The sequence below is a fragment of the Macaca mulatta genome, chromosome 6 (assembly GCF_049350105.2).
Source record: "Macaca mulatta isolate MMU2019108-1 chromosome 6, T2T-MMU8v2.0, whole genome shotgun sequence".
Taxonomy (NCBI): domain Eukaryota; kingdom Metazoa; phylum Chordata; class Mammalia; order Primates; family Cercopithecidae; genus Macaca; species Macaca mulatta.
In genome coordinates, this window is record NC_133411.1 from 114,742,003 (window position 1) to 114,886,181 (window position 144,179).

Sequence of the window (144,179 nt, forward strand, 5' to 3'; positions counted from 1 at the left end):
AACAGTAAAATGCACTGTGCGAAATTGAATTAGATGCTTAAAATGGAATGAATATTTGTGTCCGCCCAAAATGAATCCCTAATTCCAATGTGATAGTATTTGGAGGTGAGACCTTAGGAAGGCAATTGGGTCATGAAGATGGACCCCTCATTAATAGAATTAATGAGTTTATGAGAAGAGGCCGGAGAGCTAGTTAGCTTCTTTCCACCATGTGAAGAAACAATGAAAAATCAATAGTCAGCAATTCAGAAGAGGGCCTTCACTAGAAACCAACCATGCTGACACTCTGATTTTAAACTTTAAGGCTCCAGAACCGTGTGAAACAAATTTCTGTTACTTATAAGCCATTCAGTCAAATGGCACTTCGTTATATCAGCCGAAACTAAGACAAGGCTAAGAAATAAAGAGAGCGAGGAAGAGAGAAAGATGGGGGAGGGGGAAAGAAAAGAAGAAGCAGTAGAAGAAAGAAGGAGGAGGAGGAGGAAGAGCAGGAGAGAGGAGAGGAGAGGAGAGAGGAGAGGAAGAAAATGAAGAAAAGAGACAAGAAGAGAAAAGAGAAATAAACTCTGGTTATGTAGAAGAAAGTTCTTATTCTTTCATTAGAACATATGCTATATATTTACATATAAAGCATCATGATGTCTAGAAATTACTTTCAAATAATTTAGCAATTAGATAGATGGATGATTAATAGATAGACAGATAGATAAATAGAATAATGGCCTGAATTGTATGCCCCCAACACTTATATGTTGAAGTCCTAAAGTATTACAGGTTGGTGCAAAAGTAATTGCAGTTTTTGTCATTACTTTCAATGGGAAAAGCTTCAGTGACTTTTTCACCAACCTAATACCTCAGAATGTGACTGTATTTGGAGATAAAGTATTTAAAGAGGTAATTAAGTTATGAGTTCATTACAATGGGCCCACATTCAATATGGCTTGTTTCCTTATAAGAGTAAGAAATTTGAAAAGAGAGAGGTACAGAAGGAAGACAATGTTAAGATACAGGGAGATGGCCATCTACAAGCCAAGGAGAAGGATCTTAGAAGAAAACAACCCTATTGACAAAGCACACAGTCTATGGAATTTGGTATGGCAGCCGTAGCAAACTAATATAGGTAGGTAGATAGAAAAATAGAGAGAGAGACAGATAGAGAATTGAGGGGGTAGGGAAGAAACACAATATATTCCAGTTTACAGGTTTTAAACTAGGAACTAGAAGCTTTCATAACTATGGCAGAACTGGGGATGAAAACATCAGGTAAGTCACTAGCACAGTTCTGAGAAACACTGTCAAAAGTCAATGAAACAGCCGGGCTCAGTGACTCACGCCTGTAACCCCAGCACTTTGGGAGGTCAAGGTGGTCACTTGAAGCCAGGATTTTGAGACCAGCCTGGTCAACATAATGAAACCCGGTCTCTACTAAAATACAAAATACTAGCCTGGCATAGTGGTGCAAACCTATGATCCCAGATGCTCAGGAGGCTGAGGCACAAGAATCATTTGAACCAGGAGGCAGAGGTTGTAGTGAGCCGAGATTGTGCCACTGCACTCCAGCCTGGGTGACAGAGTGAGACTCGGCCTCAAAAAAACAAACCAAAAAAATCAATGAAGCAAATGCACTGAAGGCCTCCTTCTGAAGCATTAAAGTGTATGGTTCTCAATAGCTCTTGGGAAAGCCACTGAAATTTCTAAGAAATTTGAAGAAAGTGTCATAGGCTGAATTGTGCCACCCTCCACACCCAATTCATATGTTGCAGTCCCAGTTTCCTCAGTTTGTGACTGTACGTTGAAATAGGGCATTTAAGGAAGTAACTTATGGGGGAACCAGCCCCCGATATTTCAATGTAGTTCTTTTCTATTTTCTCTAAGTGTCGGCCAGTTTGATAAATAAAGGGAAGAGTACAAAAGAGAGAAATTTTAAAGCTGGGTGTCTGGGGGAGACATCACATGTTGGCAGATTCCGTGATGCCCCCTGAGCCATAAAACCAGCAAGTTTTTATCAGCAATTTTCAAAGGGGAGGGAGTGTACAAATAGGGTGTGGGTCACAGAGATCACATGCTTCAAGGACAACAAAAGATCACAAGGGCAGAAGGTCAGGGTGAGATCACAAGGTCAGGGCAAAACTAGAATTACTAATGAAGTTCCATGTCCTGCTGTGCATGCATTGCTGTTGATAAACATCTTAACAGGGTTCAAGAGCAGAGAACCAGTCTGACTAGAATTCGCCGGGCTGAAATTTCCTAATCCTAGCAAGCCTGGGGGTGCTGCAGGAGGCCAGGGCATGCTTCATCCCTTATCTGCAACTGCATAAGGCGGACATCCCCAGAGCGGACATTTTAGAGACCTCCCCCTGGGAATGCATTCTTTTCCCAGGGCTGTTAATTATTAATATTCCCTACTGGGGAAAGAATTCAGTGATATTTCTCTTACATGTTTCCAGTAATAAGAGAAATATGGCTCTGTCCTGCCTGGCTCTCAGGCAGTCAGACCTAATGGTTATCTCCCTTGTTCCCTGAACATTGCTGTTATCCTGTTCTTTTTTCAAGGTGCCCAGTTTTCATATTGTTCAAAACATGCTTTATGAACAATTTGCACAGTTAATGCAATCATCACCGGGTCCTGAGGCGACATACATCCTGAGTTTATGAAGATGACAGGATTAAGAGATTAAAGACAGGCGTAGGAAATTACAAGAGCATTGATTGGGGAAGTGATAAATGTCCGTGAAATCTTCACAATTTACGTTCTTCTGTCATGGCTTCAGCAGGTCCCTCCATTCGGGGTCCCTGACTTCCCACTACAGTAACTAAGTTAAAATAAGGCAGATAGCCCATATGTGGCCCTAATTCAATTTTACTGGTGTCCTTAGAAGACAAGATTAGGACATACAGATTGGCACCTGGGGTGCAGGGGACAGCCATATGAGGACCTATGAGTGAGAAGGCAGCCATCTGCCAGCCAAAGAGAGAGGCTTCAGGAGAAACCAACTCTGCTGGCACCTTGATCTTAGACTGACAACTTTCATAACTGTGACAAAATAAAATTCTGTTGTTTAAGCTACTCATTCTGTGAATTTTGTCAGGGAAGCACAGCAAACTAATATAGAAAAGTATTCAATTGCCTCAGTTGGCAGCAGCAAAACAGTTGGTTCTCAAGAAATTGCCAGGAAGCCAAAGTAAATCTGACATTAGGATGCAACTGCCTTTGGAAAATAATAGCTTCTCCCTCTCTTTTACTTTCCAAACCCCATGTAATTCTGAGTATCACACAGGAAAGGGGATTATGAAAAATGTGGTTTCCAGCTTCTCTTCTGTGTATAGAAGAGACTTCAGAAGATGTTATTTGTGAATCTAAGTCAACAACAGATGATGAGGCATAGTATTGATAAGAACACTGAGAAGAAGTTTGGAATATATATATGGAAGTTTGTAAGCACAGCACAGCCTTTTTAAAGATATGGAAGCCAAATGTGAATGAGTCATTATTCCTAAAGATTTCAAGATGTAATTCAGATGATGACAGCAACAACAAAATATCCCAAGTGTTTTTTAGGATATAAAACAATCTTCTCAAAATGAACACATCTTCATCTCATATTCCAAAGATTATCACAATAATGTAATTTTCTGGCAAAAATGGGCAGCTCGTATTAAAATATAAAATCATTTAAAACACAAGGACATAAAAAAACTCTGAACAAGAAACAGTAAATAAAAGAGACCATGATTCATAACAGAGAGGATGAGAGAGAGAACAAAAAACTCTAAAGACTTTACATAACACTATTATCACAGCTCATATCATTTTGCCTACTATGTTTAAAGAGATAAAAAAAATCTTAAAAATATTTGCAGGTCATAGGAAACCAGAAATACAAGAAAAAAATAACTCTCATTCAATTGACAAACTCACTAAAATTTAAGCTCAGCTTAAATTTAAAGAAAGAGAGTTATTCAGGCTATGGATAAAAAAAGGAAATTGTCCAGAATACTATTAGGGTTGAAACAGCTTGCAAAACGTTAAAAAAGAAAAGGTCAAAGGTTAAGCTACATAGATGATAGTGTTACCAAAACACCAGGGTTTTGGTCTAGGTACTGCAGCTCACCACACAGAAAGCCAACCACTGAGACACCAAGTATTGCCAAGGAAGAAGGTTTCGTTTTGTTTTGTTTTCAGATGGAGTCTCGCTCTGTCACCCAGGCTGAAGTGCAGTGGCGTGATCTCAGCTCGCTGCAACCTTCCCTTCCCGGTTCAAGTAATTCTCCTGTCTCAGCCTCCTGAGTAGCTGAGATTACAGGCACCCACCACCACGCCCAGCTAATTTTGTTTTGTATTTTTAGTAGAGATGGGGTTTCGCCATGTTGGCCAGCCTGGTCTCGAACTCCTGACCTCAGGTGATCCACCCGCCTCAGCCTCCAAAGTTCTGGGATTGAAGGCATGAGCCACCGTGCCTGGGCCTGAAGAAAGTTTTAATTGGGTGCTGCAGCTGAGAAGGTGGAAGCTCAATCTCAAATCCATCTCCCTGACCAACTATAACTAGGGGTTTACATAACAAGAAAGAAATGTAACAATGTGTAAGAAAACAGAAGTAGGGAGGGGCCTGGATGCAATCATGATTAATGAGGGGTCAGGCATCTCATTGTCAGGACTTGGTGATCTGGTGAGTTTCAGTTCTTTGATACTTTTTCTGAGGGGCCTGAAGGTCCTTTCTTGAGGAAGGAACTCAGATAAAACAAAGGTAAGCTTCAAACTTTAAAATCAGAAAGGTCAATTTCTATCTTTATCCAGAACAGTCTGTGGGACTATTGGGTTGGTTTCAATAGCACAACACTGCCTAACATAGCAGACACTGCTGGTTCTCTACCCACGCCCAGTGTAGAGCCAGTGTATACTTTTCATTTCAGTATATACTGGCTCTGCTTCTAGTGGATAACTCCTACTTTTTTTGTCTGAGGTCTTTTACTGGCTGCCAAAACACTGTATGCCACCAGATGAGGCCAAAAATTAAACATACACATACAGATGTGCACATTTACACACATACCAGGTGTTACCCTTAAACAATTACCTACAGGAGGCAGTGGGTACATACTCAACTTCTCCAGCCCTCAGGTAAAAACAGATGATGCACACACTTTCATTGTATCCAAAGTTTCTTACTAGGATTAAATTTCAGTTACCACATTGGTGACTGTTAGGTAAGAAGTGTAGTAATGGCTTCCTTTCCATCCTGACTTTATTCTTTATTTCTCTACTTAAAAAAAAAGTTGTAAATGTGAAAAAGAAAACCGTTAAGTTATAAGAAAATTGCTTAGTAATGAGTAAAACATATTTGTTAGCAAGACACATGAACTGGTTAGTTAAATATTATGAATAAATACATTATTAAACAATAAATGACAATTCAAGTCACAATCTGGAAGAATATTATACCATGTGTAACCAAAAAGATTAATATCCAAATTAAAAAATATAAAAATTTTGTAAATCAATTTTTTAAAAATGAATCAGAAGCTAGACTAAAATATTCAACAGGGATTTTGTGAAACATAACTCCAAATGGTCAGTACAAATATGAAAAGATTCTCAAACTCATAAGTAATCAAGTAAATACAAATTAAAACAAAAGAAGATACTTGCATGTATTCGCTACAGTGGTGAATATATAAACATCTTAAAACTTTTTGCTAACTATATGGAGCAAGGGAAACTGTCACACACTAATGGTGGTAGCATAAATTGGCATGACATTTTAAAACAGTTTGGCATCATCTAATAAATTGAAGAACCTCACACCTTTATTGCAATAATTCTCTCTCAGAGAAGTTTTATGGATTTGGATAAATAGCAGCATTGTTCACAATAGCCCCAGTTTAAAAAAAAATCTATCAATTATACATTGTATAAATTAATATCTCACTTTTAATTGTCATGTAAAGTTCAAAAGAGTTATGTCATTTGAGGCATATTTAAATATTTTTTTTAAATTAAAAGACAATAAAAACAAAAACACATAATAGATGATTACATGGAGTATTACATGCCAAAATATTATCAACAAGTATGGGAGTACATGTCAGCTTTTAAAATAAAGATACATGTGTTCTAAATTCCATTATATGTTTCTGAGACGATGAGATTGTCAGACTTGTAAATTGTAGAATGTGTTAATAGTGCAAATCATATAGTAGTTGATATCTTAACTTCAAGTAAGATAACTTCTTTCTTTGAATTTTCACTTTTCATGTCTCAAAATCCTATTTAAAGTAACAATCCAACTCCAAGTTAGAAAAATAATAGAACATTTCTCAGCCTTGTATAAAATTTAAGTAATTTTGTGTGTATATAATCTAACCCTAGAGGGAAAAGTCCATTATCCATGTATTTTATCAAGGAGTCAGGTCATTGCATATGGTTTGTAACTCCCTAATGACTGGGTAAAGATTATTTTCTTTGGTAGTTTGCAGATGTTATCCTACCATTATCTCGGTTCCATTGCTCTGACAAAATTGACTAGATTATGCCACGTTACCAAACAACTCCCAGGACCAAAACCTTAATAAGGTACATGTTTATACGCTTACTCTTAGTATCTATATGGGTAAGTGTGTGAGTTGGCAGGGGCCCTGCTTACCAGAATGATGCAGGCTGATGAAAGCTCTTAACACATGGTTTCAAAGTCACCACAGCTAAAGGACATAAGTATAGTAAGTTATGCACCGGTTTTAGCTTCCAGCCATACCTGATACTCATCACTTTTGTTTATATTTCATTGGACAAATAAGGTTAAATAGCCACTCTAACTTCAAATAGGGTAAGAATGTTTAATTCTGCCATGTGCCTAGAAGGAGAATTAAAATATACATAAACAGTTCCAATAGCAATCACAGTAAATAACTAACTACTTCTGTCTGGAATCTTGTATATTCAGGAATCCAATCAGGAAATAACTAGGTTTATTAACCCATGCTAGTACTTAGTGAACATTTTCAGTCTGCAGACTCAAGCTTTTTATTGCATAAGAAAAACACATTTTATCATTTCCCTAATCGTTGTGCTCCATCTGTTTATTTTTCTCTTTTTGGAAGTTATGCATCTCTAATCTTTTTCTGTCTTTTTTTTTTTTTTAAATCTCAATATCAATTTCCTTATAGTGTGGTCTGTTTTGAATTATTTCTTCTACTTGTTATTCTAAACCACTAATAAAGGTGACTAACCTTTCCTTCAACTATTGGTTTCTTCTTTGTTTTGGTTCCCAAATCTGGCTTCCTATTATTTTTGTAGCTGCCTCCTCAGTTCCAGAAGTTTTACTTGTGCCACACTTGAATTTTCTTTAGTGTTCTCACTATTTTTCTTTAATGTGTACACTCTCACCTAGGTGTCCTATTTTATTAGGATTTTTCTGACTCATGAATTTTGCTCGTATTTTTCACTTGGCTAACGGGTCTTCTTGGATTTGCTATTATTATTAATTTGTTTATTTATATTGTTGGTTGCTTTATATTATACTGCTTGCTGCTTTAGCTGCAGGAGTAACTTGAGTGATAGCAATCTTGGTTTGTTTATCTTTTGTCACGGCTTTACTAGCCAATAAGTTGTCAGTGCCTATAGCAGGTAGACAACTACTTTCAGGAATCTTGTAAGTGGCAAAGGCCGGAGGTTTCTCAGTTCAAGAGACAGAATATAGAAAGTGAAGTCCTCCTTGTGGCAAAACTCCATTCTCTGGAAGACCCCTGAGAAAATGTTTTGTTCAGCATTTGCGGCGCAATTTCTTACTTTCAATACTTTAAAATAGTTAAAATCAAAAGTCTTCAAAGTCGTCCAGTTCAGGAGAGGTAGATAGGTGCATTTCAAGGACAAGAAGTATACAGCATCTGATTGTGGTCTTTCTCAACTACATAAGAATCGGAAAGTCACAGAGGCTAATAAAGGCTAATATTTAATAACAAAAATGAAAAGAATAAAGCTATTCTCTTTTTACAGCATAAGTAGAATTTCACATTTTGAATATCTAATATTTTCCCTAACTTACAGATATATGAATATATTATATAAATGGCTATTTTTTAGTATACCATCTATTATTCAGGCTACATTCCTTGTCTGAATATTTTATCTTTTTTATTTTTCCCATTTGTGCTTCTCATCTGAAACAGACTAAAATCCCTTGTTACTAGTTACCAAAACTGAATTTCTTTCAGTATCTAACAGTTTAAATTCATAAAAATAGACGAATGAATGAAAAGACTAGACCTCAAAAAGAGATAGATGAACACAGAACATAAAAGGATTCCTCATTTGTCATGTCACTGCAATTCAAAAGGCTCTGCCAATGCAAGAAATCTTCTTTCTGGATAGATGTTTGCTATCCTTTACACTAGTTGCCTTAATAATAGATGATTATAGCCTGTCTACATACTTCCTAGAGCTTAAATTGGATATAATTTTCTTCATTTCCTGTCTTAAGTCATATTGAAAATTTGTTGAAAAATTTTAAACATCTGCTTAATTCCACTAAAGAGGTGGCTATGTTTTATTATAAGTAAGGCAGACTGTATGTTTGGCTTATCCCTTTTGTGTATATTCAGCACGGTGATTTGATATAAATGGGCCCATACATTTAAATCATACTTTGTGAGCCATTTGTAAAGTCTATAGAATTTTTTTTAAGTTAGAAATGTAAGATCCTGATCTTATTATGGCTGAAATGATCATATGTGAAGACAGAGTGTCTTTGTCTGTTTGATTTAATGGCTCCAATTACTATCTAAAGTATATAGACAGGCATCTACTTGTCCTGGGAGACAGAAGCTTTCAGAGCATCATGTCTCACTTGCTTTTAAGTCAAATTTGGTTTTCATTCTTTTGGCAGCTGCTCAAGCTTATTACTACATAATTGGCACCAACAGCTGCCTCTGCTGTGTAAACCATATGAACATCACACAATCCCGGATCTCACCATCTCATTAAGTATTAGCACACTTTTTTGTGCAATGAGGTGTGTAGGCAAAAATAAACAAACCAAGAAATATATTTCTGTCTTATAGACAAATTTCTATAAGATTTCTTTCAGTATCTGAAGCTTACACAATACCATAGTTTCCTTACAGCTTTGGATGTTTATGTTTATTGTTCTACCTTGCCTTGGCTTGCTTAATGGAGAAAACACATTTCAAGAATAATTAAATAAGCTAGCAATATAATTACAGAAAGACTCAACTTCTGCACTTGACCCTTAAAAACAAATTATAAATCTATATTTACCTTGTGAGCATAATTTAAAATAATGAACAGGAAAGACAGAAGGCTAAGTAGAGCTTCATCAAGGTATTACCTTAAGGCATATGGAGTTTTATCTAGTTGATGATAAGGTGAACTGAAATTTCTAATTCAGAAACATTTCTCCTTTTGGTAACATAAGCCAAACATTTATCCATCTGCCCTCTCAGTGGGATGCAGACCTTTGGCCCATAATAGAATTCACCTTAAGTAGGTTCATTAAAAAAAAAAAAAAAAAAGCAGCTGTTCCTCTTAATCACACCACATTAAATGTTCAGTAGCTGAGAAAATATATAATGGCTGGCAAAGATAGATCTAGAGTAAACAAGACTGTTTAGTTTTTTGCAACAAGTGACCCTGCTTGGTCATTAAATTAATTACTTGCGTGTGACTATCTTACTTATCTTTAAGGCCAAAACATATATTAAGGAAAATATAGGATGTGGGGTCTAAAAAATGTTAGTAGTACATGTATACTCTGCGATAAAAGATACAAAAATTAATATAGACATAAATGTGTATAAATATAAATATTTGTTTAAACTAATATATACATAAATGAATACATACTTTATTATTTCAGTTGCTATGGTTGAATTTAGCTGTTGACAGAGAACAAAATAGTTATTTTAAATAGATGATTTTTTTATACCTCTTCTTTCTTGAAAACACGTATTTTCTTATAGCCTGATTGATTTACTTCATGAAATTGAAGAAACAAAGATTTCCAATGTGTTTTTCTTATCTATCCATTTATGTCAAATCTACTGTCATCAAGACCCTGATCGTAACACCTAGAATAAAACCCTACATGGTTTTTGCCCCTTTACCAACCTGTTCCAAATTATTCAAAGATATTATATCAGCTTTCTCAAACATATCATGGCATTTTTTGAAAACTAGAGAAATACTTATTTTTTTAACAATCTAAATCGTCAACATAAAGTATTCACAGAATCAAACCTTGCCCTCTAAATAAACTCCTACTGTATCTCTCTGTCTCTCTCTCTCTCTCTCTCTCTCTCACACACACACACACACACACACCCCCCATGTATCTCCTTACATTTGAGTCATCACTCCTAGATAATATGTATAAACATTGGTTGAGTAATTGAATCTATATGTTCAACACAGTTTCTGTGCCTGTGTACAGTTTCTGCACACACACACATGCACCTGTGTATCTGTGGTTTAAATTTGGCACTGTTTATGTATTTGGAAAGAATTTATTTCACAAACTTCGTTTCACCTTTATGACAGGGACTCTATTAAACACTGAACAAAATAATAACTAAGTCATAGCCCTTGACTTTTTGGAGTTCCATTTTAGCTGGTTAGAGAAGTTTCCTTTATTCCTAGTTTGCTCAGAGCAAAAAGAGTTAAAAGCAGCTTTTTATATGAATAAATGCTGAATTTTATTAAAGGATTTTATCTACCTCAATTGAAATTATCATACAGCTTTTCTTCTTTGTTTGATTTTCAAATCTTGAACAAAGTCTTTCATTACTGAAATAAATTCCACTTGGTTATAAAATATTATCCCTTTATTTTTTACTATTTGACTTTGTTTGCAAGTATTTTTCTGAAGATTTTGTATCTATATCCATGATGAATATTTGTAGTTTTCTTTCTTTGTAATGACTTTGTCTGATTATGATATGAGGAGAATGCTGGGCTAATAATGTAAATTGGGACATATTCTCTCTCATTCTCTTTTCTACAAGAGATTATGTAAAATTGATATGATTTCTGTCTTAAATGTTTGGTAGAATTCACCAGTGAAACCATCAGGGCCCAGTGATTTACTCTGTGGAAACTTTGATATTTTATTTTTTTATTTTTTTTTTTGAGATGAAGTCTCTGTCTGTTACCCAGGCTGGAGTGCAGTGGTGCAATCTCAGCTCACGGCAGCCTCCAACCCCCAGGTTCAAGCGATTCTCCTGACTCAGCCTCCTGAGTAGCTGGGATTATAGGCGCACACCACCAAGCCCAGTTAATTTTTGTATTTTTTGGTAGAGATGGGGTTTCACCACGTTGACCACGCTGGTCTCAAACTCCTGACCTCAAGCGATCTGCCTGCCTCAGCCTCCCAAAGTGCTGGGATTACAGGCGTGAGTCACTGAGCATGACCCTCTGTGGCTACTTTAAAACTCATGGTTTTTATTTCATTTTGAAATATTTTTGATAGTTTATATCTTTCGAGGATTGGCTAATTTTATTTAGTTTTGTAAGTGGATTGCCATGAAATTGTTTGTAATACTGTCCTATTATCTTTTTAATATCAGTGAAGTATGTACTGATGCCCCATCTTTCATTTATAATATTGATAATTTGTGTTTTCTTTCAGTTTTTCATTAGCTTTTCTAGATGTTTATCAATTTTATTGATCCTTAAAAAAAATCCCTTTGGTTTTATTGATTTTCCTCTATTTTTGTTGTTTTTATTTACACTGATCTCAGCTCTAATCAATCACCACTATTACCTTCTTTCAGCTTAACCCAGGTTTATGTTGTTCTTCTTCCTGTGGTCCTTAAAGTGAAGACCTAGCTTATTGATTTTAGATCATTATTCTTTTCCAATATGTGCATTTAATTTTAAACTTTTCCTCTAAGCACTGTTTTATAATATATCTCACAAGTGTTGATGTATTAATTTTATTTTCATTTATTTTAAAATTGATTTATATTCTTGAGATGTCCTCTTAGACCCATTGGGCTTTTAGAAGCATATTATTTAATTTTCTACTATTTGGAGATTTCTAGAGATCTTTCCATTATTATATCTAGTTTCATTGTATTATGGTCAGATAGTATGCTTTATATGATATCTATTGTATTATCTTAATTACTATATATTTTGCTCTTTCTTCATTTCTGAAGTTGCATGATTTCTTCTGGAATCATCTCTATTTAGCTTGAGGAACTTTAGCACTTTTTAGGGCCAGTCTGCTAGTAACCTCTTCCATTAGTTTTTCTTTATCTAAGAATGTCTTTCTCTATTTTGCTATAATTTCTGAAGAATATTTTTGCCAGATATAGAATTATGGGTTGAGAGAACTCTTTCCTCTTTTTCATAGTAGGTCTGGTTCTAGGTTTATCAAATGTGTGATTACTCTTTAGTTTTCATATCCTTTGCTATGCTTGTGTGGGTTGTTCCATTAATACCGTGTAAGCTCCGTCTTGCTTATATTTAACAAGACAGAAATAGGAAGTTCTCTTCCCTCAGCTCCCTCCTTTCTAGAATTTCCCCACACTCTCTGTATACAAGGGCACCTTACCTAGCCTTATGGCCAGAAATCTTTTCTTTATCTCCCCAGTAATTTAGCTTGTCTTGCTTTGATGCAGTTCCATTATTCTGTAGCCCCATCAAGGCCAAGTAATATGAGAAAACAGAAAAAAAAAAAAAAAAAAAAAAAGAGGAATTCCCCCCAAATCTATGAACCATAGAGTCTCCTTTCTCCAATTTCTCTGGCCCGGAAAAATGGGTTTTATGTTGAGCTTTTAAGTAACTGTGCCATTTCATGCCACTGATGACTCACTCCTTTCGGAATCCCTTCTGTCCTGAATTCAGACATGTTTATTTCTTATGGATTTTCTCCTGCTTCACTAACTGCTGTAGCTCAGTCTCCTTGAGTGGCACCACGCTGTCAATTCTGTAACATCCTTCTAAGTCCCTCCTATTTTTGGAAATGTAATAAAATTCTGTTTGCACAAATCTGACCCTTCCTTCAACTTTTCTCCCATATTTCTATTTGAATAAAAGGCTTCCCGGAAATATTTTCAAAAAATCTGCTCTTTAATATTGAATAAACGATTCTGCTGTTTCACCATGAATTACCATTGTTCTAGAGCTGATTCAAGCAAAACAAATTTGAAATATAGCCAAAGAAAGTAAATGAAGAGATAACTGATAGGTAAATAAACATAATCCATATCTTTGTATATTTTTACCTGTTTTTTTTAAATGTGCTTCAAAAAATTTGTAGTTTTAATGCAGTTACAAATGTTTGTTTAGAAAATAAAAATAGGATACACATTATCAATCTTAAATGGTATTATCTAGTATCAGATTAAAATGTCTGTAAAATTAAAATTATTTGCTATCAGGCAAAACATTTTATGCTATAGTCTTTGTCTTATCAAATAAATTTCCTTCAACAACAATAAAAATCTATTTAATTAAAAATTGGAATTTATAATAAATGAGGTAAACTAAATAGATATGTGCACGCTCAAAACAATTACTTTCTAATGAAATTAAGAGCGCAAATACGTGAAATATTTAGCTTATTTTCAAGTAAAGTTCAGAATATTATTTTAAGCCTTCTTAGCAGAGATTTTATTCAAATACTGAATGTCATAATAAAAATAAATTTCATTTATAAGTGTGTTTATGTTTAAAACAAGTTTTTTCTCAAATTTGTGATTGGTCCTTACATTCCTCAATGGCTGTCAGTAGGTTATTATATGCACTTGGATTTTATTGAAAGCCATTTCTTCCTATTCTATAATTCAGACTTCCCTTTTATTTCCCAATTGGGCAAAATTAATGAGATTTTTCTACAGATACTGCTGTGTGAAAGTCAATGCTAATTAGAAGCTTTACAATCCAAAAAGGTGAACTGAGAATTCCTGTGTTGGAATTGAGAAAAGAATACTAGAACATAGCAGATAGTGGAAAAAAAAAAAAAAAAAAAGGAATTGAATGGGAAGGAAGAAGAAAAAATAGAATTAACAAAATGTTCATTTTATGCTCAGAGAAAATATAAAAACACACCTGACACTTAGGAAACATCTAATAACTATTGTTGGCATTAACCCAGTGCCTCCACATCTTTTAATGTTCTACCTAACAAAATTTAGTTTCACCTATCCTTATAAAACCTATAAAGGTATTAATTTTTCTTTAAATATTTTTCTCTTACCATATACAAAAAGATAATGTTATAAAACTAGACATGTCCAATTGCTTTAAAAGTTTGGCCTGATATTATGACTTTTTTTTTTTTTTTTTTTTTGAGACGGAGTCTCTCTCTGTCACCCACTCCACCTCCTGGGTTCACGCCATTCTCCTGCCTCAGCCTCCTGAGTAGCTGGGACTACAGGCACCCGCCACCATGCCCAGCTAATTTCTTTTTGTATTTTTAGTAGAGACGGGGTTTCACCGTGTTAGTCAGGATGGTCTTGATCTCCTGACCTCGTGACCTCCCAAAGTGTTGGGATTACAGGCGTGAGCCACCATGCGCGGCCAATATTATGGCTTTTATGTATGCCGTTTATAGCATAATCCTGTCTATACAATATTTTACTAGTTTATGAGAAATAAACTCCTTAATCAAAATATTTATATTATTCACCTTCATATCACATATAATGCCTAATACAGTATATGGAGCACAATAAGGGCTAAACAAATGCTTATGTGTCTGTGTAACATAATTGTTTTATTTGTGATCTCAGGCACTGAAAAGGAACCTTGTTGCATCACTGGGCAGCATTTTTTTGCTACTCATACTAACCCATGCTAAAGAAAAGAGAAAGCATAAGATAAGAATGAGGATATTTGAAAGGATGTTTGAAGATTTTCATTGGAGCTTCATAAGACTGTTCAAATATGTGGTAACTAGTATGACTTTCTTGAGAAATAATAGAACATGTTGCCTTCTAATGCTTCATACTTGTTTTTCTTGCCTCTCCGGACTAGCATGGTAAAACTATGTTAGTATTATGTTCCATAAGTGAAAATTAATGTAGATGCTGGTAAGTAGACAGAACTTCTATAGCATTGTAGGTAGACAAAAATAGCTGTCCATCTAAAGTTAAAAAAAAAAAAAAAAACTTGCTATCATAGGACAGTGTGATCAAAAATTAGAAAATGCAGTGGAAACATATCAGTCACCAAACTAAGCTATGATCTGGGGTGGTGGCTAAAACATATTTTAACTCAGGGTATTTTCATCCATGGAAAGAATTTTTTTAAAATGTTAAAATCACAAGGCAGCTAAGAACCCTGTATGTTGCCAAATGGAGCAATTAGTTTTATGAAAGTATTTTTCCTTGTAGAAGAATCTTAATCTTACTCAACAAAAAAAGACAAATTAATAAAATAAGAGAAGAAATGCAGAAAGGAGCCTGGTGGAAGGACAATAATTGAAACATATTTTTCAAGCAAAGGAAGAACATTCTCATATAAAAGTAATTTTATTTCTGGCATCTTTGTCTTTTAAGTGAACCTATAATATAATGAATTAATTTAATAACAGGGCCTGTTTTGTTTAAACTATATTTTAATAAAATTAAATATGAAACAAATCTCAATATTATTTTCTATTTAAATAATTATATTTACCAATTTTAAATGTCCTCTGAGAAACACTTGTTATTTAGGCCTTGACGAACTAAACCCTTAAACTTAGAAAGTAATGATTGAGCAAATTTCTTTCCAGTATGTATAACCAATACACTTTTATTTATAACCTATTTTCAGTGTACATCAAAATCTCCAAAGTTCAGTCACTAAGAAATATTAAACTATAGTAAGAAATCATTAAAAAAAATTGGGGATCCTTCTGAAGGTTTTTAGGCTTACACATTTAATAAGAATCGCTAACAGTCTTCTGCATATGTTATATTGTTATGTTTTATATAATTAACTGTTGCCATTATTTGAAATGCTTAAGTATTGAAAATATACTCCAGGTAGCAGTGAAGAACCCAGCATTATAAAGCATCTTTTGCATAGTTAACAGAAAAGAATTTATGAAGATAATTATTGACATGAGGATTGCTATCGATGTTTGCTCTGTCTTGCTAATTGCCATAGCTAAGACTCTTTCTAAGACCATTTATGGAACTATCTTGCAAAGAGACAAGGATAAAACAACTGACTCATATTTACATGCAGGAAAGAAAAAAAGTATTTTCAGGATTGAGTGAAGCAGGAACACATGGAACTTAAAAAAGTAAATGTCATTGAACTGTATGAGAAGCTGGAAACTTGACAATAGAGTTTGCGTGTGGGAAATAAAGCTCCATCAGTCCCATCACTCTTACTAATAGTAAGTACAGAAAAATGACCTTATTTGTGCTACTAAGAACATAACTAGCGAATTTTCTTCTATTGAAGTATAAAATTTGGAAGCAAGGAGGAATATATTAAACTCCTAAGCACTTTGAAATTCAAGTTAATTCTTAGTTTGTGTTACATATTAAGTATTTTAGGCAAATGAATATTCCATATTTCTGAAATGCAGAAGACAAAATTGAAGTATATTGAGAAATATATATTTTGAATAATAAACCATTAAAAATGTAAAAAGAAACATACAGTTGAGTTATCATCAATGAAAACATTGTTTGTCAAGTGCCAAAAGACATTGTAAATAAATCAGTAAATGAAAAGTCAAATATAGAAAAACATTAATTCACTCTGTGAGTTTTAATAATTGTGCACACACACTTTTTCCAGTATTAAATATTAACTGCTATCTTAGCTCAACATGTTTTAACAAATTATTACAGATAAGATGACTTGTTACCAGCAGAAATTTATTTTTCACAGGTCTGTAGGTTGGAAGTCTGAGATCAGGGTGCCACCATGGTCGGTTTCTGGTGAGAGCCCTCTTACAGGTTGCAGAGTACTGACTTTTGAATTGTATCCTCACACAGAAGAGAGCAGAAAGAAGCAGGCTTTTATAAGGGCTCTGTATCTTACTTGTGGGAACATTACCACATTATCCTCATGATTTCATCTAATCCTAATTATCTTCCAAACGGTCTACCTCCTAATATCATCATATTGAGAGGTGGGGTATTGACATATGACTTTTGGAAGGACACAAACATTCAATCCATAATAACTTTAATGACCTCTGAAGGACTCTCCACAATACTAAGAAAAGGCACTGGAATATCGTCTTAAATAGTACAGTGATTTAAATAAGTACAAAATACAGATAGTAGACTGAACATTTCAAATAGAGGGAAATATATATTTAAAAATTCATTTATATAATGGCTAGATGCTCATTTTATTTTCCCTTTGATCTGTAGCTTCTAGGTGAAAATTCTGAGATAGCATTTAGTTCTACATTTTCAAAATCAACATTTTCAGAAAGTTGTTTTTTAATTTTTAAAAGTACTTAGATTAAGTTATACATGCACATAACGTAAAAATTCAAATGTTTCTACTTGGTTTGTTATATAAAAAATACATCACCACTTCTCTCTTCCACAATTCTCTTACGTTCTAGGTAACCAACTTTTCATTTGTTTATGTCATCCTTTTTACCTAGAAATGTCTGAATGACATCATTACATTTCTATTCTGTTCTATTTTGCTTACAGATTAACTAATGATTTGTACTATGAAAAATGACGACATGAATCTCATCTCCGCAACAACTCACATTTCCACAGCATTCTTCCAAAACATTCATCCTTTCACAAATTGTAGTATAATTTTGTTTAGACCAATATTCCTTATTATTTGTAGATGAGCCAGCTAGTTAAGAGTGAATTTCCTTCCCTCCACAATTTTTGCTACTCCTTAGAATGATTAATTTTCCTGCTCTTTCATAGTTCAGTTTTCTGCTAATCACTTTTCTTTTCCTTTTATTTTATTTATCTAGTTATTTATTTGGAGACACAGTCTTGCTTTGTTGCCCAGGCTGGAGTGCAGTTGCTTGATCTCGGCTCACTGCAACCTCTGATTCCTGGGTTCAAGCAATTATCATGCCTCAGCCACCCAAGTAACTGTAAGTACAGGTGCCCGCTACCATGCCTGTCTAATGTTTTGTATTTTCGTAGAGACTGGGTTTCATCATGCTGTCCAGGGTGGTCTCAAACTCCTGAGCTCAGGCAATCCTACTGCCTTGGCCTCCCAGTGCTAGGATTACAGGATTACAGGCTAGGAGCCACTGCGCCCGGCCAGTCTTCTGCTAATTACTAATTCAACCATAAATTATTCACTTATTGTTTAGAATTCGTCCAGAAATATTGATCACATTAGAAATAAACTCAATATTTTAAGCAAAAATTCATTCAAAGACTTCTGACCTACTGCAATCTGCATGGTTTGTCTGTATACCTGATTTGGCTTCCTATATTTCCTGAATTCTTTATTAAAAATATTTTAAAACCGACTAGTCATGTAATAACCAACAGAGCTGGATTGGGGCACTGACCAATCGGAATAGATGCAGGCTATAAAACATTGAGAAAGCTGTGCATGTACAGCCTTATCAGTATATGCCAAATGAATATCGGAACACCTTGTCATTCTATGTCTTCTTCTTTCCTGATTTCTTTATGCTTTTGGTGGTAATTATCCTTCAATAACTCCGTAAAAATGAATAAAGAAATGATTATTAATATTAATTAATGAAAAATATGAGACAAGCCTTTACTACACCATGTTTGTAATTTTAGTATATAATTCTAGATTGAAAACAATTTTTCTTTATATTTTTGGATGTATTTCACCTTCATGTTCCCAATGGCTTTTGAGAGGTGTGAAACCAGTAATATTTTTTTCCCTCTCTGGAACCTTGTAGCATCTTCTCTTTCTCCTCATGTTCAAAAAAATCTCACGAAGATGTGATTTGGCAAGAGTTCATTTTTGTCCACTGTCCTGAATAGTTATTGTGTCTTTGAATCTAGAAACTCATTATTCTATGGTTTTGAGAATATTAATATTTTTAGGTTCAAATCCCACCTCTTCATTTTCTTTATTATCTCTTTCTTCTATTTTTAAATAATTGTCTGTATGCCAGATGCTCCGTCTTCATTTGTTCTGTATTTTCAAGCTAATCTGTTTACTATAAATTGTCTTTTTAATCTATTTATTTATTTATTTATTCATTTAATTTTGAGACTGAGTCTCATTCTTTCACCCAGGCTGGAGAGCAGTGGTGAGATCTTGGCTCACTGCAACCTCCACCTCCTGGGTTCAAGCAATTCTCTGCCTCAGCCTCCTGAGTAGCTGGGATTACAGGGGCCTGCCACCACGCCCAGCTAATTTTTTTGTATTTTTAGTAGAGATGGGGTTTCATCATCTTGGCCAGGCTGGTCTTGAACTCCTGACCTCATTATCCACCCGCCTTGGATCCCAAAGTGCTAGGATTACAGGTGTGAGCCACCGCACCCAGCCAGTAATGTTTATTTTTAGGGCAGCTTTAGGTTCACAGCAAAATGAAGCAGAAAGTACAGAAAGTTACCATATAACCCCTGTCCCTGCACATGCACAATTTCTTCTATCAGTGTTCTGCACCAGCATGGTACACTGGCTACATCAATGAACCTATATTGACACATCAGTATCACCCAAAGTCCATAGTTTACATCATCATTCCCTATTAGTGTTGTAAATTCTATGGGTTTTGACAAATGTATAATGGCATATGTCCACCACTGTAGTATCATACAAAATAGTATCACTGGCATCAAAATTCTCTGTACTCTGTTTATTCATTCCTCCCTTCCTTTCTGGTAACCCCTGGCAACCACTAATCTTTTTACTGTTTCCATAGTTTTGCTTTCTCAGGATGTTATTTAGCTGGAATTGCACAGTTTATGGCCTTTTAAGATTGGCTCATTTCACTTAGTAATATGTATTTAAGTTTCCTTCCATGTTTTTTCATGGCTTGACAGCTCATTTCTTTTTAGAGCTGAAGAACATTCTATTGTTTAGATTGTCCCACAGTTTATTTATTCCACTATAAAGGACATTTTGGTTGCTTCCAGTTTGGGTAATTATGAATAAAGCTGTTACAAACATTCATGTGCAGTTTTTTATTCATTTGGGTAAATACCAAGGAGTATGATGCTTGAATCACATGGTGAAAAAATGGTTAGTTTTATGATAAACTGTCAAACTATATTCCAAAGTGACTGTGTACCATTTGTATTACAACCAGCAATGAATGAGAGTTCCTGTTGCTCTAATCTTTGCCAGCATTTGGTGGGGTCTAACATTTTGGATTTTGGTCCTTCTAATAGACACGCAGTGATATCTCATTATTGTTTTAATTTTTAATTGTCTAATAACATAAACAGTGAGCATATTTTTATATGCTTATTTGCCATCTACCTATATTCTTCGGTGAGGTATTAGTTATGGTTTTTGCCCATTTTAAAATCAGGTTTTAAATTGTTTTATTTTTGAGTCTTAAGATGTTTCTGTATATTTTGGATAATAGTTTTTTTTTTTTTATCAGATGTGTCTTTTGCAAATATTTTCTCCTAGTTTATGGCTTGTCTTCTCATTCTCTTGACATTGTCTTTTACAGGGCAGAAGTTTTTCAGTTTATTGAGATTTAGATTATCAGCTATCTCATTCATGGATTATGCCTTTGGTGTTTTGTCTAAAAAGTCATCTTAATGTCCAATGTCATCTAGGTTTTCTCCTCTAATAGGAGAAATTGAGAAATTTTATAATATTTATAGAAAAAATTTATAGAAATATTATAATTTTGCATTTTTTTGTATGACTATGACCTATTTTGAGTTAACTTTTATGAAGGGTGTAAAGTCTGTATCAAGATTCATTGTTTTCCATGTGGATGTCCAGTTGTTCCAGTACCATTTGTTAAAGTATTGTCTTTGCTCTAATGCATTGCCTTTAAACATTTGTCAAAGATCAGTTGACTTTATTTGTGTAGATGTATTTCTGGGCTGGCTATTCTGTTTAATTGATCTATTTTTCTGTTCTTTCATTAGTACCACACTGTCTTGGTTACTGTTATTAATAATTCTATAGTAAGTCTTGAAAAGGAGTAGTGTCAGTTCTCTGATTTTGAGGACTCATTATTGAATTGGCCATTCTGAGTCTTTTGCTTCTCTATGTAAATGTTAAATCAGTTTGTCAATCTCTACAAAAGAACTTGCTGGAATTTTTATTGGAATAGCATTGAGTCTATAAATTGGGTTGGAAGAACTGACATCTTAACAATATTGAGTCTTTCTATCCATGAACATAGAATATCTCTCTGTTTATTTAGTTCTTCTTTGATACTTTTCATTAGCATTTTGTAATTCTTCTCATACAGATATTGTACATATTCTGTTAAATTTATAATTACATATTTGATTTTGTGGGAGGACTCATGTAAATAGTGTGCTTTTAACTTCAAATTCCATTTGTTCAGGGTTGATATATAGAAAACCAATAACCTTTATATTTTGACCTTGTATCCTGCAACCTTACTGTAAACACTTATTCTGGGGGGTTGGGTTTGGTTTTTGTTAATTCTTTTTGATTTTCTACATACACAATTGTGTTACCTATGAAAAACTAGAGTTTTATTTTTTTTCCTTTCCAACATGTATACCTTTTATTTCCTTTTCTTTTGTCTTCCTTTTCATGTCTTCAATATCTTTAGTGATGTCTCCCTTATCATTTCTGTAGTAAAATTATATCTTCTTTTATTTTCTTTTTGTAGTTAGCAAGGCTACAGGCTTTTAGCTTTTACAGATCTACTCAGAGAATCAGATGTTTGTTTTGTTTTTATCCTCAACTGATTTTCTATTGTTATTTTTTTTTAATTTCTGCTTTAATTTTTATAATTTTTTTCTTCTGGTTACTTTATATTTAATTTGCTATTCTTTTTCTAGTTTTCTATGGTGAAGGCTTAGATTATTGATTTTAGATCTTTCTTCTTTCATAACATTTGCATGTGCTGCTCTAATTTTTCCTCTCAGCACCATTTTGCTGCATTCCACAAATTTTAATGCTCTATTATTGTGTTCATTTAGTTCAATATATTTTTAAATTTATCCTACAAGTCCTTCTTTGATCCATATGTTATTTAGAAGAATGTTATTCTCCAAGTATTTTCCAGCTATCTTTCTGTTATTGCTTTCTACTTTAATTCCACTGTGGTCTGAGAATAAACATTGCATGATTAATATTCTTTAAGTTTTTTAAAAGCGTGTTTTATGGCCCAGAATGTGGTCTATATTGGTTAATATGCCATGTGAGCTTCAGTAGAATGTGTAATCTATTGTTTTTGGATGAACTAATCTGTAGATGTCCGCTATATCCAGGTGATTGATGGTGGTGTTGAGTTCAACTATGTCCTTACTTATTTTCTGCCTGCTGACGCTGTTCATTTCTCATAGAGGGTGTTAAAATCTTCAACAGTAAGAGTGGATTTATCTATTTCTCCTTGCAGTTTTATCAAATTTTACCTCACATATTTGATGCTCTATGGTTAGACTTATACATAAAGATTGTTACGTCTTCTTGCAGTATTGACTCTTTTATTATCATGTAATATCCCTTTTCATCCTTGATAAATTTCCTTGCTCTGCAGTAGGCTATGCCTGAAATTAGAATACCTACTCCCATTTTCTTTCAGTGAGTACTAGTACTATGTATATCTTTCTTTATCTCTTTATGTCTCTTTTATCTCTTTATTTTTTGATCCACTCTGATCATCTCTGTCTTATAATTGATATATTTAGTCTATGAATGTTTAAGGTGATTATTGATATATTTGGATTAACTTATACCATGTTTGTTACTCATTTCTACTTGTTGCTCTTGTTGTATTGCCTTATGTACACTGTCCCCAATTTTTCTGCCTTTAGTAGTTTTAATTGAGCATTTAATATGATTTAATTTTACTTCCTTTCTTATCATATGAATTCATCTTTTCAAAAGTGGTTTCCCTAGAGTTTGCAACATATGTTTATAAAAAATCTAAGTCCACTTTCTTTCTTCTTCTTCTTTTTTTTTTTTTTGAGACAAAATCTCACTCTGTAGCCCAGACTAGAGTGCATTGGCATGATCTCAGCTCCTGCAACCTTCGCCTCCTGGGTTCAAGCGATTCTCCTGCCTCGGCCTCCTGAGTAGCTGGGATTACAGGCGCGTGTCACCACACTTCGCTAATTTTTGTATTTTTAGTAGAGATGGGGTTTCACCATGTTGGTCAGGCTGGTTTCGAACTCCTGACCTCGTGATCCACCCACCTCGGCCTCCCAAAGTGCTCGGATTACAGGCATGAGCCACCGCACCTGGCCCAAAGTCCACTTTCAAATAGCATTATACCACTTCACAGTAGCATGAATATCTTATAAGAAAAAATTACTAATTTCTACTTCATTTCTCTTGTACCACTGGTGTCATTCATTTTACTTATGCATAAGCATATATATGCCTAACATACATAATTGAATTTACTTATTATTATTTTGAATGAAATGTTATGTTAGGTCAATTAAAACATAACAGAAACAAAAATTTTTATTTTACCTTTACTTCTTCCTCTAGTGCTCTTTCCTTTCTTTACATAGATCTGAGTTTCTGATCTATATCATTTTCCTATCTGAACTTTTAACTTTCCTTGGAAGGCAGGTGTACTGGTAACACAGCGCCTCATTTTTTTCCTTGTCATATAATGCTTTTTTCTCCTTCACTTTGGAGTGATAATTTCACAAGGTACAGAATTCTAGGTTGTGTGTTCTCTCTCTCTCTTTCTCTCAACACTTTAAATATTTTATTTCAATCTTTTCTTGTCGCATAGTTTCTGAGGAGATGTCAAATATAATTCTTACCTTTGCTCCTCTATAAGTAAGGTGTTTTTCCTATGGTTTCTTTCAGCATTTTTTTCTTTATCTCCAATTTTCTATAGTTTGAACATAATATTTTAGGTATGGTTTTGCAATTTTGTTTTGTTTTCTTTACTTTTACCTACTTATTGTTTTCTTACTTTCTTGGATTTGTGGTTTGTTGTCTGATGTCAACTGGGGAGATTATTAGATCTTATTGCTTCACATATTGCTTCTCTTCATTTCTTTCTCTTCTTTTTGTTTTATTCTTATTATGCTTATTTCATACCTTTTGTAGTTGTGCCATAATTCTTAGATATTCTGGGTTTCCTGTTTAGTCTTTTTCCTCCTCTTTCAGCTTTGGAAATTTCTACTGTCATATCTTTAAGCTTAGAGATTCTTTATTCAGCCATGCCCAGTGAACTAATGATCTCATTGAAGACATTCTTCATTTCTGTTGTGGTGGTTTTGATTTCTAGCATTTCTTTTTGTTTTTTCTTAGGATTTTCATTTCTCTGCTTACATTGTCCATGTGTTCTTGTATCTTGTCTACTTTACAAATTTAATCCCTTAGCATATTAATCATAAGTTGTTTTAATTTTTTAATTTCAAATCTGATATTTCTAACTTATCTGTCATATTTGACTCTGGTTTTGATACATTTTCAGCCTCTTCAAACTGTTTTTTTTTTTTTTTCTTTTTCCTTTCTCTCTCTCTCTTTTTTTTTTTTGGCCTTTTAGTATATCTTGTAATTTTTTTGTTGAAAGGCAGACATGATGTACTGGGTAAAAGGAACTGATGTAAATGGTCCATTAATAATGCTTTTGTAAGGTATGGGGGAAAGGAAGCATTCTATCATGTACTTAAATCTGAGTCCTTTGGTAAGTCTTTTTGTGCCCCTGGGCTATGACCTTTACTAGTGCTTCTCAATTTTCTCCCCTTTCCTTCTTAAATAGGACAAGAGAGATAGAGGGGACTGGAGTTGTATGTTTTCCTTTTTTTCAGGTAGGTTAGGCCCTGACAAAAGCCTATCAGTTTAGGCTCTGAAAAATTTATCCTGAGGGCAGGCCTTGTAACAGAATACTCTGGAATACTGCAAAATGATTCTTTTTATATCTTAACTGCTGGAAGAATGATGTGATTTTTTGTGTTATTCACTGTGAATACCTGGTAGATTTCCTGGAAGTAAAACTCATAACTGAAGTAAATGACGAGTTGATGGGTGCTGATGAGTTGATGGGTGCAACACACCAACATGGCACAAGTATACACATGTAACAAACCTGCACATTGTGCCCATGTACCCTAGAACTTAAAGTATAATAATAAAAAATTAATTAATTAAAAAAAAATGTGTACGGGACCCCCTCAGCCTGGTTTCTCTTTGAGTTTTTAACTTTCAGGTTTGTCCACACTGAGCTTCCAGCATTTTGTCATCTACAGTTTAGATTTTCCTAGCCTGGCATTGGTTATGGAGGAAGCTTCTTCTTGTGGGTTTCTACTTTGATAGATTGTGTTTCTTTGGATGTGCCTGTGTTTCTAATTTTGGCGACAATAGTTTGCATTGAGACCTCACTTCTCTGATGGATCATGGAAGAGTTGATTTCTCAGTTTCTTCAGGTTTTTATTTATGATGGAATAGTGACTTCTTAACTTTTACATGCCAGAAGGAAAACTGGAAGTTGAAGTCTAAGGTTGAATTTTCATCGTTTATCCTGACTCTCTTTTACATTACTCGTTTTCTTCAGTTTTTTGGTCGTTTTGAATATCTACTTATATTTGTGAGCAGGGGCCTAAATAAGATTGATTGAGAACTCTTAACAGATGGGTAGGGCAATTTCAACTGTAAATTTTATTGTTGGATGCAATTTCTTACAGCAATGTCTTTTAATTTTCATCACACTGATTTATTTATTTTTATTTTAGAGACAGAGTCTCACTCTCTCACCCAGGCTGGAGTGTTGTGCTCCAGTCATAACTCACTGTAACCTTGAAATCCTAGGCTCCAGTGATCCTCCTGCTTCAGCCTTCCAAGAAGCTAGGACTATAGGTATGAACCACCTTGCCTGACTAATTTTTACTTTTATTTTTTTGTAGAGACTTGGTATCACTATGGTGTACAGGTTGGTCTTACACTCCTGGCCTCAAGTAATCCTTCAGCTTCGGACTCCCAAAGCTCTGGGACTATAGGCACGAGCCACATTGTACTGGACACCAATCATGATTTCCAACTTAGAAAAATTCCACTTCTAGCATTCCGTGAGTCAGTGTTGGAAGAGTTTCTGTTTTTCTGCATAGCGTACACATAATGATACTTAATGGTCCTCTTCTACTGTTGACATAACATTGGTCCCGACTATACCTTTTGTTCCCCAAGCCATAGTCTCACTCTTTTAATCTCCCTAGAAAATAAACTTCTAATTTGCTTCTAGAAGAAGCTGTTACCAGGAAATATAGAGTTGTGGAGGAGATCTAGGAATCTAACTGCCTCTTAAACTGCTTTCAGTTGGTCCTCCTCATTGTAGTCACCTCTTTACCTCCAACTTTCAGAGATGTCCCACAATGTCAATTCCTCAGGCTTAGGCAATTCCGAAATTTAAGTCTGATTGATTCTCAGCTTTTTTCATCATGATATAAAATTTGTTCTTCTCAGGTCTGATAAGAGAGCTCTATTAATTTACTTCTCACTATTTAACCTATATTCTAGCTGGCATTTTTTTTTTCTGTTTTTTGCTTTTTTCTCATTCTTTCCTTCCTTGGATTTTTATGTCTCTAAAATATTTCCCTTAACTTGTTTCAGAAGTGCCTTGATATACAATAAAATTAGACAGCAGTACTTTATTCAATTGCTTTTATTAATACAGAATTAGGATATTGAATCAAATGTATTCCACCCATAAAAATGTGCCACAAATGTAACTTTGCTAGAAACATTTATTCTAATGATAACTCATTTTTTAAGAAAGATAAAGCCATCGTTTAATGAAAAACAAGTAACAATATAAAAAAAAAATTTAAATGAAAATCTGCCTTTTAAAAAAATGAAGAGGAAAAGAAGTTAAAGAGAACTGAAAAAAATGCTAGCTGCAGTAAAACTCATAGCAAATATCAAGAGCAGGTTAGCATCTGCTTTGTGTTTCTCAATATTTCTCCCTGTGCCCTAGAACAGAAATGTAGTTATTGAGAATCATATCTGCCAATTAATCTCAAAGGCAAGTGTAAGATCTGGCATTTATCCTTTCTACTTTGTGTGATTTAGCAAACCACACAGTATAGTTGATTAGTATGTGGTAGAAATATATTACCTGTGATATACAAAATCAACCTTTGATAGCTTTAATTCTCAGAATAATCATAACCTGCCTTAAGCAAATAATTTGAACCTTTAGAATACCTTACTTATTGAAACTTGAGATACCAATTATTATAACACTAGCGAATTGCCATAGTTGCAAAAATGGTGAAGTATACATTTAATAAACACAGTATGAATAGAGTTCGACAACCAATTTTACCAGGTACACCTCGGATTCTTGTACTAAGTTAAGTTAGCAAATTCATCAAAATAGCACATATATATTTTGTGGTTATAATTTTAAAAGTCTAGTATATTGTGATTATATAGTTATTTAGCTATCTTTTGTAAACTTGTTAAGCTTGAATAGGATTGTTTATAATAGCATTATATCACATTTTCTTCCCTGGGTGATTGTTATTATTAATATTGTAATATATTAATAAATAGCATGCATAATATTTTAAAACTTTCAAGGGATTTTAAATTGCATTATTTCATTGATAAAATTCATCTATGAGGAAAGAAAAAACTATAATAATCACCAATTTACCACTGGGGAGATTGATACCTAAAAAAGTTAAAATTCTTGCTCAATCTTGCATACAAAATAAGTGATAAATTGGCTCTTCGAGGCTTTTCATTCCCCTACTCTGCTTCATATATACAATAAAGTCTCCTCCACATTTTTAAATAAATAAGATTTTTACTTAAACATATTTAACCATATTTACAGTATTCACAATATTTTTCTACTGCCTTATTCTAGAAAAATCATCTCAAATAACAAAATAATAACATACTCTAGCTACTATTTCATGTTGACAGTAGAAAAACTCGAATCAGAGAAGTTAAGCAACTTTTCCAAAGTCACACATTAAGTACAGCAGTATTCTAATTCAGGCAGTCAGGCTTTAGTGTCTTCACTATTAAATGCTGTAATAATCTCCTCAGTTAAATAAATCTCCTTCCCAGTTAAATGACTTAAAAAATTGTAATAAGTGAAAAAATGGGATCTCATTCCTTCCATTGAACACAAGCATATGCAATGATGATAGAAATGGAACATAAGAGTCAACTATAGCATACAGTATGATTAACCAAACACAGGCCACTGTAGGAAAAGAGTTCCTGTGGGTCTAAGAAACTCCATGCTTAAGGTATCACTGTAGCTATCTCTTTGAATTGTAGTGTTAAAATGAATACCATTGATAAAATATGTTATACACATGATAATAAAATGTAACTAAAGTAAAACAAATAAATGTAGCATTAATAAGATTACTTTTTGGTAGCTTAAATTTACATTTGTTTTCAAATGTAATTGAGACTATTGGTAACTTTCTTATTACTTTAAAATGGCATATGCATTTGATACACATATTTGAAGAGTACAAAAAGAATTACTTTAAACTGAAAGAAAGAATAAAAATAGACATACTTGTGAACCCTGCAACTGATCATGCTATACAGTTTCTAATATGATCTCAAGTGAATACGCTTTTCCTTTCTGGATTATTGACTTTCAATTAAATTTAAAAACGAGTAAAAATAAGTTAAGCAGTTGCAGGTGCACAACTGGAACTTAATTTTTTCATCTAACTTTTAAGTAAATGTATTTAAGATTATTTAATTAAATTTGCACTGGTGTCACAAGGTGGCAAACACATATACTGAGAGCTTAATGGAAGTGGAATTATCTTCAATACGGCTCGTGAAATTGGAAATAAACTCCCTTTGCAGAAATTCCATGAAAAGCTAACATTAAAGGCCTCTTATGACACCTTGGCGTTCGAAAGTCCAAAGCCTAGAAAATGTAAATATTATTCGGATTCATTCTGTATAAATTTATTGAATGTGTTTCAACAGTTCTTCTGAGAATCAAAATAGTAAGACATTTGAGAGTTGCACTTTCTCCTTTGTAATGACAGAACCATTGTGTTTGGCTTGAATATCTGAGAGGACCTATATAGCTTTCCTCTGGATATAAGCCTCACCATGCCTCTGATAAGCAAAACAAATTAAATAAGCAACAGAGCCTTTTAGAGCCAGGGCTTGTGCTGCATATCCACAAGTGACTTCTGAGGAACAATTAGACTCTAAGAAACTAATTTATGTGGACTCCCTTTCTCCCAGGGGTACCAGATCACTTCCAATGTACAATCAGGTGGTTTGGCATGCATTTGACTCATGAATCTATCAGACTTCCAATATCCCCTGTGGAACAGTCACTGAAGCGTAGGATTGGGTCTGTCATATTGTTTCCTGGACTTTCACAATTTTGTTTCTTTCTACACATGAAATTCTTGCATATATAACATCTGCATGAATTTTTACTCACTGTCTCCTCTCTTCCACTCCTTCTCTTTCACACACACATACAGAAACATACCCAAAGCCTAATGCAAACATGAGAGCTGTGTAGTAAAACCAGATCTCATTTGGACAGATCTGTGCAAGATATCATTTGTGCATTACCATAATATAAATCATGTCACACTCAGAGCTTTGACATACAGGGTTAGGAATACAAGCACAGTACACAATGACAAACATAAAAATGTGTTTTGTGGGTAGGCGAGAACTAGTTTTTTGCAAATTGAATTATAAATAAAAGTCTGGACACAACAAAGAAAGTCTGATACGTTTACATGACTTAAGATTGTTTTAGAAGTCATTCCTAGATTACAGAAATTAAAAACTATTGGAGATATATTAACTTCCATTACAAATAGCCAGAAGAAAGCATGTATCTGTTAAAAGTTATATGATAAAGACAAACTGTATATCACTATAGTAAATTTTTCCCATTATATTACCAGTATACAAATAAAAATAAACAATGATTTTTTGTCGGAAGACTTCTTTCTTTTAAATAAGAAATATTTTAGTGTTCTAAATTAAGGGATACTATTTATTTATCTCACTACCCTTTTTTGGCTTATAATTCAAGTCAAAGTTCAATTTTACAAGATATTTGTTGCCCATTAATTTGCCAATTTTGAATTAATTCCCTGCTTAATCAGTTCCAGCTCTTATTTTCTTGCAGTTCATTCAAAATTCTTGACCGAGAACCTTCAGTCTGAAAACACTCATATTTAATATAATAGTTTGCACATATTCCATTAATGGTTATGACAAGGATACCTTTTCTATGTGTGAGATGACAAAAAATATCAGACAGCCTTACTATTGCCCCTGGCATTAGGATGGAAGCAACTTCCCCATATGCTGAGTTTTTCTTCTTTGGAATCTTAGAAGAAGATTCAGAAAAAGTTGAATGGAGTTATAAAAATATATGATTTTTAAAAATAAGTTTAAACTCATATTTTTAATTGCTTTTGTAATAATTATGAATATGAGTTTATTCTTCTTTGACAAGTCATCACTTGTAATTAATAATATGAATCAATAGCAAGCTTCTTCATTATTACTGCATATACATCCCAATTACAAGTACATGTCAAAAATGTTAAGGATGGTGTTACCCAGCATTCTAAAAGACAAACTATTTTTCTATTTCATCTTATTTGACACATTCCGTGCTAAAGCCTGTTATGTTTTCATAAATATGTTTAAAATAAATTTTATAATAATATTCCAAAAAATAATTTATAATCTGAAGTATGAAAATCCATAATACCAGATAAAGTCATTCTATTTCCAGTTTTTGAAATGAGATTTTAGCTACAAAGTAAACTTCGTTGTCAGATAAGAATAAAATTATTCAAAGTGCCTTAAAAATCAAGTCCTTGAACATAGGTTACATATGAAGCAACACTTTCTTATTTAAAGTGAAAGAGGGCCATACAGCTGGATCTTTGTCTTATTGAATCTCTGAATGATAACCAGCAAGATTAACTTATTTAAAGAAGCAAACAAAGCGTGACAATGATAAACCCATGCAATACATTTAGTATCAACTTACAAAAGTAAATTGAGAAGATATAATCTTTAGGTCTGTATATATTCATTAAGTAACCCTACTACATATCTACAATTTAGTTAAGAAAAAAGTCAAAATCATGTATAACAGACAACTGCTTTAAACACACATACACACACACACACACACAATTGGTAGATTATATCATGTCTGTATTGGTACATGCATGTATTCTTACATTCATGTATTGGTATCAATACATATATGATGATTATCTACATTGATAAAGAATTTGAGATTGTGCCAAAGCCTAAACTCAGTCTTTCTGAGAAAAGAGTCCACAATCAGACATCTCAGAATTTTACTTTGTTAGAGACAGATGCCATCTGATGTGCAGGCATAATAACTGGCCCCTTGAATTCTTTCTCCAATGGAAAAAAAAAAAAAGTAAAAAATAGTTTGTGTGAAGACTGAGGTCAGTGTATGAGTTCAGAGCTAAATATTTTCAACAATTTAACAAATATTAATTGAGCTCCTATCATATGTCTGGCTACAAGCAAACACTGGAAATAGAGCAGTGAATCAGAGAGCCATTCTTCTCACCTTCGTAATCTTATATTCTTGTGTGTGTATGCTAATCATGAGTGATAATTCTATAAAACATAATTCAGAATGGTAAAAGGACATGTTATACAGAGGATGCCAACACTTTGTTCATCTTAAGTGATTTTTTGTTGTTGTTGTCCATCAGAATTTGAATCCATCCTTAGGGTATGTTTTCTGGAATGTATTTATTTTTTCTTAATTCTTCTCTTCCTTAATCAAAATGGAAGTTAAAGAAATTAGTATGAAGATAGACCACCTTCCTCAACCTTTTCCCTTTTCTCCTCCTTCAGGGCCATATAACAGCAAAAATATTTCCAATTCTGATTTGAAAGAGTTAATGATCTTCAGCTAATATTTGGCCTATTACTAGCTATAGGAATAATGACAGCTTCTTGAGATAGGGTTTGCTAAATGTTTTCAAAGAGTCAGGGTTGAAGGCTGCTCTATAGAAATGAGTATCATACCAGTACAGAGTGGGATTCTCTGCTTTACTTAGATTTCTGTTTAAGAAGCTGATGATAATTTTGCTGCCTGGCTTTCTCAGGCTGAAGTGCATGAAATGATTTTTTATTAGCAAGTCTATGATATTTCTGATATAGCAAACTTCCACTATAGCTCACCCATCTGCCATTGATGTTAAGAGAAAAACACAAACACTATTATTATGAATAGTCCTTGTGCATCATTTCTTCAAAAAGTTTTGAGCCAGTACCACTTAACAGGAAAAGTTATTATTAGTTGTGATAGATCAAAAGGCCACCAAAACTGCTTGGTGTAATGTGTAAGATGCAAAAGCCTCAGGTTCAGCAACAAAACTTTCTTTTCTGATGTTGACACGACACACTTATTTTTCAAGCCTTTGCTTCCCACCTTGACAGTCTGCTGATAAAAGCGAGTTATGAATTATGACTTTGGTAGGTTCCCATTAAGACTTCTATTCCCTCTGAGCAACAGAGTCCAGCAAAGCAACTGAGTCAACCTAACACTCGACATTTTAGCATTTTAAAAGGCCAATGCTGGGTTTAAATGCCAGAATAGCAAGAAACAAATTCTCTGATCTATCTCCACCTGTCTGATATTGTGAAGTGTAATTTGATTTTGTTTCAAAAATTTAATTTGACCTGTTTCACCCCTCATTCTTACTGCTGGAGAAATAATGTCAATATTGATACAATTGATTTAAATTATCTATTAAATAAAATGAATTCATCCTCTTACCTGTCCTGTGTATCTCAAATGCAATTATATTAGATCATGTTTATTTTCTTCTCTGCTATACTTTTAATAAGAGTTTGGTAATATATTGACAATATCACATAGCAAATATAGAATCAATATGATGAACTTGGTATTGTCTAGAAAATGTAAAGCAATATATTTACTTTTTTAAAGTTTTTATCCTTTGATTAATCCAGGGTATAGTATTTTTGAAGATGTTTCTTCATTTCTAATATGCGTTTTCCCTCATTTATTTAAATTGTTTCCTAGAATAAACATCAAAACACTAAGAACATGTATATAGTTTAAATTTTATGCACATTATTTCCCCACCTACCAATGCAATCACCTACTAAACATTTAAAATCATTATTATTTGAGCCACACTGGTTTCCTTTCCTGCTTTTTGTTATGTTTTCTCATCTATAAAATGGAGCAATAACTATAAATTCCAAGGAATGACAAGCAAATTGCCACAGTCCCTAGCACATGCTGATCCTGTGACATATTTAGGGGGAAAAAAAAGACACCTGGTGAGGTACAACTTTACTATCTTTTATGACCATAATTATCAGGCAAATTGTCAAGAATAACTGCTTGTGAACATCACCAATCATTTCTATTTTTAGTTTACAATCTCTAAAACCTGGACTCTCATTATTCCTGTAGGCATATCTAAAGTGCTTCTTTTTATTTGTGGGTGTTGATGGGGTTGAGGAAATGCTACTCCAAAATATGGCACCACGGCATTTAAGAAAACAGAAAGAAAAAAGAAATGCTGCCTTTCCCTCACTGTTTCTTGCCTGAAGCAAGTCATCAAACCTAGGAAGATCAGTCTTTCTTCTTCCTTTTTTCCCTAAAGCAGGTCATAAGACCCTGATTCCACAGGTATTCTCTCATACCTGGGGGAAGGGAATGTCTATATTTCTGAAGATTCAGGGACACAGAGAAGAATCTGAACAAACAGGTCCTGGTAAGTTTCTCCTAGTTTATTACCATTAGATTATATGCCCTTTGTCCAATCATACTTCTTTACCTTGTCCAGTCTTCATCAGAGCTAAGCATTAAAATATCCGGGTTGTCTTGTTTCTTTGGGGTGTCATTTCCTTATGAAGGCTCACATGTCAAATAAAATTTATATTCAACACATTTGTATGATTCTTTCTTGTTAATCTATCTTTTGTCATAAGGGAATCAGCCAGAAAGCTAGCGATGGTGAGGAAAATATTTCTTTTCCCCTGTAGTGCACATGTGTGAAGCTATGAGTTGAGCACCCATTCCAGGCCAAGTGTAACTGGAATGTGTTCAAGGAGTAGTCTAAGCCTTATTGTGTAAGAAGACAGATTCATTTAACTGTTTCCTCATGACCACTGGAATAATTTATTTGAAGAGTGGCATACTATGGCTACAGGCCAGGGTTCTTCTAACAAGAAAATTGTTGGGATTCCAAGTTTTTAACTTTGAATTAAAAGTATTTAATATTTCTGATATATGAAGTGGCCCTGAGTGAGAATACTTCAGAGAAGAGAATCCAAAAGATCTCGAAGGGAAAATCTTAATAAGGGAGAGGAATTCCAGATTGGTGCCATGAGTTCAACAGGTAAGGTAGGTCTCACAGAATTAAAGACCCCCACTCAGTACCATGGATTTGATTTGAGCAAAATTAATGTGCACTTTCGAATGCAAACTGAAAGAGCTTTGTGGAAAAAAAAAAGAGTTGTAATATCAGCTGGCTTTAATATGGAACACTTACAGTGAAAGGAACACTGGAGAAAAGACAGGATTTTCCTTTGATCCCAATACCTTAACATGTTACTTTAGACTTTTCATTCAGAAAAGAAATCAGGGATAACAGCTTCTGTGGGTGAATAAGGCCTCAGTGAGTGTGACCCTTCTTGCAATAGACTATGGTCTCTAGAGATGATGTTTCTTGTATTTAACAGTACCTTGCCTGAGGAACTGAATCCTAGCAGAAAAACTATGTGATACTGACAGTAGCAAAGGCAGAGGAGGAAAGAGTCATTGACAGGCTGACCAGATATTTCCATTCCCTTTTGTGAATCAGTTGTTATTGTGGTGACATCTTCAATAATGCAATCACATCTGAGCTTCTTAACCTTATCATCTACATAGGAAAACTCCACAGAGAGGGGAGATATATTTAGGGATTCTTGGAATTGCTGTGATTAAGACAACAAATAAGTGACTTTATTTTGAATCCCTAAATTTGGTTAGCGTATACATAGGGGAACATTGTGTGTGTGTGTGTGTGTTGCGTGTGTGCGCATGTCTATGAATGTGTGTGTGTCTAATCAAAAGGAGCATATTTTTTCCAGCACTTTTAACCAAAAAGAATCTCTATATGTACTAATAAGATTTATTCTGCAGAATGTCATAATTTTATACATGATTCAAAGTATACGTTTTTAGTTTTTAGCCAACTATTTAGAAAAACTATGTTTGTGTATCATCTTTTTTGTTGTTGTTGTTTTTCTTTGTTTTGTTTTGTTTTTAAGATGGAGTCTCACTCTGTCACCCAGGCTGGACTGTGGTGGTGTGAACTTGCCTCGCTGCAACCTTCACCTCCCGAGTTCAAGCAAGTCTCCTGCCTCAACCTCCTGAGTAGCTGGGACTACAGGCACGTGCCACCATGCCCGGCTATTTTTTGTATTTTTAGTAGGGACGGGGTTCCGGCATGTTGCTCATGCTGGTCTCAAACTCCTGACCTCAAGTGATCCACCCACCTCTGCCTCCCAAAGTGCTGGAGTTTGCTTAACTTCACTTATTTGAAAAATTAGAGAAAATGCTACAGTTTTCTGTGGTTACTTATGCATAATCTGCATTTATGTGGTGTGTATTTTGTACTTTATTTTTTGAATTGTCAAACAAATATTTAAATGTTTCAGAAATCATCTCCACTCATATTCTCTTCGTTCTGACATGAAATTACTTCATTCATTGCCAAATATTCTTTATAAACCAGAATTAGAAAAAATACCAGAAGTATTTCCTAATATTAAATTAACAACTATTTCAATTTAAATTAATACATTACTTCATATAAGGAATAAATTTTGTATAAAAAATAGAAAAAAAATTCAAAAATTAAAATACTGGTTTACAATTAAAACCGTACTTTGCTAATACAACTGCTTATCATAGATTTGAAAAATATATATATTCACTCAGTTTAAAGTGAGAGTTCTATTAGGCCAAGCACTAATATTTTGGAATTATTTACCTAAATTGAGAAGTTTCTTTAAATGAAAGCATGGGACAAGTTGCTATAATTTGTAAAATCTATTTTATTAGCAGTAATTTTTCTAATAAGTTGTTAAAATATTAAAATAAAATTTTATCTGAAAATACAAATGTCACATATATTACTTATATGCTCTATATAACTAGAGTAAGGATTGAAATACTAAAGAAATTTTTTTAAATTTATTTTATCTCACATTTAAACTCATGTTTGCAACTCATCACTATCTTTTAAATTATAAAATTAATTCCCTATTTTGATTCAGCAACATAGTATTGTATATATTTATATATAATCTTGACTTTTCTGAGTAAAACAAAAAACATTAATATGTTTAGTTGGATGAGTTCAAAACTGGGTTTGTAATAGGCATTAATCCATTCTGTTTCAATCACAGATCAGAGCCGCAAACCAGCCGGAAATATGATTTTGGGATTTAATGAGATACCAAAACAAGGTGAGGGGCAATCGTCTCTTTGGTAGAGGTTTCATAATCCAGTACATGATTGCTCTGCTTGTGAGAAGAAATATACTTTCTCCATTTACCACTGAAGATTTATGCCCAATGTGATGTATTCAAGTTGGTTTAATTATAACTATCATTCACTATTCCATAGGGAATTTTACAAGTCTAGGCATTTAGTGATAGTACATATTTGTATTAGTGATGGCAGTCTTTTAATTAATTCCTTATTTTGAATTCTAATACGAAGAGTAGTCTTTTTTCTAAAGTCATTGGAACACAATTAGCATGTTTATTACCATTGATACCGTCTTAGCTTCTCTAATAATATTTTATCCTAATATTTCTTGTATTTCTAATACAAATCTGAAGCTTTTTAAAATGATAATTTTAATTGTATTAAAAAGACTAATATCTCCCAGGTTGGTTTTACTTTTTACCAATTCAGTTTGTAAGTAATTACAAAAAATTCCTAACAAGTCATTCACCCTTTGAATTCTATAATCTTTTCTGTAGATGTTAGCATTAATTTGTTCAAATAAGACTACTGAATTGCAAGTAAAAAGTAGACAAACTGACAATGAAATTAAGCATGAATATGTGTTTACATATATATACATATTCTTTCTCTTCCTAACTCTTAAAATGAAAGCATGAAATCAAATATTTCAATCAAATATACTTTTTATGCTACGATTTAAAAATAGTGGTTTTTTTGTTTTGTTTTGTTTTGTTTTTTTTTGTCTTACAGCCTTACAGAAACCCTGGGATACTCAAATTTAATCTGAACTTATATAGTTGCTGTTTTATTTATCATAAAATAATAAATCACTGGAATTTTGTATAGTTCCCAGTTTATTCTAAACTCTGTTTTGACTTCTGTTTCTGACAATAGACCTAGGTATATTGAGAAGTTTGATATAGAGAAGAATTTTTTAATTGCTATGTCTTACCAAATGGCAAAAAAAAAAAATCACAAGTTTTTTTTCTAATAAAGTTTTACAAGTTCAGATTACATTTTTTTCTAAACTAAGCAATGAATCATTAGTTTATTCAACAGTTAATAATTTTGCTATGTTAATGTGTTATATACTGTCTTCTCTATAGGTGATCATATATGTAAAACATAGTTTTTTACTTTAAGATGCTTATTGCCTCACAGGGTAATGGGATATATAAGAAGTGCAATATAGAGTGATAAAGGCTATGATAATGGAATATGGGAAGACAGAGGATGATAGGGAAAGTTAGGCAAGATTTCTTGGAGGGAGAAACATTTCATTAGAAGGTTAAATGAGTGTTAAGTATTATTCAGTCTTGAAAAGGTTCATGAAGAATTTCAAAGCATTAGCATAGTGAAAAGAGCAGTAAAATAACCTGGAACATTTTAGAACAAAAAGATATATTAGCCTAATTCAGTGTGTGTCTGTGTTTGTGTGTGCATGTATGTGTGTTAGAGAGATAGAGAGAGAATGACAGACCTAAAGATGAGTCAAAATATCTGAATATAAAATCAAAGTATAAATTATGAAAATTTATTGATTATCATGCAAAGGAATATGATGGAAATCCTCAAAATAAAACAGGAAAATAAAATAATGATGGCTATAAAAGTAATAATATGGAGACTCAATTCCATTTGCTTATGCTTGGCATATTTTGAATGATGCAGTAATAATTTTTGTATTTTCTTTTAGAAACTAGTATTATATTCCCATAAATATCACTGAAAAATCTGAATTCTAATCCTAGCTCCACCCCTCCCCCTACTGAGTTAAAGGGGCAGGAGACGCTTGCTCCTGGGTGCAGCTGCAGCCGCCCAGCCGAGGCTCTAGACCGGAGCATCCCTGCACTTATGGGGACCCGGAAAGTCCCCTGCCCCTGCAGGCTTGGAAGTGCCTGCTCCTGCTCCCTGGCCTCTTCCTACTTTCAGTGCCTGCTCTGAATTCAGAACAAAGTTGTGGCTAAGTCTGGGTGCTGTCGCAACCCAGCCAGGTGTGCACACGTTGGGGCACACTGACATGCCAGGCCCCTACTGCCTCAGGCCCCTCTGGACTTTGGGTGCCAATGAGCATGGGAGGCTAGGCCAAGGGGGCTCTGAGGGTGGTTCAACATGGGCCTGTGGGCGTCCCTTGGCACAAACAGCCTGGGCACCATGGACGACCTATTGATGGCAGCAGGAGGCAGGCTCCTGGGCGAAAATAGGTGGGTGCCCTGTGAAGCCCCACCTTTAAGCCAGGGATGGCCTGAAGCCTGGGAGCCAGGCTGTCAGTTCTGGGTGGAGTCTGCAGTCCTTAAGGAGAACATATGGTGCTTTTTCCAGTCCCTCCCATGGCCACCCATGGACCAATCAGCACATACTTCCTTCCTCCCGTCGGAGCCCATAAGTCCCCTCCCCCGACCCGGACTCACACAGACGTCAGGCGGACCCTGCCTGAGGACAGGAGCTACCCACTCCGGGTCTCCTGTCTGCAGAGGGCTGCATACTGGTCAGGATGACCTCCTTGCAGAAAGGAGCTACCCATTGTGGGTTTCCTCTCTACTGAGAGCTAGACACGCATCGGGATGACCTGCCTGCGGAAAGAAGCTACCTGCTTTGGGTCTCCTGAGACCTTGAGAGATATTCTGTCAGTCAGCAAAGCTTCTCTGCACTTTCTCAACCTCCAGTTGTCTGCATACCTCATTCTTCCTGGATGTCAAGTTGGTGAGCAAAGTTTTGGAAATGCTTATAGAAACTGGCATTCTAGTTTATCTGAATTTTGAATGTGTAGAAATACCCAAATAAATGAATTGTGACAGTGAGTTTTTCTTCTGTTTTTTTCTTTATAACATTATAATCTATAAGTTCCACAAAATTAGGAATCACTCTCTTGGGTATAACAAGCATTAAGCATAACTTGTAATGTAAAAGTCACAGGCTGAGGTCAATCAATCTAAATGCCATTTTGTTTTTGTAATAGTGAAATCGTATGACAACTTTAAAACTCAAAGGTAATATTGAAGACAATTTTTCTGTCCAAACTAAAAAAAAATCAAATGAGCCCATGTATACTTATTTTACTTGCTTATTCATTCAGCAGTTATTAATGTTTAGTAAAGATCACAGAATGTGTTTTATAGAGAATATAAGATTAATTCAGCATAAAATATTTACTAAGATGAACATGAGCTCTCTCTCTATGGTAGTTAAAGTCTCATAATGACCACAAATCCTTTTTGTCTTTAATAATCAAGAGAATTGATAAACCTCTTGCAAAATTTACAAAAGGGAAACAGAAAAGACAATCACCAACCTGTCTGGTGAAAGAATGCATGAAAGAGGGACTATAGAGCCCACAGACTTTAGAATTATAGTGAGAAACACTGTTAATGACTACAGATACAGATTTGACAACTTTGTTAAAAACAGCTAATTCCCAAAACCCAAACAGTACCTGAATTCAACAAAGATAAAATAGATACTATGAAAACCTTATAATTTCTAAACAAATTGAATTTGTAATTTCAAAACTTCATAAAAAGTTTTCATTGATTGACAAACTCTGCTAAATAGCTACAAAGAAGTAAGACAATCATCAAATTAATTTCAATAAAATAGAAGAAAAAACACTTTCCTACTCATTTTACGAGGCCAGAATTACCCTGCAAACATAACCATACAAATATGTTACTAAAAGTAAAAGAACAAAAGATTAATATCCCTTATGAATGTTGAGTGAAAAAATAATAAACAAAATATTAGTAAATTGAATGTAAAATTGAATAACCAGAATAATGTAGTTATGTGAGATTTGTCTCAGGAATACAAGTCTAGTTTAATTCAAAAATAAATAAATGCAGTCCACCATATCAATAAAGAATTAAAAGGCAGCATGATATCAATTTATGTAGAAAAGGCATTTGATAAAATTTAATATCCATTTATGATAAATACTAAGACTAGAAGGAAATTATCAAACTTACAAAGGGCATTTTGAGAAAAAAACTACAGTCAACATTATATTTAACGGCAAAACACTCAATGTTTTCCTACTAATATTGGGAACAAGCAGAAGTTCTACTCTTTCCACTCTTATTCAACTTTAGAAGTCTTAGCCAATGCAGTCAAGCAAGAAAATGAAATTAAAAAAAAATGTGTTGTTTCAAAACAGAAAAATAAAACTAGTCCTATTCAGACAGCATAATTTTCTATGTAGAAAATTTCAAATAATCTAAAAAATATATACAAAAAATAAAATATTCAGAACTAATAAGTTTAATAAGGTGGCAGAATACAAATTTAACAATCAAATGATCATATTTGTATGTATTAACAATGTAAAATTGGAAACTGAAATTAAAAATCAACATTATTTATTATATTCCAAAAATATGAAATTCTTAGGTTATAAAAATGAAAAAACATGTAAACAATCTTTATCCTAAAAACTATGAAACACCAACAAAGTAAATCATAGAACACCTAATTAAATAAAGAGATGGATACACTGCTTACGTGGCTTAAAACATTCAACATAATAATATTTTAATACTTTCAACATTGATCTATAGATTTATTGTAATTTCTATCAAAATCTCAGAAGGATTTTTTTTGTAGATATAGACAGCTGATTTCACTGTTTATATGTAAAGGCAAAAGGTTATAATAACTAAATAGTCTCAAAAATATTCAATAGGGACTATATTATTCCCCAAATCTGAAATATTAACCATCTTTCCCTTTATAGAAAAAGTATGCTGACTTATGTATTATAAGTGTAAGTATAAAACAAAAAACTATTAAACATTTAGAGGAAAACATAGTAGAAAATATGTATAACCCGGTTTACATAGAGAATTCTTAGATATAACACTGAAAGTTGTCTTCTGTTAGAAAAATACATACATTGACTTCCATCAAAATTTAAAAAATAAAATATAAAGATGACAAGTAAATTAAAAATGCTTCATATCATTTGTAATTAGGTTAATGCAACAATGAGATATGACAGCACCTACTCAAATGGCTAAAATTAAAAAAAAAAAAAAAACCTCACCCCACCAAATGCTGGCAAGGATCTAGAGCAATAGGAACTCATAGTTGGTGGAAACAGAAAATTGTAGACACTTTTCAAGAAAGTTTAGCCATTTCTTACAGGACTAAACACAGCCTCACAAATAGTCTAGCAGTTGTACTCTTCGGCATTTACTCAACTGATACATAATCTTAGGTTAATACAAAAAAGCATATAAGTTTACAGCAGCTTTACTCATAATTGCCCAAAACTTGAATCAACCGAGATGTCCCTTAATAGCTTCATGCACAAAGAAAGTATGTTACATCCAATGTTATCCAACAGTAAAAAAGTATGAGTTATCAAACCACACAAAGATATAAATGATTCTTAAACACATATTGCTAAGTCAATCCGAAATGCCATAATACTAGATCTCGACATGACATCCTGGAAAAGGCAAAACTATACAGACATTATGAACAGTGGTTTTCAGGGGCTTAGAAGTAAAGTAGAGGGGATTTATTTTTTAGGGCAATGAAACTAATTTGTATGACAGTATAATGAACAATACATAACTTTTCAACCCCCATGAAATTTGCAAGACAAAAAAATGAAACTTAATGTATGCAAATTGAAAACAAAAATTTATTTAGGTTGTCAGGGGAGCCAGGATGTAATGCAGAATGTGATAAAAAGATCTAACTACATTACAAATGGATTAGAAAACTTCACTGAAGAAGGTTGGAGAAAAAGATGATGACTTAAGTAACTTTGGAAATGAATAGAGTTTGCGAAACTAAAGACAAAAGAAATGCCATAAAATATATTCTAGATATAATGATGATAATGTCGTGCCTTTTGGAATTGCATTTTAACACACTGAAACCACTACATACATACTACAGAAATGAACAATTGGGTAAATACATGGGTGAGTGGTGGGAACCAGGATTTCCCTTGCTGGAGTGGGAGATGGACAAGTGGGAAGGTTACAGTGATCCATGTTGTAATGGATGAGAGTTGAAAATATCAGGATGAATCCATTTAGGTAATATAAATACAGATGGTAACTCATAGAACTATTAATGGATACGTGTATATACACATTTTTGTATATGCACATGTAATTCACATATAATTATGAGTCCACACTGATATAAATGCATAAATGTATGAATAAATAATAAATAACTAGGAATAGGCAAATATGCCATGCAAAAGAACTCTAAATAACTTGTGTAGATATTTTGCCTTTGAGGAGGTGAAACAAAACTATCCACTCCTTAAGAGTGACTACACATAGTGACATTTCCCCCCACCAAAAAAAAAAAAAAAATCGTTATGAAAAAGGGGGGGAAAAGATTAACTTTAATGAGCAAAACAAGACAAACAGTATGTCAGCCAGATGATTCAGGTGAACAAAAACAGTGACAAATCAGGTTGATAGCATGTAGCCTTATGAAGTGATGAGAGTGGCACCTTACCTCCATACTCTTGCTCCCCAAAACCAATAATCCCAGTCTCACAGTGAAAAAAACATCAGACAAGTCTCAATTGGAGGACAGTCTACAAAATTCCTGGCCAGTGCTTCTCAAAAAGTCAAAATCAAAATCATCAAAAATAATAAAAGTCTGAGAAACTGTCAAAGACAAGAGGAGTCTAAGGAGACATGACAACCAAATGTGATATGGTTTCTTTGATGGGATACAGGAAGAGAAAAAGGGTATTTGGCAACAGACAATGAAATGTGAGTACCATAGGTACATACACTAACTAAGCTGTATTTTTATGTAGTGTGTCAATATTTGTTCATTAACTCTGATAAGTCTACCATATTAATATAAGATGTTAATAATGAGAGAAACTGTGTGTTGAATATATGGCAACTCTCTGGACTATCTTTACATTTTTAAAAATAAATCTAAAACTATTCCAAACTAAAAAGTTTGTTAAGAATGCTCAAAAGTTTTGCCCCATCAAAGACAGGGCTAAGAAAATAACTAGACAAGTTATAGAGTTGGGAAAAATATTTGTAAACCACATATCCAGCAGAAGATTTGTATTTAATTATTATTATTATTATTATTATTATTATTTCCGTTCCAATATTTATTCTTTTTTTTTTTTTTATTATACTTTAAGTTGTAGGGTACATGTGCATAACGTGCAGGTTTGTTACATATGTATACTTGTGCCATGTTGGTGTGCTGCACCCATCAACTTGTCATTTACATCAGGTATAACTCTCAATGCAATCCCTCCCCCCTCCCCCCTCCCCATGACAGGCCCCTGTGTGTGATGTTCCCCTTCCTGAGTCCAAGTGATCTCATTGTTCAGTTCCCACAATGAGATACCATCTCACACCAGTTAGAATGGCGATCATTAAAAAGTCAGGAAACAACAGGTGCTGGAGAGGATGTGGAGAAATAGGAACACTTTTACACTGTTGGTGGGATTGTAAACTAGTTCAACCATTATGGAAAACAGTATGGCGATTCCTCAAGGATCTAGAACTAGATGTACCATATGACCCAGCCATCCCATTACTGGGTATATACCCAAAGGATTATAAATTATGCTGCTATAAAGACACATGCACTCGTATGTTTATTGCAGCACTATTCACAATAGCAAAGACTTGGAATCAACCCAAATGTCCATCAGTGACAGATTGGATTAAGAAAATGTGGCACATATACACCATGGAATACTATGCAGCCATCAAAAAGGATGAATTTGTGTCCTTTGTAGGGACATGGATGCAGCTGGAAACCATCATTCTTAGCAATCTATCACAAGAACAGAAAACCATACACCGCATGTTCTCACTCATAGGTGGGAACTGAACAATGTATTTAATTATTAAAGAACTTCCAAAATTCAACAGTAAGAACACAAACAACCCAATTTATAAAAGGGCAAAAACTTTAACAGCTATTTTTATCAAATAAGATACATGGAAGTCAAATGAGCACATAAAAAGATGTTGAACCTCATTAACCATCAGTGAAATACAAAACAAAGCTGCAATAACATACCACTACATTCATATTAGAATGGCTAAAATTAAAAATGCTTATGACACAAAAGTTTTGAGACGTTGCAAAGCCATAGGAAATCTCATACTTGACAGGCAGAAATGTAACATAGTATGGTCACTCTGAAAAACCATTTGGAAGTTTCTTACACAGTTAAATATACACTGACCATAGAACCCAGTGATCCTACTATTGAACATTTACATTGGGGGTGGGTGAGCGGTGGGATAAAACATGTTCACACAAATGCTTTTACATAAATGTTTATAGTAGCTTTATTAACAACCACCAGAACCTGCAAACAACCATGCTGTCCTTCAATAAGTGAGTGAATAAACAAATTGCGATACAACCATATCATGCAACACTACTGTGAAGTAAAAATACAATAACCACTGATACGTGGAATAATACAGATGAACCACACAGGCATTATTCTGAGTAAAATAAATCAGCCTCAAGAGCTTATGTATTGTATGATTCCATTTAGGTGGCATCCTCAAATAGACAAAACTCTACCGGTGAAGACAATAATGGTTGCTGGTAGTTAGCAACTTCAGGGATTGTGATGATATAGTGATAGTAAGGAAGTTTTTTGAACTGGCAAAATTACTGAGTATCGTAATTATGATGATTATTTGCAAATGTATATCTGTGTTTAAATTCATAAAACCATATACCAAACTAAAATCAATAAAAACATCCATTAACACAGTTGAACATTGAATAAGTAATTACAAATGTGTTACATATTACAAAAAGGGTAAAGAGAGATTTGAAAACCTGTAGCAAGGATGCCTGACTTAGCCTGGAGGCTTGGAAAAGAGTCTGAGAAGTGCACTTACAGGTAATAATTGTAGAATGAATGAAAATTGTGCAAAAAAGAAGAAAAACTATGTTGACAGGCAAATGGAAATTAGGAAAGAACACAGAGATTTAGAAAAATTCAGATTAAACCAGCATATCTGTAACATAAAGTGGAAGTTACAGAGGGAGTTGACAGGGTTGGAAGAAAGCGGAGACAACCAAATCTTCCAAGATACTATCAACCATGGAAAAGCATGTGAAACTATTGGTGGGTAAATTTAATTTCTTAAAGGTTAACAAACTTGGACTACAATATGTCTTACTGCATGAAGACGTTGCTTAAAGCAGCAATACCCATTGGGCTTAATTTATAAGGCAGTGAAGTGCTGCCAAGCAGTTTTATACCAGTTTATATGAGAGGAAATAGATATATTTTTATTACCAAACACTGTTCCAGTGGCAACCATGCTCAGACCTAAAAAATAATCACCAATATCACATATGCCATACATAATTATGCTCATAAATATGAAAGTATGAATACATAAAATGTACAAATAAAAATGCATATATAAGGCAAACTTTGGGAAACCATGAAATCCTATGGCAGTAAGGAAGCTAAATGGTCATGTCTTCCAAACTGGAATACTGTTTCTCAGGAAGGATGGGGAGCTGTGTGAGATAATTTAGGAAGTACACAAATGGATATTTAAAATTTTAATAGCTACCAATTTATTTTAATATGCAATAGAAAAATAAGCTATTACTAGCATATCAGTGCCTGAATTTCATAGATATGATCTCTTAGGTTGAAACTAATATTAAAGTTTATTTTATTTTACTTTTTTTTTTTTTTTTTTCTGAGACGGAGTCTTCCTCTGTTGCCCAGGCTGGAGTGCAATGGTGCGATCTGGGCTCACTGCAGCCTCTGTCACCTGGGTTCAAGTGATTATCCTGCCTCAGTCTCCTGAGTGCCTGGGACTACAGGCACCTGCCACCACACCCAGCTAATGTTTGTATTTTTTTTTTAAAGCAGAGACAGGGTTTCACTATGTTGGCCAGCCTGGTCTCAAACTCTTCACCTCAGGTGATCCACCTGCATTGGCCACCCAAAGTGTTGGGATTACAGGCACTGCACCCAGTCTAATTTTATTTTTAATATGTTAATCTAGTAAAAGCAGAAATTGCATGCCAATATGTGGAAAGTTGAGATGATTTTACACAGAGGTTTAAAAACCTCTCCTTATAAAATATCTCAAGTGTTTGTAGAGTCTCTGATAGAACACATACATGAAACAGAAAAAAAATTAGTTCCAAACGCTCCTTTCATTATGAATTTTCTCTAGTTAGTTAAGAAACCTGCTTTATGCTAACTCAAATTGGCCTATCCACACTTTTCAGTTATTGGTCATATGTAGCTCTTCAGACAATATAAAATGACCTGAATTGTTTTTCTGTGGCCTATAGAAGTGTGAGCATAAACTGATTATAATGTATTTACTTATGCTGGTAAAGACCATAGGTGGGGTGTTAATATCAATACATTTATATATCTCATAGCAGAATAAATGTGAATTTAGACTCAATGTAGAAAGCTCTCTTCTCATTAAAAGGAGTCAGAAATAAGTAACTTACCTACCATTGCCTTGCATCTCTATCTTCTCCAACCCCATGGCACTAGGAGGAAAATGGAGGTCCAGGAGACAAAGGTTACTCAGAGAATCAGTAAAAGATACAAAGTCATAGAAAGAGAGAAGACATTTCCTCACCCAACCATTAATAATATAGCTGTTCTCTAGGTTTCATTCCTTAATGTGAATCTAGTTATTCAAAATAATCATTTCTTTTTCTTATTTAGTAAAACAAGCCCCTCTTTCCCCTGAAAAATATTTTTTATAGATGTATATGTTTTCTAGGGAGATGTCAAGCTCATATTATGGCTCATATTCTGGTGGTTAGAATCACCACAGAAGTAATACTCCTTAGAAAACGGCTCATTATCCAGGATGTTTTTTCTTTCTATATGTGCAGCAAATTGCACTTCCAGATATCACTCAGTCACCCAGACCAGATTTCTAAAAGACATACTTCTTCTTTCTTGTCAACAATGACAGATATCTGACATTTTAATCTTGTGAATCTCCTATCACAGTTCAATCTACAATTGCCTATTTTTTAAGCTATTAAAGTTGGATGTCTTGTCTTTAGTTTTCTGGCTTATTAATAAATGTAGTAATAGAAAATAAAAACCTAGCTTTAAAAACTCACCAAACCTCCTACATCTTTGACTGCTTAGGAAAAAAATTCCCTACCCATTTCTGTTACCTCTTTTACTCACCCCACCTTCTCTGTGAGATTCTGAAAGGGTTAGAAGCGTCAGCTAGAGAAGGGCTGTGTGGGGCATAGTGAAGACAGAAGATGCTGATCACACTCCTCATCTCCCTATTGCATGTTTCTAGCCTTAAGTAAGCCAGAGACAGATGGTGAGGGAGAGAAAAAAATACCTTTAAATAATATTTTGAGTTTCCACTCATATTAGATGAGGCATTCTAATTACTGAAATTAGATTATTTTTGTGGCAAATATTGACAAGTTCAATAAATATTATATAGAAGCTAAAGTAAACATGTTGACTCTCTGAGCTTTTCATTAAAAAGGGATAATAAAGCCTCAAATTACAAAACAGTGACACTATAGGCTATACTAAATTTTGCCCATTTTACATGTCCACCATCCAGAACATCTTATTCTGGTAATAAAGATTTACATTTATCACCATGGTTACTAATTATTAACTGAATTCTGCCAATGACCAGTCAATTGGGACAATAAAACTGCATATTCACTGTGGCCAGAAATCTGGTTTCACATTCATCTGGTTTGATAAGAATTCAGATATGCATTATGTGAAAAAGAAGAAGCCAATAATATGTCAAATATTGCAGAACAAATCCTTAGTTTTATCCACTAGATTAGTTCACCTTGTGATAGGCACAGATGTAGGTTAGGGATCCTGCTTTATTTTTAATTGTTAAAAAGAAGCAATTGATGTGGTTGGATAATATTTGTTTTTATTTATATCAAGATTTCCACAATTCAGCTCACAATTTAGAAAAATAACCTCTCATCATTATCCAAATCTATGCATCATAATTTTTAATTTCAAATGTAAAGAAGCATGAACATTTACTTACAAAAAGTGTTTCATCCATAGGTGAATTCAAATTTAAACACTTACAACTGACACATTTTATGAAATAGAAAAGAAAAAATAAGCTAGCCAATGTCTGACTATTCCCTCCATGATTTAGGAAGTTGGCCTTGGAGAGGAGTTAAGAGGCTTTGTCATTGAATATTCCTGTGGCCTTGGAAAAACCATATTCCTAAGTTTCAGTTTCCCCTCTGTAAAGTGAACTTCAAGTAGATAAGCTTTATGTTACGATTAAAAATGTACATAATTCTGTTTTCTAACTTGGGAACAATGCTTCCAATTTCAAGAAATTGTGGCTGTGTGTATAATATTCAGTTTAACTTCTTACTCTTTCAAACTAGGCTGCTGGGAACAAGAAGTTACAAAGCCATGCCACTGAACATAACCATAACCTGTATGAAGATACTTACCATGTTTGGGATGCAACGTACAGGAAACATGATTCTTTATCATCTCACTTTAGCCTAGTGATACTGCCTCCTTATACATCAACATAGCATTAATCACAGTGTGGAATACAGATTCTAAGGAAAGTCGGTTAGTCCTCTCCTGTGAATTCACATAAAAGATGTTCCTCTCATCCAAGTAATTCGAAAGGTGACAAATATTACAGATGCTGAATTTATGGGAGTGCTTGCTCCCTGTTTATTAACTCATCCATCTTATGAGAAATAAAAGGGCCAAACAGTGATACAAGTGGACTTTTCTTATCCTGTCAGCTCAATGATGTTTTAAAGTAATCAATATCTATAATTACTAAATCCTGCCAGGGAAATTTAACCCTTACTGTCTCATTGTTGCCTACCCACTTTCTAACATGACAGCAAGAGTAAATTAAAAGTTAATTAGAAAGAATTCAGTTTCAATTATGACATTTATTTCTTTCACCAAACTTACCCCCTCTCATTTACCTACATCACACACATCCTGCCTTTCTTACTATATATTTATGTAGCACATATTTTTAATGTGAGACCCTTGGTAAAAACAGGTCCTTGTGGCTTTTTTTTTTTTTTTTTCTTTTGACGGAGTCTCACTCTTTTACCAGGCTGGAGCGCAGTGGCGTGATCTGGGCTCATTGCAACCTCCACCTCCTGGGTGTAAGTGATTCATTTTCCTGTCAGTCTCCTGAGTAGCTGGGATTACAGACATGAACTACCATGCACAGCTAATTTTTGTATTTTTAGTAGAGACGGGGTTTCACCATGTTGGCCAGGGTGGTCTGGATTTGTTGACCACATGATCCGCCCACCTCGGCCTCCCAAAGTGCTGGCATTACAGGCATGAGCCACTGCACCCAACCCCTGGTGGCTTTGTAAGTGTCCAGTCTTGATATGTGGAATTCTAAAAGTCTAGAAGTCAGGTGACATTATAATATGTAGATCTTACAGGCTCATAATGCTGAGGTCTAACATATTTGAAGCATGTAGTCTTAGCGGGGAGAGGATTAAAATGATCTTCAAAGAGTTCAAAAGCAGAGGTGGCTTTTGTTTAAACAAAACTTTAAATTTTTAATGTAGAAAATGGGATCAAAAGGCTTAGGGAGACTGGCATGGTGGACTGGATTAGTCACTTAAAACCTACCCATCCCAGCTGGGAGGTTCCAGAAGATAGAGCCTTCAGAAATGATTTGTGAAATAGATTTGTGACGGCAACACCTGCGTTTTTGAAGAGACCTATAATTGCTCTTTTCTGTATGTCAGATCTAACTATGGGAACTGCAGTCACTCAACTACAAAATTTAAATACAGTAGGAATAATTGGATCCTGAGGTGGCAGGGGCCAATTGGTGGCACTCAATCATCAAAGACAAGGTGGGTGTATCTACTGTAATGGACAAAGAGGCAAAGCAGCAATCAGAATAACCTGACTTGTGTGGAGCTCTGGCCTTAGCTAATTAATCATGGTGTTCCTAGAAGTGAAATTGATAGGAAGCCTACTGCATTCCTACTTAATTTATATGAGCAGAAAACTTCCAGGTCAAAGGGACAAAAGACTAATTTGAATTATAAAAACAGATAATCATGACCCCTCAATCAATTTCTATATTTCAGTCAGTTTACAGACCCAGAACCCTTTGAATGTAGGGGAGGCCAGGTCCCTTGAGGAAGTACTCCACTACACTACCAACAATTTATGTAGTGACTCTTCCATCCTTCTCCAAGGAGACCTCCAGCCTTCCCCAGGGTCACTGCACTGGGGAAAGGGAAATAATCAGACATTTTGGGGACAACTCAATACTGGCTCTGAGCTGACATTGATTTCAGGGTACCCAGAATGTCACTGTGGTCCTCCAGTTAAAGAAGGGCTTATGGGGGTCAGTTAATTAATGAATTTTAGCTCAGGTCCAACTTGCAGTGAGTCCAGTGTGTCCCCAGACTTATCCTGTGGTCATTTTCCCAGTGCCAAAATACATAATTGGCATAGATGTACTTAGTAACTGGCAGAACCCCTACATTGGCTCCTTGACTGGTAGGATGAGGGCTATTATGGTGGGAAAGGACAAATGGAAGCATTAGAGCTGCCTCTACCTAGGAAAATAGTAAATCAGTAGCACTATTGCATCCCTGGAGGGGCTGCAGAGATTAGTTCCACCGTTAAGGACTTCAAAAACGCAGGAGTGGTGATTTCCACCACATCCTCATTCAACTCTCCTATTTGGCCTGTGCAGAAAACAGATGGATCTTGGAGAATGGCAGTGGATTATCATAAGCTTAATCAAGTGATGACTCCACTTGTAGCTACCCTACGAGAGGTGATTTCATTCCTTGATCAAATTAACACATCTCTTGATACCTGGTATGTAGTCATTGACTTGGCAAATGCCTTTTTCTCCATTCCTGTCTATAAAGCCCACCAGAAGCAATTTGCCTTCAGCTGGCAAGGGCAGCAATATACCTTTACTGTCCTAACTCAGGGGTATATTTACTCTTCAGCTTTATGTCATAATCTTATTCAGAGAGATCTTGATCACATTTTGCTTCCACAAGATATCACACTGGTCCATTACATTGATGACATTATGCTGATTGGATCCAGTGAGCAAGAAGTAGCAAGGACACTGGACTTAGTGGTGATACATTTGCATGTGAAAGGATGGGAAACAAACCTGACTAAAATTCAGGGACATTCTACCTCAGTAAAATTTCGAGGGGTCCAGTGATGTAGGGCCTGTTAAGATATTCCTTCTAAGGTGAAGGATAAATTGCTGGATTTGGCTCCTTCTACAACCAAGAAAGAGGCACAATACCTAGTGGACCTATTGGATTTTGGAGGCAACACATTCCTCATTTGCGTGTGTTATTCTGGCTTATTTATCGAGTGACCTGAAAGGCTGCCAGTTTTGGGTGGGGTCCAGAACAGGAGAAGGCTCTGCAACAGGTCCAGGCCACCGTGCAAGCTGCTCTGCACTTGGGCCATATGACTCAGCAGATCCAATGGTGCCTGAGATGTCATGGCAGATAGGGATGCTGTTTGGAGCCTCTGGCAGGCCCCCATAGATGAATCACAGAGGAGACCTCTAGGATTTTGGAGCAAGATGCTGCCATCTTCTGCAGATAACTATTCTCCTTTTAAGAGACAGCTCTTGGCCTGTTACTGGGCTTTGGTGGAAACTGAACGTATGACTATTGGTTATCAAGTCACCATGTGACCTGAACTCCCTATGATGAACTGGGTGCATTCTGACCCATCTAACCATAAAGTGGGCCATGCACAGCAGCATTCTATCACCAAATGGAGGTGGGATATATGTGATCAAGCTCCAGTAGGTCCCGAATGCACAAGTAAGTTGCATGAAGAAGTGGCTCAAATGCCCATGGTCTCCATTCCTGCCACCCTGCCTTCTTTCCTGCAGCCTGCACCGATGGTCTCATGGGGAGTTTCCTATGACAGAGGAAAAGAAGACTAGGGCCAGGTTCATAGATGGTTCTGAATCATATGTAGGCACCACCAGAAGTAGACAGCTGCAGCACTGTGGCCCCTTTCTAGGACATCCCTGAAGGACAACAGTGATTGGAAATCTTCCCAGTGGGCAGAACTTTGAGCAGTGCACCTGATTGTGCATTTTGCATGGAAGAAGAAATGGCCACACATGTGATTATATACTGATTCATGGGCTGTAGCCAGTGGTTTGGCTGGATGGTCAGGGACTTGCAAGAAGTATGATTGTAAAATTGATGACAAAGAAGTTTCTGGAAGAGGTATGTGGATGGACCTCTGTGACTGGTCAAAACCTATGAAGATATTTGTATCTCACGTGAGCATTCACCAACGAGTGACCTCAGCAGAGGAGGATGTTAATAATCAGGTGGATAAGATGATCTGTTTCATGGACACCACTCATCCTCTTTACCCAGCCACCCTGTTATTGCTCAGTGGGCCCATGAACAAAGTGGCCATGGTGACAGGGATGAATGTTATACACAGGCTCAGCTATATGGCTGACCTGGCTACAGCCACTAATTTGCCAGCAGCAAAGCCCAACACTGAGCCCTCAATATGGCCCCATTCCTTGGGGTGATCAGCCAGCTACCTGGTGGCTGGTTAATTTTATTGGACCTCTTCCACAATGAAGGGGCACAAGTTTGTGCTCACTGGAACAGACAATTACTTGGGATAAGGGTTTGCCTATCCTGCATGCAATGGTTCTGCCAAGACTACCATTCATGGACTCACAGAATGCCTTATCCACTGTCATGGTATTCCACACAGCATTGACTCTGACCAAGGGACTCGCTTTATGGCAAAAGAAGTGTGGCAGTGGGCTCATGCTCATGGAATTCACTGGTCTTACCATGTTCCCTTCCCCAGCATCCTGAAACAGCTGTATTGGTAGAATGGCAGAATAGCCTTTTGAAGTCACAATTATAACGCCAACTAGGTGATAATACTTTGCAGGGCTGGGGCAAAGTTCTCCAGAAGGCCACATATGCTCTGAATCAGTATCCAATATATGGTATTGTTTCTCCCATACCCAGGATTCATGGGTCCACGAATCAAGGGGTGGAAGTGGAAGTGGCACCACTCACCATCTCCCCTGGTGATCCCACTAGCAAAATTTTTGCTTCCACTTCCTGTGACATTACATTCTGCTGACCTAGAGATCTTAGTTCCAGAGGCAGTAATGCTGCCGCCAGGAGACACAACAATGATTCTATTAAACTGGAAGTTACAATTGCCACCTGGACACGTTGGGCTCCCCCTACCTTTGAGTCAACAGGCTAAGAAGGGAGTTACAGTTTTGGCTGGGGTGATTGACCCAGACTATCAAGCTGAAATCTGTCCACTACTCCATAATGGAGGTAAGGAACAGTATGCATGGAATACAGAAGATCCCTTATGGTGTCTTTTAGTATTACCATGCCCTGTGATTATGGTCAATGGGAAACTACAACAGCCTAATCCAGGCAGGAGTATAAATGGCTCAGACCCTTCAGGAATGAAGGCTTGGGTCACTTCACCAGGAAAAAAAACCCACAACCTGTTGAGTTGCTTGCTGAAGGCAAAGGGAACACAGAATGGGTAGCAGAAGAAGGTAGTCACCAATAACAGCTATGACAACATATCGAGTTGCAGATAGGGGACTGTAACTGTCATGAATATTTCCTCCTCCTTTTGTTAAAAACATGTTTGTGCATGTATACCTTTGTACTAACAAAATACCTGCATTTTATTTCCTTTATCCTTTGTCATGTGATATAAGATTTATTGACTTCATATCAGCATTTGAGTGTTGTTACCTTTATGTAATAGCGTTTGGGTTGGAGATCGGTGCATTTCTGGTTTTACAAATGATAGTTGCATTATATTAGGCATAACTGTGACCTCATTATAGTCTTTATTTGAAGATTATGTATGACCTCAGGTTAATACTGAGTGTCAATGTGATTAGATTGAAAGATGCAAAGTAGCGATTCTGGGTGTGTCTGTAAGGGTGTTGCCAAAGGAGATTAACATTTGAGTCAGTGTGGTGGAAAAGGCAGACCTGCCCTTAATCTGGGTGGGCACCATCTAGTCAGCTGCCAGTGCAGCCAGGATATAAAGCAGGTAGAAATATGTGAAAAGGCTAGACTGGCTTAGCCTCCCACGCTTAGCCTACATCTTTCTCCCATGCTGGATACTTCCTCCCCGCCAACATGGGACTTGAAGCTCTTCAGCTTTGGGACTGGCTTCCTTGCTCCTCAGCTTGCAGGCCTATTGTGGGACCTTGTGATTATGTGAGTTTAATGCTTTTTAATAAACACTCTTTTATATACACATCTATCCTATTAGTTCTGTCCCTCTAAAGAACCTTGACTAATACACTTGGTTAAATTGGTTTCTAGGTATTTTATATTTTTGAAGTTATTATAAATGAGCTCGCTTTCTTTTTCAAATTATTTCCTGTAGAAATGCCATTTTTTTGGTATGTTGATTTTGTATTGTGCAACTTTACTGAATTTATTTATCAGTTCTAACAGGTAAAATTTTTAGGTTTATCTAAATGTAAAATCATGTCATCTGCAAACAAGCCTAATTTGACTTTTTTCTTTACAGTTTGGATGCTCTGTATATCTTTCTCTTCCCTAATTGTTCTGGCCAGGATATCTGGTGCTATACTGAATAAAAGTGGTGAAAGTGGGCATCTTTGTCTTGTTCCAGATCTCAGTGGAATGAACTTCAAGTTTTCACCACTCAGTATGATGTCAGCTGTGGGTTTGTTATATGTGGCCTTATTTTGAGGCATGTTTCTTCCATACCTAGTTTGACGAGGGTCTTTATCGTAAAAATGATGTTGAATTCTATCAAATTCATTTTGGCATCTTCGAAACAATTATATGGTTTTTGTTCTTGCTTCTTTTAATATAATGCATTACATTTATTGATTTGCATATGCCGAACCATCCTTGTATCCCTTGGATGATTCCCACTTGATCACAGTTAATGATCTTTTTAATGTGTTGTTGAATTTGGTTTGTTAGTATTTTTCTGAGTATTTTTGCATTGTTATCAGTGATATTGGTCTGTAGTTTTCTTTCTTTTTTTCTTGTTTCATTTCTGTCTGGTTTTGGTATCAAGGTAATAGTGCTTCATAAAATGAGTTTGAAAGTGTTTCCTCTTAAATTTTTGGACGAGTTTGAGTAGAATTGCTATTAGTTTTTCTTTAACTGGTAGAATTCAGCAATGAAGTCATCAGGTCCTGAGTTTTCTTTCATGGAAGTCCTTTTTCATTATTGCACTGATCTCATTACTCATTATTGGTTTCTTGAGATTTTCTATTTCTTCATGCTTCAATCTTGGTAGGTTGTATGCATCCAGGAATTAGTCCATGTCTTCTAGGTTTTCAAATTTGTTGGTGTGTAGTTAATAGTCTCTAAGTATTCTTTGTAATTCTGTGGTCTCAGTTGTTATGTTTCCTTTTCTGTTTCTAATTTTATTTATTTAGGTTTTCTCTCTTTATTTCTTAGTCTAGCTGAATATTTGTTGATTTTGTCTACCTTTTCAAAAAAAAAAAACTTTTCATTTTGATCTTCTGTATGTTTTTAGTCTTAATTTTGTTTATTTCTGCTTTGATCTTTATTAGTAGAAGAAAAGGTATCCCTTTCTTCTACTAATTTTGAGTTTAATTTGTTCTTTCTTTTCTAGTTCCTTGAGGTTCATTGTTAGGTTTTATGTTGAAGTCTTTCTACTTTTTTAATATAGGTATTTATTGCTATAAACTTCCCTTTTAGTACTGCTTTTGTCGTATTTCATAGATTTTGATATGTTGTATTTCTGTTTTTATTTATTTCCATTTTTTAAATTTTCTTCTTAACTTCTTCATTGACTCATTAGTCATTCAGGAGCATGTTTTTAATTTCCATATTTTTGTGTAGTTTGTGAGGTTCCTTTTGTTACTGGGTTCTAGTTATATTGATTTATGGTCAGAAAAGACATTTTATATGAGTTCTACATTTTTGGATTTGTTGAGACTTGTTTTGTGGCCTAAGATAAGGTGAATTCTGGAGAATGTTCCATATACTGATGAAAAGAATATGTATTCTGCAGCAGTTGCGTAAAACATTCTAAAAATGTTAGGCCTATTAGGTCTAGTGTGTAGTTTAACTCAATGTTTCTTTATTGATTTTCTTTCTGAATGATCTGTCAACTACTAAGAGTGCTGTTTTGAAGTCCCCTACTATTATTGTATTACAGTTTATTTCTAGGTTTAGATCTATTAACGCTTATTTTATGTACTTCAGAGCTCCAGTGTTGAGCGCATAACTATTTATAATTGCAGTAGCTTCCTGTCAAATTGACCCCTTTATCATAATATAGTGGACTTTGTCTTTTTTATAGTCTTTAATTGTAGTTCATTTTATCTGATATAAGTATACTTCTTTTTTGTTGTTTCTTCTTTTTTGTTTGTTTTGAAGTTTGCTCATTAGGAGTTGTTTCAGGGGTACGAAATATCATTTTCTGTCCTTTCATTTTTAGTCAATGGGTGCCTTTAGAGATGAAGTGGATTTCTTACAAACAGATTACAGTTACATTAGTTAATCAAACAGATTGATTACTTTTTTTTATATCAATTCGGCCACTCTATGCCTTTTATTTCTTTTTTTAAGTTATACTTCAAGTTCTGGGATACATGTGCAGAATGTGCAGGTTACATAGGTATACATGTGCCATGGTGGTTTGCTGCAACCATCAACCCATCATCTACATTAGGTATTTCCCCTAATGTGATCCCTCCCCATGGCTCCCAACCCCTGAAAGGCCCCGGTATTTGATGTTCCCCACCCTGTGACCATATGTTTTCATTGTTCAACTCCCACTTATGTGTAAGAATATTCGGTGTTTGGTTTACTCTTCCTGTGTTAATTTGCTGAGAATTATGTTTTCCAGCTTCATCCATGTCCCTGCAAATGACATGAACTCATTCTATTTTTATGGCTGCATAGTATTCCATGGTGTATATATGCCACATTTTCTTTATCCAGTCTATTATTGATGGGCATTTGGGTTAGTTCCAAGTCTTTGCTATTGTGAATAGTGCTGCGATAAACATATGTGTGCATATGTCTTTATAGTAAAATGATTTATTGTTGGGGAAACCAGCCCCACACCACCCAGCAGGTACCCTGAGTCCAGCAGAGACAAAGGAGTTACAAAGAGACAGAATAAGAGTTTAAAAGGCGGGACCAGGGGACCGAAGCCTAGAAGGCTTTCTCAAGTCCCGGAGCTCTTCGGCTCTGCCTAATTTATTGGTTTATAGGCTCTTTGTTCTTAGGGCAGATGGGAGGGGTAGGAAAGGATGAGGAAAAGGATTAATCAGTGAAGAAAAACTTGTGAGTCATTCAATAAGATGTATAGCAGTGGCAGTTTCTGTGAATTTCCTCGAGCAAAGGTGTGTGTCTAAACTACTTAAGATCTTTAACTTATCAGGACTGAAATAGGTCGGAGTGGGTTTCAGGAGGAGCCAAGATACTTGATTATACTCCACTACTTCAAGGGAGTGTTATCTCCCTGAGCAACCTGTGGAATGCTGCTGAGCTGTTATGCTCTCGGGGCATAAAGACAGGAAGGCAATAAGGGGACTTTTCTCCTCAGAGGCCGCCTATGGCTCCCCATGGATGTTTCACACAGGGGAGACCAACTCATCTGGCACTCCAGAAACTCTCTTTCCCATATTTATAATCTTTTGGGTATATACTCAGTAATGGGATTGCTGGGTCAAATGGTATTTCTAGTTCTAGATCCTTGAGGAATGTCCACACTGTCTTCCACAATGGTTGAACTAATTTACACTCCCACCAACAGTGTAAAAGCATTCCTATTTCTCCACATCCTCTCCAGTACCTGTTGTTTCCTGACTTTTTAATGATAGCCATTCTAACTGGTATGAGATGGTATCTCATTGTGGTTTTTATTTGCATTTCTCTAATGACCAGTGATGATGAGATTTCTTTCATGTTAGTTGGCTGAATAAATATTTTCTTTTGAAAAGTGTCTATTCATATCCTTTGCCCACTTTTTGATGGGGTTGTTTATTTATTTTCTTGTAAATTTGTTTAAGTTCCTTGTAGATTCTGGATATTAGCCCTTTGTCAGATGGATAGATTGCAAAACTTTTCTCTCATTCTGTAGGTTGCCTGTTCACTCTGATGATAGTTTCTCTTGCTGTGCAGAAGCTCTTCATTTTAATTAGATCCCATTAGTCAATTTTGGCTTTTATTGTCATTGCTTTTGGTGTTTTAGTCATGAAGTCTTTGCTCATGCCTATGTCCTGAATGATATTGCAAAGTGTTCTTCTAGGGTTTTTATGGTTTTAGGTCTTATGTTTAAATCTTTAATACATCTTGAGTTAATTTTTATATAAGGTGTGAGGAACGGGTACGGTTTCAGTTTTCTGCATATGGCTAGCCAGTTTTTCCAACACCATTTATTAAATAGGGAATCCTTTCCCCATTGCTTGTTTTTGTCAGGTTTGTCAAAGATCAGATGGTTGTAGATGTGTGGTGTTATTTCTGAGGCCTCTGTTCTGTTCCATTGGTCTATATATTTGTTTTGGTATCAGTACCATGCTGTTTTGGTTACTGTAGCCTCATAGTATAGTTTGAAGTCAGGTAGTGTGATGCTTCCAGCTTTGCTCTTTTTGCTTAGGATTGTCCTGGCTATATGGGCTCATTGTTGGTTCCATATTAATTTAAAGCAGTTTTTTTTTTTTTTTTTTTTTTTTTTCTAATTCTGTGAAGAAATTAGATGGTAGCTTGATGGGCATAGCATTGAGTTTATAAATTATTTTGGGCAGTATGGCCATTTTCATGATATTGATTCTTTCTATCCACGAGCATGGAATGTTTTTGTTTGTTTGTGTCCTCTCTTATGTCCATGAGCAGTGGATTGTAGTTCTCTCTGAAGAAGTCCTTCACATCCCTTGTAAGTTGTATTCCTAGGTATTTTATTCTCTTTGTAGCAATTGTGAATGGGAATTTGCTCATGATTTGGCTCTCTGATTGTCTATTATTGGTGTATAGGAATGGTTGTGATTTTTTGCACATTCATTTTGTATCCTGAGACTGCTGAAGTTGCTTATCAGCTTAAGGAGTTTTGGGGCTGAGACGATGAGGTTTTCTAAATATACAATCATGTCATCTGCAAACAGAGATAATTTTACTTCCTCTATTCCTATTTGAATATCCTTTATTTCTTTCTCTTGCCTGACTTCCCTGGCCACAACTTCCACTACTATGTTTAATAGGAGTGGTGAGAGAGGGAACCCTTGTCTTGTGCCAATTTTCACAAAAAATAAAAAATGCTTCCAGCTTTTGCCCATTCAGCATGATATTGGCTGTGAGTTTGTCATAAATAGCTCTTATCATTTTGATATATGTTCCATAAATACCTAGTTTATTGAGTGTTTTTAGCAGGAAAGGGTGTTGAATTTGATCAAAGGCCTTTTCTGCATCTATTGAAATAATCATGTGGATTTTGTCATTAGTTCTGTTTATATGATGGATTACATTTATGGATTTGCGTATGTTGAACCAGTCTTTCATCCCAGGGATGAAGCTGACTTGATCATTGTGGATAAGCTTCTTATGTGCTGCTGGATTCAGTTTGCCAGTATTTTACTGAGGATTTTCGCATCGATGTTCATCAGGGATATTGGCCTGAAATTTTCTTTTTTTGTTATGTCTCTGACAGGTTGTGGTATCAGGATGATGCTGGCCTCATAAAATGAGTTAGGGAGGAGTCCCTCTTTTTCTATTGGTTGGATAGTTTTAGAAGGAATGGTACCAGCTCCTCTTTGTACCTATGGTAGAATTCGGCTGTGAATCTGTCCGGTCTTGGGCTTTTTTTTTTTTTTTTCTTTGTTTGGTGGGCTATTAATTACTGCCTCAATTTCAGAACTTGTTATTGGTCTATTCAGGGATTTGGCTTCTTCCTGGTTTAGTCTTGTGAGGGTGTATGTGTCCAGGAATTTATCCATTTATTTTAGATTTTCTAGTTTATTTACGTAGAGGGGTTTATGGTAGTTTCTGATGGTAGTTTGTATTTCTATGAGATCAGTGGTGATATGCCCTGTATCATTTTTTAATGTGTCGATTTGATTCTTCTCTCCTTTCTTCTTTATTAGTCTGGCTAGTGATCTATCTATTTTGTTAACCTTTTCAAAAAAACAGCTTCTGGGTTCATTGATTTTTTTGAAGGGGTTTTCTTGTCTTTATCACCTTTAGTTCTGCTCTGATCTCAGTTATTTTGTGTCTTCTGCTAGCTTTTGAATTTGTTTGCTCTTGTTTCTCTAGTTCTTTCTATTGTGATATTAGGGTGCTGATTTTAGGTCTTTTCTACTTTCTCCTGTGAGCATTTAATGTTATGAATTTCCCCCTAAATACAGCTTTAGCTGTGTCCCAGAGATTCTGGTACATTGTGTCTTTGTTCTCATTGGTTTCAAAGAACTTATTTATTTCTTCCTTAATTTCATTATTTACTCAGTAGTCATTCAGGAACAGATTGTTCAGTTTCCATGTAGTTGTGTGGTTTTGAGTAAGTTTCTTAATCTTAAGTTCTAATTTGATTGCCGTGTGGTCTGAGAGACTGTTTGTTATGATTTCCATTGTTTTGCATTTGCTGAGGAGTGTTTTTCTTCCAATTATGTGGTCAATTTTAGAATACGTGCTATCAGTGCTGAGAAGGATGTACATTCTGTTTATTTGGGGTGGAGAGTTCTGTAGATGTCTCTAAGTTCTGCTTGGTCCAGAGTTGAGTTCAAGTCCTGAATCTCCTTCTTAATTTTCTGCCTTGTTGATCTGTCTAATATTGACAGTGGGGTGTTAAAGTCTCCCACTATTGTTATGTGGGATTCTAAGTCTCTTCGGAGGTCTCTAAGAACTTGCTTTTTGAATCTGGGTTCTCCTGTGTTGAATGTACATGTATTTAGGATAGTTAGCTCTTCTTGTTGCATTGATCCCTTTACCATTATGTAATGCCCTTCTTTGTCTTTTATGATCTTTGTTGATTTAAAGTCTGTTTTATCAGAGACTAAGATTACAATCTTTGGGTTTTTTTTGTTTGTTTGTTTGTTTGTTTTTTGCTTTCCATTTGCTTGGCAAATCTTCATCTATCCCTTTATTTTGAGCCTCTGTGTATCTTTGCACGTGAGATGGGTCTCCTGAATACAACACACTGATGTGTCTTGACTCTTTATCCAATTTCCCAGTCTGTTCCTTTTAATTGGGGCATTTAGTCCATTTACATTTAAGGTTAACATTGTTATGTGTGAATTTGATCCTGTCATTATGATGCTAACTGGTTATTTTGCTCATTAGTTGATGCAGTTTCTTCTTAGTGTCAATGGTCTTTACATTATGGTTTGTTTTTGCAGTGACTCGTACTGGTTTTTCCTTTCCATATTTAGTGTTTCCTGCGGGAACTCTTGTAAGTCAGACCTTGTGGTGACAAAATCCCTTAGCCTGTGCTTGTCTGTAAAGTATTATATTTCTCCTTCACTTATGAAGCTTAGTTTGGGTGGATATGAAAGTCTGGGTTGAAAATTCTTTTCTTTAAGAATGTTGAACATTGGCCCCCACTCTATTCTGGCTTGTAGGGTTTCTGTAGAGAGGTCTGCTGTTAGTCTGATAGGCTTCCCTTTGTGGGTAACCCATCCTTTCTCTCTGGCTGCCCTTAACATTTTTTCCTTCATTTTGACCTTGGTGAATCTGACAATTATGTGTTTTGGGACTGCTCTTCTCAAGGAGTATCTTTGTGGTGTTCTATGTATTTCCTGAATATGAATGTTGGCCTGTCTTGCTAGGTTGGGGAAGTTCTCCTGGATAATATCCTGAAGTGTGTTTTCAAACTTGGTTTCATTCTCCCTGTCACTTTCAGGTACACCAATCAAACGTAGGTTTGGTCTTTTTACATGGTCCCATATTTCTTGGAGGCTTTGTTTGTTCTTTTTCATTCTTTTTTCCTCTAATCTTGTTTTCATGCTTTATTTCATTAAGTTGATCTTCAATCTCTGATATCCTTTCTTCCGCTTGATCAGTTTGGCTGTTGATACTTGTATATGCTTCATGAAGTTCTCCTGCTGTGTTTTTCAGCTCCATCAGGTAATTTACATTCTTCCGTAAACTGGTTATTCTAGTTAGCAATTCCTCTAACCTTTTTTCACGGTTCTTAGCTTCCTTGCATTGGATTAGAACATGCTCCTTTAGCTCGGAGGAGTTTGTTATTATCCACCGTGTGAAGCCTACTTCTGTCAATTTGTCAAACTGATTCTCCATCCAGTTTCATTCTCTTGCTGGCAAGGAGTTGTGATCCTTTGGAGAAGAGGCATTGTTGTTTTTGGAATTGCCGGCATTTTTGTGCTGGTTTTTCCTCATCTTCATGGATTTATCTGCCTTTGGTCTTTGCTGTTGGTGACTTTCAGATGGAGTTTTTGCGTGGTTGTCCTTTTTATTGATGTTGATGCTATTGCTTTCTGTTTGTTAGTTTTCCTTCTAACAGTCAGGCCCCTCTTCTGCAGGTCTGCTGGAGTTTGTTGGGGGTCCACTCCAGATCCTGTTTGCCTGGGTATCACCAATGGAGGCTGCAGAACAACGACGATTGCTGCCTGCTCCTTTGGAAGCTTCATCCCAGAGGGGAATCTGCCACATGCCAGCCAGAGCTCTCTTCTATGAGGTGTCTGTCGACCCCTGCTGGGAGCTGTCTCCCTGTCAGGAGGCACGGGGCACGGGGGTCAGTGACCTACTTAAGGAGGCAGTCTGTCCCTTTGCAGAGCTCCAGCGCTGTGCTGGGAGATCCACTGCTCTCTTCAGAGCCAGCAAGTAGGAACTTTTTAACTTTGCTAAAGCTGCACCCAGACGCCCCTTCCCACAGGTGCTCTGTCCCAGGGAGATGGGAGTTTTATCTATAAACCCCTGACTGGGATTGCTGCATTTCTTTGAGAGATGCCCTGCCCAGAGAGAAGGAATTCAGTGAGGCAATCTGGCTACAGTGACTTTGCCAAGCTGCAATGCACTCCACCCAGATCGAACTTCCTGGCGGTTTCATTTATATTGTGAGGGGAAAACTGCCTACTCAAGCCTCAGTAATGGCAGACACCCCTCCCCGCACCAAGCTCCAGCATCCTAGGTCGACTTCAGACTGCTGTACTGGCAGCGAGAATTTCAAGCCAGTAGATCTTAGTTTGCTGGGCTTTGTGGGGGTGGGATCAGGTGAGCTAGACCACTTGGCTCCCTGGCTTCAGCCCCCTTTCCAGGGAGTGAATGGTTCTGTCTTACTTGCCTTCCAGGCACCACTGGTGTATGAAAAACAAAAACAAAAACCAAAACCTTCTGCAGCTAGCTCGTCTGCCCAAACAGCCGCCCAGTTTTGTGCTTGAAACACAGGGCCTTTGTGGTGTAGGCACCTGAGGGAATCTCCTGGTCTGTGGATTGCAAAGACCATGGGAAAAGCATAGTATCTGGGCCGGATAGCACCATCCCTCACGGCATGTTCTCTCACAGCTTCCCTTGGCTATGGGAGGGAGTTCCCTGACCCCTTGGGCTTCACCCCCTGCTTCTGCTCACCCTCCATGGGCTATACCCACTGTCTAAGCAGTCCCAGTGAGATGAACCTGGTATCTCAGTTGGAAATGCAGAAATCACCTGCCCTCTGTGTTGGTCTCACTGGGAGCTGCAGACCGGAAGTGTTTTTATTTGGCCATCTTGCCTGGGAATCCACTCTATGCCTTTTAATTACATTCAGTGTTATTACTGATTAAAAAAAAAAAAAAAAAAAAAAAGGACTTATTATTGCCATTTTGTTCTTGTTTTCTGATGATTTGTAACTTTTTCTTCCTTTTTTACTGCCTTTCTTTGTTGTTAAAGTGATTGTCCCTAGTAGTATGGTTTAATTCATTGCTTATTACTTTTAGTGAATTTTGCATTGTAGTTACCATGAGGCTTGCACAAAACTTCTTATAGATATAACCAATTATTTTAAAGAGATGACAACTTAGGTCACAAAATAAAATAGGAAGAAATAAACAACACCCCTCAACATAATAATTTCATTTTCTCCAAATTTTGACTTTTTGCTGTCTTGATTTACATATGTTTATATTACCTATCTTTGAACAGATTGCTATTACTGATAGATTCATCAATAGATTTGTCTTCTTGGCTTCATACTAGAATTATGAGTGGATTTTACACCAACATTATAGAAATACTGTATTCTGGACTTTCCTATGAACTTAATTTTACCAGTGGATTTTGTACATTCAAACTATTTCTTTTGTCACATTAATGTGCTGCCCTTCCTGAATGGGGGAGGTCCCAAAGGGGATATCGTGGCAGTATAGGAAGGCTGGCTAGTGTGCCCAGGGAACCTGTGGAGCAAACTTTCTACAGCATGGTACCACTGAAAAACAATTCTAACATGGTGGTTTCCTTCGGCTGAGTTACAGAGCAGAGTTCCCAGCACTGGAGATGAAAGTCCACCTCCCTCCTTTGTGTCTGCCTATCTTCAGTGACATTTCTCTCTTTATGCAAGTGTGATGTTCCCATGGGTTAAGGCAGGGACAGATGTAATGCCAGGATAGCAAGATGGTGAGGAAGCTGATTTCCCACATTAATCTCACATTTTCCAGTGGAGGAACTATGAGTTGGGGGACAATTTTTCACATAGCTGGTGCTAGGCAGAATAGGGGGAAGGGTATCACAATTGTGAAAATTCAATTTTCTTACCATCTGCTGAAAGTTTTTTCACTTATCTATGGCCCCTGGAACTGTATCATTTTCATGTTTGAGTTCTGGGATATTGCTGATGATAATCACAGCCCTCTATATTGTTTCTACCTTTCTGTGGCAGTAACTGAAGCCTGCCTCTATACCATCATTTTGAAACCAAAAGTCAGCTAATAGACATTAACTCTTTCTGAATTTTGCCTGTAAGAGAAACCTTAACTTTATTACATTTTACAGTAAATATACTGGCCTACAGACAAAGACATGATTTCAAACTTTTAATTTTTTTATTATGCAAACATTCCTGAAAAGATTGCACAGGTCAAAGTTGGTCAGTGTTTCTACTTGCAAATTTTCAAAAATGTGAGACCCATGGAGAAATGTCTATCAACAGAACAAAATATCTAATCTGAAAATTGGTAAACTTTTAAAATAAAAATTTAAAAGATCTAAGTATATGTAGTGATACATCATATTCATAAATTGGCAGACTCAATATTTTTAAGATTGACTAATGCTTAGCAAGACTACAAGAAAAAAGTGAGAAACCACAAATTCTCAGCACCATGAATAAAAAGTGGACATAAGTTAAATGGCATTAAAATGATAGAAAGAGGATATAATGAGCAACTTAACGCCAATAGACTTGACAACTTAGATGAAATTGACAAATTCCTTGAAAATCACAACTTGTTAAAACTGACAAAATAAATAGAACATTTTAAATAGTACAATATCTATTAAAATATTAAAGTCATAGCAAAAATCCTTCTCCCTAAGTTGATATATAGAACCAGTTGAACCCTCCAATAACCTCTGTCAGACTATTTTGAAGAAAAAAATAGGTAAGATAATTCTCAAATGTATATAAATATGTAAAGGATGTAGAATAGTATATTAGTTTCCTCTTGCTATTATAACAAATTACTACAAATGCAGTGCTTGTAACACAAATAAATAATCTTATACTTCAGAGGCCAGAAATGCAAAATGGGTCTCATAAGGCTAAAATCAAGAGGACAGGAGAGTTTTGTTTGTTTGTTTGTTTTAATAATTTCATTTTCTCCAAGGAGAGAATCTGTTCTCCTTTTTCAGCTTTGAGAAGCTGCCTGAAATCTGTGGCTCATGGTGACATGACTGCAAACTCTGCTTTCATCACATTTTCTTGGGCTCTTTTGTCTCCCTCATATAAGAACCCTTGTGATTGCATTGGACCTGCCCAGAAAGTAGTAGATCATTGAGAATAATCTCTCCTTCCTAAGTCCTTTAATTAAATCATATTTGGAATTTTCCTTTTGCCATGTAAGGTAGCATATTCGTAGGTTCTGGAGACTAGAATATAGACATCTTTAAGAGGTCATTATTCTGCTTACAATAGTCAATTCTTTATCCCCCCAAACTTACTTCTATCCCACATGCAAAATGTATTTACTTCATCCAAATTTCCCCAAAGACTCAACCTATTATTCTATAAACTCAAAGTCCAAAAGTATTATCTAAATCTCAGCTCAATAGTACCAACTCTTTATTTAAATGACCTAGTCATAGGTGAAGCTGTGAGTATAATCCACCATAAGGCACAACTTCTCTCCATCTGTAAAACCGTGAAGCTTAAGAAAAACTTACCTAATTCCAAAATACAATGGTGGTAAAGGTATATGATAAGAGTAATAAACAATTCCACTCAAAAAATAATAATATAGAAAGAAGAAAGAAATTGCTGTTCTCAAGCAAATTTGAAATCTGGCTGGTCTCAAACAACTTCAAAATCCAGACAAACTCTGTTAGCTTTCCAGGACTAGGAACTATACTCTCATTTTGTGGTTCTGCCTTCTAGGCTCATGACTCTGTGCTCTGCTTCATCTTCAATGTTTCATCCTTTTGTTTTATAAAGCATAGCACATATTTGCAGCTAAGTACTTCTATTGCTTCCTGTAAAATTCTGGGGGTCTGAAAGTTTTCTTCTATTTTGACCTTTCTCTGTCCCTTTCAGTCCAAGCTGGCAGAGCCTGTGGTATTATAACATTGCAAGAATCTTGTGCAGCTCCCATGTATTTCACGTGGATTAAATTTATTAAAAAACAGCTTTCTCGGCCGGGCGCGGTGGCTCAAGCCTGTAATCCCAGCACTTTGGGAGGCCGAGGCGGGAGGATCACAAGGTCAGGAGATCGAGACCACAGTGAAACCCGGTCTCTACTAAAAATACAAAAAATTTGCCGGGCGCGGTGGCGGGCGCCTGTAGTCCCAGCTACTCAGGAGGCTGAGGCAGGAGAATGGCGTGAACCCAGGAGGCGGAGCTTGCAGTGAGCCGAGATCGCGCCACTGCACTCCAGCCTGGGCAATAAGCGTGAGACTCCGTCTCAAAAAAAAAAAAAAAACAGCTTTCTCTACATATCTTTCTTAGATAATCTTTTATTTGTCTTCCACAAAGATGGACAAGGGCATCTATAAGTCACACACTCAATATCTTAAAATAACATTTTGTGTGACTAAATATTCTGGCCTTTGATCTTTCTGAAGTAATGAACTCCACTGATACCAGATAAACCAACCACAAAAAAAGAAAAAAAAAAAAAAAAAAAAACAGTGCAAGGTCTCTAAAAATTAAACGGCCATTGGAACTACTGCCCACAAAGTTTACTAAAACTCATGTGCTAAACCTAAACAGGGTTACTGCTTGCTTAAATAAAGATCTAAGTAGGACCTAGAATCTCCTAAGATAGTAGACAAAATGTCCAAGATGCAATATAAAATTTACCTTCAAACTAAGATGCAAAAATACCACAACTTCAGCAAGAAAAGACAATCAGTAGAGACCAACAGAAAGATGGATTAGATGCTGGAATTATTGGCATGGATTTTAAAGTGGTTATCAAAAAAATGCTTCACAATTTAATCATAAATATCCTAGAAACAAATGAAACACTAGAAAATCTCAGTAAAGATAGAAGTTATATACAAAAGAAACAGAAATTACAAAACCGAAAGGTACAATAATAGCAACACAAAACTTGTTATGTAGCACACCCACAACCATCTGATCTTCACCGAAAACAAGCAATAGGAAAAGGGCTCCCTATTCAATAAATGATGCTGGAATATAACTGGCTAGCTATATGCAAAAGGTTCAAACTGGACCCTTTCCTTATGCCATTTATAAAAATCAACTCAAGGTGGATTAAAGACTTAAATGTAAAACCTAAAACTATATAAACTCTGGAAGAAAACCTAGCAAATGCCAGTCTGCACATAGACCCTGGCAAAGATTTAGTGATAAAGACACCAAAAACAATTGCAACAAAAGCAAAAATTGACAAACGGGATCTGAATAAACTAAAGACCTTCCACACAGCAAAAGAAACTATCAACAGAGTAAACAGACAACCTATAGAATGGGAGAAAATATGTGCAAACTATGCATCAGATAAAGGTCTAATATCCAGAGTCTATAAGGAACTTAAACAAATTCACAAACAAATGACAAACAACCCTATTAAAAAGTGGGCAAAGGACATGAACAGACGCTTCTCAAAAAAAAAAAAAAAAAAAAAAAAAAAAAGGACATAAAACATGGCCACAAGCTTACGAAAAAATGCTCAATATCACTAATTATTAGAGAAATGCAAATCAAAAGCAAAATAAGATACCATCTTACAACAGTTAGAATGGCTATTACTATAAAGTAAAAAAAATTACAGATGCTCTCTATGCTGCAGAGAAAAGAGAACACTTATACGTTGCTGCTGGAAATGTAAATTAGTTCAGCCATTGTGGAAAGCAGTGTGGCAATATCTCAAGGAACTTAACACAGAATTACCATTTGACCCTGCAATCCCGTTACAGAGTTTATACCCAAGAAATATAAATTATTCTACTATAAGGACACATTCATGCATATGTTCATTGTAGCACTGTTCACAATAGAAAAGACATGGAATCAACCTAAATGCCCATCAATGACAGACTGGATAAAGAAAATGTAGTACATATGCACCATAAAATGCTACACAGCAATAAAAAGGAATGTGATCACATCCTTTGCAGCAACATGGATGGATCTGGAGACCACTCTCTTAAACAAACTAGTGCAGAAACAGAAAACCAAATACCACATGTTCTTACTTATTAGTGGGAGCTAAACATTGAGTATGGATATATACATGTGTACTTGAGGGTGAAGGGTAGGAGGAGAGAGGGGATCAATAAACTACCTATGTGGTCTTATCCTCATTGCCAGAGTGGTGAAATAATCTGTGCACCAAACTCCTGTGACATACAATTTACAAATATAACAAACCTGCATATATATCCCTGAGGCTAACATAAAAGTTAAACATAATAATAATAATACAAGAACAGAACCTGCTGGATAGACGACCATAGCGTGAATTCATAGGATAGAATGAGTGGAATGTAAGAATAGAACAATAGAATCTTTGCAATATAAACAACACAGAGAAGAAAAATGGACTGAATTTAAAAGAAATATGCCCTTAAAGACCCATGGGATAATAACAAAAGACTTGACATTAAGATCTATCTAGTTCCAGAAGGAAAGGAGAAAGAGAGTAAGAATAAAAGAAATATCAGAAGTAAAAATGGCTGAAATTGTCCAAACATTGGTGAAAGATTCAAGAACATGAAATAAACCCAATGAGGTAAACTCAAAGAAATCGATGTCAAGACAACTCAGAATTTAACTGTTCCAAATAAAGACAAAAAAATCTTTAAATCATCCAGAGAAAAACAAATTATTAAACTATGAAAGCAGCATTTTGGATGACAATGAATTTCTTTCAAAAACTATGAGGGCCAGAAGAAGTGGCACAATATTTTTCAAACAGTGAAAGAGAAGAACTATCAACAGTAAATTTTATATCCAACAAAAGTACACTTTAAAATGAAGGTAAGATATTTTATTTCATATGTCATTAGGAATATACAAATTAAAACAAAAATGTTATATTACTGTACACCTATCAAGATTGGCCACATTTCAGAACACTTATGACATCAAATGCTGGTGAGAATGTGAAACAATATTAACTCTTATTGCTATTGGAATGAAAAATGTTATAGCCACTTTGAAACAGAACTCCTATAAGATAGACTGGGGCTGTATGTATGACTGATTATGATGTGAGTGTTGGGTGTCCCGTGAAATTTGGCAATGTGGTGATCTCGAGGTTAGGTAAACAGAATTAATAGGTAAACAGAACCAATAGGACATATTTGAATATGTGAAAAGAGTTTTTTTTGAAAATGTCTCACACAGTTATGACGACCATGAAGTTCCATAATATGTTGTCTACTAGAGAACCAAGAAAGTCAATGTATAATTAGTCAAAGTCCTAAAACCTGAGAAGCAGAAGAGCCAATGATGTAATTCCCAGTCTAGAACCAAAAGGTCTTATGGCTGAGAGCCAGAGAACATACTTGTCCCAGCTTAAGAAACACGCCTGTAATCCCAGCACCTTGGGAGGTCAAGGTGGGTGGATTACCTGAGGTCAGGAGTTTGAGACCACCCTGGCCAACATGGTGAAACCCCATCTCTACTAAAAATACAAAAATTAGGCAGGCGTGGTGGTGCACACCTGTAGTTCCAGCTACTCAGGAGGTTGAGGCAGGAGAATAGCTTGAACCTGGGAGATGCAGGTTGCAGTGAGCCGAGAAAGAAAGAAAGAAAGAAAGAGAGAGAGAGAGAGAGAAGGAAGGAAGGAAGGAAGGAAGGAAGGAAGGAAGCAAGCAGGGAGGGAGGGAGGGAGGAAGAGAAGGAAGGAAGGAACGAAGGAAGGAAGGAAGGAAGGAAGGAGGGAGGGAGGGAGGGAGGGAGGGAGGGAGGGGGAGAGAGAGAGAAAAAAAGAAAGAAAGAGAGAGAGAAAGAAAGAAAAAGAAAGAAAGAAAGAAAGAAAGAAAGAAAGAAAGAAAGAAAAAAGAAAGAGAAAGAAAGAGAAAGAGAGAAAGAGAAAGGAAAGAAAGAAAGAAGGCATGAAAGAAAGAAAGAAAAGAGAAAAAAAGAAAGAAAGAGAGAGGAAGAAAGAAAGATAAAATTTACCCTTCCTCTGCTTTTTTCTTCTGTTTAGGCTCTCAATGGATTAGATGATGTCTGCCAACACTGGTGAGAGCAGATGTCCTTTACTCAGCATACCTCTCACAGTCACACACAGAAATAATGTTTTAACAATTGTGTGGTTATTTCTTAACTCAGTCAAGTTGATACATACAATTTACCATCACAGAGAGTGAAACTATTATGTATGATACTATCATGGTGGCTATATGTCATTATACATTTGTCAAAACCCATAGAATATACAGCACCAAGAGTAAAACCCTAACGTAAAATATGAACTTTAGGTGAAGACCTCTTCAGCCTGGACTTCATTGTCCATATTACTATCAGAATTTTGCTCAAAACCATTCAACAAGTCTCTAGGAAGTTCCAAACTTTCCCAAATCTTCCTATCTTCTGAGCCCCCTGAACTGTTGCGACCTCTTCCTGTTACCCAGTTCCAAAGTTGCTTCCACATTTTCAGGCTATCTTTATAACAAGGTCCCATTGCCCGGTAGCAATTCTCTGTATTAGTCCATTCTCATGCTGCTATAAAGAAATACCCGAGGATGGGTAATTTATAAAAGAAAGAGGCTTAATTGACTCACAATTTTGCATGGCTGGGCAGGCCTCAGGAAACTTACGAGCATGGCAGACAGCAAAAGGGAAGCAGGCACCTTCTTCAGAAAGCAGTAGGAGGGAGAGAAAGAGCACAGCAGAAACTGCCACACTTTTAAATCATCAATATCTCATGAGAACTCCCTCACTATCCTAGGAACAGCATGGGAAAAATCACCTTCATGATCCAATCACCTCAAACCAGGTCTCTCCCTTGACACGTGGGGATTACAATTTGAGACAAAATTTGGGTAGGGACACAGAGCCAAACCATATTAATTAAAAAGAAAATGAAGTTTGCAGATAGAATTAAGGTTGCTAATTAGCTGGTTGAGGAGAAACTACCATGTGATTCAACTTAGGCATTGCACACTTAGGCATTCATCCCAGAGAAAGGGAAAGTTATGTTCACACAAAAACTGTACCATAATGTTTATAACAGCTTGACTTGTTGTATCCCCAAATTATCCCAGATGTCCTTCAAAAGGAAATAGTTAAAATGTGGTATATACATACTATGGAATACAACTTTGCAATAGGAAGGAACTAACTTAACACCTTAAATTAATTTCCAGGGAATTATGCTTTGTGAAAAAATAATTCTCAAATTTACTTTGAGTAAGATTTCATTTATATAGCATTTTTGAAATGACATAAGACATTTTACCTATAAATGACATATTAGAGACAAATTAGGAAAAAGCCTGGTGTGTACTAGAAGGTGGTACTAGAAGGTATTACTATAGATAATAAATATAATTATGTACAAATGCTAAAAATAGCTGGACACTCTTTTTATCCTCCAGACTCAGAGCAATGCCTTTTACTAAAATGAGCTTTCAAATGCTTGCTAAGAAGTGGAGAAAGTTCTGTTATTTTTGTGGTGGTTACTCATAAAATCTGTGATAAAGAGATTACTTTGATAATCTTTGAAATCAAATAACCTTTCAACAGAAGAAGCTCACTTGCAGTACAGATGCACCTCAAGAACAAGGGGGTTATGTTCCCATAAATTCATTATAAGTTGAAAATATTGTGAAGTCAAAAATGCATTTAACACCTGATAAACCCATTGTAATGTGAAAAAAATCTGTTAAGTTGGGGCCCTTCTACATTTCCTGAGTAACAATAGCTTCATTTGTATCCTCCTTTAAAATTTACAAAGTTTTTTTACATGCAGAATTCCACATCAGTCATATAAATTACAGAAGATATGGAAACTATATGTAATCATTTGCACTTCACAGATGAGACCCAGAAACTTATACAAAGCAGAGCCAAGATCGTAACCCAGGTCTTTGAACTCAACTCCATTACCGTGGGTTTTTGCAGTACCCATTTCTCTATGCAACTTCTAACAACATTGGTTCTTAACTCTATGAGGCACAATGACAGTTTTCTAAAATAAATATTTTGAAAGTCCTTTTTGTAAAAAAAATTACAGAATCTATGCACTTAACTTCAAAATAATTGATATTACACTTATTATATAGAAGAAAATAAAAATAAAGTTTTGAAATAACGTGCATGTCAATAAGTACTTGAACATGACAACACTAGAACGTATGCTAAAGAAATCAGATATTTGCAATAGTGTATAGAATAATCATGAATGTGACTGCTACAAATGCAGACTCAAATGTATTAAGCTGCTCTGTGGTGAAGATTTATTGGTAAAATTCCAAACATAATAAAGTATAATTTCTAAGATGTATACACTATCTGTATTTAAGACAAATTTGCTGTATATTCATATCCAGCTAACATTACTTTGTGATTATAAATAGGGTTTGCATCTTGAATATTATGGGCATTGTGGTTCCTCGTGGTATATCTAACATCCCTAGCTAGTGCTCACTACCTAGCAGTAGAGCGCCCAAGTCTTATGACAAGCAACACTGTCCCCCTGAATTTCACAATGATACCTAGGTTGTTGACATCTCCTCTATTGCAATCTGCTAAACACAGCATGGAGCAACAAGCAGAGTTACTGGGAACAGCTTCACATTTTTGCCAATTAAGCGTTAATCACTGTTAGGACTCTACATTTTCAGTCTCAGGAACACTTTTGAAATAGCTTCTTGCACTCTGCACTGCTTATACTCATACAACTTACTTCCTCAGAAGGACAATGAAAAAGGAATAAAGGTATATTTTTCTAGCCTAAATTATGTGTATCTTCTCAAGTAAATCAGGAATCAGTTAATTTCACTGTCATTCAATAGACTTCTGTTAAATATCTCAAATGTCAATTCTATGAATGACTAACATAGTAAAATAGTTAAATATAATTTATAATTCAGACAACAAAAAAATGCTTACCTATTCATAAGTATCTCCTCAAAGGTCAAAGACAGTAACTTTTATTATTAAGCTTTGTAGAAGCTAATTCATGTCTTATGGCCAGAGTGATGGTAACAGGCCAAGATATCACTTGTAGAGCCTGCCAACCGCAGCTTCTGTTATTGCACTTGTCAAAATGACCCGCTGGGATGGAAGATTTATTAGAATTTTCTTTCCAGATAAATCCCTGTTGTGAATCAAATTATTCACTTTGTATTGAATAATATTTTTAGCAGTAATTCCGGAGTTGTTTAAAAGTTATTATTAAGGAACATGTTATACATTTTGATAAAATCACAGTGTAAAGAAAACCAAATGAATGAAAAATGTATTTCATAAGTTGACTTTCCATTGTTTAATATCATTTGCCTTTTAGTGTAATTCTTATGCCATATTTGTTTTGAAAGCTACAAATCTTATTTATGGTCTGATAATAAGTATCTTTCCCTCTGATTCACTGAAAATTAGTAAGGATTTTGATAAAAGATTGAGTTCAATAGTGATGAATGGTCCTAAGAATTGTGAGGTTTAGTTCAATATTTTGTATGTATATTTGAAGTCTACAACCAGACAATCAACCAAGAAAGTTTAAGCAATATTAGTAATCTGCATTTGTCACTGGACCCCTGAGTGTCTTCCCAAATATGATAAATGAGGGGGATATCAAAGAGAAGCTTCAGGTTCTCTAAGGGAGGATCAACTCAGTAGATAAGTGATGGTCCAAATTGCCCCATGGGTCTTCTCTGGAATTGAGGTTAAAAGCCATTGCAACTTCTTTTTAGAAACAAAGCAGGTATCCTCAAGCACTTAATCTTCTAATGAAGCACAACATTCATGCAGTTTGAATTTTTCTACTTTGATTTACATAAAACACAATGGTTTAAATATGCACACATACACATACAAGTACACATTCACTGCACTTGGAGATTTATGAGACAGAACAATTCATATTTAGAATTGATAAATGTCTGAAACTAGATTAAAGAAGGTTTTAAAATGCATATTTACTAATACAGAAATGCCCCCGACGTTTGTAACATGGCAATCTGTATTTGTATTTCAGTAAAGAACTTACGTAAAATCAAATTCCATGTCTACCTACACAACCCATCAATGAAAAAATAGACTTAAAAAAATAAGTTTGGAAGTCGTACTGCCCTCACACATATTCAAAAGTGACCCTAAAACAAACATATGTTTCCTACCTCTTAACTAAATCTCTCCAACACTCCATTTACTCCACTAATCTTAAAAACACACCTTACAAAGTTACAATTCGTTAGATCGGTGATTACTTGATATGAAGGACATCTGGGAATGGGCTCACTAAACATCTGAAACGCATCACATAATTAGACAAAGAAAATATTGATGAGTCCCTGAGTGTTCAACATGGCTGAACTTCATAGGCTCATGGATGATTGCGAGGCTGATTTTATATATATACACACACATACACACACACACACACACACACACACACACACCCATACCCATATACATGTTAATTAAAAACTGAAAAGGGGAGAGAAATGGAAATTTTACCCTATTAGACACCTCAACCTAGAATATAGTTGGCATTCAAATATTTTTTAAACAAATGAATAACAGATATGTATAAACTGATGACATCTTTTTCTTGGAAATTATGGGAATGTTTTGTTGAGGCTCCTTGGTCCACTGTATATTCCCACAAATGTGATTGGTTTGGGTTCAGCCACATTTAGTCAGATCTTTGGGAAATTATCTTTAAAGCTAGACCCACTGAGAAATCTACCAGGTCAGTAAGATACCGCTGCAAAAGATTAATATCTCATAGAAGTCTCCATTACACTTGCCACAGACTTCTGTGCATCCTGACATTAAACGACGATGCTGGTGAAACACCGACTTACTATCATGGCGTTGCTTAAAATGATTACTTCATTGTAGCATCAAATGGGTAGAATACAGACGACAGGACTGTCAGGGTTTTTTGTCTTGTATTTTTGCTGATAGAGAAGAGAAAAGAAAATGTGAATCTTTTGAATCAGCCACAGTATTTTGGAAAAAATAATTTGGACAAAATTTTCTTGTTTAACTAATAGATATAAAATATTTTGCTAAAACAATAGAAACAAAAGGCCATAACAACAGTACCTTGTGATAGTCTATTTGGTGAAACATGGCCTCAGAATGTCTTGAAAATAGAAAAGAACCTAAATGTTTTATATAATCAAAACGAGAAAAAAGCAGCACAACAGGAGCAGCCTGGTATAAATTTTAGCAAATCAACAGGAACACTTTGAAACACTCTCTGTTATTTTCTTTCTCTCCACCCGGAAACTCTGCTGGGAACTCCACAGGACTACTGAAGTCTACTCTTTTCTCTTCCTTGTTACTTTTTGAAAGGCACAGCTAAGCCTCAGAAAAACAAATCACCAACAAGAAGCATTTCAAACCTGACCTAGTTCCGACTAGGCCACATGAGTTTTTCATGTACATATTTACCCTACAAGATTAATCTCATTTTCAGCAGTTATTCAGATGTGTAGATGTCAGTACATTAAACCAAAGAAACTCAATAATGTAATTGCACTTTAAGTTCCTAGACACAGATTGACTTTCTAATGTAAATTTATGTATCACGCTCTTGATAATTTGTTCTCCCTCTTATATTTATACATTTAAAAATATGTAAACCTTTGCATTTGAAAACTTGTATTTTACATTCAGGACAATAGGCTTATGCTCTTTTCCCCTTCCTTCCTTCCTTCCTTCCTTCCTTCCTTCCTTCCTTCCTTCCTTCCTTCCTTCCTTCCTTCCTTCCTTCCTCCCTTCCTCCCTTCCTCCCTCCCTCCCTCCCTCCCTCCCTCCCTCTCTCCCTCCCTCCCTCCCTTCCTTCCTTCCTTCTTACTTTTCTGCCTTGTCATAGAGCTAAATTCATCAGATACTAATAATCTATGCTCATTTACTTTGAATTTGGCTTTTAAAAGAAAGTTATCTGTCCTAAGCAGATTTTTTTTTTTATGGGGGAAAGCAACATATTTGTGTTTTCTTAGTAATTACATTTTCATTTGAGATAAATAAATCATTATACAGGTTATGATAACAGATGCATGCATCAGTAATTCCACCAGAGCTTAACCCACCGGGCAACATATACAGTTGTACTCATGGCCATAAAAAACTAAAAAAGATAAGGATAGACTTATGGTGACTTTAATGAGAAATGGATAGCACTAAGCTTGTGACTTGATCAATCAACTAGTTATCCTTCTCTCTATGTTACCTTATCTATAACAGCAGTTAACAATCATTTCATAAAAATGATTGTGTGATTGTTAACTGAATTTTATATGTTAAAAATCGAAAAATAAACATACTTTGTTTGATTCCATTTGCAATATCTGATAAGAAAAACAAATATGTTTAATATATCCTATTGTGTGGGGTTTTATTTGTTTTGTTTGTTTGTTTGTTTTGGGATGGATTCTCGCTCTGTTGCCCAGGCTGGGTGCAGTGGTGTGATCTCGGCTCACTGCAACCTCCGCCTCCCAGGTTCAAGCGATTCTCCTGTCTCAGCCTCTCGAGTAGCTGGGATTACAGGAGCACACCACCATGCCCACCTAAATTTTTGTATTTTAGTAGAGACGGGGTTTCACTGTGTTGCCCAGGCTGGTCTCCAACTCCTGAGCTCAGGCAATCCACCTGCCTCAGCCTCCCAAAGTGCTAGGATGACAGGCATGGGCCACTACACCTGGCCTATGTCCTATTGCTATTAAATATAAGATATGAATTTGCATAGTATTAGGAAAGGTTAGATTAATTTGAAGTGTGACAATTACTTCTTACATGGTCTCATTTGTTTTAGTTCATTTTATACCTACTCATGTCTTTTAGAGAGTATAATTTATAATGTCAACCACATCATTTATAATGTCCTGCACAGTATTTTTCCACCATGGACAAATATCTTTTTATCTTTATTTTAAATTTTATATCTTTCATCTTTATCCTTATATAAATATGTACTTGAATGTTGTAACCATTCAATGATTGATTTAACAGGCTCTTGCCTGCAATCACTCTTTTGTCACTGGGGATACAATGATAAAATAAAGATAACGTATCTGCTTAAATTAACCTTACATTAAAATGAAGAGAAGCAACAAAGAAAAAAGGAAAGAAAAGAATAAAGTAAAAACATGGATGAGAAAAAAAAATAGAGAAGAAAGGATGAAAGGAAGGAAAGGTACCAAGGAATATTAACACTATCAGGCAGTGTGTTACCTAGAAATATAAAACAATCTGGATAGAATGAGAGTAACTACTTTAGACTGAATGATGTAGTTAAATCTTCTTAAAGAACAAATTATTATAACACTTGCTAAAATGCTAAGGAAGGCTTTATTCTAAACTATTGCAATAATAATATTGCAATCTGTGACAGAGGTTAGGCTCAACTCCAAATACAACGAAGGTAGCTAGGGATATACTGCCAATGAGCTGAGTGAAGAGAATCAGTGGATGGAAAATTATTAAGAGGAGAAATCAAGGGTAGGGACCTTCCTTCTAAACTGTCGTAATGCGATTCTTGCTGAAGGCAGGCCAAGGTAAATAGGTTGCAATTTGTGGATGAATAATTTGATTATATCATAGGTGATCAGATACCAGGGGTGAGGAATTCTCTCTAAACTGACTTAGCATGGTTCTCATTAAACCGAGCTAGGCAGGCCCAGCAAAGACAGAGGTTATAGTCAATACCTAGTTGAGAAGAGGGCTCAGAGGAACCTGTCTAAACTTTGGTCAAGCAGAGAGTCTTTGTCAACATTTTTCTGATTCAATGTAAATTTAAATACCTGAAGTTAGGGTGGAGCTTAATTTAAGATTTGGATGTCAGTGGTGTGGCAGTTAAGAAAAGAGCAAGGATAAGAACCTCACATTCAGAGAAAATAGCTAAAATAAATGTTCTTTAAATACTGATTTGGTTCATTGCAGAGAAATAAATCAACTGTGTGCCTGGAGTGAAGTGATCACTGTAGGTAATGTCTACAAACTAGAACAGGTTATTTGGGAAGATTTATCAGGTTTCTGGGGGAGAATAATCAGTAAGAATTGCATCAAATACAGGAAATTAGCAAAAAATAAAATCAAAGATCAGGAATATCTTGCATTGTACTGAACAAACCTTGGTGAATGGTGGTAACATTGGCTGAGGTTGGGACACTGAAGGGTTGTAGATATATAATGAAATATTGGGTTTTATTAGGCTTCAGTTTTTCTTTCTAATCCTAATGACAAATAAGTTAGAAATACTAGTCTTTAGTTTATGGCTATGTCTAGGCTTTATATACATGTGGAAATTGTAGAAAATGGATGGTATTTAAGAATTTAGAATCAAACGATATTGCATAGAGGTAGAAAACAAGAAGGAGGCCAGGACAAAGACCGTAGGCATTCTGACATTTAGAGATCAAGTTCAAGAGAAGAGCAGGAAACAGAGCATAAATAGACTTGCCCTGTGAAGGAGAAGAAAATCCAGAAGGTTATGCTTTCACAGAAGTGAAAGGAAAGAAGAATTTCAAAAAGAAGAGAGAGGTCACATTTATTTCTCCTGAAAGGTTAAATAAGAGAGGCAACCATTAGTATATTTACTACAAAATTATCATGTATTTATTAGATTGAAATCTAATATGAAGAAAGATAGGAATTTATTCAATTGTTTCACTAATTTTTGTTGTGTTAGTGGAGTAGAATGTGAAATCAATGGAGAGTATTTGTTTAAGATACTTCATGACTGATTGCTAATGAGAATGATCTAGTACACAGTGAGAAACTCACGAGTTAGACAAAGAGGAAAGCACTTAAGATGAGAGAGGTTGAAATTTAGAATGGCTAGCCTTACATAGGACCAAAGATATTTAATCTATAGTCACTTAAGGAAAGCAAAATCACAAAGTAAACTAGCTAATGTGTTGGTGGGACAATGAGGTAGCTGTTGTTAGATGGTTTCTATTTTATAAATTCATCAGCTGAAATAAAGCTAAAGAGAAAATGAAAAGGTTTAAAAATACAGGAGAGAAACTGTCATTTAAGACAACAGAAAATCAGCATACCTGGTAGAGACATAATAATTGAGCAATGTGAATAAACATGACTCACAGTAAAACAAATTCACATCTATCTATACAGTAGTTTCCCCTTATCTATTGTTGAGCTTTCTGTGGTTTCAGTTACCCATGGACAACTGTACTCCAAAAATATTATGTGCAATAAAATATTTTGAGAGACCACATTCACATACATTTTATTACAGCATATTATTTCACTTTATTACTAGTTGTTATTAATCTCTTACCATGCCTCATTTGTAAATTAAACTTTATGGTAAGTATGTATGTACAGAAAAATCATAGTATATATAGGGTTCATACTATCCATGACTTCAGGCATCCACTGGGGTCCTGGAACCTATGCCCTGAAAATAAAGTTGGCCAGAGGACGACTGTCTTTGTGTGTTGTTGGAGGGAGGACTTGTTATTTTGATATTAATAGTGGTACTTGATATTCTAGTTTAATAAAATTCAAAGAGCATTTTTCTTATTTAAGAAAAGACCCAGAATCCATAAACTGTTGTGGGTTAACTTGCAATTAGGGTAAAATCTCAAGGTGATTTACTATAAGGGCTTTACTACAAGATGAGAAACTGAGATATATATGTAACAAACTATATATGGATTTGAACAAATATTTTATTGAAGAAACAGAATTTAATGAAAACATATGAGAAAGCTATTTATCCATCTATGTATTTATTTAAAGAGTAGAAGAACTGTAATATTTTATAATGTATGACCTGGGTCTTGAAAAGATTAGGAGATTCCAAATAAGAATAGTTGTCTGACCTTGTTGCAACCTCTTAACTTTTTCACAATACTAGGTATTTGGTTAAAAATTAAAAAAAAAAAAAACAAAAAAAAACTTTAATATTTAATAATGTATGCCCTGGGTCTTGAAAAGATTAGGAGATTCCAATTAAGAAGAGTATGAAAAAGTATGAAGACATGACTCAGTTCTTCTTTCTGTGTTTTTCTCTTCCTTTTTAAATTTTTATTTAATGTATACCTTGCATGTGTTTCTCTCTTCCTATCATTTTATGAAAACATTCTTTTGTTACTTTAGTTCAATTGCTATTACTTCTATGTTGATAACATTTATATTATACCTCTGACCTCAAGCTCTAGTTTTATATTTCCAGCTCTCTAGAGCAGATTTCCACTTAAAAGTCTCATTGTCACCTGAAAATAAAAGCATCAAAACCCTGATATTATTTTGTTTCACAAGATCTTCCATTCAATTTCCAAATCTCTTCATTATAACACTATTTTCTCAGTTGCAGAACTGAAAAATTAAGATTATATTTGAAATCTCTCTCTAGAGACCCATTCTTATCCAATTAAACAATAAGCCTTCTCAATGCATCCTTTGAAATGTCACTGCTGTTCATTCCCTCAACTTCCTAAAATGCCCCTTTATTCACTTTAAACCTAATTAATGCAGGTGCTTTGAATATGGTCAACTACACAGCCCATTTCTCTTCCAATCCAGTCAGCAAATATCTATCAAACTTTCTGGAAAGTTTTATCTCACTTCTCCTCTATTAGCAAACCTATAAATTTATTAAAAAAAATAGACTATTTGTGTCATGACCTTCTTTTTCTGAAGAAATATACATGTAATTGGCAATGATGCCTGTATTACGGCCTACATTGTCAACTTCATTCATTTGTATTTAGTCCTGCAGGTCCTAGACTGTCACTGCTACATTTTTTTTTCCAGGGATATAAAATAATCTGATCAAGATTTTAGTAAATCACTCTATAAAGAGTAAATATACATACATATAGATATATGTATAAAATCAGCAAAATAGAGTATTTGTTATGACACAAATATCATATTGAGACCAAAAAAAAAAAAATAACAAGATAAGTAAATACTTTAATAATCTTCAATGTCAAGGATTTTCTATGATATGTTTAACAAATGTAGTGATCTATATCTCCGTCTATTTCTTTGATTAATCCATTTTTGTTTAATCCTTTGTTTCTGTGTCCCTTTTCAAACACACACTCAAGGTGGAGTCTAATTTGCTTTTAATGCCATAAAGTGGCACCTTCCCAGAGTGAACTTTTTAAAGTGCATAGAATAAGCCCCAACAAATGGGAGTCCCTGTATATTGTTAATTTATTTATTTATTTTTCTTTTTTAGAGACAGGGTCTTGTTCTGTTCCCAGGCTGAACTGCAGTGGTAAAATCATAGCTCACTGCAGCCTCAAACTCCTGCTCTCAAGTGATCCTCCCTCCTCAGCCTCCAAGCACCTAAGATTACAGGTGTCACACACAACTATTGTTATTTCTTTAAGCAGTAGCTAATGCAGTCATTACTTCATCCATGAAACATATATGTCATATCCTAAAGTTACATTTACTACATATTTTAAAATAACGATTTACTAAGTATCAATTTTTCCTTACTCACAATTTCACCTAGGGAACAAAAGTTGGAAATTTCCATCTGCAAATATGCCAATTTATGTATACAGCCTTATATAGTGTATTGAGAAAATGCCTAACTTCTGTGACAAATAAAAAGTAAAACAATAGTTTTCTTCTGGTATAGTCTGAGCTAAATTGGACCTTAAGTAAGGTATTTGTAAAACAAAAGGTATAAACAAGAAAAATTGAGCTATAATTATATTGTTACAGAACACCTTTAAATGATAATTATTTAAGTTTGTTCAAACCTGGTAATTTTTCAATTATGAATGTTAAACACATTAAAATTAAATAAATTGAAAAATGCCTGAAAAAATTAATTCCAACATAGCTATGTTTTATTCTTTTCATAATATAATTATATTCTTCTTTATACTTTCAATAGGCTAAACGATTACTGTTTGGTAGCAAAAGTATACACTTCAAGTTTCAGACGGTATCATATTTGGAAACAGTGACATATAACAACATCAAATTAGTACTTAAGCTAGCATCTTCATTCGACTATCATACATTTGCATTGTCATCTTAATAACTAAATCATTTTACTGCTGTGTATAAATCAATAGGGTAAGAACCAAAAAATCCTAATAATAGAGTCAATCCCCACCACATACACCTACACCCCACATACACGTATACCCTATACATACACCCCCCCCACATACCACATAATTAAAATAAAATGTTACTTTTAAAAGATAACTACATTTCTTTTGATCATACAGAAATGAAAGGCATATCCCTTTTCTGTAAACATACAGTATGAGGAGACAACAAAATAATGAATTAAGAAAGTAAATAATAACAGGTGTCACTGACAGGGCTCTAATAGAGATAACTTGATAACAGGTATTAAAACTTAGAAGTTAGCCAAGTTAAGATGTTGCAACAAAGTCAGACTTTATTCTGTGACTTTGACCTGCTTACCTTTTTTTCTCCTCCAGGTTCACCCCTTAACCTTTCCACCAAGCTCTGTGGTCTAGAATGTTGAACTGTGTGCATCAGAACATCAATACAGTTCCCTTGCTCTCTAATTTCTGATTGGGTATGACTGAGAGGCACCAACAGCAGAACTGAAGGCAGAAAGAGAGTGAATCTCAAAATTTTTTCCTTAGTTCTTTCCCATTTGGCCTGCTAGAAACTGTCCGTGATTTCATTCTTCTACTTAAGACTATAGGTTCTGTGTTTATGGCCCTTCCTAACAGCTACCAGCTTTCCTGAGTTCTGACAACTCCTGCATCTCCCGGCTTCTTCAAGAGTGAATATGGTCACAGGTTTCTCTCTATTGTTTCTCCCAGAGTGCTCCACAATTCCATCTTGGTTTCCATTAAACTACCCCACACCTCTGTAATTAGTTATCTTATTAAAATGTTGTCATTTATTCTTTTTATTATTGTGCGAAGTCATTGTCTTTTGGGATTCTGACAAATAAAAATAACTAACTGGCATCAATCTGGTATTCAAAATAAATTGACTATGGCAATATAGAGTGAAGAAGATGCAATAAAAAGTAAATTGTGATAGGCCAGTCATTTACATTAAAAATACAACTATCTCTAGTTACTCTGTTTAGCTTTCACATTTTATCCTTCTATTGTCTTATCCAGTTAATATGAAAATATTTGTGAAATACCAAGCCAAGGATTGGGTGTATAATCAGGTAATAAGTTTTATAGGTTTCTTACTTAATGGATTATAATCTGATTAGAGACATAACCAATCTCTAATGAAGTGACATTTAGAACGAGACCTAAAATATAAATAGGAAATGGGCAGTCTAAGAGTTCTAGGCAGAAACTACAGAATATAAAGTGGTCCTGGAGGAACAAATAAAGGGATGTAAACAGGAAGTTTACCTTGGAGCAAAACATAGCACTAGATGAGACTGAGATATTTACCAGCAGCAAATCATAAAGGACCTTGAATACCACACTAGGAGCTTTGTATTTTTTTCTAACAGCAACAGGAAACCATCAGAGTGGTTTCCATGGAAGAGTGACATGATCATGTTTGCATTTTAGAATGATTTCTCTGACAGCTGTATTGGAAGTGGATTATAGAAAGCAAGGAATGGATGCTGGGGATACAAATGAGGTGAAGAAACCTAGTGCATTTATATAGGGGAGAAAAATCTAAGATCATGACAGCTAGCTAAAGATTACCATAAAAATAATCACCTACATCAACACACCACAACCTCTCCATTTTAAGCAGCATTTTTACCTCTTTCTGTTACTATTTTAATTTGCTTTCTTATTCTTTCTTATTTTTTTCATATTCCTTTCAATGAAAAGATTCTTAATATGTGTGTGTCATACATCCCTGTGAGTACATGATGGAAACAGTACTTCTTTGTTCAGAAAATGATTCTTTAATGAAATACACAAAAACTTCTCCATTCAAATTTAGAAGATTGTTAAAGTAGCTAAAATCTGTATGTAAAACCATAAGTAAACAATACCTGAAACACAAGGTAAAGTTTGGTAAATGTGCTCATTAAGTAAGTAGAATCAGGAGTATTGTTTTAGTGTTCATATCATAAAGGTCATCTGCATTAATCAAGGATGTAGGCAGAGGAGTGAGTTAAAATGGGAAATATAGGTAATAACTTGAGAAATATTAATCTTTGCTTTTTTTTTGCTAGATAGCCTGAGGCATCTAATTATTGGAGGTTTCTCTTTTTTGGAAGAGATTGGGCAGGGAAAAAGAAGGGAATACTTTAGAGTTGTTTTAGTAGGAACAAAGAGAAAAAATGTTGAAATTTTGATGCAGAGTAGGATTCAATATGCTTAATATGTTAATATATTAATGTACAAATTCTGATATCTATAATCTCATTTTATAGTACAACCACACACTTATAAGTCATGCTTTTATAGAAATAAATGATTTCTGAATTTCATCATCATATCAGTCATCAGCACTGAATGACTCAGACTAAGTTTCAGCATTAATGTAGAAAAGATAGCATTTGTGCCCATGGTGCAAGTCGTGAGGGCCTCTGCCCTAGAGGAAGAGGGTATAAAATAGATTAATACCAATTAAGAATGGAAAAGAGAGCAAAATAAAGTTATTCATCTTTCAGCAAAGAGTCATTAAATAAGAGAGAGAGAGAAGAGAGGAAAGACACAAGGCAGAGATATTTGATCTTTGGTCTTTAGCATAATGTGATAAAGGTGGATTAGTTTACTTTAAGAAAAGTGACAAGTTTGAAGTCTTTTGCTTGAACTCATATTATGTTTAAGACTCTTGAAAGAGATCACTTCACAGTCTTCCCCACATTAGCCTGAACACTGGGCATCAACGTAAAATAGTTGGTATACCATGTTGAGGCCTAGGAGGTACTGGGGATTTCTTCTCCACAGTTCACAAGTATCATGAAAAAGGTTAGGAAGTTTCTGCTTGTCCCTCAGGAAAGTGTGGTATTTGGCTGAGTGTCTACCCCATACCTTACTGGAGGGAATTTCCACTGTAATGTAAAAGTGGTGACACAATGGAGGACTGCAGAGCCGACAACCAAGGCTGAGTACATGAGAATCTAAGCCAGTACTTAAAGAGTCCACAGCAGCAGTAGCATAAGGAAAGCAAATTTGGAAAGTATGAAACTGGATGAAGCAGAGAGTTCAGACCATGAATTATATCTGCTTCAAGCTTCAGAAATTGATTTTCATCTAATTTTCAGAAAAGATACGAGTCACAATGTATATTAAGAATATGGAACACAAATCAGAAGTATTTTCTTTTTGTTAGCAAATACAGCCCAACAGAGTACCCGAACTTGGAGAAGATGAAAGGGGTTCTTAAAGAATGCAAAATATTCCAAAAGAGATAGAGGTACTTAAAAAGACTGCTCAAATTTCAATATTAAACTAAAATTACCAAACTGAACCAAAATTTAGATTCTCTTCTATTGAAGAAAATTAAATTATTTTTTTGGAAAATGAAGAAATACTATTTTTGATACACATTTGGGAGGAATACAAATAAATTTTTGAAACTATTTAATTGCTTTACAACCCACTAAACGATTTATTTTTTTTTCCTGTTGCGTGGACAGTACTAATCATAGAATAATCCAGACAAGAAAATCTACTGTATTGAAACAGAGAATTTGACCAAATGTAACAGAATGTCTGTTTGCATCTGATCCACGAACATAACAACTCCGAACTCTAGGAACAAGGCATCTATCTTAGGAGGATGACTTTATGATTAGAAAAATTTTAAAAGTATAACTAATAATTAGGGGTAGAACAACACATGGTTTAATTCGCTCTTTCCTGGTTAAAAAAAAAAAAAAAAAACTGGGAAGAAATTGGGTGGAGTTGTGCTACAGATAGAGTATGAGGAAATTAGGGATGAAATTTGAATTATGGGTATAACTAGATAGGAGAAATAAGTCCTAGTGTTTTATACCACTAGAGGATGGTGATAGTTAACAATAATATATATTATGTTGTTTCAAATATCTAGGAGGCTATTCAATGTTCCCATCACAAAGAAATGATAAATGTTTCAGACGATGGGTATGCTAACACCTTGATCTGATTGCTATACACTATATGTATCAAAACATCAGTACATACCTCCATAAATACATACAATTAATACATGTAAATTTAAAAATAAAATTTTTAAATTGCATGATGTAGGAAAAGAATAATATTTACCCTTACGATTACAAATGTCTAAGGAGGTCATATACCTGTTGTTCATTATTACTTTTGTAATTTTGTTTTGTTTGCACTGACTATGGGTTGAAGTTAGCCAAGGAAACAGTTTATGTTAAACTGCATATCTATTATGTCTCACTTGATTCACCATTGTGCAACACTGACTGGAAACACCATGGATTGAAAAATTTTAAAACGTCTTTTTACTTTTTTTAATAAAAACACGTATACAACCTGTTAATTAGTGCTCTTTCCATTCCCTTAATATTCAAAAGGGTTTGGTCTACTAGGAATGGCTTGATTAGCGTAATTTTAAATTTTCACATAAAGTTCAACTTGGTATCTGACAAAAAGAAGTAGCCCTCTCAAGAACATAAGACATAGGCATTTCATGTGACATCACTTGTTTATAGGACGTGCTGTGCTAAAACATGTCTTAATCATAAAGCTTATCAAGGAAAAACAGAATTGGCTACAGAAAATAACATGAAGTAACACAAATAAAAAGGTGTTTGAAACAGATTATATTAGCATGTTCTATTTCCATACTGCCCACTCATCCTATGCTGCATCTTCCATTGTTTTATCTACTTTTACTTACAAATCCAGAGAAGCCAGAAACTTAAGGTTAGTTCCATCATCCAGTGTCCCTGATTATAAAGTTCACTCTTTGGAGAAAACTTGTATTAATTTCAACGTTTTGAAGATGATCTTACATAGAACAAATTTTTGTTATGTATGCAATATAGCCTAACCTAGGAACAAAATTAAGGGTTACAAACTAGTTTATATGACTAAGTCTTCCTATGACGCATAAGGGATAAGAATAAGGACACTCTAGAAACAAATGCACTTCAGATTAAGTGTTTTCCAGGCAGAAAACTGAAAGAAAGAAACATAGCTGTGTTCCCATTCCTCTATATTCTACCACCTCAGATGTATTATGCTATAAGCATTTAAACCAGAACACATAAACTCAGGGAAAACTCTCCTTGGCCCTATCACCCAATGTTCCAGGGGAGACAGCACTGACATCGGAATATAGATATGTATGATCAGTGCTTTGGCAATATTGTGGGCTAAATAGAACTTTCTTTGTTGGCATGAGACACTGTCATCCAGTCAACCAGCCGCTTAGTCCAGAAAGGGAAGAATTTTTCTAGATTTCATCTTCAGTCTTCAATATCTAATTGCCCTCATTTCTTTCGAAAACTACAAAATATTTCATTTTACTTTACTGGTTCTGCCTTTGTTCATGTTCTCACCTTTTCTAACTTTGCCTATTGTATAAGCCTCTTAACTGGTCTTCGTGCTTTCAAACTTCTCCCCTTAGAAATGTTGATTATTTACTATTTGTTGTCATGATCTAAAAACATTTATCTTTGCATGGCAATAAATCATGGATTTTTTTTTTTTTTTTTGGTTCACAATGCTTAAAGAAAAGGAGAATAACATAAACAAACCTTATAAGAAATACACTTAATAGACAAGGTACATTAACCACATAGTGAGTGAGTTCCAAAACCATTAAAGTCTACTTGCTCAATTAGGATGGAAGCAGGCTTCTGTGGCAAGTAAAGTCTAATTAAAGTTTGAGGTGTGCCTTTATGTAATACAAGCAGTTCTCAGGAGGAGCTCACTTGACCACCGCAGCAGAGATCTGGGACGACACGTGAGGTTCCCTCATGTTAGGGGGCTGTGCGGGTGTCAGCAGGAGAGGCTTTGGAGATTAACTCCAAGGCTAACAGGGTGTCACCCTGTCGCAACCTGAGCTCTTGGTGTTCAGTGGAGTAGCTGACAGAAAACAGCCTGTCACAGCATACACTCTTGGTCTTCAGAGAAGTGGCCGACAGAGTGTAGCCCTGCCATGAACTAAGCTCTCAAAGTGTCTGTCAAATTCTGGAGTTTATATGTATTTTTGAAATCCAGTGGTTGAGGTCAGTAACTCACATAAGGCGGGGTCTCATAAGGTTTGACTTAACATTCCCTGAAGGAGGGAGGAGTTCACTCCAAGTTCTCACACACGGGTTCTGATAAGATGTCACACTTTAAAAGAGGGGGAAATACTCTCCAAAACAAAAATATCACATATCAAGCTATGTAAGTGCTTGGAGTCATTTCAAAGCTACATACAGTATCATATGCCTTCAGCATAAAACTTCTTGATGACTCCTCAATCTCCTATGCACATAAAACCAATATCTGGTCTAGGATTTGCCGGTTTTCCCTTTTCTTAATTATAAACAAATATTTTTCACAAATATGTCAATATATATAGTCTCCAGTGCCATTGTATGTGCTCTTTGTTTTGTCTGGTGTGCTCTTTCTCAATGTTTTCCTATTCAGGTCTACCTGTGACATTCCACAGGCTTTCAACAGTCACGTCACCATTGATTTTCCAGTACAGCTTTCTATGTTAGTCTCAGTAGATAGAGCATCTGCATGTTGATTGAATTGTCAACATGTTTTCTACTAAACTGCAAAAGAGCAGTTTTATGAGCTAAAATAAAACTTTTTCAATTGTTTATTAGCAGTATTTAGCAAAGTCACTAAGTATAAACTTAAAATTAGTTGTTGAAGTGAATAAGTGAGTGCATTTAATTTTTGTTACTTTGAGAAGAAACATGCATTTAGAGTTCTAAGTCAGGGTCAGGTGCCATGGCTCACACCTGTAATCCCTGTGCTTTGGGAGGCTGAGGCAGAAAGATTGCTTGAAGCCAGGAGTTTCAGACCAGCCTGGGCAACAAAGTGAGATCCTATCTCTACAATTTTTTTTTTTTTAAAGTTGTCCAGGTATGGTGGTGTTTACCTGTAGTCCTAGGTGCTTGGGAGATGGGAAGAGCCCTTGAGTCTAGGAGGTCAAGATTACAGTGAGCTATGATTGTGCCAGCCTGGGTGATTCTCTCTCCAGCCTGGGTGTATTAGTCTGTTTTCACACTGCTGATAAACACATACCTGAGACTGGGAAGACAAAGAGGTTTAATTGGACTTACAGTTCCATATAGCTGGAGAGGCCTCAGAATCATGGTGGGAGGTGAAAGGCATTTCTTGCATGATGGCAGCAAGAGAAAATGAGGAAGAAGCAAAAGCAGAAATCCCTGATAAACCCATCAAATCTCATGAGACTTATTCACTATCATGAGAATAGCATGGGAAAGACCAGCCTCCATGATTTAATTACCATCCTCTGGTCTCCCCCACAACACGTGGGAATTCTGAGAGATACAATTCAACTTGAGTTCTGGATGGCGACACAGCCAAACCATATCATTGTGCCCCGGCCCCTCCAAATCTCATGTCCTCACATTTTAAAACTAATCATGCCTTCCCAACAGTCCCCCAAAGTCTTAACTCATTTCAGCATCAGTTCAAAAGTCCACAGTCCAAAGTCTCATCTGAGACAATGCAAGTCCCTTCCACCTATGAGCCTGTAAAATCAAAAGCAAGCTAGTTACTTCCTAGATACAATGGAGGTACAGGTATTGGGTAAATACAGTCATTGCAAATGGAAAAAACTGGCAAAAACAAAGACATTACAGGCCCCATGCAAGTCCGAAATCCAGCAAGGCAGTCAAATTTTAAAGTTCCAAAATGATCTCCTTAGACTCCAGGTCTCACATCCAGGTCACACTGATGCAAGAGGTGGATTCCCATGGTCTTGGGCAGTTCCACCCCTGTGGCTTTATAAGGTACAGCTTCTCTCCCAGCTGCTTTCATGGGCTGGTGTTGAGTGTCTGTGGCTTTTCTAGGCACACAGTATAAGCTGTTTGTGGATCTACCATTCTGGGGTCTGGAGGACGGTGGCCCTTTTCTCACAGCTCCACTAGGCAGTGCCCCAGTAAGGACACTGTGTGGGGACTCCAACCCCACATTTCTCTTCTGCATTGCCCTAGCAGAGGTTCTCAAGAGGGCCCACCCCTTCAGCAAACTTTTGCCTGGGCATCCAGGCGTGTTCATACATCTTCTAAAATCTAGCCGGAGGTTACCAAACCTCCATTCTTGACTTCTGTGCACCTGCGGGCTCAACACTACATGGAAGCTGCCAAGGTTTGGGGCTTCCACCCACTGAAGCCACAGCTCAAGTGTATGTTGGCTCCTTTCAGCCATGGCTGGAGCAGCTGGGACACAGGGTACCAAGTCCCTAGGCTGCACACAGCATGGGGACCCTGGGCCCAGCCCATGAAACCACTTTTTCCTCCTGGGCCTCCAGGCCTGTGATGGGAAGGTTTGCCATGAAGGTCTCTTACATGGCCTGGAAATATTTTTCCCAGGGTCTTGGGGATTAACATTAGGCTCCTTGCTACTTATGCAAATTTCTGGAGCTGGCATGAATTTCTCCTCAGAAAATGGGATTTTCTCTTCTACTGCATTGTCAGGCTACAAATTTTCTAAACTTTTACACTCTGTTTATTTTTCAAATGGAATGCTTTTAACGGCACCCACATCATCTTTTGAATGTTTTGCTGCTTAAAAATTTCTTCTGCCAGATACTCTAAATTATCTCTCTCAAGTTCAAAGTTCTGCAAGTCTCTAGGCCAGGGCAGACTCTTTGCTAAAACATAACAAGAGTCATCTTTGCTCTAGTTCCCAAGAAGTACCTCAAATCCATCTGAGACCAGCTCAGCCTGGATCTTATTGTTCATATCACTATCAGCATTTTCATCAAAGCCATTCAACAACTCTCTAGAAAGTTCTGAACTTTCCCACATTTTCCTATCTTCTTCAAGACCTCCAAACTATTCCAACTTGTGCCTGTTACCCAGTTCCAAAGTCACTTCCACATTTTTGGGTATCCTCTTAGCAATACCTCAGTAAATTGATACCAATTTACTGTTTAGTCTGTTTTCACATTGCTGATAAAGACATACCCAAGACTTGGAAGAAAAAGAGGTTTAATTGGACTTAGAGTGTCACATGACTGGTGAGGTCTCACAATCATAATGGGAGGCAAAAAGCACTTCTTTTTTTTTTTTTTTCTTTCTTTCTGTCTTTCTTTCCCCAAGATGGAGTCTTCCTTTGTCACCCAGGCTGGAGTGCAGTGATGTGATTTTGGCTTCAAAATCTCCTGGATTCAAGTAATTCTACTGTGTCAGCCTCCTAAGTAGCTGGGACTACAGGCATTCACCACCATGCCTGGATAATTTTTGTATTTCTATTAGAGATGGGGTTTCACCATGTTGGCCAGGCTTGTCTCAAACTCCTGACCTCAAGTGATCCACCTACCTCAGCCTCCCAAAGTGCTGGGATTACAGTTGTGAGCCACTGAGCCCAGCCCAAAAGCACTTCTTATATGGGGGCAGCAAGAGAAACTGAGGAAGAAGTAGAAAGCTTTGATAAACCCATCAGATCTCATGAGGTTTATTCCCTATCATGAAGAGAACAGAACGGGAAAGACCAGCCCCTGTGATTCAATTACCTCCCCCCATTTCCCTCTCACAGCACTTGGGAATTCTGGGAGATAAAATTCAAGTTGAGATTTGGGTGGGGACCCAATCAAACCATATCACTGGGCAAGCGCTATCACTTAAAAAAAAAAAAAGTTATTAAAAAAAAAAAAAAACTAAAGTAAAAAATAAGCTCTAAGTCACATGCAAGTTTAGGAACTCAACCCTTTGCAAGTTGTCTTTCTTCTTTCCTTAAATTTTTCAGTTAAATATTAGTAATTCAATTTAGAACACACTAATTGAAAACTCTTTATGTAACACATACTGCAGGGTTGTGAGGAAACCATCCTTGCCCTTAGTGCTCACAATCTCATTTACATGCCAAAAAAGAAGGACTCATAAATGCAGTGACACATTGAATCAAAACAATTTAATTCTGACTGAAGCCCCTTTAATCTACATTCTCTATAATGCAGCCAACTAGTTGCTGTGCTTTCTGTTTTGACATCGCATTAACTTTTCTGGCATAAGTCTGTAGTAATTCTTTGATTCTATGATCTTCATGAAATATGAAATGAAAAACAACATAAAATAGAAATATAAATACCCTAAATATCAAGATGATTCAGTTTTGCTATTTCAACAATGACCATCATGACATAAAATTATTTTGAAATAAGGGAATGGAAATCCTACTGATGGCATATATGCACATATCTTTATTAATGTCAGTCTAAGCAGCAGCAGAAATATATGCATGCAGCACATATGCAGGTCCTTTCTTCTTCATTTTCCTGGAGGAAACAGTGAAATTTAGCCTGTCAGTGACATGTGTGATGTGGTTGTCCTAAAAATAAATCTGTATGCAATGTGCCCAGAATATCAGCAATTTTTAATAGCAATTATAAAATTAAATTATTATTATTTTTAGGGCGTCTAGGTGGCAGAAAGTGTTTGCTTCTGGAAAAATATACCAAACTTATTTTCTTCTCTTTTCTTATATGCAAGTGCACACATACACACGCACACAGTCCTAGTGCACATGTACAAAAAATTTATACACTTGTTTTCTTGTCATGCTAGACTTCTTTACCGTTTCTTTTGGTCTGATTTTATTCCCCTGCAGTCCTCGGCAGGTCTCCATCTTGCCTTTGATAAAGTAGAAGAGATTTACTTCCTTTTAACAACTCTCTGTTGTCTACTTTATGTTCACAACCCACGGTTTTGAGGAATTATGTAAGACAGATAAGACATAATGGCAGGCTGGATTGTAGAATCTAAGTGTGGAGACAGAACAGACAAATATTATTTTACAATATTATTGTGTTTTAAACCTCCAAATTTTTTTTAGATATATTAATTTGCATGCTCTTCACAATTACTTTGCATATTGTCTTATATATACTGAAAGTGCCCACCCACACAGAGAGCTGCCTACCCAGATAGTAAATCGACAAAGTCACATTCCTGAGGTGAATGACAGAGGTTAGTACTGCTTTCAAGTGCTTGAGTATTCCCTCCAGGTTAGTCCATTCTCATGCTGCTATGAAGAAATACCCAAGAATGGGTAATTTATAAAAGAAAGAGTTTTAATTGATTCACAGTTCTGCAGGACTGAGGAGACCTCAGAAAACTTACAACCACGGTGGAAGGGGAAGAAACATGGTGGCAGGAAGGAGAAGAATGAGAGAAGTGGAGAGTGAAGGAGGGAAAAGCCCCTCACAACACCATCAGATCTCATGAGAACTCATTCACTATTATGAGAACAGGAACTGCCCCCATGATTCAATCACCTCCCACAGAGTCCCTCCCTTGACAGTGGGGGTTATTACAATTCAAGATGAGATTTGGGTGGGGACACAGCCAAACCAAACCACCCTTCAAAATGAAGAACACATTAAAGACAATGATTATCAAATTGAAACAGAGGACAAATTGCAGCAACAAGAGTTGTAGTTTGTTTCACAAACTCTTCTGTGGAAAGGCTTTTCTGAAATTGTGATGAACAAAGAACATCACATTTTTTATGTAAAGAAAAATCCTAGAGTATTATCAGCTATTTTATTTAAAATATTTCATTAACTTGGAGAAAATAATGTGTTACAATACATTTATTTTTGCTTGTTTATTTTAGTTTTTCTGTGACATTTTTGTTTGTTTAGTGTTTAGTAAAAATTTGACATAATGAAGCAGTTATAGCAACATGTTTAGTAACTTAGTGTTTTCTAGGCTGTGAAAACATTCTAATCAGCCTTGACAACACAGTGAGACCCTATCTCTAAAAATATAAAAACATTAGTCAGGAGTGTTGAAATGTCCCTGTATTCCCAGTTACTTGGGAGGCCAAGACAGAAGGTTCACTGAAGGTTAGGAGTTTGAGGCTGAAGTGAACTGTGATTGCAGCACTGAAAAAATATTCTAATATTTTATCTAGAATTGTGGTTCAGTCTCAGTTTACCTTTGATTAATAAACTCTGAATTAGGTATTTTGGGGTATAAAAACCATAAAATAGTCAAGCTGAGACTGTATCATGTTTTTAATTTCATTAAAAGAAATAAATAGTGTACCCGTAAATGTGTTTGAATACTAACTACTGGAATTATAAATGCTCAAATATAGATTCTCATTAATTGAGAAAATCTGCGTAAACCCAAGAATTCAAAGAACATTTGAGTAAGGGAGAGTCTATTCAAGGAATTGAGTAACCAGATATGCTTTACCAACTTCTGTGATCCTTGATTACCCAAAACTACCCCGTTTCAAGTCAACTGCCCTTGGACAAATGAGAGCTATATTTCTTATTTGAAAGAAGCTTCCCAGCTTCTTCCTCTTGCTCTGAGGCAACCCTGAGCCAATAATCCATTGATACAAGGGGTAGAAAAGGTCCACCCCCTTGCCTCATGACAGTCCAAACTCTATGGTGTGACTTATACTTCCGAGCTGAGCTTCCCAGAGTGAATAAACTGAAGCTAGTCTCCAACTTAAATAACCTGCTTACCATGTTTTTTTCCTTCTTGTACTTTGCCTCCTTCAGTCCCCTTCTGCTGAGAACACTCTTCCAGTTCATCACTTGACCAGTTCATTCTTGACAAGAATCCCCTTTCTAGGCTCTACTTCTAGGGAGCCTTGTCTGAGGTAAATTTCTACCACAAACTTAAAAAGAAAGTGCTATCTCCATTGTAGAGTAAGCCAGTCAACCTTCCCAGACTGACCAACTATAAAGGGTATGATTAGTAACACTTTAGTACTCAGAATGGCATCAGACTATAGGCGCTACTTGAGTTATGAATAGATATTTTAGGAAATATTTATTCTAAGGTTTTTTAATATCATCTGAATCCAAAAGGAAAGGCAAGTTATTAAGCTTCATAATTTTGCTAATTATTATTTTCTGCATTTAAAATTTATGGAGAAAGATAATTATGACCACCAATAAACACTCAAAAATCAGATCAGTTCCCGTGAAGCATGCTTTTTCTAAATTCTTTGACTTTTAGTTGTAGGGTCTTTTATTATGGGCAATTTGTGGGTAAATAATTTTAGTTATGTTATTGATGATAAAATGTTTTTAATCAAAATATCTCTTAAGAAGAAAAGGAGAAAATGTAAAAGACAGAGAAACATAGGATTAAAATTAAGGGGAAAAAATGCAACTACAGCTGCAATTAGGGGCTGAAAGCAACAAGATTATACCCACTGAATGAAAAACAAAAGTCATTTATATCAGGGAGACTTTTACTTTGTTATTTCTTCTTTATTCTAATACAACAGGATGTAAATGGTCTTTGAGCACTAAGCAAACTTTTATTATCAACTTTATCTTTTAGTTTAGAAGGGAACAAAATAATGAGAATTTTACCTACACAATAACTATTATAAAACTTCATTAAATTCTCTCTAGAATTTTATCTTATACATTACATTTCCTCGTTCTCTATGGAAACTAGTTTTACTAACATATGAAGAAATCAGCTATTAGATATTTATAAATATCTCTGTATTATATATCTCTAAAATAAAGCATTTAGCACTATAATGTGCTATTTTCTGCATTAAGTAATTCTAAATTAAATTGTATGATATTCCTTTTCTTTACTAGCTAATTAAGGCATTTGTTAAACTTGGATAATTTTAAGGTAACAAGGAGAACCTAATGGAGTTCTATTGGATTTTGTCCATTAAGTTAACATTATAGACTTTTAATGAATGTCCTAATTAGATACTATTATTAAAAGAGTTGACACACAAGTGAAAATCAGTCTCAATGTATGCAATATGCTTCATTATCATTCACTGCAGGATACTGACCAAAAACCTTAATTAAAATATGTCTGATCCTCCCATGTATAACTGCCCATTCAATAAAGTGCATGCATCCGGAAATGCATAAATAAATCAACATAGAAATAGCATTTGAACTAAATTTTATAAACTTTCCCTTCATTAGTGACTAATTTTTCTTGTGTCCTCTCATTTTCCCATTTTATTGGCTCGTTTTATGTACTATACAATAGCTAATTGTATACTTTGTTTTGCTATCACTTGTATTTTGCCTTCATTTCATGCCCAGTAACCTTAACATTTTTTATTTGCTCTTTCCTCCTTTACTCCTCAATACATTTTGATCTAACTTCTGTCTCAGCATTCCAATAATTATTCTCAACATGAAAACCTCTGATCTTGGTATTGATACCAGGGTCAGAAGAAGCTTTTTCTTTGTTTCCTTATATGCTCTCTCTGTGGCCACTGATATTATTCTGGCATCCTTTAAAAATTCCCTTATTCTTCCCCTCTGGATTACTTTATTTAATAGTTTCCATATATATCAGCAGTTATTGTTTCTCAAATTTCAGTTGAATGTAATAGAATTGAGATCATATAAATAGCATTTTTCCTTATAGCTCTGTGCTTTGTTCTCTTTTATTCCCATTCTATATGATCTTTTGGGAGATTTCATCAACATTTATAGCTAAATGTCAAATTTAAGCTGATTTATTCACTTGACAGTATTTATTGAGTTCCTAATTGAGGAAGATATTTTCCTAGATGCTAGAAATACAGCACCAAACAAAGTGTACAAATGATTTGTCTCTCATGAAGTTCACATTCTTTTTTCTTTTTTTTTGGTTGAGATGGAGTCTTGCCCTGTCGCCCAGGCTGGAGTGCAATGGCATAATCTCGGCTCACTGCAACCTCCGCCTCTTGGGTTCAAGCCATTCTCCTGCCTTAGCCTCCCAGGTACCTGGGACTACAGGCATGCACCACCACGCCCGGCTGATTTTTTTGTGTTTTTAATAGGGTTTTACCACACTGGCCAGAGTTATAGAAAACAATAAAAATCAGCAAATTATATCACCTGCAGGCCTCTCTAATGGGCTTTAAATGTGGTACACACCTATTTACTTTAAATAGCTCCTAGAATATTTCATGCCTTCTCAAAATCAGCAAAATTGAAACGTGGTTATTATATGCTTTTGCCATTCTGCTCGTCTTTCTATATTTCTAACCTGAGTGAGCTTCATCAAGATGCATGAATTTTTCAAAAAAAGAAATTTAGGATACATCCCAGGCTCCTTCCTCTTTCTCACCCTCATGCACATCTAATAAACTGCCGATTCCCAAAAGTATGTTTTCCCCTCTCTCCATTTTTACAACTTTGTTTAAACTATGTCATTTCTTACATCGACTTAACAATATGATTTTTATGTTTCTTCCTGTAATTATTACACTAGTACTACTAATAATAGTGTGGAATATGGAAGATCTTATAAAACCCATCTAATTCAGTCACTAATCTGGTAAAAAATATGAAATTTTACCTTCTATGGTTTTTAAACACATGATAAACTTCCTTTACTGGGCACATATGTTCCTCCAAACTCTGTATAATCTACAACTTCCTAGTGTCATCTTGTTAGGACTCATAAGCATGAATCTCTTTAGCCATAGTAAACCACTTGAATTTCATGAATGTGTGTTATATTTTACAAATTACTAGCCTAACATTTATTTTCTCTTCTGTTTCATGTACTATCCAGGACATAGGTGTGCCAAAATATTAGGAAAGTACAGAACTGTCACAGAATTACCTATATTTTGCCTCAATAAAACTCAATTCTTATGGTACTAAAATATAACTTTTTAGATTTTTTATTTTCCTAAAGATAATAATTTCCCAAAGATGTCTGTGCCCTAATCCTGGGAATCTGTGAATATATTCCCTTCTATGACAAAAGGGAATTAAACTTACATATGGTATTAAGATTTCTAATTAGCTGACCTTAAGATAGGAAGACTATCCTGGATTATCAGGATGGACCCAATTTAACCACATGAATTTTAGAGGTAGAAGAACGAATGAGGAGAATGGGTAAAAATGATAGAATATGAAAAGTACTCCACGCTCTTGGAGTTTGAAGATGGAGGGAAGGGACAATGTCCAAGAAATGTGGTGATCTTTATAACATGGACATGAACACATAGAAAGACATCATAGTAGAAGGACTAAAACTCTAAGAAAGGCACATCTTTCTGGACAGAGGAACTAGAGAAATGGTTACAGAAAGTGTGGGATAAATTCCTAAGAGAAAGCCATCCCCTAATTTTGTATGTCAATTGACATAAATGCTAGGCGTACCACCAAGTTGTGCACATATGTAACAGGCATTTAAAAAAGCATAATAAAGTCAGTAGGAACTGTAATAGCCTACATGCCATTGACCAAGTCCTAGACTAACATTTGACTGCTGTATGCTGGTAAATCCAATCAATGTAGAAAAAGTATTGAAAAAGGAACTAATAACTAATATTGGAATTATCACCCATAGAAAGCCAGATGAGACATTCAGTCTCAACCTAAGCTAGTTGATTACCTATTATTCTGCTTGGGCTGCCGTAATAACTTACCACATACTAGGTGACTTAAATAACAGAACATTATTTTCTCAGAGCTCTGGAGTCAAGTCAAGATCAAGGTGTCAGGAGTATTGAGTTTTGTTGAGGTCTCTATTCCTGGCTTGCAGATGGCCACCTTCTCACTGTGTCCTCATGTGCCCCTTTCTCTATGCAAATGTGGAGACAAGAGAGTAAGCTTTGCTTTCTCTTCCTCTTGTTATAAGGACACCAGTCCTATCAGATTGAAACCCTGACCTTATGACTGATTTAATCACCTCCTGAGAGGCTCTATCTCAAAATATAGTCCTGTTTGGGATTAGGGTTTCAACACATAAATTTTAGATAATACAATTCAGTTCAGATTATTTACTAAAACAAAGCAAAACAAGAATATAATTTTCTGTAGGATTATAAAAGGACTGAATATCAAGGAACAATATTCTAACTTTCCAGAATAGAATTCAAAATTTCTGACATAAAAAGAATTTGGAATTCTTAACAACACTCAAGAAAAAGGGCAATCAAAAGATACTAATATCTAGATTATTTAATTTTTCTGTAACCTGAAGACATTCCTTTAACATTTCTGCTGGAGCAGTTATACTGGATCATTTGATATGATCCAGATGTTGAAATTACCAGAAAAACCTTTAATTCAGTTGTCATAAATATCCTCAGTAACATAATATTGAACTTTATTAAAATGACTAGAGAGTGAAAAGTTTCCAGCAGAAAAAATTACAAATACACATGACATAAAATATATTAATCATTTAAAAGTACACAGTTAAGAGGCATTTAGTACTTTTATAGTATTGTACAAATATCACCAGTGTCTAGTACCAGTATATTTTCATCACCCCAAAAATAAACCTTGTACCCAAAGACAAGAAACTACTGAAGGTTTTAAACTGAAAATTACAACACCTGAAACAAAAACTTCAGGTGAAGGATGGGCACAGTATCTCAGTAGAGATGACTTCAGAAAGATTTAGCAAACCAGTGAAATTGTCAATAGATCAGTAGAAAATACACAATATCATTTTGGGTTTAATAGTGTCTCCTGAAAATGCATGTCCTTCCCAGAACCTTAGAATGTGACCTTGTTCTGAAATAGGGTCTTTGCAGTAGAAAACTAAATAATGATTTAACTCTTGAAATTTATTTCTATCAGTGTTTTTTAAATCATCTTTTAATTTTCCTATTAAAACTATCCTGTTTGTAAATTATCCATGCTCTGTGTCTAGTTCACCATTTGTCACTTCCCTCTTAAAGTATATAGAAGAAAGAAAAGGAAATTAATTTTTTTAAAAAGCATGGCATATCCATACAATGGAATATTATTCAGCCAAAAGTGGGATGAAGTTCTGATACATGCTACAGTGTAGATAAATCTGAAAACCATTACGCTAAGTGAAAGAAGGCAGACACAAAAGGCTACATATTATAAGATTCCATTTTAAAGAAATATCCAGAATAGGCAAATCCCTAGAGACAAAAAGCATATTTGTAGTTACTAGGGACTGTGAGAGTGTAGGTGGAGAGATGGAATGAGGAGTGACTATTGAATGGGTACAGGTTTCTTTTTGGGGTGATGAAAATGTGCTGGTACTAGACACTGGTGATATTTGCACAATAACGTGAAAGTACTAAATGCCACTGAGCTATATTCTTTTAAACTATTAAAATCATATATTTTATGTCATGTATTTTACCACAATAAAAATACTAAAGTTAAAAAAAATCAGGGAAAAAATAACCGACAGATTCTTTTATAAAGAATTAAATGTAGGATGAACACAAGATTTCTCAATACTAACAAAAAGACAGTACAGGGCAAACTCTTCAACAGACCAAGCATAATTAATTATCAACTATAGTTGACTAGAGTTGCCAAGTGAGGGAGAAACAAAAGTAAGAAACTTAAGGGACGTTTGTATCACAAGTCCCCCAGCAGTGCTTCTAAACTCTGTATTTTAGGAAGAAGAAAAATTATTTCAGAAGGCAGTTCTTAGATACAAATAGAAATATAGAATAAAGAAAATGGTAAACATGTAGGTAGATTAAAAAATTTAAGACATGTTACATAGATATATGTGTGTGTGTGTGTAAATTAGAAGAAAATAATATCTCAGGTGGTTCATGTGCATGATACAAAACATGATACAATAATGACTGATGTGTGGCTATATTAGTATACTTTGTATTGCTATAAATAACTGAGGTTGGGTGGCTTATAAATAAAGAGATTTATTTGGCTTCTGGTTCTACTGGCTATAAAAAAAGCATTGTACCAACATCTGTTTCTTGTGAGGACCTCAGGAGGCTTTCAATCATGGCGGAATGAGAAGGGGAGCTGGTACGTCACATGGTGAGAGAGGGAGAGGGAAGGAGGGAGGTCTCAGCTGTTTTTCACAACCAAATCTCACAAGACCTAACAGAGCAAGATCTCATTCACTACTGTAGGGAGGGCATCAAGCCATTCATAAGGGATAAGTGCCCATAACTCAAACATCTCCCACTCAGCCCAACCTCCAACAGTGGGGATCACATTTCAATATGAGATTTGGAGGAGACAAACATCTGAACTATATCATTGGGACTCTCCCATTCTGTTTTATTCTGTTCCATGTAACAATATCGAGGAGTTTCCCTACTCCAGTGGAGAAAACCTGCCCATATGCCAACTGAGCTTTGAATTAAATATCCTAAATATTGTAGCATTATAATTATAGTCCATTAGCATAAACCATTAATAAGCATATTGCAATTCAAAACAAAATCTCAAGAGTTGTTTCATGAATGATTAAAAGCATCAAGTAACACATATAAAATATTTTCCTTTTAAGTATGTTTGTCTTTTATTTTGAATATTACAATAAGATTTTATTGATAGCAATTTCTAACATTTCATTACATGGATATGGAATATTGCAAAGGATGTTGAGTAATACATACTGTAATACATTCAAACATACAGCTTTCTTGTGTGAAAAATATTTTCTGTATTCTAATTAAAAGTTGGTTGTACTGAGGATACATAATTATATGTGATCACCCATGTTTACATAACATGACAGAAAATGAACTATATTTATGATTTTGAAGCTCATAATAAAGAAGGAATCTCAAGCAACAAGATCAGGCATCTATACATAATTTGTTTTAAGATTTGCAACAATACTTCCATTATTATACTATAATAATTCCCATAGGTGAACCAGGTGGGATAATAAATTAACTTTATTTACATGACAAGTTTGTAAGTGAAGGCAATCTAATTAGATCAAATTTAATTATCTCTAGAGGGAAGGAGTTGTCATTGATTGGTTTGTGAAAAGACAGTTAGATAATTCATTAAAGTTGTTTTCTCATTTGCTAAGTTTAACTAGAAAAGGCTTAACACACAATTTCTGTTAGAACTGAATTCTACTTCTATGAAGATGTCAAAAAGAAATACTGTTTTTCTTGCTGTGTTTTCTGAGTTAGATATGGTTTCCTTGCAATGTATTTTCTCTTACATTGAGGAGATTAATTTATTACAATGCCCTTATTTTGACCTCAATGCAGAATTTGGATGAGAATGCACTACATATAAATTTCAGTTCTTGAAAGTGAATTTGGTGTTCAATATGCTGACCAGTCCCAAAGCTCATCAGTAGGCAAAAGGCAGGGTGATCAATTCTCACCATGGTTGGCTGCTTTTAACAGACGATATAAATACCTATAGTCCAATATGTGAGCCCATTTATTATTTTATCTTTATAAATGTTTAAATTATGATAGATTCTACATCCTCATTGGTTTATTTTTGCTGTTGTTCTTCAGTGTTGGTGAAACAGCTACAATCTGTGAGATAATCTATTAAAAGTTGGCCTGTTTTGTTTTGTTTTGTTTTGCATTGCTTTGCTTTGTTTCGGTAACCCCAATCTGGTTTCTTTGTCAGTCGCAGAACTAACATACTATCTATGTCTGCTTTGGCTGATTGTTCAACATGTGCTTCTTTCTGTTTCTTTTCAGGATTTGAATATAGTGGACAATAGTAAAAGAAAAACTATGAGAAGTATGATTTTGAAGTTCAAGGGAGTAAAAAGCATCATGAAAAAATCATCAATATTCGTTCAATTATTACATTACAGATTCTGATACTTTATTTGTTCAGAATAGCATTTGTAATATTGTTTATTCTCAATACATATTAATTTGAAAAGTAAATTTATGCATCAGTTAGAAAACTGGACAAATGATACTTATCAGTTTTTGAAATTCAGGGATTCTTTTATTCAATGATGATGATAACACTTCGGTGTCAAACTAAATGTTAATTTGGTGTAAAAAAATATCATCAAAGAGAATGTCCGAATATAATTATTGAAATCAAATATTTTATACTGAGATCTTGAAACTCTAAAGACTTGTTTTAAAGGATTTAACTATAATGTTCAAAAGGGTGACTTAACAGAATAACTATAAAATTATGCATCTAGATAAAGTGAATTATAATATGTGACTTCTATTTGGAATTTATATTAAAATATTAAAATGTTAATATATTTATAATAATTTTTAGAGCTGATGTTTAGACCATTAAGCTTAAGCAAATTCATTTAGGGAATATCATACTATCAGTCATGCATACTGGTCCTTTATGGCTTAATCAATTTTATTTTCCTACTCCAATATGTTTTATTTGTTTCTTTCAGTTCATCTTGATTAAAAAAAAAACTACTATACTGACAATAAAGTCTCAATGTCTCTCCAAAAGGTGTCAAAAATCTGTTATATATTTTATGTTAAAAAGAAATTAAGTATCTTTATTTAATAATATCAGTGAATATAAGGCAGAGTTGAACAGGTCAGATGGTTTAATGTGCCATTTTAAGAAACTAAAAGTTCTATTAGAATATCACCGAAATAATATGTTTTCTTTTATTTGTTTTCTTTTTTTTTAGACAAGGTCTCACTCTGTCACCCAAGCTGGCTGGACTTCAGTGGAGCGATCACAGCTCATTGTAACCTCAACCTCCTGAGCTCAAGCAATCCTTCCACTTAGCCTCCTGAATAGCTGGGACTACAAGTGTGCACCACCATGCCCAGCTAGGTTTTTTGTGTGTGTTTGTGTGTGTGTGTGTGTGCATATTTTTTGTAAAGATGGGGTTTCATCATGATGCCCAGACTGGTCTTGAACTCCTGAGCTCAAGCAATCTACCTGCCTCAGACTACCAAGTTTTCTTTCAAATAACAACAACAACAAGAAGAAGCCATAAAATAAATATAAGAAAGATAAAATGGTGGCTCACACCTGTAATCCCAGCCCTTTGGGAGGCAGAAGAAAGCTGAAGGATCACCTGAGGTTGGGAGTTCAAGACTGGACTGACCAACACGGAGAAACCCTGTCCCTACTAAAAATAAAAAATTAGCCAGGTGTGGTGGCACATGCCTGTAATCCCAGCTACTCGGGAGGCTGAGGCAGGAGAACAACGTGAACCCGGGAGGCGGAGGTTGCAGTGAGCCGAGATGGCGCCACTGCACTCCAGCCTGGGCAACAAGAGCAAAACTCCGTCTCAAAGAAAAAAAAAAAAAAGATAAAATAAAATTATCATAATTTTTATGTTCATTACAAATGGAAATGCCCAAAATGGTCTTAGAAGTTTATTAGTTTTATATAATCATAGGTGATTTCTATAGTGTCTGACAGTAGATTTCATGTGTTAGCCTAATTGATGTCATTCTTATCTGGATTGTCAATACTACCTATTTCCTTTCAGATTATCAGAGAGCTCAACCCATCAGGGCCAACTATATATGGAGTCTTTCCAAGCTCTATGCATGCTATATGATATGATGTGATGGGTTAAACTGTGTCCCCAAAAAAGATATGTTGACTTCCTAATGTCTAGCTCTTCAGAAAGTAACTTATTTGGAAATAAGGGCTTTGCAGATATAGTTAGTTAAGACAAGGTCACACTGCAGCAGGAGGAGCCTTTAATCCAATACGACTGATGTCTTTATAAGAAGAGAGACTTACAGGGAGAGAAGGCAGTATGTGAAGACACATGCAGTGCAGACACTGGAGTGATGCCGCTGTAAGCCAAGAAACACCAAGGATGACAACCACCTCAGAAAATAGAAGCAGCAAGGATGAATTTGCCCTTACAGGTAACAAAAAAGGAGCATGGCCCTGACAACACCTTGATTTTGAACTTCTAGCCTTAAGAATTGTAAGGTAATATGTTTCTGTTGTTTTAAACCTCTGAGTTAGTAATGCTTTGTTAGGGCAGTAGCTCTACATGGTATTTTTGTATGCACTGGATCCAGATATAGCTAAATATAAATATAAATATAACCCATTTCTCATTGGACTTTGCAAACTTACAGAGCTAATCCAAGGTTACTAGTCCCCTTAACAGTAAAGTTAAATTTATCTTGCTAGGAAATCTATACGAATGAGGAGAAAAGTGGGAAACCGTCCTTGCCAAAAATTTTTATTTACAGACTGGAAAATAGCAACATAGAATTATGGGTGGTTCTAACTTACATTTGTGTTCTGTTATAGTGTGATTTTTTTTTTTTTTACTTTAAATATCTCTGATACTCTCTACATGGAGTGATTAGTAATACTTTATTTTGTACTATCCATTTTCTAATATACATTTTATGTGTTTAATAAATATGAATACATTCTCAGAAAACAAAATTCAACATGAAAGGGATATTTAGCCATACTCCTGCAATCTAAAACCTTTGTGTAGAAGTCATTGTTAGATGGAAATATGAGATGAAAAGTATTCACCGAAATCTCTCTGCAAATATATTATGCAATGTAAACATAATATTATTTCATATGTCAGCAACCTACCAACATGAGAGGACACAAAGGAATTTCAGCAAAATATTTTATGCATTTACTTTTTGTCTTGTACTAAAAAAGGATTTTAAAAGATATTCAAGAATTTTATATGTATTTATTATAGTGAGAAGCAGCATCTTGCTTTTGATTCTTACAATAAAATAATTCAGATTAAATCAATTTTTGAAAGATTTTTAAAAAATATACTTCAGTTAAGTAAACACTTTGGACATTGAGTGTGTTCACAACAATTTCTAACCTTTAAAAATGTTGAAGAAAAAAAGTTAAACCAAGATACCTGGTTCCTACTTCATTACAACCACAGTGGAAAAGATTATATAACACTGCACCTGTCTACATTCACAGCAAGAAATCATTTGATTTGATTTGTGGTTGTGTCCTTTACCAATTCTGTCCATTTTACAAACGTATGTAACTTCTAAGAGCTTAATTTTTCTCTCTTTAAAATGAATATATTAATAACGTAGGTTTTTATAAAAATTATGTGAGAAAATATACGTAAAGAATTTAGCACAGTCCCTGATGTTAAAATGTTCTCTCCATCCAATAAAAGTGTACTTTTTTTTGTAAATTTGTTTAAGCTCCTTATAGATGTTGGATATTAGATCTTTGTCAGATGCATAGTTTGCAAAAACTTTCTCCAATTCGGTAGGTTGTCTGTTTGCTCTGTTGATAATTTCTTTTGGAGGCCATCGTCCTTACCACACGAACGCAGGAACAGAAAACCAAATACCATATATTCTCACTTATAAGTGGGAGCTAAATGATGAGAACACATGGACACATAGAGGGGAACAATACACACTAGGGACTATTGGAGGTGGAAGTAGAGAGACAAACAGAAAAAATAACTAATGGGTACTATACTTAATACCTGGGTGACGAAATAATCCGTATAACAACCCCGCATGACACAAGTTTACCTGTGTAACAAACCTGCACATGTACTCCTGAACTTAAAATAAAAGTTTTTTTTTTTTTTTTTTAAGTGTACTATCATCCTAAAATAATGAAATAGAAAAAAAATTACTTTATGAAGCCTTCTGGAACAATAGAGAAAAGTGAAAATGTTAGCAATTCCCGGTTCAATTTTCTTTATTATTATTATCATCATTATTATCATTATTGAGACAGAGTCTGTTTTGTTGTCCAGGCAGGAGTGCAGTAGCACGATCTCAGCTCACTGCAACCTCCGCCTCCCGGATTCAAGCGATTCTCCTGCCTCAGCCTCCCGAATAGCTAGGATTACACGAGACTGCAACCACGCCCAGCTAATTTTTCATAATTTTTAGTAGAGACAGGGTTTTGCCATGTTGGCCAGGCTGGTCTTGAACTCCTGACCTCAGGTAATCCACCCGTCTTGGCCTCCCAAAGTGCTGGGATTACAGACATGAGCCACCGCCCCAGCCCTGGTTCAATTTTCTCATGAAAACAACCATGAAGACAGGAAAAAAAAACACTATTAGCTGACTGACCACAGTTTATTATTATTATTATTAGAATCAGGGTCTCTCTGTGTCACCCAGGCTGAGGCACAGTGGTGTAAGTATAGCTCACTCTAGCCTTGATCTCCTGGGTTCAAGTGATGCTCTTTCTCAACCTGCTGAGTAGCTAAGACTACAGGCATGTGCCACCATGTGCAGGGATTTTTTTTTTTTAGAGAGAGATGGAGTCTTGCTATGTTGCCCAGGCTGGTCTGAAACTCCTGGCCTCAAATGATCCTCTTGCCTCGGCCTCCCAAAGTGCTGAGATTACAGATGTAAGCCACTGTGCTCAGCCCATAGTTTATTATTTAACAAAAATCATCCTAAAAGAAAATATCAGTTGATATAAATATCTTCCCTAATATTGTCACTGTAATAGATCACTGATTAATTCAGAACAAGGTACAGGGGCCATGCTTCAGAAGAGTAGCACGAGGTTGGTGGAAAGACATTCTAGATTGCCAGACATTAGCCCCAGGCATTCACTGACTTCAAGGAGGGGCGTCAGCACCACAGCGGGTTTACTTTCCCCATCACAATCCATTCCCCATCACAATCCATTTCTAAGCATTAAACTCAAATAATTACTTTTTTTTGAAAGTTACAAGTATTTTGATATAAATGACAATATTTCTAATCACTAGGAAAATCAATTTTGAGATAAATATATGAGAAAATAGATGTGTATATATTATGAAGCTAAGATTAAACAATTATAATACGAGTATTATTTAAAATTCTAATTATGAATGAGAGATAATCTACATGGACTTGCTAATTTTCCGTAATAATATTCTAAGAAAATCATAGAAAATAACTGAAAATTGATAATCCTATAGAATAAAGATAACTAGAGGAAAATTACCCATAAATGCAGAAATTCAAGGCATTTATGGAGAAAATGAATGTGAAATAAAACACAGAGAGAATTCGTGGAGCAAGTTTGTGGTACATGGAAAGCAAATGAGGCAAATGTAGCAAAGGAAGCCATAGTCATGAGTTCTCAGGACTGTAGGTAGCAGGGAAGGTCTACTAAACAAGTCTAAACATTGAATTGATGTAACTGTAGGTACTGGAAAATAAAGTAGCTCTGCATGCGGTTACTCAAAGTTCTATCCACTATAAATCTTTCAAAGAAAATACCTAGACAATATACAAAATGACTTTTTCTCTTCTCAAGAGGATTGAAAAGAAATGTGTTGAAGCTATAAAACAAGAATAAAATAGATTTAATTACATTGTGGTATAATTCAAATGAACACTGGAAGTGCTACCTGGCAGAATCAATAGAGAAATAATCATGATGATGGAACACATCTACTGAATCAAAAATAACATACAAAATGGGCAACATGTAGAATTCAAAAGAAATTAATAGGATGGTGAATAGATTGAGAGGAAACATGGCAGGCATGGTGTACAGAGCATAGTGGCTTAGTATCCAATTCATTTAGTCATGGAATTAGAAGATAAAACCAATAGGAGAGGAATATATATGAATTACTAAAATTGCTTAATAAAAATTTAAGCAAAATAACAAGAAATCATAGGAACTTATACTTATCCCACATAAAAGCAACAAAGATAAACTATTACCTAAGTATATCCTTTTAGGTTTATAAAGATAAAGGAAAGAATCACCCAAACTTCGAACGAGTTCATTGGATTCAAAATCTATGTTGCCTCAGATTTATTAACTGTATCAACCTAAGACGGAACAGTATATATCCTTAAAAAACAAAAGGTGTGATCAGAAAATATTTTCTAGGCCAAATTGATATTTACTGTATGTGGTTGTAAAAGAAGCTCATCCTTAGACATGCAAACAAGAAAACAAAAAAATTCTAACATATGTTCTGCTTATAGCAATGAAAGAAATGATAGAGAGTGGAGAAAAATAAAGCTTAATAAATATAACAAATACATATAGAAATGGTGCATATATACAAATAAATGCATTAAAAGTGTTCTTAATTAAAAATATTACAATATAAATTCCTTACAAAAAGTTACTCATTTTAAGGATAATTAATAATATACACGAAGTGGTATTGTAAAAGTGCTTAAATCAGATCAAGAATAAATTCAAACATTATAGGAAGAGAATTTACATTTTATGGTTCACTGCAAATATGTGGAATATTAATGAATTGATGGACAGAGAAGAAAGTACAATGAGGAAAACCAGTGATACATTAATAATAAACAGCACGTCAAAGTCTGGGATAAAGAAAAAAGAGATGTCAAAAAGAGTAAAGTACTTTACCAACTATAAAAAGAAGTACATAGGCAAGGCGCCGGGGCTCATGCCTGTAATCCCGGCACTTTGGGAATCCGAGGTGGGCGGATCACAAGATCAGGAGTTCGAGATCAGCCTGACCAACTTGGTGAAACCCCCATTTCTACTAAAAATACAAAAATTAACTGGGCATGGTGGCACGCGCCTGTAATCCCAGCTACTCAGCAGGCTGAGGCAAGAGAATTGCTTGAACCCAGGAGGCGGAGGTTACAGTGAGCCAAGATTGCACCACTGCACTCCAGCCTGGGCAACACAGTGAGACTCCGTTTCCAAAAAAAAAAAAAAAAAAAAAAGTAAGAAGTATACATTCTGTCTTAAGTTTAAATCAGGGGTCTGCAAAATTTTTCTGTAAAAAGTCAAGTTGTAAATATTTTGAGCTTTGTAAGTTACATGATATCTCTCCCAACTACTCAGTTCTCCTGTTATAGCACCAGAGCAACCATAAATAATATGTAAAACAAAAATGAGTGTGACTGTGTTCCAACGAAATTTCATTTATGGACACTACATTTGAATTTCATCTAATTTTACATGGCATAAAATCTGATTCTTTTGATTTTTTTTCAACCCTATAAAAATGTAAAAAATATTTTTAGCTTGTGGGCTGTACAAAAAACAAAAACAAAAAGGCTGTGGGGAGGAATTGGTTCACAAAACACAATTTGTCAAACCCAGGTTTTGATAAATAACTAGATTAGATTAGGTATAATATTAAATACTGTAGGCTAATCAAAGAAGTATTATATATAAAACAATTAACTTTGAAAGCATACTAAATATAGGTATAAGACTGGTAGTAAATAAAATAGAGATCTCTTTTATAGTAATATCTAAAAAATTATGCCTTAAACTCCTGTGTGCTTGATTACATAGCAATCTTTTCTTCCTCAAAATAAACATTTCTCACAATTTTCACTGATGTTTAAATGTGTAATCTAATGCCCCGTTAATACCCTCCGTGCTCTGAATTTTGCTTGATTTTAGATAGTCACTCAAGACTATGGGATCGAGTTACAGGAGTCACTTTTCTTTCTTTCCTTTCTCCCTTCCTCCCTCCCTCTCCCTCTCCCTCTCTTTCTCTCTTTGACGGAGTCTCACTCTGTTGCCCACGCTGGAGTGCAGTGGCGCAATCTCAGCTCACTGAAACCTCCGCCTCCCGGGTTCACGTTGTTCTCCTGCCTCAGCCTCCCGAGTAGCTGCGACTACAGGCGCCCGCCAACATGCCCACTTAATTTTTTTTGTATTTTTTAGTAGAGACGGGGTTTCGCCGTGTTAGCCAGGATGGTCTTGATCTCCTGAGCTCATGATCCACCCGCTTCCGCCTCCCAAAGTGCTGGAATTACGGCGTGAGCCACCGCGCCCGGCCAGGAGGCACCGCTTTCAGCTCTATAGAACAACGGTTTTGCTTTCTGCTAGTTGAATTAGTTCATTTCTCCATTGAACTATCTTAAATTTCTCTATTTAATGTCAAAGTCTATGTTGTTGTTTACTTGCTCCAAATTATTGAACTCTTTTTGACTCCCAGTACTCAGTTCTCTCAGAAAAGAAATGACTAACACATTTTCAGCTCAATTGCTTCAGAAATTGGCCACTCAAAAAGCACTTGGGTCCATAATGACAAAACTACAGAGGACAATTTGTTAATTTAAATGGAAAACCCAAATATGTTGTAAAATCTTTCGACCACCATTAAATTTCTAGAATTCATCTTAAATTAACAATCCTGGATAGAGCAGGATTTATTTTGCTGAATATTCAGAATAACAGTTTTTTACAAATATTAAAATTTTAATCCACAAAGTCTTCCAGCAATAAATATAGTTAAAATATAGTACATATAGTAGAATGTATTTATAGATTTTTAAAGTGATGGCATAATCAGCAAAGATTAAATAAATGTAAGTAAAAACAAATTCTGAATGCCAAAAGGCACCATGCTTAAAAAGTCCTACATCACCGAGTGCAGTGGCTCCCGCCTGGAATCCCAGCACTGTGGGAGGCCGAGGTAGGCAGATCATCTGAGGTCAGGCGTTTGAGACCAGCCTGGCCAACACGGCAAAACCCCATCTCTACTAAAAATACAAAAAATAGCCAGACATGGTTGTGGATGCCTGTAATGCCAGCTACTGGGGATGCTGAGCCAGGAGAATCCCTTGAACCTGGGAAGCAGAGGTTGCAGTGAGCCAAGATCATGCCATTGCACTCCAGCCTGGGTAACAAGAGCAAAACTCCATTAAAAAAAAATTCTACGTGTAGAATATGCCAGACATTCATGAAACAGACTCTTTCTATAGTACGTGAACTGGTCTAGGGAATAAGTGAAAGGAAAATCTAAGCAATACATTTTGTCACATGAAGAAAACCTTGATTATATAAACAAAAAACTCAAGAATAAAATGGGAGCTAACTAATCAAAACTATTAACAGAAAAATCATAAAAACAAAACAAAAGATAAGTGGAAAGATATCCCAAGATTAGGTAGAGTATATACCAGGAACATAAAAGTAGATCAATATTAGAAAAATTGACAATACCAACATATTCAACTTGTGTGTAGCTTTTCCTCTCATTTGTTGATGTACTTTTACTAAACTCAAAAAAGCACATTTTGATAAAAATGTAATACCCATGCATGATAAAATGAACAAGTGAGCAAAGAAGCACATGCAAGCAATCTCCTAGCAAAACAAGCAAAACAACACAAAATCCATGCATTTTCTTGATGTGGCAAAAACAATGCACCAAAAACTTAGAGTAGGCATTATCCAAAATGGTGAAACTTTAGAGATATAAAATTAAGTTTATTTACAAAGTGTTCATCATCAACACTACTCAACAGTGCTCTAGAGAGCTTAGCAAATACATGTGACCGCCCACTAAAATAAACAATTTCTAGTAAACATACCTATTTTCTTAAAAAACAAGAAGAAAAAATATATATGTTTTGGGATTGTAAGAGTATCTGCCTTGGAAAAGGAAAGTCTAACAAATATTAAATTCCATGATGCAGTTAAAATATTAAAACTACATGCAACTTGTGCAGTGACTACACTAATAATTGGAAAATAAATAAAACAGAATGGCAAGCCCAGAAACTGAAATATGCAGACATAAATACTTGCTATATAATTATGTTAGCATCCCAAATCAATGCATTAAAAATGGCAAGCTTAGTAAAAGATAATAATTTCAACTGCAGGTATGTTTGTAGGAAAAATGGAATTTGCATGCATTACTAACAATGTTGCAAATTGATCAGTTCACTATGGAGGATAAAAATTGATTGGAATAAAAGGAATAATAAATTCATAATTGCAGGAAATAAGACTTGTCTATGAATCCTAAAAGGGCTCACTTCATTCCAGACAAAGTTAAGAAAGGCTCATCTATAAAAGTCTCACAAGGTGCCTGACAATTAAAGTAACTTTGCCCAGGAAATTTTAGACTACTTGCCTTATTCAATCCTTATGAAAGGTTGCTTTCACAAGTTTATTACACTTTGTATCACATGTTCCATTTACCTGTGTTAAGAGTTATCGAAAGAAAAACAAAAGAACACCAACCCAGTCAATAGGGTAATGGAATCCTGATGTTTTGTTCAATAGAGTTGCTTTGTAGTAGATGATGACAAGCTGAACCAATCAGGTCTACTGTGGCATTTATAATGAAAATGTCTGCCAACGAAGTCAGAATAATGGAAACAAAGAGAAAGAGCAGCTGAATTCCCAACATGAAGAAGACCTAAAGTAAGGTGTAATGAAGGACTGAAAGGGCAAAATCAAAAATCATTGTTGGGTCACTTCAGATAGGCTATATTCTAACAGACATTCCATCCATGTGGCCTGGGTTCACAACTATTAAGAATATAAAAATTAAACTCTTCTGATTTTTGAACATGAAATTTAAAATGATAAAAATGGGAGAAATTTTAAGCAAATACTAGTGGACAAATATGATAAATTGCTCTTTCACAGAATCAGGAATCTCCTTCAGCAAATATTAATGAACAAATAATAGGAAGATATTCAAAGAACCACAAGTAATAATGTGGAAAATAGGAAATAATATACCAAATAAAGAAATCAATGCCACTACTATTCAGATAATTAAAAATTAAAAAATCTTAACATTTATGTGATTAGCAAAAAAATTAAAAATATTATTTCTATTAATCAGTAATTATGTATACAAGAGATATAAATGCAGCTCAACCTAGGCAAAGAACAATAGAAATTTAATGACTTTACTAACTTAAAAACAATGTAGGGATAGAAATTTCTTCTTTTTTGTTTGAAGCAGGGTCTTGCTCTGTTGCCCAGGCTGGAGTGCAGAGGCAAGATCTCAGCTCATTTCAACCTCAGCCTCAGCCTCCTGAGTAGCTGAGATTACAGGCATGTGGGACCAATCTTGGCTAATATTTTTGTATTTTTGGTAGAGATGGGTTTCATCATGTTAGTCAGGGTGCTCTCGAAACTTCTGACCTCAAGTGATCCTCCCATCTTGGCCTTCCAAAGTGTTGGGGTTACAGGTGTGAGCTACGGCACCCAGCCAGAAATTTCTTTAGACATACTTGGAACCAAGATCTTGAATTAAACACTCAGAACCACATTTAGCTCCAAAGTATTAGATATCCATTCTTTGCACGGTAAGCAGGATAGCTACCAAGATCTTGTGCACTTTTCATAAAACTCAGTAAAATAGTGTTTCCACTGATAACTCTGGCAGTAATAGCATTTTAAGGGGTCTTATTGAATCAACTGCCCACACCTACATTAATCTCTATGGCTCAAAGGTAGAGAATGTTCTGACTATAATATCCTGACGATGTCAGCCACATTTTAAACCACATTGAATATCTTTCCCAAGCAGAAAAAGCATATTTCATTAAAAATATATATATATATAAATAAGAATGTTGATATAAAAAGAATGTTAAATATCCAATATAGTAGCCAATAAAGCTGATAATTGGATACATTGTAGCTTGTACTGTAAAATAGTTCACTCTTTTCAGAAATTAATCTGGGGATACAATATTGATATCTTAATATGTCAATATTGGCTTGGTAGACTAAGCCAGAGATATTAAGATAATTATCTATATTCAAATGAGATACATTAAGATATCTTAATACATACTCATTCAAGTGAGATAATATTACAACACCTAAATATATCAATACTTATTTGAAAACAGAAAATTATCTTAATATCTCTGGCTCAGTCTATCAAGGCTGCTATAACAAAAATACCATAGACTAAGTAGTTTAAGCACTTCTGGAGGGTGGGAAGTCCATGATCAAGGCACTCATATATCTGGTGAAGGCTCAACTTCCAGCTTGTAGATAGTCACTTTCTTCTATCCTATCATGGGAGGGAGAAATAGAGAGAGAGAGAGCGAGAGAGAGAGAGAGAGAGAGAGAATCTACCTCCCAAAGGCCCCATATCTAAATATTCTTATAATTTAACATATGAATTTTGGGGGTGACACAAACTTTTAGTCCATAGCAATATCAAGAACATTTTCATAAACATTCATGCAGAAATCTCAATCTCCATAAGGGCAATAATTTGAAATAAGGACAATGCTTCTTAATGCATTATAAAATATATCAGATAATTTTGGTAAATAAGCTAACTCTATTGAAAGCTCTATTTAAAGTAAAAAAAAAAAATTATAGAAAGTGTAGTGGGACCACAAATATAATCTCAATGGAAAGGCTCTCACTGAGGCTAATACAGAATTTCTGCATCTTGCAAATATCTGACGTGTTTCAGGACATGTATTGAGGACTACCGATGGTAAACAACCAAACAAGCAAATAGTATTTATTTTTGAGATTTTTGACATAAACTATATCTTAAGTCTTAGGGATGGAGAAGTAGAAATACATAGATTTGATGTTATTTTTCTATGTCAAACTATGTGTCTCCCCAATAACCATTTATTCTTCCAATTTCCCTGGAAACATCACAAAATGTCAAATCTGCAGTTTCAGCACACCACTCAAAATGGTGGCACAATCTTCAAGTGACCTTTTCTAATGCTCAATTTTTCCGACAGAAAATATCTATTTTTATCCATATTTACCCCTTCAGCCTCAATTCTCATCCCTTTGAATAAACTAGTGCTCTATTTTTATGTGACCTTGAACCTAACTAATTTAGGATTCAGCTTCCTCAGTCTAACCTTTCTTACCTGCAAATGTAGAGTAGAATAGAACATCTCTTGGATAATCTTCACAATGATATCCTGTGATTTTCATGAGTATTGCTGTATGAACAGACTCAAACCCATCATGGTCATTCTGAGTCACTAAAATATTTTGGACCTCATCATTATAGCAATACTTAAATGTTAAATGTGATTCTTTACTAAGTTGCTTAACATTGCACATATTTTTAAGCTAATATTTAGTTTAAAACAATGACCATTTCTGTTTATGTGAAAATAGAATAAATTACTTATACAATAATAGAGACAAGATTGCCTGACCCTGAAAATGCGTATGCTGCTATATGAAATGTATCTATGTTCCTTTTATACAATTGTCATTTATATTTTTCTATGCCACACAAAAGAGGAGATTCATAATTTCCTCAGAATATGAGAGTTTACATCATTAATTTTTTTCAGTGAAATTTTTTTAATTCCAGAAAGTATATGCATAGACAAATAATTTACTGTACTATGATTTTCTTGCCAATAAGGATGCAAATAGGAAAAATATAATATCTAATCCAAACAGTTTCTTACAGAAAATTAAAGGAAATTGAAAGAAGTTATAGGGCAGCACCTTTTTTTGTTGTTGTTCTAATAGAACAAAGAGAAAGAAGTTTATAGAAATATGGTATCCAATAGGAAAATGTGTCTTTTGAGTTGAATTTACCTTAGCTGGAGACTGAATGAGCATTTTTTTAGTAGATAACGTATGATGACTTGACTCATATATTCAGTTACTAAATAAGCCATACAAATGTAGTTTAGCTTATTTTTAATTTGTACTTATCTTTCATAACTCCTGAAGCATATTGTCCTGTGGAACTCTTTGTCAGAGCCCTTCTCCAGTATCAGTCTATCTGATGCTTTTATTTGTGATTAATTGCATCCTAAAATATATGTACATTGTATTTACCAAAATGTGTATTAAATATGGAGTTACTGGTTTCTCATTGTTCTATTGGTATTACTTAACATAGTGCACATAACAGTATATTCATCATAACATTTGTTTAATCAATACAAAATACACCCATCTTTAGCTATGAATATATTGATAAAGAGAGGACTATCATACAGAATTGTAGACATTTTGTTGCTAGATACTGAGTAATCTAATTCATATAAAATGTTGCCATATATACGTCTAAAGCAGAGAATACATTGGTTATGAAGAAATCTTTTTATTCAGTGTCTATCTTAAATAAGGTCCCAAAGTTATAAGGTTTTATTACAAAAAAATACCAATTATAATAGTGATCAGTCTACCAGATTTCAATAAGTATTAGTAAAACAATTTTATACAGATACAGTAATCGAAACTGGGTGTTATTGGCAATTGAATCAAAACACAGATCATGGGCACAGAATAGAGAATCCAAAAATAGTTCCATGAAAGGGTGGCTAATTTTTGACCAAAGTGCAAAAGCATATCCAAGGAAGGGAAATTGTCTTTTTCACAAATCATCCTGGAACAAACAACTGGATAGCTACAGGTGAAACAATAAACCTTGATCTAAACTTCATGCATTTTTTTTTTTTTTTTTGAGACAAAGTCTCAATCTTGTCCCCCAGGCTGGAGTGCAGTGGCACAATCTTGGCTCACTGTAACCTCTGCTTCCCAGGTTCAAGCGAATCTCCTACCTCAACCTCCCAAGTAGCTGGGATTACAGGTGCCTGCCACCAAGCCCAGCTAATTTTTTTTTTTTTTTTTCTGTATTTTTAGTGGAAATGGGGTTTCACCATGTTGGCCAAAATTAACTCAAAATGGAACATGAATGTAAATGTAGAGACGTAAAACTTTAAGACAATAACACAGGAAAAAAATATTTGGGACTTAGGTCTTGGTGAAGTGTTCTTACACATGTCACCAAAAACATAATTCATAAAAAAGTCAGTAAATTCTACTTTACCAATCTTAGAAACGTGTTTTGTTATAGACATTTTTAAAAGAATGAAAAACAATCTAAACCCTGGGAGAAAATATTTGCTAATCACACGTCTTTTGAATTACTAGTGTACTGTAATTTCAGATTATGAAAAGAACTTTCAAAATGAACAAACCAGTTAGATAATGAGCAAAAGACATAAAGGGATATTTCACTGAAGAGGACATACAGATGTCAAAGAAACAGACGAAAATTTTCTCAACATTACTAGTTATTAGGGAAATGAAAATTAGGACTACAATGACATGTCACTACACACGGTTTAGAACAACTAAATAAAAAATGATATGTGGAGCAAAGATAGCCCTTGTACACTACTGGTGGGAATGTAAATTAGTATACCATTATGGAAAACAGTATGGAGGTTCCCATAAAACTAAAAATAGAATTACCACACAATCTAGCAGTTATACTGCTGTCTATTTACCTGAAAGATTTGAAATCAGTACATCAAGGAGACTCCTGCACTCCCATGTTCATTGTAGCACTATTTATTATAGTCGTTATGGAATCAACCTTAGCCTCCATCAATGAATAAATGGATAAAGAATGGGTGATATACATATACAATGGGATATTATTTGGAATTTTTTTTTAAAAAAAAATCTCTCATTTGAGGCTGGGAGCACTTTGGGAGGCCAAGGCGGCCAGATCACAAGGTCAGGAGATCGAGACCACCCTGGCTGACATGGTGAAACCCCATCTCTACTAAAAATACAAAAAATTAGCCCGGGCGCCTGTAGTCCCAGCTACTCCGGAGGCTGAGGCAGAGTGACCCCGGGAGGTGGAGCTTGCAGTGAGCCTAGATCACGCCACTGCACTCCAGCCTGAGTGACAGAGAGAGACTCCATCTCAAAAAAAAAAAAAAAAAAAAAAAAAAAATTCTCATTTGAGACAATATGGATGAAATTCGAGGACGTTATGCCAAGGGAAATAAGCCAAACATAGAAAGATAAATACCTCCTGTTCTCTCTCATATGTGGAATTTAAAACAATTTAACTCATCGATGCAGAGTAGAATGGTTATTACCAGGGGCTGGGGTGGAGAATAGGGAGATGATAGTCAAAGGGTACAAAGTCTTAGTGAGAGGAGATAAATTTGCTTTTTTGTTCTAATCTGCTGCACATGGTGAGTATAGCTAATAATTGAATACTGTATATTTCTAAATCACTAAGCAAATAAATTTCAAATGTTCTCATCACAAAGAAATTAAATGTTTCAGGTGATGGAGATGTTAATGAGTTTTATTTAATTATCACACACTTTATTCAAAAATTATAACATCACTTTATATATCATAAATATATACATCTATAATTTGTCAGTATATAATAAAAATACAAACTTCAAAATTTCAAAAACAAATTCTGACAAGTATACAGAGAAATTGGATCACTCATATAATGTTGATGGAATGTAAATGGCTTAGCCACTCTAGAAAATAGGATGACAGTTCTTAAAAAACTAATAATATGCTTACCATATAACCCAGCGCTTACACTCCTAGGACAGAGAAATGAGACCTCATGTTTACATAAGAATCTGTGCTTCAGTTTTCATAGCAGTCTTATATATAATACTCACAAATTAGAAAAAAATGTTTAAAATATAACATCCATTTGTAATTATAAATGCTGATTTTATTTTTAAGATAAATTGTTTAGCAAAATTATTTTCTCTGAAGTAATTATAAGATTTTGGTCACTTATTAGATAAATTGATTCATTCTAAGGCGCATCTTCTCTTTACAAGCCATCTTTCATTTAAAAAGGGCAGCTTTTACTTGCTGTTTTGTAACTACAGGCATACCTCAGAGATATTGTGGTTTCAGATCCATATCACTACAATAAAGTGAATATCACAATAAATCAAATCACACAACAATTTTGGCTTCCCAGTGCATATATAAAAGTTACATTTTAGGTTATATTCTAACTAGTCTATTATATGTGCAATAGTAAAAAACAAGGTACAGACATTAATGAAAAAACACTTTTTCTTGTTAAACTATGCTAATGATCATGCAGGCCTTCTCAAGTTGTAATCTTTGTGGTGAAGGGTCCTGCCTGGATGTTGACAGCTGCTGACTAATCAAGCTGCTGAAAGTTGGGGTGGCTATGGCAATTTCTTAAAATAAAACAACAATGATGTTTGCTACATTCATTGACTCTTCCTTTCATGAAATATTTCTCCATGGCATACAATGTTTGATAGCATTTTACTCAAAATAGAACGTATTTAAAAATTGAAGACAATTCTCTCACATCCTTCTGCTGCTCCTTCACCTAAGTTTATGGACTATTCTGTAACCTTTTTTTGTCATTTCAACAATGTTCACAATATCTTTACCAGAGGTAGATTCCATCTCACCACTTTCTTTGCTCATCCACAATAAGGAACTCATCAATCACTCAAGTTTTATCATAAGCTATTATATATTCAGGCTCCTAATATCTAACTCTAGTTTTCTTGCTATTTCCACCACTCTGCAGTTACCTACAAAATCTTAAATTAAGCCTCTAGATGTAAATTTCCTGATACAACACTTTACAAATGACATAACTGTATCAGTGGTCTACCATGACACTTACAGAAGATAACACAGGTATTCATCCTTTTCTGTTATCTTACCCTACCATTATCTCGAGATTTTTACTACATGTTCTGGTATCTTTTCCCTCATTCATTAGCAATATTTATATTGATAGAACATTTACACACACTTTTAAAATTTATACCATGTATACCCTTTCTGATTCTGTAAATAGATTCCATGTGAAAGAATATTCCCCCATACCACAGTTCCACAGTTTCCCTATTCTTTTTTTTTTTTTTTCTTTAAATTCAAAACTTGGTTGGCAAAATTTAATCAAGATTTTTACTTTTTCAAAATAGGCTCACGATTTCTATATTTTCTGAATTCACATGTCTGGAACATCCTATTACTACAACATTGGAAGAGCAACTTGGCTGATATTAAAATTCTTAAGTCAAGAACATCCTTTTTTTTCACCAGACATCTTTATTGCTGTTTTATGGTAATTAAATATTCAATGTTTTTGAAATATAGTCTGAGACTAATAATTTATCCTTCTGGTAAAGTAGGTAAATTTTTTTGCTTTAAAGGCTGAAAGTATTTATTTATTACGCTCAAATTTCAATGATTTTTCAGAATATGTCTTGGTATCGAACACTAATCATTAATTTTTCCTTGTTCTGAGATTGAAGGACTATCCACAGCCAGTGGTTTTGAATATGTGATTGTGTATTATTTTTGTGTATGTGTGTTCTCTACTTCATGGTCAGTAGTTGAATTTTCTTGCTACTTGCTTTGATCTCAGCCAGTTTTGCTCTGTGAATAATACACATTTTATTTTTGTCTTCCAAATCCTAACTCCGTTTATCTCTTTTCCTCTTATTTTCTGACTAGCAATCCAATGCATTAATCAAAATCTTGCAAGAAGTATATTTGCCTGGTCATAGTCTCAAAGAAAAATATTTCAAATTTCAAAATTATTATATTTTATTTATTTTATTTATACCAAACTTCAGATTAAGAAATTTCCATTCCAATCAGTTTTTATAAATTTTTAATCATACATGTATGTTCAATTTAATAATACCTTTGTGTCTATCAAGCTAATTATGTTTTCTCCTATATTTTACTAATGTGATCAACTTGTTATTATGGTTCTATTTTTCTTTAAAAGGTTTTTGGTAGTATTTCATTTTTTAGTAATCTTTGGAAGTTTTTTTTGTTCATTTAGCATTATATTTTTGTTAAATATATTGTAGAGTGCACCAGTAAAGTCCATAAGCCTGATGGTTTTATATGAAAATAATTGCAATTGCAGATTCATTTATTATAACATTTGTAGGATTGGTTCTTTTTTGTTTTTGTTTTTTTCATTTGGTTTGATAGGTTTCTCTTCTTCTAAAAAATATTAAAATAAAATACATTTTAAGTAATAAGTTATAAGCCATACCCCATAAGCATTTTTTATCAGATAAATATATAGTAAATTCCAAGCATTAGTCACTCTTTGTTCCTACTCTTAATTATGAATTACCCAAGGTGAATACGACTATGGAATATTTATCTATTTTATTGCAAATAGATTTTGAGTTTTTTTCCAGTGTGGAGTCTTTTGAATAACACAATTATAAAGCCTTGTGCAAGTTTTTGAAATGTAAATATGCATACAATATTGTTTTGTACATACCCAGAAATAAAATTTCTGGATTATGATGTATAGATCTACAGTTGACCCTTGAACAACATGGGTTTGAACTGTGTCGGCCCACTTGTATGCAGATTTTCTTCTGCCTCTGCTATTCCGGAAACAGCACCACCACCTCCTCCTCCTCTTTCTTTTCCTCAGCCTACTCAACATGAAGATGAGGAAGAAGACCATTATGATGATATACTTCTATTTAATAAGTAGTAAATGTATTTTCTCTTCCTTATGATTTTGTTAATAACATTTCCATAAGTTTATTGCAAGAATATAGTATTTAATATACATAACATACAAACTATGAGTTAATGGTTTATGTTATAAGTAAAGCTTCTGGTCAAGAGTAGGCTATTAGTAATTAAGATTTGGGAAATCAAAAGTTATACATGTAATTTCAACTGTACAGGTGTCAGTGTCCAAAACTCCCATGTTGTTCAAAGATCAACAAACCAATTATTTGTTAGAAATAATAACAAATGTTGTCAAAATAATAGTTTTAGGTTACATTTCTACCAGCCTTATTTGAAATTATTATTGTTCCCAATGTTTGTCATCACTTAATATTGTCTGTTTAATATTCAACTCTCTGCTGGCTATGTAGGGAGTATCTCGTGTGTTAAATTTGTGTTTCCTCAAGGACTAACTATACTGAGCAAATTTTACATGCATATTGGCTCTTTAAATATCCTATCTCATGACACCTCTTCAAGTTTCTCATCTATTTTTCTATTTAGTTTTCTGTCTTGTACTTATAGATAATAAATTTACTTTATTTCTTCTGGATAAAAGTTCTTTATAGCTATAGGTGTTAAAGATATATTATCTAACATGACTTGCTTTGTTTTTCCATTAATCTGTCGATTTTATTCTACAATTTCTCAAATTTAATAAATACGAATTTATCAATCATTATTTTATATTTATTAATGTGTCACATTTAAGTAATTAATGCTTATTATAATATCATGAAGTTATTCTCCATTGTTATCTTCTAAAATTATTATTTCCAACTTTCACATTTAGATCAATCATTCACCTATAATTTATTTTTGTATACTGTGTGAGGTAGGTTCAAGTTTTATGTTTTTGCTTTTTCTGGATGTTTATTTGACCCTAGCCAATTTTTTAAAATGTCTGTTGTTTCTATTATTCTGAAGTACCACCTTTGTTATAAAAAAAGGAACATGTATTAATATGTCTATGTTTTGCATTTTTTCTTTCCCATTGTCTTATTGTATACCCTTAGCATTACCACATTTTCTTAATTACTAGAACTTCATATATTAAAAGCTTGTTAATATGTATTTTCCAAAAATTAGCCGGGCATGATGGCTTATGCCTGTAGTCCCACCTACTCAGAAGACTGAGGCAGGAGAATTGCTTGAACCTGAAGGCAGAGCTTGCAGTGAGCTGAGATCCCCCCACTGCACTCCAGCCTGGGCGACAGAGTGAGACTCCATCTCAAAAAAAAAAAAAAAAAAAAAAAAAGGGATTTTCTACATTTGTTATTAAGCATTATCTTGGTGACATTCATATTTCCATGTACTTTTTAGAATGACATAAGTTATATATATAAACACATATACACACACACACAAACACACACATTCCCATGTGCATGTACAGAACAACAATAAACTATGTTTTTCTTTAGTTTTCCATTGATTATTTTGTTAGGGTTTCATTAATTTGGCTCATCTTCTTATAGGCCCAAATTTTAACTGTTGATTTGTTTATTCTTTGCATGTATCTAATTCACTGATTTTCATTTTTAAAATGTTTATTTATATCCACTTTTCTACTTAACTTGTATAATTGGTTTATTTTGTTCTTTTTGTCTAATTTTTTACAGTAGAAGCTGAGATAATTGCTTTTATACTTTATGTCTTATAGTGTCATTTTAACTACAAATTTTACTTTAGCAACTGCTTTAGATAATAAACCTCATAGTTTTTATTATTCTACATTGTCATTTTTTCAATAAAAATTTTATAATTTCTTTGGGGATTAAAGAAATCTTATCCGTTTTGGATAAGATTTGGATACTTGGAAGTTTATTACTTCAATTCAAATACTTGAGTTTTTTCTTAATATTATATTTTGACCGATTGCTACCTTGAATGTTTTTAGTTAAAACTTCCATATGTTCTTTTTCTGTTTGTTTTAATTGATTATTTTTTGGAGCAGTTTTAGGTTTACAGCAAATTTAGTGGAAGATGCAGAGATTTCCCTTTTCCTCTCTGCCTCAACACATTCATTGCCTTCATCATCAATACCTCCCATCTACAGTGGTATTTTTCTTAGAGCTGATGAACCCATGTTAATACATTATTATGCAAAGTCCACAGTTTACATGAGGATTCATTTTTAGCCTTGTACATTCTGAGTTTGGACAAATTTACAATGTCATGTATCCACCATTATAGTACCATATGGAATAGTTACATTTCCCTAAAAATCCTCTGTGCTCTTTCTGTTCATCCCTGTTTCTTCCAAATCCCTGGCAATGACTGATCTTTTAACTGTCTGCATGGTTTTGTCTTTCCCAGTGTAACTGGAGTCACACAGTATGCAGCCTTTTCAGATTGGTTTTTTTTTTTCACTTAGTAATATGTACTCAAGTTTTCTCCATGTCTTTTCATGGCTCAAAACTTCATTTCCTTTAGGCACTGAATAATATTCCACCAACTAGATAAAAGACAGGTTTCTTAAATCCATTCACCTACTGAAGAACATATTGGTCACTTAAAGTTTTGGCAATTATGAATAAAGCCGCTATAAACATTCATGTGCAGGCTTCTGCATAGACAGAAGGTTTCAACTCCTTTGGGTAAATATCAAGGTGCACAATTGCTGGATTGTATGGTAAGAGTATATTTACTTTTGAAAGAAGCTACCAAACTGTCTTTCAAAGTAATTGTACCATTCTGCACTTCAACCAGCAGTGAATGAGAGTTCTTGTTGCCTCACATTCTTGATAACATTTGGTATTGTTGTCAATGTCTTGAATTTTGGTCATTCTAATAAGTGTGTAGTGGCACTATATTGTTGTTTTAATTTGTATTTCCCTACAAATGTTCTTAAAATATATTTATTCCATAGTTATTTGATGTACAATTCTATAAATTTTATTTAGGACATTTTGTTGTTAGCATTGCTCATATATTGTAAATGCTTACTGGTTATTTTGGTATAAATTTTCTATCAACCATTGAGAAAAGGTTGTTAACATTTCTAATTATGTTTCTGAGTGTATACATTTCTCTCTTTAATTGTATCATCTTTTTGTTCTTATATTTTGAACTTCTATTACTAGGTGTGTGTACCTTTGAGGTTATCATGTCCCCTTGATAAACTGAGTTTTGTACCACTGAGAATTTTCCCTTCTATATAATAATATATATATATTATTATATGATATATAATTATAATATATATATTATTCTATATATAATTGTTTTTCTCTAAACCTACCTTTATAATATTCACATAGCCATATCAGCTATCTTAATTTCAATGTTTACATTATATATCTATTTACATCCTTCAGTTTAAATTTTCACTAATGTCTTTATATTTAAAATGAGTTTATTGTACATACCATGTAGCTTGGTTCTATTATTTTCTTTAATCTTATACTTTCTTTTTTAGTAGTTTGTTTTACTATGTGTATTAATATAATCATTTATATTATTTACTTTATATTTATATAGAATAATTGACAAACATGCTTTAAATCTATCTTATTCTTATTTATTTTCTCTCTCACATCTTTTGCTTTTGTTTTGTTATTTGTTTTTCTCTTTTTTCCTGCCTTGTTCCAGTGGAATATAGTATTTTTAAGTATTCTATTTTATTCTAAAACATTTTAGAAATAACTTACTTGTGATTTTTGTTACCTTTTCAGTGTTTGCCCCAGTAATTACAATATGCATCTTTAAACTATGGAAGTTTCGTATCAAATACTTTTATATTTACAAATTATGTATGTACCTTTATAACCACATCATTCTATCTATCCCCTATTACTCCTTTTGGTATTCTTATATATTTTGCAAAACCTCCAATTTTTTATTAAATTTATTTTACCTTAAAGAATCATAGTTTATGAAATTTTATAATGTATATTTACTTCCATAGTATTCTTTCTAGTGATTTTCATTTTCACCTATTGAATCCAACTTCCAGGTGCTTTTTTCCAGCTTGAAGAAGATTCTTATCACTTTTTTGAAATGCGCATTTGCTAAAAGTTTCTTTCAATTTGCTTTCTGAAAATGTTCATTTAAATTCATTTTGAATATATTTTCTCTTGATATAGAATTATAACTTGATAGTCTTTTTTTCTTAAATTTAAAGAAAATATTGTGCTGTCTTCTTTCCTCCATATTTCTGAGTAACTAAGTAACATCTTTTTTGTGTGTGTGTGTGTGCGTAGACATATGTATAGTTTTTAAAATATATTATGTGCCTTTTTTTCTGATGAGTTTGTCTTCCTACAGTGTGATTTGGTGTGCCTAAGGTGTGGCTTTATCTGTATGTATCCTGTGAATGTTAGGTGACATCTGTTGGTTTGTTTGCTTGCTTGTCTCTGTGAGAGGCGTTTTCACAGTTTAGGGAAATTCCCGTTCATATCTCTTCAAAGATATCTTCTCATTTTATTTTTCCTGCTGTTTAGGTACTCAGTTGTACATATGTTAGTTACATCACTTATTATTGACCATATATCCCAAATACATGTTCTTATATTTTTCATATTTTTATTGGTATTGTGTTTTGATAATTTCTATAGCCCCTATGTTTATAGGCACAGAGTCTTCCTTCTAATGTGTGAATCTACTACTAAATCCATCAAAACAACTCTTCATTTCATATTTTATAGTTTAAAATTAATAAAATTATATATCTTGTTTTCATTTTTTTTCTTTTTCAGTGGGTATATTTTTTTCTACCTTCTTCCCTTTACTATGTCCTCTATGTGCTCATGAATATTGTCCTTATTTTGCACTATATGCACAAACATATTTAGCAATATTATTTTAAAGCATCTTCCTGATAATTCCAACCTTCAGGCCATCTGTGAATCTTCTTACATTGACTCTTAATTCTCTTGGCCGTGTGACCTAACTAAGTTAATAATAGTTATTTCATAGAAGAGTCTGCCCCTTATTGTGGATAGCAGGTTGTTTTGGGGGCTGACTCTATTATTTAATTCAGCTGTGTCTGAATTTTATTGCACTTTCAGTTTGAGTTCACCAGTGGTTTCAAACACTCTGATCATAGGATCAGATATTTCCCTCCAGCAGTGGTTGAAATCTGAGCAATTGCAGATCTCTTTGTGGATTTCAGTTTACCTGCCATATTTTGGGGTTATTGGGAAGTTTGTTTTGCCTTCCAGTTCTGACTTGGTCTTTCTGCACATTGTGAGATCTCTTTTCATCTCTGTTTTTGTTTTTTAACATCCAGCCTTTAGCTAAAGCCTTGAACTTGGTGAAAATTACCAAGGACTGTGAAAGATCTAATAATTTTCTCTTTTTGCAAGCTAGCAAATTAGCCTGCCATAATATTATGGATGCTGGAAGACATCAGGATATTTCTACGTCAGAGACAAAAGACTTTATTACTCACAAGACAGCAAGTAACATAAGCTTTATGCTTACAGTATCTCCTCCCCATCAAGTCCCATGGCAATGAGGTAGAGGTGAACTTTGCTAGATGCTACAGAAACAGTGAGTATGCATTACAACTGAGGAACACTGAGTTTAGGAAACCCAAATCTTTATAATGAAACTCAACAAAACCTATATGACTTTGCTCCAAAAAAAAAAGAGAATTTATTACACTGAGTAGCATAGTATTAACCCTCTTGTTTAGAGGTAGACAGTTATCTCTACCTTTCATAGTTTTATGTTACGAAGCAGTCTTGAAAAAATAACAAAAAACCATCAATGTGTCTGCTGCAAAGACACACAGGAATGCAGGAAACCCAAAGATCGTTGTCTCTCAGCCTCCCAACAAAAACATGAATTGACTGTAAGAAATATTTCTTAGCTCTTTTGGCCTGTCCTCAGGCAGTGTTCCATGACTTTGTACAGAAGCAAGATGCTGTATACCTCAAAGGTCATGTTTTCCTGCTCTCCTGCCCTGTCTTCTGTTTTGGCAGACCAGCTGCCATCTCCATTCACTCAGCGATGGTCCATGGAAAACACTAGCAGGTAACTGCAGAATTGCTCTGTGACTAGGGTTACTTGGGATTTTTTCATCAAGCCAGCCCAAACATAAATTGTCTGGCTGATTTCTTCTTATTCATATCTACTCTTATTTTGCTAGTTTCCTAATATGTAATGTCTTACTTTTCTCTTGAACTTATTCCTGTAGTTGGATTCTCTTTAGGATGTGTTTGTTGAAGAGTTCATGATTATACCATAGATGATTTGACAACCTAAAGAGAGTTACTCAACAGTCTTAGGCAATACATATTTTCCAGAGACTCAACTATTACAGATGCCACTTCCTTCCATCATTCCTACAGGGCTGAAAAGAGTTATATGTCTGCTCTGTCTCAAGAAAGAATAATTACTCTCTGAATGCTCTTCAGAACTTTTTGTTTGTTTGTTTGTTTGATCTTCAGCTCTCTATTAGTTTCAAGTAGCTATGATTTTTTTTTTTTTGCATATCTGTCTTGGTCTTAGTGTTAAGTTGAAAGCAAGTGTCTCATAGTTTTCTACATCCTAATCAGAAGTAGACAATGCAGTTATCTTCTTTTGTTCAGCAAATAGCTCAGTGTAATCATGATTATTTTCTGATCTTTCTCCTCTGTTGTACCATTAAAATAGAAAAAAAAAAAAAGCTCTAGCCATCTTAATTTTTTTTTTTAATGAAACTGGTTTTCAGAAAACCTTTCATTGGGGCTTCCTCTTTTACCCATAAAACTGATGAGATGAATCAATGAGATTTTCGCAAATAAAAATTCTTTTCTTTCTCAGCTCTGCTTTAAGAACTGTCTGTTTACTTTTGAAGTTGTCTCTCCACTTTCATTAAATAACATATCTAAATTTATATGCTGGTAATTTTTTCTTTAGTTTGATAGTTGTTAATATTTTCCTTGGTCTATTTTTATTTTCTATGCTCACTATTTAATTTCATAAGATTTTGTATAGAGGTAGTTTTTATAAACTGGTTTCATTTCTATAGTAATGTAGAAATTACTAATCTGGTTTAGAAAATACTATTTATTATATACTCCATATAATTTTACATATATGTGTATATATGGTGTAAAAAGTTAACCAAATATATACACCAAAAATTAGTAATTTGGTGTCATTATATTTGAGTGGGACACATCGCTTTTGCTCACATTACTTGGCCATCGCTAGCCTCAGGCCATTGGCACAGGGAAATGTAAATCCCCAAAAGGCAAGTAACAATTATTTTGAACAATAATATAATAGACCTCGTAAGCAAGTAGCAAGGCCTGCTATATTACCTAAAAATTCATTATCTGAATTAATAAGGCAGGTGGCTCCTAATTAATTAAAAGTTTGTCAGATAAAATAGCTCAAATGTTTAGATTCTCTGTTCTGCAGCATTAAAATTAATCAGAGATAAGACTCAATGGTGTTACTAAGGCACAAGTTAACATAAGATTAAAAATTTGTGTCAAAATATAGAAGTCACTATTTGTAGTGAACAAGATTCAGAAGGTAGAAAGGAAGTAGTTTCAGATTTATAATCAGAGCAAATGCTTTCACCCATGCTATGTCCAAACCCATCCCAGAGACTTGACCATTTGTGCACTATCATAGGTGGATTTTATAACTTCAGAGGAAAAAAAATCTAACCTAAAAAAAAAAAAAGCCTTTTCTATGTGCCAGTAATAGTTGTAAGCATGGATTAACTTGTTTGTTTATCACAATAGCCCTAATAAGTTGTTTTCCAAAAAAGAAGTTTTAAAAATATATTCCTCATTTTATGTGTGAAGAAAATGAAGCATGGAATATTAAAATGGAAATTTCAGCTAAGATAGTTAGCAAATACCAAGTGAGATGCAAGACAACCCACCATGGAAAAATTTCAAAATAAGGTCAGACTCAGGTGATTTATTCTTGTTAAGAAGAGAACTGTAGTAAGAATTTGATTCAAAGATGTTGAGTTGTAGAGAATTCTATTACCAGAAGCTACCAAACAGCTGTGAGTTCCACCTTTCTTTTATTCCTCTGTCTCAACCAGGGAAACCCCATCTCACTTGAAGTCTAATGGAAAGGGCTTTAAGAGAATTATTCTGAGAACTCGATATGTATCTCCTGCAGTAGGTTAAAAAATTAGACTGCAGCCTAGCTTCTGGATGAAAAATCTGCAGGCTGAGAGTGGCCTATTCAGTTACTTTTATGGCACAGAAAAAGAGAACTGTTGTTGACTTGGGAACCAGCCTAGATTGTACAAGCAAGGTCAAGGACCACTTGAACAGTCAAGGCAATTATTTCACTCTGTGATTTTCTGGGCTCCACACTTTCCAGAATTCCCATATAGTCTCATCAAACGGAAAAAGAACACCTGCAACATTTGTAAGATTCAATTTTTCAGCCAACTTCACAGGAGTGCAAAGTTGTATTTTATTTAAGAAAATAAAGAAATAAAATGTAGCTCTAGTTAGTTAATTGGAATATTAATTCTATAAAAACAGAAATCAGTATTGTAAAATCATGAAACTTATCATCTCAACAAGTTTGATTTCATATTTTCAACAATTTCTTTTTATGATATGCCATTTAAATCAACAAAGTAAATGTATAGTATCCAAAATGCCAATCAAATTATATTGAGCATTAAAAAGCTTCATAAAAAGAATAATAGAAGCAAAAGCAACTCTAAGTTATCTAGAAAGCCTCATTTAAAAAATCAAGATACAAATTATTCTATACAATGTATTTTTTAAAAAACTGAGCAGTTAGTAGTATTTGTACTAGTGGTTGAAACACATGTGATAAAAATAACACTATAAGGGAAATGTTTCTAGAAACATACAAATAATCTGGAAGAATTGTCTAATATCCAAATTTGAAGCTTCAAAGAAGGAAATATGTTCAGCTAAACAAATAAATTAATTCTAAATAGTTAGGTATACATTTCTAAGATGTTAGTTGATATATATTATTCTTTCATAAAATTAATAAATGATTTTCCTGGATCAACCCATCAATTTGGTTTTGGCAATGGCAATAATCACAATGATAACCAAAATGAGATGCCAGATTCGTGAGGCCATGTTTTGTTTGAAGAGCTGAAGATAAATATGGCAATAAAGCATCTTGTTTTCATCGTATTTATCCATCCAACCATTTGGTGTATTAAACATGCTATTGCTCTGTCTGCACAGCACAGCATGAAGTGGCTATTTGGCAACTCTTCAATTAACTTGGCCAAGGTGGTAAACCAAACTAGATAATTCAGGTTAAAAAATCACACTTTTGAATTATCAGATCTGGCTGTCTAGATCAGGGACTAATTGAAAGCAGAAAAGAACTGCTTGTCAAACACAGTCACTTAAAATTATTACAACTGATTAAACAGATCCTTCATTGCCTAAATTGCAAGACACATTAAATTTTAATAGCCAAAAGGGGAACCTAAGGCAGGGTCTTCATAATAAAATGGATTGGCTGTTTAAGATCAAACACTAAATACTCAATCTTATTGTAATCAGCTGATTCAAGTGAGTAATTCTAATATTTAAATCACTACAATAACCTTACAATTACTGTGAGAAAAAGATAAAATCAGATAAAATTATATTTTTATAAACTAAGTATTGCACTACTTTCACAGTGTGTAAGTGCTTTGTGATTTTACTAGAAAGAATAGTATATGGATATTGATTAATGTGTTTAACAGATTATTGGGTTCCAATGTGATTTTTAATACAGAATTTCCTAGAATCAGTTATTAAATGCATTCTAAATTTGTTAAAATTAAATAACTTTATGAAAGGTAAATACAGCCTTTTGCTATTATGACTGTTTTTTAGATTGTGGTTTTAATAATCAGGATTCTATTTAATCAGCTATCATAATTGCATTTGGATTATGCACAATTCATTTGTGCTCTTATTTATTCTTTAAAACATCCAAATTTATAAAGTATAGAAATTTCACTGTTAGGTAATACTACAAAAAATATAATGAAAAATAATAATCTCAGATTTTCTGGAAAATGTCTCTTTTAAAAGTTATGAATTCTGTGATTTACTGTTTATTGAGAACCAATTATATGTGATTGCATAGTTGTTGCTTCATAGATTCAAAAGTCTGGGATATTTATTTACCTAATGGTAGTGTATTCTGATCAATGTTATGAACTATGTAACTGATAATTTCACTTACACGTATAGTACACTCTTTGTGATTGTAAAAATAGAGCAAGTTATCCCTTATTTATACCTGCAGACACTCATTGATTTTAATTAATAGTGGACTAAATTAGATGTAGATCTGCTAAAACCCAACTTTTTATGTTCCTTTTAAATTTATATCTATAGTTGGGTTCTCTTTTGATTGCTACTCCTTAAAAAAAATGGTCCTGTCAGTTGACCAGTTAATGCAAGGTTATTGTTGATTTGTCAGCCTGAATGAAAGTAATTCAACAATGATATCTATTCTTTCCAATTTGTGTTGCAATTCAAGAAGAAAGTTATTAATAGCACAAGAAACTTTCATGAGTGAAAATAGGGTAAGTGCCTCATGTTATTCATTCAATTAAAAAAAGATTTATCACTTGCCTAAATATTTGAATATAAATTTTTCTTTTCTAACTTGAATTTTTCATCAAGGAATGTCATTAATAGATTCCTAGAATGGCCATATTGTCTATCAATATATCAAAATAGATCTAGAAATTTCAGAGTGTTTCTGAATCTATTAGAATTGTTTGAAACAACAGTTGTTTATTTTTCTAACCAACATGTTAAAAATTAAATTTAAATGAGAAAAACAAGATTCTTCCTATCAAGCTAATGTTACTTAAATTCAAATTTTTCTTTTTAGATAATAAAATACTATGAATTTTTGAAAAACATTAGATAAATAATACACTTAATATCATCTGACACAAAAAAAGTTGAAATTTTGCACAAAACAAAACAAAACAAAAAGAGGTGATAACCTCTTAGAGGTGATAACAGTAATAGCCCTAAAGTAAAAAGTCAATATGAGCCAGCGAAAATAAATCACATAAAGTTACTATAATGAACACTTTCATAAGAAAGTACATTTTGTAAGTAATACAGTAGACCAAGTTATCTGCAAATATATGAGAAGAGAATGTATGTACAATATTACTTATATCTTTCTTTTTTATAATTTCCTTATGTATATATTTAAATGAATTTTAGAAAGGCCCATAATATTCAACTCAAAACTGTATTACCATAGTTTTCAAAAATTGATTTTATACAACAAAGAATCAATTTTCTTATACTGTGCAGTTACATAATCATAAAGATAACATTTTTCAAAATTTTAATTTTAACACTTTAGTTTTTGAGAAAACAAATTAAAGCTTTGCTTCCTAAATTCTGATCTTTTAAAAGTTATTATGCTTAGAGATATACCTAAACAAAGAGGTGAAAGAACCCTACAAGCAAAACTACAAAACACTGTGAAAGACATAAACAACACAAACAAATGGAAACACATCCCATACTCATGGCTGTGTAGAATCAGTATTATGAAAATGACCACACTGTCAAGGGCAATTTACTAATTCAATGCAATTCGCATTAAAATACCATCATCACTCTTCACAGAATTAGAAAAAACAATTCTAAAATTCATATGGAACCAAAAAAGAGCCCACATATACAAAGCAAGACAAAGCATAAACAACAAACCTGGAGGCCTCACAGTACCTGATCTCAAACTATACAGTAAGGCCATAGTCACCAAAAGAGCATGGTACTGGTATAAAAATAGTCACACAGACTAATGGAACAGAATAGAGAACCCAGAACTAAACCCAAATATGTACAGCCAACTGATCTTTGGCAAAGCAAACGAAAATATAAAGTGGGGAAGGGACACCCTTTTCAACAAATGATGCTGGGATAACTGGCTAGTCACACGTAGGAGAATGTAACTGGCTCCTCATCTCCCACTTTATACAAAATCAACCCCAGATGGATGAAGGACTTAAATCTAAGACCTGAAACTATTAAAAATTCTAGGCCGGGTGCGGTGGCTCACACCTGTAATCCCAGCACTTTGGGAGGCCGAGCCGGGCGGATCACAACATCAGGAGATTGAGACCATCCTGGCTAACACAGTGAAACCCCGTCTCTACTAAAAACACAAAAAAATTAGCCAGGCGAGGTGGCGGGCGCCTGTAGTCCCAGCTACCCAGGAGGCTGAGGCAGGAGAATGGCGTGAACCCGGGAGGCAGAGCTTGCACTGAGCCAAGATCGCGCCACTGCACTCCAACCTGGGGGACAGGGCAAGACTCTGTCTCAAAAAAAAAAAAAAAAAAAAATTCTAGAAGATAACATTGAAAAAACGCTTCTAGACAATTGGCTTAGGAAAGGATTTCATGACCAAGAACCCAAAAGCAAATGCAATAAAAATAAAGATAAACAGCTGGGACTTAATTAAACTAAAGAGCTTTTGCACAGCAAAAGGAACAGTCATCAGTGTGAACAGACAACTCACGGAGTGGGAGAAAATTTTCACACTCTATACATCTGACAAAAGGACTAATATCCAGAATCTACAATGAACTCAAATCAGTAAGAAAAAAAACAATCCTATCAAAAACTGGGCTAAGGACATGAGTAGACAGTTCTCAAAAGAAGACATACAAACGGTCAACAAACATATAAAAATGCTCAACATCACTAATCATCAGGGAAATGCAAATCAAAACCACAATGCAATATCACCTTACACCTGCAAGAATGGCCATAATCAAAAAATCAAAAAACAGTAGATTTGGGTGTATATGTAGTGATAAGGAACAGTTCTACACTGCTGGTGGGAATGTAAACTAGTACAACCACTATGGAAAATCGTGTGTGGAAATTCCTTAAAGAAATAAAATTAGTTCTGCCATTTGATCCAGCAATCCCAGTACTGGGTATCTACCCAGAGGAAAATAAGTCATTATATGAAAAAGATATTTGCACATGCATGTTTATAGCAGCACAGTTCACAATTGCAAAATCACAGAGCAAACCCAAATGCCCATTAATGAATGAGTGGATAAAGAAACTGTGGTATGTGTGTGTGTGTATATATATAAAGTATATTATATATATAAAATATATGATATATAATATATAATGTATATATAATGGAATACTACTCAGCCATATATATAGTATTCCATTTTATGTATATATTTAATGGACTCTAGAAATTTCAGAGTGTTTCTGATCTATTAAAATTGTTTGAAACAACCGTTATTTATTTTTCTAACCTACATGTTAAAAATTAAATTTAAATGAGAAAAACAAGATCCTTCCTATCAAGCTAACGTTACTCAAATTAAAATGTTTCTCTTTGGGATACTGCTCAGTCATGGAAAAGAATGAATTAACAGCATTTGCAGTGACCTGAATGAGATTGAAGCATTATTCTAAGTGAAATAACTCAGGAATGGAAAACCAAATATCGTTATGTTCTCACTGATATGTGGAAGCTGAGCTATGAGGATGCAAAGGCATGCGCATGATGCAATGGACTTTGGGGACTTGTTGGAAAGGGTGGGAGTGGGTGAGGGATAAAAGACTACAAATAGGATGCAGTGTATACTGCTTTGGCAATGGGCACACCAAAATCTCACAAATCACCACGAAAGAACTAACTCATATAACCAAACACCACCATACCCCAAAAACCTATGGAAAAATAAAAGAAATACATATATAATAAAATACATATATCCTCAAAAAATAAAATTCAATATGAAATTCAAAGAAATTATTAAACTATTTTAATTCTTTCAAATTTACCGGACATTATAGTTGTATTTCTCACACTACCTACCTATATAAAAAGGGTTAGCAGCAAATTCTGTGGCCTTTGCTGTGGTTTTAGGAACATCTATGGATGTAACCTATTGCCAATTTTTCTTGTAATATTAACTCTCAGGATTGTAAGGGATTCTTCAGACCCAACATGAATGAAAATGCCCCCGAAGATTATGTAGAGGACCAAGTACCTACACTCAACTGTTGATATCATGTATTGTTTAATGAGAGACCTGTGTGAAAAAGGTGCAGATACACTAGAGAATAGGAGCTAGCATACCCACCTCAGAGGCTGCATGACCAACTAGGGGTGACACTGAAAGAACCCCAGGTTGGTGAAGCCTATGTACACCTGGTCAGCCTCTTCTGTTGTGACATGTGCCAAGGTCAGAATGACAGGGACACTAGCTGTGCCTGGAAGTCATAAGGTATTTAGTATGCTGTTGATCTATATTCTCTACTGTTTCCTCAGCTGCACACTAATTCAAAGTAAATTTGAGCTGGGTGAATGAAGCCTATTGTGTATGAGTTTGAATGTCAACTTGAAATCAAAACCACTGCTTCCAGTAGAGCAGAGAGGGCACTGCAAAAACTAACTTCTATAACATGAAAATAATATTGTTCATATATGTCAAATTTCTATCCAGCAACATAAAAAGTTCAGATAACAAAAGACAATAATACAGAAATATCCAATTGAAATAATAACTCATTCTAATGCACTGCAGTTTACATTTTCAGATTATATTTAGTTTATAGAACCAAACTGATTGCCATTTTTGGTGCTATTTCATTCTTAAATTTCCTGTTACAGAGTTAGTAGAATTTGAAAGAAATAAAACGCATTTCTTAAAAAATCATTTCTAAAAAGTATTTGGGCTGGGTGCATTAGCTCTCACCTGTAATCTCACTACTCTGGGAGGCCGAGGTAGGAAAATCACTTAAGCCCAGCAGTTTGAGACCAACCTGGGCAACATGGCAAAACTGTGTCTCTACAAAAAAATGTAATAAAATGATTAGCTGGATGTGGTGGTGCATGCCTGTAGCCCCAGCTACTTGGGAGGCTGAGGCAGGAGGATCGCTTGAGCCCTGGAGGTCGAGGCTGCAATGGGGCGATTGTGACACTGCATTACAGCCTGAGTGAGAGTGAGACCCTGTATCAAAAGGAATAATAAATAAATAAAAAGTGTTTGAATAAATTCATATGTCAATTCAAATACCTCAAGAGACCTACCATATAGAGATTCTATGCCTGTTGTTGAGGGTATATAATTTGCAATTTCCCAATAGCTTAGTGTCAATGCAATGGCAGTTTTTGAATGTGCGTGTGTGTGTGTGTGTGTGTGTGTGAGAGAGAGAGAGAGAGAGAGAAAGATAGAGAGAAAGAGAAATCTCTGCTACTATAGTTTTACAACGAGAAAATCTAAGCATCAAATTTATGAGACCATGGGATAATATAGGATGAGGTGGCTAAATAGTCATGGCTCAAATAAATCTTAATTGATTTGAAACAAAATGTTTCTATTAATTTAATCCAAATTGGTATAGAACAGATTCATTCAGTTCATTTTCCTTATGCATATTATGCAGGTACCTATGACTCCCACCACCACAACATATAAAGAACCAAACTTAAGTGAAAAAAATATTTAGTTTATGCTAGCAGAGATGTATATGTATTAGGTTAAACATTAAATAGTTTGTGTTTATCTCAAGCTATTTTACGTGGTTCAACCTAATATATATTCTTTGACATTGGTGGAACTCAACAATTGAGGTGTATACATTTAACAAGTGCATCACGACACAGCTGCACCTTTTAGATATAATTCAAAGACTTGACTAGAAAAAAATAAGAATTTTATTCTTATTAAATAAATGCTATTTTTGTAACTTTCCTAAGGTACTAAAACCTCATTAACTTGTTGACACCATTCTGTATGGAAATGGTCAAGTTTTGTTTTATGAAGATGAAGTTCCTGGCTCTTTCCTTGCAACACAAATCACAGTATACATAGTTTTAAAAACATGGTAGTCACAATGCAGTGAGTATAAGCAATAGTCCACATGAGTCAGTTACCTGGAAACCAGTATTATTTTGTAGTTTGAGCAGTAGTAAAATCTCTATTACTAGAGTGCACAAATTATTATGAAGTTACACATTTTACCTCTGTTTCTTTGGGGTATTCTCAGAACTTAGTACATATTGGTATTTGAAATTTTATAGGAAGCAGAATAATGCAAGACACATGAAACTTATAATCTAACATTGCATTTTTTGGCTTTTTTATACATCATCTTTGGGATTTAATTTACTTATCAGATTGTACTAGTTTCAGAATCTGTATAATATTTATCCAGAATAAATGAGTTACATTGTGCAGCCGTAATTTTGACAATCTGACAATAAAGAATTCTCTCTAAACAATTAATGGCATTTTTCTCCTTTCTTTATCTGAAAAGATTGCTCCAGTCGTGTTCCCTAAAGATTTCACTGTCCCACCGAGACAAAATTGACAGGTGATGGCTAGATATCTTTAATTAGGAGAAACCCCAAAGTAAAGCACTTTCCAGAAGGAGTAGCAGTTAGCCCCAGTAAACAATATTTGACACCTGCTTTGTTAAATTAGAATGAACACCTGCCATTCACTGCTCAAAATGCTTAATGATCACTAATTTCAGGTAAACACTAAAAAGTTATACCAAACACTTTGTATGGGTTGAGAATTTTAAACTAAATAAACTATAATACTAACTTTTATCTGCTTTAATTAAATTTCATTACACAATTACAATGTGAGTCATTGTCTTGACAAAGAATTCAAATTTTATACTAAGACTCAGATCCCATTTGACCACCAAGTTCAATCTTACTTGAATATTAACTCAAAACACAAGAGCCCTAAAATTTGTCATTTGGTTAAAATGATATTTTCTGTAGGAAAAAGTCATGAATAATTTACCCTGTGTGTCTCTCTAGGCTTTTGTTTCTGGAGAGTAATTCATTCATTCTCTCAAATATTTGTGGAGCAGACAGAAAACAAGCAAATCAATTAAGTAAAATACATAGTAAATTAGAAGGTGATAAGTACCATTAAATTTCTAAGGTAAAAAAAAAAAAAAAAAAAAAAAAGAAGAAGAATCCCAAATACTCTTATTAACAGAGATTACACTTTCAGTTAAGTGGATTAAAAAAAAAAAACTTTAATGACAAGGTGTTACTGGCGAAACAATGTGAGGGAAGTGAAAAAGCCTACCATAGGGACATCTGGCAAAGAGCATGACCGCCAGAGATGAGGGCAACAGCAAAGACCTTGAAATGCCAGAAACCTTGGCACGTTCAGGAAGAAACAAGGGAGCAAGTGCATCTGGATAAGAATGAGGTTGTTGGAAAGGAATAGGCAAGGCTGAATACATAATTTGTGGGGCCCAGTGAGAAATGAAAATGTGAGGGCCCTTGTTCAAAAGGAAGGGGAAAATGCTATTAAGGTAGTGCAGTATAAAGATTTCTCTTTTCTTTAATGGCCTATCTTTTCACTTGCCATGGTGTTTTAAATTTACTTTTTATTGTTCTAAATAAAGGAAAATTAAACCTCTAAATTATTGCCCTTAATTTTACTGTTTATCTATATGTTGTACACTGGCGTTTTTAAATGCAAATGTAAGAGCATTTAAGTCATATGCAGAAACACTGAAATTACACAGTTTGCATTTTGTAACTAATACATGCATATGCATTTTGTTATTATCAGTGGCAGCAGTGCAAAAACAAATTCCACTGCTTGTATTCTACTATCTCATACATGGACATTCTCCCAACCCTCACAGCTTACAGAATACTGAAAAGAAAAGGAATTAAGGGTTGCCCTAGCTTTCCCATTCCTCTTATACCATCATTTTCAGTATAAGTGGTTGGCTAATACCAGAGTGTTTATGAGTGTTAACAGGAGGAAGAACATTATGATAGGGTTCCTTGATTATCTATGTTTCTCAGAACCATTGCCTTCATTCTTTTTCAATGCAAGTTTTTGTACAAATATAAAGTAGCTTCTGAGAGTTGTCAACACACTGCTGATTACTCAATCATAGACACAATATACTTTCCTTGTTCTCCACTTGAATCCTGCTGAAGATCCATGCACTATGCAACCACAAGGATTCTGCGTTCTTGGGTCGTTGCAAATGCTCTATGACAATGAGATGGCAAGGAACAGTGTACAATTGTGTGACTATCCATTGGATTTCATTTACAAATCACACGTTCAAGGAAACAATTAACAAGAATTTTAAGAAGGCAGCAGAGCATTATGCCAAACACATACTATGTGTGGCTGCACAGGTCACATGCCCATGAGGCTGGCCCTGAGAGTAGGAGATAAGAACAGAAAGTTGATGAGAGGCCCAGTTGAAAAACGGCCTTGTAGGCCATTGTAAGAATTTTGAATGTATCCCAGATAAAATTGAAAGCCACTGTAGGGTTTAGTGGGCAGAGAGGTCATATTGGAATTTTATGTTCATGTTTACTGACTTAGTGCTTTTCATTTGCTAAAACATTAGCTCTTTAGACCTCTGTAAAATACTCCAATTATTTTGGACTCCATAGGATATGCTTCCCATATTCTGTGCTTATAAATTTCTAGTGCTCCACAAGGCTATTTTGGTGCTTCTAATTTTTCTCTGGCATCACAGTTCTGAAATGCCATCTCAGGAAAATGAAGCTGTTCTGTGGTTTATGACTGAAGTTTCCAAATACAATACCAACTATGCCCAAATATACTTCAGAGTTTAGAAAAATCACTTTTGCATTTTTAGAATATGTATGTTTTATCTCTCCGTGAAACCAAAACCTACATCTGGGAGGCAGAAGAAAGGCTGGATTTGAAAACTACTATTTTTCTATACTCGAAATGCTGCCCCTTCACCTCATACAATGCATTTTTTTTCTAAAGAGGCTGTTGAGGTAAACTTGGAGGTGAATTTATGTCATTTTCTAAAGAAATGAGCACATCTATTAACATTAGCTCAATTATTTCCATTTTTTTTTCAGTCAGGCTTTAGTGAAGAAACTTGCCTAGTCTGCTCTTGAGTTCTATGTTTCTGATGTCATGTAAAAAATAATATTGCTATGAGCCTTAAAATTATTGTAGTTGATTCAATTCCAAAAGCTTATTTCACTTCATCCTTGCAGTATGTTTTTTAATTGGGGTTTAGCAGATCCAATTAAGAAGACTACAAAAGGCTACCTAAAGTGGTGTCTTTTAGGCAATTTAGTCTCTAAAACTGTTTCTTCAAGTTTTGTATAATTGTTGCAACCTTTACACTATAGTACCAATAAGTTTCTGACAGAATTTTCCACACAACCAACACTCTAGAAGTGTTTGTTAATATCCATGGCCTGAGCCTCAGACAAGAAAATATGAATGAATTTGAATTTTGGGTTCTAGGGACTGTGTGGTTTATATGTAATTGTTCCAATCAATGATAATTACTAAGGAGGATTTAGGAGACAGGAGGCCAGGGACAAATATTAACATTGGCCTAGTTTCTTTGACCCTTTTTATTATAACACGCTCTTTTTCAAACTCCTTCAGTTTTCACACCACCTTTTCCTTGTTTTTGACCTCTCTGAAAACAAGAGGCATTTTGCTACAACACCTTCAATGATTATTATCACCAGTAAATAAAAAGCAGCCTCTGATTATGGTTTTCCAGTGCTTCGTGGGCAAAGCCCCACTCTGCCTTTCAGCTTTATTTCCCATTATGATTTATCACAAATATACAGATGGTCAGCACTTTCCAAGGACACTTATATTTACATTGCTTCCTCCACATGGAATAGCTTTCCCCATTAAGTCTGTGGATTAAAATAATTTCACAAAGGCCCAATGCAGATTAAAATTATTAATAAAGCCTTTCTCAGAGTCACCATTTTTTCAACATATAATGGACATTCTTAGGATGTTTACCATGTGCACATCTCCAAACAACTGTATATTAACCTTATGTCATAGGTACTGTCACCACCCCTATTGTATAGATTTTTTAAATGAGGCAAAGAAAAATTAAGTTACCTGTTGGGTGTGGTGGCTGATGCCTGTAATTCCAACACTTTGGGAGGCTGAGGCGGGTGGATCATGAGGTCAGGAGTTCAATGCCAGCCTAGCCAAGATGGTGAAACCCCATCTGTACTAAAACTACAAAAATTAGGGGGGCGCGGTGGCAGGTGCCTGTAATCTCAGCTACTCGGGAGGCTGAGGCAGGAGAATTGCTTGAACCTGGGAGGCAGAAGCTGCAGTGAGCCAAGATTGCACCATTGCACTCCAACCTGGGCAGCAAGAGCAAAACTCCATTTAAAAAAAAAAAGAAAAGAAAAGAAAAGAAAGAAAGAAAAAAGAAAAGTTACCAGCTAGAGGTCATGCAACATTCTTGCTTCAGTTTCAAGTTCTTAATACCTAACTCTAGTTCTTCAAAATGAAATTTTCCCCAACGTCTACTTTATCATTTTGCTTCTTGAGAATATTTATTTAATTGTTTTTGAATTACAGGGAATGATAAAGTCACTTTCTTAATGTTATTTTAAGCACCATGAAGTCAGAAACTTATACTTCATAGTGTTTTCCAAAACATTTAATATGGAAATCTTTGTGGTATAATGATGTTTTGGGCTTGTTTTTGTTTTGGTTTATATTGTTCATTTTTTTGTTTGTTTGTTTGTTAGGGAAAGGGTTATCCTACAGTATCAGGCATTGTACTAAGAATAATACAATAATGTAATAATAAATGGAAACATTTATTGTGCCATAATAATATGATCATTGTTTTATGTATAAGGAGATAGATGTCAGAGAACTAAGTAATTTGCTTATGGTATATGCATATATGTAGACATTATATATTATACTATGTGACCTATATTATTAATTACGATACATGAATATTTTTAAAAGATACCAATATATTATATACAGTAATAATAGAAATAGGTATTGTTTTATATGAATAAAAGAAGTGCTGCAACCTACTGCAAGCAAATGTAAAAGAGAAAAAGATTTTCTCATTCATAAACAATCGATGAGAATTTAAAATGACAATTTATTATGATTATTAGTAAGGGGCAATTAACATACCACTTCACACCTGCATAGGTTTTCATGCTTTAGAAAACACTTTTGCCTCCAGTCTCTTGTTTGATGCATGGGATGATATTAACCTCAATTTTGAGACTTCTATAATGACAGCTAGAAAAAGACTATGAGTTACACATGGTGC